The following is a 144,179-nucleotide window of genomic DNA, read 5'->3' as shown; positions in this document are numbered from 1 at the left end:
GGAGTCAGATTCTTCAACAAATTAGATGCATCAGCTGGATAGTTGTAGGTCCCATTGGACACTGAGATCTGCACTTTCAACACACCATTTGGCAGATATCACTTCCCAAGTCTACTTTTGAGAATATGTTTGGCTCCAGAAGTAGTTCACCTCACAATTAGATGCTAGAGGGTCTAGCAGGCGTGAAAATGTACACTGCTGACATAATTTTGGGCAGCATTGCCATTGAACATCAGGCATAACTGAGGAGAGTTCTGGAAACGGAGGCCTAATATTCTTAAACTGAATAAAGTCAAATGTCCATTTCAAATGACATATTTGAGAGGGAGACTGACCTTCAAGGGAATCTTCCTCAATGAATCAAAGATTCAAGGAATACTGAACATGCTGAGACCTAAAGGGAGTTGAAAGGCTGCTAGACATATTGAATTCTCAAATTCATACTGAACTCTCACACAACTCATTTTAAGACATCACCACCACAGGTCACTGAATGGGCATGGATGCCGGAGCATGAAAAAGTTTAGTAAGTTAAAACACCAGCTACAGTGATAGTTTATTGAAAGATATCAAACTCTCCACAGAGGACTGGGAACAGTACCACACAGTGTCCTGGAACTGAATTGTTGCCAATCTCAGATGCAATGAGGGCTACAGCAGCTACAGAGGTGATGTATGCACAAACTGATAAATAGACACTAGGTCTGGACTATGGTTGTGTGGAATTTCATGTCTTTCTCTATGGTCATAGCTTCAGAGCAGAAACTGATCACAAACAGAACTTAGAGAATTGCCCCCCAACGGTACAGCAACTACTTTTGAAAATACAGAAGTACGGTGTGACCCTGGATTTCCTTCCTGGCTGCCACTTATGAATGGCAGACATAGGCGCCATGCGACAATACACATTCCGATGATCTGAAACACACATGAACAAAAGTATGTTTATGGCTTATCTCCAGGCATATGAGATAAATTGAAGACAAACCGCTAACAATGAAATTCTGCAAGCAGGTACAAGTAGGGTGACCAGATGGAGGCTCCCCGGAAGCAGTGACATGTCTCTCCCTCAACTCCTAGCTCTGCGTGCCGTCCCTGTCCCAAGTGCTGGCTCCGCAGTTCCCACTGGCCAGGAACCGCTGTGCCTGGGGGCGGAGGCAGAACATGGAGCTAGGAGCTAAGAGGGAGGGACATGTCACTGCCTCCCAAGGTAAGCACCGCCCGGAGCCCTCACCCCATCCCGCGCCCCAACTCTCAGCCCCCCTCCCACATGCACTGAAACTTGCTGCTGCAGGGTGGTGGTGGCCCGAGACTGCCCCAGCAATGGCTGGTGCGGCTGGCCCGGCTCGCCCAGGGGTCGCTTGAACAGAAGTCCCAGAAAATCACAGAATCCGTGATCTAAATAACAAATCCATAAAATAAATATATGGAGATATACCTATCTCATAGAACTGGAAGGGACCCTGAAAGGTCATTGAGTCCAGCCCCCTGCCTTCACTAGCAGGACCAAGTACCCAGATCCCTAAGTGGCCCCCTCAAGGATTGAACTCACAACCCTGGGTTTAGCAGGCCAATGCTCAAACCACTGAGCTATCCCTCCCCCCTATCTCCGTGACAAACTTGCAGCCATAGTAATAACTGACAATGTACCACAGTTGAAGAAAATCGTACATTTTAGCAAATTCGTAGAACTCCCGGTTCTTCATGAGACCACTATATATCCTTAAGTCAATGGATTAGCTGAATGTGGAGTATACTTAGTGAAGAACTTGATCAAAAAAGCAATGGATGCAGGAGAAGATACATATTTAGCACAACTCAACTATAGAGCTACAATGCTGCAATGTAGAAAAATCTCCTGCTGAACTACTCTACAACAGACTTATAAATATCCAGATATGGGACAAAAACAAAAGATGTCTAAAGTCTGTGATTGTATTTTCCCAATAGTTTCCTTACTATCAGACATAGTATTACAATAAGAGCAAGACCTATTCCACAGGTCAAAAAACTAAGACTCAATGAGAATTTGGCAAGATTGGGCACTGGGCAGTCAAAGCTACAGTAATTAGAATTACCTTACTCTCACTTGCTGACCACAGATGAAGGCAAAATCTCACAAAGGAATTGTAAGCATCTGCTCAAGATACCAGACAATTTGGCATATACAAGTGAAGTGAGAGCAGACATGCAAGTTGAAAATAATTCGCAAACTGACCGTAATAATGATCGTGAGAGAGAAAAGTTGTTAGTTAAGGAGTTGCCTAAAGAGGGTTTGGAGTACAGCAGATCGAGAAGATTGCTGAAACTTCCTAGGAGACTGAGGTATGTTAGGGTTGTGGCTAAGCAACCTGAGGAGTTGTCATTTATTGTATTTGTAATAGTTTGATAGTGTGTTAGATCAGTCAGGAATTTTTAAAAAGGAGTTCAAAAAGTGTAAAATGCACTATAGAGTAAATCCTCCAGGAAGTATAGAGGTGTCCTACTTTCTGTACGCTGTAGATGCAATCTTTGGTTTCCTGGGACATGCTTTCTCCTGGGGTGGAAACAAAGAAGCCCAGGGCAGTCGCAGGCTGCTGCTACACAGAATAGTAGAAAATGTTGTTACTTAGTCTCTCTATCATTTCTGTTCATAATAAAGGGTTTATCTGGACACCGGTCTCTGCTCATTGACAAATTACTATAGAGCTGACAATTCTGGTTATTGCAAGATGTGACGTGTGGATGAAACAATTATTGGTGTAGCAGTGAAACAACTTTTCCACAGTAGGTAGTACTTATCTCACCATCATTTTTGTAGGTATCGTAGCAGAGGTGATCTTTAAAAAGGGATCTGAAGGACATAAAGTGGCCTTGGAGAATTGTGAATTGCTTTTTTCCACCTTCATGAAGGGCAGCATAAGAGAAGGCACAAAAGTATCTGAGGGGAAAAGCTGACAGTTGGGTAATAAAGGCTGGGAAAGTTGGAGTGAAAGTGGTTGATGTTTCAATGGGTGGGTAGAATAACTAGTCATTGTTGGATTAGGTCATAAAGGGGTTTAAAGGTAAAGACCAAGAAGCTTGTATTTGTGCTAGAGAAGATGGAAACTAGTGGAGTGTCAGGGTGAAATGGTCAAAATGGTGAGCTAGGAAAATGACTGGAGCATTTTGAATGGATTTGATATTGAGGCAGAATTGCAGATGTCTAGACCAAAGAGGAAGAGGTAGCAGTTGTTGAGTCTGGCTTTCCTGCTTTTTAGTTACTAAATTTCATTAAGCAATCTTAAACTATACTACTTTTATTCTTACAAGTATGCAACCCTTGTGGTCCACAGATCCTCTATTAAAGATTGTTCATGCTGTGAGAAAGTTTGAGAACCCCTGCACCTTACATGAATATCTGGTAATCTCTCCTACCAGACTTGGCGATCTAGAAGGATAAGAGCTCTGTACTTATGTGAATTTTCCTTCGCCCATTTTCAGATAGGCCGATTCTGATAGTGAAAAGAAATTTTTATCAGATACTTCAATTATTCAAGAGAATCTTCCAGAAAAATGTTCTGTCCACCAAATGTAGAGATTCCAGTTTCATAAGATCCCCCTTCTGAAGAAAATGATTTTGTTGGGTGGAGCAGAGAAAGTTAGGAAGGATTAGAATTTATAAAACTCTTCCTATTCGGTGTCATTAACTTTTTAATTTTATTTCTGTAAAAATATGTATCCAAAGCTTTTGGTGCTGAAAGTCACAAAACATTAAGCTTAAAGATATCACATTTTTAATCTCTGAAGTATTTTCAGATTCAGTGTTGCATGGGGAATGAAGGTGACTCAGGTGGCCAAGATCCAATTGTTTAGGGATTTTACGTCAAAACCAACTCTTAACCTTCGCGTGGAAAATTTAACTCTTCGCTAGTGTAGATAACAGGTGTAACATTCTACGAGCAAAAAACCACACTTAATAAATGGGCAGCACTGTTTCTCAGTAGCCACAATTTTCAAGATGTAGTCTTCTAGAAAGTACATTGTAATAATTTTAGTACTCTAGTGATGTGTGCTTCTGAAAGACAAAGTTCACAACCTTCTTGTGAAGTGGAAATGATTGTGTGCCTAAAGACAGCTGCCACCCAGACATCCAGAAGCAAATTAGTGTTCAAGATGGACCCAATTTGTGAATCTGAGTAACAAATCCCAGTGAAAACTGCTGCTACCACTGCATTATATGTCGTAGCAGAATGGGTCTCCTTAGTGGTGCTCAACCGTAGCCCTAATCTCTTCTAGACAGTGAGTCACTGAACCACACCATACAGGCTGGGTAAGCTGGAAACATAGAGGTGTCAGCTATAAACTGAAGTCCTCCTGATGGCACTGGTTACACAGTGAACAGTAGTGAAAATGGAATATTGTAGAACCCTGAACAAGATAGCTCCTTGGGGCAGATGAGCATTTTCCCAATGTTACTATGTTGGTTTCCTGGCAAGAAAAAACTGGAGCCATTTAGGTAAGTATCTTCCCCTTCTAGGGTCTGAAACATATTATTGTCTCATAGCCAAGAATACAGAAGGCAACTGAACATAATCAAAATAATGACATTAACACTTTTATATGGACACTCTATCTATGTCTGTCCATTACCAGATCAACCAGTTAAGTCTCAGTACCGTAACAAAACCTAAAATAAAACTTACTTTTGAAGATTTCAGATTCTACTGGAGTTGGCTTACTGTAACTTTCTTTATGATCTCCTGTATCCTTTCACCAAAAAAGAAAGATGAGACACACACAGATCAGTAGTGCAAGCTGTCCAACAGGAAGGAGGAGCTTCAGATAGCTGTTTAGCTTCAGGGGATATATATTTCCTTGAGGCAGTCTAGCCTTCACTTCATAAAGTTTTCTGTGAAAGTGGTGTATTTTCATTATATGCCCCTATGTTTTGGATTGGTATCATTCTGAGTCTTACAAATACATTTCCCTAATGGCTCATGTCCACTGTCAAGCAGAGCATATTAAATCTTCTGATAATTCTAGGTTAGCCATAATCCTAAAACATTAGTACACCTAGACACAGTAAAATCTTGCATATGGGTAGAGTGACTTGCAATAAGTCCCTCAGCCTGTCCAGATGGATGATGTATCTGGGAGATCTGTTTGATGCATATAAAGAGTCAAGGACAGTGACGAGTAAAAGATTCAACTAGAGCAGGTAGTGGGCCATCTGTGTTTACCATGGGTCGGGATGATGATAAACAGTGTGCTTTATGATGTAACATGAATTTGATCCCCTGTTCAGTTACAGATGTTCACTGCAAAGAATAATACCAGCAGCATGAAATAAGTGATCATATGTCTGGCACCCACCAATATATTTATGCACAAAATAAATATTACACTGGCAATAACAACAGTGTGATGGGGAGAGCCATGAGATCATTGTAGTAGCTAAACACTTACGGTAGGCTTGCTAAGCTGAAAGGTACCTAAAAACTAGATACCATCCCACTTGGCGGTATACTTAAACATTAAAGTGGGAGTGACTCAGTTGTCTACCATCTACATCCAAGACACAGAAAAGCTCTTCCCAGAACACTTTGGTTGCAGAAGAGCCCTGCCTCACTTACTTTACAGGCTCGAATCTAGCATTCTTAGGTGAATGAACAGGATGCTCTTCCTTGGACCTACATCTTGTCTTTCCTTCTGCTGCTATTCCATGGTTATCATTTAGATGATATGGCCAGTCAGTGCCCTAGAAATATTTGTTGCATGTATTTCAAGAGTATTGGGGGAGGGGAAATGATGCCACTTCACTCTAGGACTTTCAGTGCACTGTAACAGTAACAAGCTGGTGTGGTGTAGATTCACACCCTGGCTTGCCACACAGTATCTTGCCATGTAGACAAGGCCTAAAACTAAATTATATCCTCACTTTTTATAGCAGTCCTCAGGCTGTGTAACTTAAACTGGCTGCCATTATCCTCAGTGGGTCAGTGTGCCTACTGAAGCACAGAAAAGAGTCAGCCATATCCCCCTTTCTCCACCTATGCTCTACAAGCCAAGTTGAGGGACATGTGAGGTGGTATAGGAGGAGTTGTGCTGTACATCACAGGAGGATCCTCCTCTACTCGAATGATGAAAAAATCCTTGTTGCAATAAGGAGGACAGTAATAGTTTTGGAGTTAAACTTAGAGTAAAATCACACTTAATAGACTCCCCTTTTTTTTATCCCCACCCTGCACCATAAGTGGTTACTACATTCTGGACAAACCTTAATTTTATTTACACAGGACAAAGTCTTTTGAAAGTCTGAAGCTTCTTGTGGTATTGCGAAGCTAAATAGGATCTTCCTGCCTCTAACTTTGCAATAGTTGAATTTCCTCTTGTATTTGTGAGGCCTACAAGCTAAAGTAAATTTTTAGCTGCTCAGGTTTGTGTTATTCCTCTTGGACTCTTGGCTGCTTCCTGGATCTTGAAAGCAGAATTCAGGCTAAGAAATGGGTAAAGCAGTGGACTTGGAAAGGAGTCATTTCATTTACCCCTTATTATAAGTTAAAATGATGCCACATTTGACCAAAAGGGACCTGCATGCTGTAATTTCTTAGTCTTATCATAACTCAATTTGGATTGCTGCTTAGTTTTCAGTCCTAGGCTGGCATAAGGAATATTAAAGATTATTTTTCTTCTTGCAGAACTGTATTCTTATGTTTCTCTGTATCAGCCTCGGAACCCACATTAATTTAGGATTTTTTGACTCTGACTGATCACGATCTCAATAAGTGGAGTGAGTAGCCACCAATGTCTACCCATCACATCAACTGATTTGTATCTCAGAATGCATTGCTTGCATTAAATGTTTTTTTTTTTAAAGCAAATCTTTTCTTTACAGTAGCCTTGGTGTTTAGTTGGTGACTAACACTTAAACTTACTATTTAAAAATGGACATGATGTCTGGGCAAAGACTTAACAATTCTTTACATGGTTTTTCCTCCAAGATAATAGATTAAAACCTGAGTGGCCATTTCTTTTATTATAAGACCTAGTGCCAGGAGGGTACAGCAGAGCTGCAAAGTGGCAGATCACGTTTGTGTTTGGTGCATTTTGAAATAATTACTGTGGTTCATTACATGATTATCATACACAATCCTTTTGTAACCTGTTAAATAGTTCACATTTTATTGTAAGATAAATTACTTCTTGCGTTTCTTAATACGCTTTGTAAATATCGATATTACATACTTAACTTGCAAGACAAATGTTAAGTTTATTGATGCCAATAACTTTTGCCCAACTCTGAAAAGTGAATAAAAACCTAAATGCCAGAAGCAATATGAGTAATCTCCCTACATGTAAGCAGCACAAGTGAAGAGCTACCATTTTATTTCACACAAATAAAATGTGTGTTCTGATGAGTCCCATGAAAACTCAAGCTGGCTTTTCAGTTGTAATGTATGAGGTGTATTTATCTTCTCAAAAATGAGTGTGGATATGTGGTTCCTGTACAAATGCTGACTGTAATCTGCCAGTATTTATGAAGAACACATGTACAGGAAAATAATTTTCATCTACAAAAGTAACAGAATATATGGGGGAAAATATGCCATGTGTGGTGGTATTAGACTGTAATTTCATCAAGTGATTTCTCAAGCTTCATAAACTCTAAATGAAAAAAGATTGTATTAGCCTTATAACAGATAAGGTAAATAACAAGTTCTGGCTTCCTTAAAATGCTCAGAATGCTGTAGCTGGCAGTAGGTATTTCAGGAGTGTTTAAATCTTTAAGACAACTGATAGGATCCTGGACAGGAAGCTTAAAAGAAATAATTATACTCCAGTAGTAATCAGATGTTTAAAAAAAAACCATAGAAAATTGAGAATTGTGAAATTCATTAAAGCTGTTTTCAACAATTTGATTTAGGTTTTGCTGTCCTTTTATAGCTTAAATGTTCTATTATGTGTCCTCTCTATCTCTGATATTTTTTTGGCTTCAGCATTTTGTCAATTATTTTTTAGTTCATGTTTAGGATGTGTTTCCTTCATAGGATATGTTTTAAACTTGAAACGCTCTTGCCTAACGTTTTGTTTTGCATGCCAAAAAATGAATGAAGCAGCCATGCATTAACAGCCACAGCCCTGCGCAATCCCTCCAGCTTACTGTTGTGACCTCTACCCTTTTGTATCCTGTGACACTCAGCCTGTCTTTGTGCTCAAGTTTATTCATGATGGATACGTTTCCCTCCCAATCACATATGCTGTGCTCTTGCAGAGAGATTCAGCTGCAGCCCTGCGGAGCTTGGAAAAAAGAATGTTGGTAGTGTGCATAAGAGGAGCCTGTTAGAACAGAGGCCCCTCCATAACATGATCAGGACAGGGTGCAGTCTTAAACTTCTCCTAGAATATGAAAGGGGATGACTTTCAGCCTCTCAGATCCTTTTTAAATGCAAAAGAATGTAGGAAATTGCCAGATCAGTTAGTTAATCAGTGACAACTGCAGTAAGTATACAAAAAGCATGGCCCTTAACGAGAGTAATCAGTTGTGCTTGGTGTTTTTTCAGTGCCTCAGCATGTCGCCATTGGCCCCACCTCTTGAATCCTCCATTGGTTTAGTGTCAGCTTTATAGGAGAATGTAATTGCTAGCAGATCTTTTGATAGCTAATGGCAACAATATAACTCTTCCCTTCTGACTCTCTCCCTGCTCCCTCCCAATCTTACTCCATCTTTTTTGTATACTGAAATTAGTGAAATGTACAGTTTATACTAGGGATTATTAACAAGAATTGTGCTATCAAAGTTCTTTCTTGATTTAGTGAGTATACTTGGCCTTTAATTTTATATAAGGCAAAAGTATGCATTACACAATTATATGCAAAAATTTCATTACTTCCCTTCAAGTTTTTTTTCAAAATAATATTCCTATCAGATATTTTGAAAATAATTTTCAAATATTTCAGGAATTATCTTGCTTGTTCCCCCTTATCTTGAAGTATTTTTAGACAAACCTTCTCCTTCCCTCTTTGTTTTGAACTTCTGTAGGGGGTAAGATGTGGTCATATGGTCAAACAAGGCATTTTAAGATCAGACTAAATCACACTGAAACTGTAGTGTTTTACCTTAAAGTAAGTATGTTGTGTTTAAATATAGTTAAATATACTTAAACTTAGAAGTAGTGTTATTTTTTCAATGCTGCACCACTTAACATCCCAAATTTGTAGTGGTAATAGATGGCTAGACATTTTAGTGGTTCTGGTTTCTTTCTAGATTGGGAAGAAAAGACCATGCTTGGTTTCCTATTTTGTGTCATAACTGTCCATTTAAAACTGGCAGAGTCCCATGTTAGGACCGTAGCTTGGACATTCTGTACTGGGAAGCCCTCAATGCATTGCATCGTAGCAGTATTCTGCATATGGTGCTACTATTGTAGCTTTGTATCAAAGCTTCTATGAATTTGAATGACGTAGGATATTGTTTCCAAATGTGTGGCACTGACTGAACTACTAGCTGGTCATTCTTGCCTCAGCTGCTTGACAGCAACAAGCTGCCAGATATTCTGAAAACTCTTGTGCCCTCAATTGCCTCTGCAAAAGGAAGTTCTGTGCCAAGGTACTTGATGTAATAAGGAAATAAAGAACAATCTGATTCCTGCCTAATATTACATGAAAACTAACAAGTTATTTTTATGCAAGAAATCTGAGAGATAGTGAGGTATGTATATAGCCTAGCCTTAATTTTTTTGCGACAAACCATTTAATATAGATATTTTTTTACTTATGCAAGGTGTCTGAGGGAAGGGAGACAGGATTCTTTCTCATTGAAGATTAACATGAGATTTCAGTGTCTTAAGAGAATTGACTGATTTGCCACTAAGATATTCTATTTAAAAGAACCATTGTTTTATTTTTAGTGAAGAATTAACTAATTGCACTGAGATGTATACAAAATTAATTTTTGCTCTGAGCATTTAAACTATAGACACTTAAGCTGTGTCTACACTGCCACTTTCAGCGCTAAAACGTTAGTCTTTCAAGGTGTGAAAAAACACCCCCCTTGAATGACAAAAATGTTAGTGCTGAAAAGCTCCCGGCGAGAAAGCTACCATCCCTCGTTCGGGGTGTTTTATCATCGCTGGGAGAGCTCTCCCCCGGCAATAAAGCGTGACTACACTGCCCATGTCACAGCGCTGCCACATCCATGCTGTAACGTGGGCAGTGTAGACATAGCCTTAGGGTCTACGCTATGGACTGCTGCATGCCCACAGGCGAGAACGCTCCTGCCGGCATAATTAAACCACTCCCAATGAGCGGCGGTAGCTATGTCGGCAGGAGAGCGCCTCCTGCCAACATAGTGCTGTCCATGCTGGCACTTTTGATGGTCAGGGGTGTGTGTTTTTCACACCCCTGACTGACAAAAATTTTACCAACAAAAGTGCTAGCGTAGACTTAGCTTAAGCCACACTCCAGGATTTTCACTGCACTGTAGCATTGGCCACATGGTGAGTTTGTGTGGCACGCCAGTGCATGTCTACACAGTAAAGAAAAACCCGCAGCTGGCCCCTGCCTGCCGACTCGGGTTTGCAGGACTCCAGCTGTGGTGCTGTTTCATTGCTGTGTAGACGCTCAGGCTCGAAGACTCTAGGACCATGTGGGGTGGGTGGGTCCCAGAGCCTGAACATCTCTGCAGCAATGAAACAGCCCCATAGCTGGAGTCCTGCAAACCCGAGTCAGCAGGTGTGGGCCAGCTGTGGGTTTTTCTTTACTGTGTAGACATGCACTGGCGTGCCACACAATAAACTCACCATGTGGCCAATGCTACAGTGCAGTGAAAATGCTGTGTTATAGACATACCCACAGTTACTCAAAGTGTAGGTGAACCTTAAGGGTATGTCTACACTACGGGATTAATCCGAATTTATATAATTCGAATTTGGGAAACAGATTGTATAAATTCGATTGTTTGCGGCCACACTAAGCACATTAATTCGGCGGTGTGCGTCCATGTACCGGGGCTAGCGTCGATTTCTGGAGCGTTGCACTGTGGGTAGCTATCCCATAGCTATCCCATAGTTCCCGCAGTCTCCTCCGCCCATTGGAATTCTGGGTTGAGATCCCAATGCATGATGGGGCCAAAAACATTGTCGCGGGTGGTTCTGGGTATATCCTCCCCCCTCTCCAGGAAGCAACGGCAGACAACCGTTTCACGCCTTTTTCCTGGGTGAACAGTGCAGACGCCATACCACGGCAAGCATGGAGCCCGCTCAGCTCAAGACAGCAGTCATGAACATTGTAAATACCTCGCGCCTTATCGTGCAGTTTATGCTGAACAAGAATCTGGAAAACCAGGCGGCGAGGAGCAGGCTACAGCAGCGCGGCGACGAGAGTGATGAGGATATGGACATGGAATTCTATCGAACCGCGGGACCCGGTGCTTTGGAGATCATGCTGTTAATGGGGCAGGTTATAGGCATGGAACACCAATTCTGGGCCCGGGAAACAAGCACAGACTGGTGGGACCGCATAGTGTTGCAGGTGTGGGACAATTCCCAGTGGCTGCGGAACTTTCGCATGCGTAAGGGCACTTTCATGGAACTTTGTGACTTGCTTTCCCCTGCCCTGAAGCGCCAGAATACCAGGATGAGAGCAGCCCTCACAGTTGAGAAGCGAGTGGCAATAGCCCTGTGGAAGCTTGCAACGCCAGACAGCTACCGGTCAGTCGGGAATCAATTTGGAGTGGGCAAATCTACTGTGGGGGCTGCTGTGATGCAAGTAGCCAAAGCAATCACTGAGGTGCTGCTACACAAGCTAGTGACTCTGGGAGATGTGCAGGTCATAGTGGATGGCTTTGCTGCAATGGGATTCCCTAACTGTGGTGGGGCGATAGATGGAACCCACATCCCTATCTTGGCACCGGAGCACCAGGGTACCCAGTACATAAACCGCAAGGGGTACTTTTCAATGGTGCTGCAAGCACTTGTGGATCACAAGGGACGTTTCACCAACATCAACGTGGGCTGGCCGGGAAGGGTTCATGATGCTCGCGTCTTCAGGAACACTACTCTGTTTAAAGGGCTGCAGCAAGGGACTTACTTCCCGGACCAGAAAATGACCATTGGGGATGTTGAAATGCCAATAGTTATTCTTGGAGACCCAGCCTACCCCTTAATGCCATGGCTCATGAAGCCATACACAGGCAGCCTGGACAGGAGTCAGGAGCTGTTTAACTACAGGCTGAGCAAGTGCAGAATGGTGGTAGAATGTGCATTTGGCCGTTTAAAAGGTCGCTGGCGATCGCTACTAACTCGCTCTGACCTCAGCCAAAGAAATCTCCCCATTGTTATTTCTGCTTGCTGTGTGCTCCACAATCTCTGTGAAAGTAAGGGGGAGACCTTTATGGCAGGGTGGGAGGCTGAGGCAAATCGCCTGGCTGCTGATTACGCGCAGCCAGACACCAGGGCGATTAGAAGAACACACCAGGAAGCGCTGTGCATCAGAGAAGCTTTGAAAACCAGTTTCATGACTGGCCAGGCTACAGTGTGAAATTTGTTTGTTTCTTCCTTCATGAAAACCAGCCCCCTTTATTGACTCATTCATTCTCTGTAAGCAACCCACCCTCCCCCTTCCCCCAGCTTTCTTTCAAAGGAAATAAAGTCACTATCGTTTAAAAATCATGTATTCTTTATTAAGTGATTATAAACATAGGGAGAGAACCAAGAAGGTAATCTGGGTGAGGTTTGGGAGGAGGATAGGAGGGAAGTAAAAGGCCACTGAATAAATTCAATATAATGACAGCCTTTTGGTTGGGCTGTCCATTGGGGTGGAGTGGGAGAGTGCACGGAGCCTCCCCCCCCCCCGCGTTCTTACACGTCTGGGTGAGGGGGGATATGGAACATGGTGAGGGGGGAGGGAGGTTATACAGCGGCTGCAGCGGCACTCTGTCATCCTCCTGCTGCCATTCCTGAAGCTCCACCAGACGCTGGAGCATGTCCGTTTGCTCACACAGCAGCCCCAGCATGGCAGCCTGCCACCTCTCATCTCGAGCGTCCCTCAAGACCTCACGTTCACTGGCATCTTTCCTAAATTTAGATAGTGTCCTTCCACTCATTCAAATGAGCTCTTTCATTGCGGGTGGATTCCATTATTTCTGTGAACATGTCGTCTCGCGTCCTCTTTCTACGCCGCCTTATCTGAGATAGCCTTCGGGACGGAGGAGGGAGGCTTGAAAAATTTGCAGCTGCTGGAGGGAGGGTTGAAAGAAAGGAGAGAAGTTTTTAAACTGATACATTTTACAGAACAATGCTTATACTCTTTCATGGTGAAAAACTCTATTCACATTACATAGCACATGTGATTTCACTACAAGGTCGCATTTTCCATCTTAATATTGAGTGCCTGTGGCTTTGGTGTTAGAGATCACAGACGCAGGTCCGGGCAACAGAATTCAGCTTGCAGGCAGCCATGGTAAGCCATTGTCTTTCGGCTTCTGCGCCCTCCTTTCCCACATATCAAGCAAAGCCTGTTGACTGCTGCGGTTTTCCTGTTAACCTTCAGCAGCAGAAAACAAACTAACCCCCCCACCATCCAATTCTCTGGGATGATCGCTTTATCCCTCCCCCCACCGCGTGGCAGGTATCAGGGAAGATCCCTGCAGAAACCAAACTAACCCCCCCGCCCCCCCTCCCTCCCGCCATGAATTCCCTGGGATGATCAATGTACCCCTCCCCCGACCGCGTGGCTGGTAACAGGGAAGACCCCTGCTAGCCAAACGCGAAAAGCTCAGGGCCAATTCAGCCCCTGTGCTTGGCTAACTGCAGGGAAGGATTTCTTTTCAGCCACAGGCAAACAGCCCAGTAGGAATGGCCACCTCTGTCCCCTTAATTAAGTTCCCGTATTTCAACCAGGTTACCATGAGCGATATCACTCTCCTGAGGATTACTCAGCAAGATAAAGAACGGATGTTGCTTGAATGCCAGCAAACACCGGGACCATACGCTGCCAGGCTTTGTCAGGCAATGATACCAGATTACTTGCTGCAAGCATGGCGCGGTCATGTGTCCTACCATGGAGGACGGAATAAGGCTGCACTGCCCAGAAACCTTGTGGCAAGGCTTTTGGAGTACCTCCAGGAGAGCTTCATGGAGATGTCCCTGGAGGATTTCCGCTCCATCCCCAGACACGTTAACAGACTTTTCCAGTAGCTGTACTGGCCGCGAATGCATCCCAAGTCCTCAGGGCAAATTAATCATTAAAAAACGCTTGCTTTTAAACCATGTTTTATATTTTAAAAGGTAAACTCACCTGAGGTCCCTTCCATGGGGTCATGGTCTTGGCTACTGGCTTGGGAGGGTACTTCAGTCAGGCTGAGGAAAAGATCCTGGCTGTTGGGGAGAACGGAGTGCTGGGTGCTCTCTGCAAGCTCGTCTTCCTCCTCCTCCTCCTCCTCTTCCCCATCCGCAGAATCCTCAGGTTTAGCTGATGAGACTATCCCCGACCCGGAATCCACGGTCACAGGTGGGGTAGTGGTGGCGGCCCCCCCTAGAATTGCATGCAGCTTGGCGTAGAAGCGGCATGTCCGCGGCTCTGACCCGGAGCGACCATTTGCCTCCTTTGTTTTTTGATAGGCTTGTCTGAGCTCCTTGACTTTCACGCGGCACTGATCTGAGTCCCTATTGTGGCCTCTCTCCATCATGCCCTTGGAGATTTTTTCAAAAGTTTTGGCATTTCGTCTTTTCGAACGAAGTTCTGCTAGCACTGAATCCTCTCCCCATATAGCGATCAGATCCAGTACCTCCCGTGCGGTCCATGCTGGTGCTCTTTTTCGATTATCAGCCTGCATGGTTACCTGTGCTGATGAGCTGAGGTATCTGTGGTCACCTGTGCTCTCCACGCTGGGCAAACAGGAAATGAAATTCAAATTTTCCTGGGGCTTTTCCTGTCTACCTGGCCAGTGCATGCGAGTTCAGATTGCTGTCCAGAGCGGTCACAATGGTGCACTCTGGGACAGCTCCCGGAGGCCAATACCATCGAATTGCGGCCACACTAACCCTAATTCGAATTGACAAAATCGATTTTGGTGCTATTCCGCTCGTCGGGGTGGAGTACAGAAATCGATTTTAAGAGCCCTTTATTTCGAAATAAATGGCTCCGCTGTGTGGACGGGTGCAGGGTTAATTCGATTTAACGCTGCTAAATCCGAATTAAAGTCATAGTGTAGACCAGGCCTTAGTCTCAATGCAAGTTGATGAGACTCACTCCTAAGTGTCTAAGTCACTTTTGAAAAGGTGACTTAGGCTTCTAAGTCAGTTAGGCCTTAAAATACTGAGTGGAGCCTATTGAGGCATATGGGGTTGCTAAGCATTAAACTATTTTGGAGGTGGAGGAAATAACCAACAGTGATACCTCTAGGCAATGTTAACAAGCCTGCATGCATAGGCTCTTATAGGCAGTGTTTTCCCCAGGAGTTGAAATTAGAGGGGGTGTTAGAATTTATAGGAGGGGGATTGGAAAATGACTAAATTGGCAACACTGCACCACAGAGTGTGGAGGAGGATGGGGATGTTCATGGGGTTGTAGAGAAATCCCTGAGGACCAGAAACATTGTGACAGTAATGCCAGGTTAAGTGAAATTATAGAAGACATTGGTTACCTGTGGTTTAGTGAAGACAACAAAAAATTTCTGTTAACACCACTTCCATTTTCTCATGCTTCTAAACCTGTGAAACATCTGCTTTTGGGGCAGAATTTTCCTATGCTTGGTCTCTTTTGGAAAGTTTCAAAATCCTTTCCGCTGTTTTTGAGTTGTAGGAGAGAAAAGAGAACTTACTAGTTTCTGAAATTATATTTTTAAATACTTTTTTTGTGGTACAAATGGCTGATGTTTGAAACAGAACATAGTCCTCATTAAGATTAACACATTTTCTTTATGGGAGAATATCACTTCTGAGTATGCGCAGTGGATATCTGAATTTTATAAAATCCTAAAGAAATTCCACCCTCTTTGATGTTAAAAAGCATCTCCTTTCTGACTGGCTCAAGAGGGCTCAAGCAGAAACAAGTTGCTGCTTGGACATTTTGTAACAGGAAGGCTGCCTGTGCTAGAAAATCTTAGCTTGTTTGACGTGGAGTATTAAAGTTTGTCCTCACCTTGCCAGATCCACAACTCTCTCAACTGTTGTTGAAAACTACTATCCTGTTGGTGTAGAAAGATTCAGAGTTCAACATCTGTTGTAAGTTCCTTAGGGTATGTCTACACTGGAAACTTCAAAGCGCTGCCGCGGGGAACGCTCCCGTGGCAGCGCTTTGAAGTGCGAGTGTGGTTGCGCACGAGCACTGGGAGAGAGCTCTCTCAGCGCTCCTGGTAATCCACCTCCACGAGGGAATTAGCTCCGAGCGCGGCTCCCAGCGCTCAGAACCTGTCTACACTAGCGCTTTAAAGCGCTCAAACTTGCTGCGATCAGGGGGGTGATTTTTTACACCCCTGAGCCAGCAAGTTAGAGCGCTATAAAACGTAAGTGTAGACAAGCCCTCAGTTGACCATTCTCTCTCAACCAGGGTGCTGAGCTATTTGGAATCTGTTCAGTGTAGTGTAGTCACCACTCCCTTCTAGCCCTACCTGGGTTAAAATTCAGGGATCTCTTTTATGGGAATACTAGGAAGCACAATCTGTGTCTAGGCTAGGAGTTAGTACGCCAGAAAGAATAATCTCTATCTGTGTCCAATGACCTAAATAAATAACTCCCTTTTATATTACAATGGAGTTCTTTTCTTCTCTATCATAAGGGGAATAGACTGGAGGGGCAAAGGTTTTAAATCCCATTAGGGATTGGGAGAAGATGGAGAAAGCTGTTTGACACCAATTTTCAAATGACAGAATTTTTCAAATTTTTGAACCCCTACTAGCCAGAGGATAAAAGATGGAGCCCTGAGACAGAATCTAGGGACACCTTCGTGGTGGCTTGGGCTAGCCTTCTCACCATGTCATTGCCTTGGGAGAGTGAGGCTTTCAAATCTATCTCTTTCATAGACCGAATAAGTTATTTTTCAAATAGTTCATTAATACTGTGTACCGGCTGCACAGTTGAAATCCAATTGTGTATTGCTGACTTTTTAAGCTTCCAAGAGCACATTCTCATTTGCATTGGATATATTTTTATGCTTGTGTTAATGCATAACTGATTGCGTACTACAGAGCTGTAAAATGTATACCCTGAAACATTTAGGATATACAGTTCAGCCAATTTAAAGGATAATCTGCCCCCCCCCGTCCTTCTCCCCCAAAAAGGTGATCTTTTTATTCATAAGAACATAAGAACATAAGAAAGGCCGTACTGGGTCAGACCAAAGGTCCATCTAGCCCAGTATCTGTCTACCGACAGTGGCCAATGCCAGGTGCCCCAGAGGGAGTGAACCTAACAGGCAATGATCAAGTGATCTCTCTCCTGCCATCCATCTCCATCCTCTGACGAACAGAGGCTAGGGACACCATTCTTACCCATCCTGGCTAATAGCCATTTATGGACTTAGCCACCATGAATTTATCCAGTCCCCTTTTAAACATTGTTATAGTCCTAGCCTTCACAACCTCCTCAGGTAAGGAGTTCCACATGTTGACTGTGCGCTGCGTGAAGAAGAACTTCCTTTTATTTGTTTTAAACCTGCTGCCTATTAATTTCTTTTGGTGACCCCTAGTTCTTGTATTATGGGAATAAGTAAATAACTTTTCCTTATCCACTTTCTCAACATCACTCATGATTTTATATACCTCTATCATGTCCCCCCTTAGTCTTCTCTTTTCCAAACTGAAGAGTCCTAGCCTCTTTAATCTTTCCTCATATGGGACCCTCTCTAAACCCTTAATCATTTTAGTTGCTCTTTTCTGAACCTTTTCTAGTGCTAGAATATCTTTTTTGAGGTGAGGAGACCACATCTGTACACAGTATTCGAGATGTGGGCGAACCATGGATTTATATAAGGGCAATAATATATTCTCAGTCTTATTCTCTATCCCCTTTTTAATGATTCCTAACATCCTGTTTGCTTTTTTGACCGCCTCTGCACACTGCGTGGACATCTTTAGAGAACTATCCACGATGACGCCAAGATCTTTTTCCTGACTCGTTGTAGCTAAATTAGCCCCCATCATGTTGTATGTATAGTTGGGGTTATTTTTTCCAATGTGCATTACTTTACATTTATCCACATTAAATTTCATTTGCCATTTTGTTGCCCAATCACTTAGTTTTGTGAGATCTTTTTGAAGTTCTTCACAATCTGCTTTGGTCTTAACTATCTTGAGTAGTTTAGTATCATCTGCAAACTTTGCCACCTCACTGTTTACCCCTTTCTCCAGATCATTTATGAATAAATTGAATAGGATAGGTCCTAGGACTGACCCTTGGGGAACACCACTAGTTACCCCTCTCCATTCTGAGAATTTACCATTAATTCCTACCCTTTGTTCCCTGTCCTTTAACCAGTTCTCAATCCATGAAAGGACCTTCCCTTTTATCCCATGACAGCTTAATTTACGTAAGAGCCTTTGGTGAGGGACCTTGTCAAAGGCTTTCTGGAAATCTAAGTACACTATGTCCACCGGATCCCCCTTGTCCACATGTTTGTTGACCCCTTCAAAGAACTCTAATAGATTAGTAAGACACGATTTCCCTTTACAGAAACCATGTTGACTATTGCTCAAGAGTTTGTTTTTCTATGTGTCTGACAATTTTGTTCTTTACTATTGTTTCAACTAATTTGCCCGGTACCGACGTTAGACTTACCGGTCTGTAATTGCCGGGATCACCCCTAGAGCCCTTTTTAAATATTGGCGTTACATTAGCTAACTTCCAGTCATTGGGCACCGAAGCCGATTTAAAGGACAGGTTACAAACCTTAGTTAATAGTTCCGCAACTTCACATTTGAGTTCTTTCAGAACTCTTGGGTGAATGCCATCTGGTCCCGGTGACTAGTTAATGTTGAGTTTATCAATTAATTCCAAAACCTCCTCTAGTGATACTTCAATCTGTGACAGTTCCTCAGATTTGTCACCTACAAAAGCCAGCTCAGGTTTGGGAATCTCCCTAACATCCTCAGCCGTGAAGACTGAAGCAAAGAATCCATTTAGTTTCTCCGCAATGACTTTATCATCTTTAAGCGCTCCTTTTGTATTTTCATCGTCAAGGGGCCCCACTGGTTGTTTAGCAGGCTTCCTGCTTCTGATGTACTTAAAAAACATTTTGTTATTACCTTTGGAGTTTTTGGCTAGCCGTTCTTCAAACTCCTCTTTGGCTTTTCTTATTACACTCTTGCACTTAAGTTGGCAGTGTTTGTGCTCCTTTCTATTTGCCTCACTAGGATTTGACTTCCACTTTTTAAAGGAAGTCTTTTTATCTCTCACTGCTTCTTTTACATGGTTGTTAAGCCACGGTGGCTCTTTTTTAGTTCTTTTACTGTTTTTCTTAATTTGGGGTATACATTGAAGTTGAGCCTCTATTATGGTGTCTTTAAAAAGGGCCCACGCAACTTGCAGGGATTTCACTTTAGTCACTGAACCTTTTAACTTTTGTCTAACTAACCCCCTCATTTTTGTATAGTTCCCCCTTTTGAAATTAAAGGCCACAGTGTTGGGCAGTTGAGGTGTTCTTCCCACCACAGGGATGTTGAATGCTATTGTATTATGGTCACTATTTCCAAGCGGTCCCGCTATAGTTACCTCTTGGACCAGCTCCTGCGCTCCACTCAGGATTAAATCTAGAGTCGCCTCTCCCCTTGTGGGTTCCCGTACTAGCTGCTCCATGAAGCAGTCATTTAAAGTATCGAGAAATTTTATCTCTGCATTTCATCCTGAAGTGAAATGTTCCCAGTCAATATGGGGATAATTGAAATCCCCCACTATTATTGGGTTCTTAATTTTGATAGCCTCTCTAATTTCCCTTAGCATTTCATCATCACTATTACTGTCCTGGTCAGGTGGTCGATAATAGATCCCTAATGTTATATTTTTACTAGAGCATGAAATTTCTATCCATAGAGACTCTATGGAACCTGTGGATTCGCTTAAGATTTTTACTTCATTTGAATCTACACTTTCTTTAACATATAGTGCCACTCCTCCCCCTGCACGGCCTGTTCTGTCCTTCCGATATATTTTGTACCCCGGAATGATTGTGTCCCATTGATTGCTCTCAGTCCACCAGGTTTCTGTGATGCCTATTATATCTAGATCCTCCTTTATCACAAGGCACTCTAGTTCACCCATCTTATTATTTAGACTTCTGGCATTTGTGTACAAGCACTTTAAAAACTTGTCCCTGTTTATTAGCCTGTCTTTTTCTGATGTGCCAGATTCTTTTTTATGTGGCTGTTTATCATCTGATCCGGCCCTTACATTATACTTTTCAGTCCTCTGCTCCTGACTATAACCTGGAGATTCTCTATCATCAGACTCTCCCCTAAGGGAAGTCTGTGTCCGATCCACACGCTCCTCTGCAGCAGTCGGCTTTCCCCCATCTCCTAGTTTAAAAACTGCTCTACAACCTTTTTAATGTTTAGTGCCAGCAGTCTGGTTCCACTTTGGTTTAGGTGGAGCCCATCTCTCCTGTATAGGCTCCTCCCATCCCAGAAGTTTCCCCAGTTCCTAATGAACGTGAACCCCTCCTCTCTACACCATCGTCTCATCCACGCATTGAGACTCTGAAGCTCTGCCTGCCTACCTGGCCCTGCGCGTGGAACTGGGAGCATTTCTGAAAATGCCACCATAGAGGTCCTGGATTTCAGTCTCTTCCCTAGCAGCCTAAATTTGGCTTCCAGGACATCTCTCCTACCCTTCCCTATGTCATTGGTACCTACATGTACCACGACCACCGGCTCCTCCCCAGCACTACACATAAGTCTATCTAGATGCCTCGAGAGATCCGCAACCTTCGCACCAGGCAGGCAAGTCACCATACGGTTCTCCCGGTCATCACAGACCCAGCTATCTACATTTCTAATAATCGAATCTCCCATTACTAACACCTGCCTTTTCTCTCAAAATGTATAAAGACTGTCTGAATGGTTTAATAATAATGGCTCTTTCCAATTAGAAATTCAGCTCTGGAGAACAAGTAAGATTCTGATGTCACAAATAAGTTTAAAATCTGAGAGGAGAGAATTTTGTAGTCGGGCTGCATAAAGATTTTTGTTTGTAATGATTTAATTCAAATGCCAGACAAACAGCTAAGATGTTTGAATGTTCAGCCCGAGCCTGAACGGCTACACCATAATTTTACAGCCCTGCAAGCCTAGTCTCCTGACTCCGTTGAACTGCAGCATCCGCATATTGTCAGTAAATCTGTCCCTTTAACTGAGGGCTTCGAAAGCTCTCACTTCCATTTCCATGGTCCTCCAGAAAAACAGGGAAGACGAGTATATATTGCTGATATTTCTGTAATGGGTGGGCGGAAAAAAACTTTTCTCTCCCCCAGCACAAAAATAAATAAAAGATCAGGCCTTACTTATGTCAAAGTTTAAAAAAAAAAAAAAAAATGCATAGATCTTTTTTTCCTTTGGAGGCTATCTTAACATTGTTTTTGGATTTTTAATTTGCATTATTTTAGCTATGCAACCTTAACATTGCATTAACATAATTGTTTTATTTATTAAATGCAAACAACCCTGGTAGCCTGACCTTCAAAGGTGCTCAGAGCATCCCTTTCTTCAAGACCATAAATCTCTCATGCCCAAACTATTTATACGTTCTTAACAGAAAGATGGGCTAGCCTGTTTGTCTACTTTATAGAAACAGAACTCTCAGTTTTAAGACATTTTGGAAATGATGGCAGTGAAGAGGATGCAGTACACACAAACATTGAACTTTTTATAATGCCGAGAACTTTTCACACCACCTCCAATAGTCCTAAAACTACGTAACTTTTTTTAATAGCCAAGTCGAATGCTTAAATTTTAATCTTCATCAACAAACTACCGTTTGAGTACATTTTGCACTGATCATTAGGCACTGTTAAAGGCATAACATTTAGTAGAGCAAGTTGTTTGCTCTACTGAGCTGATGAACTTGCTCACTTAAGCTCTTTGCTCTACCAAATATGGGACCTTCAGAATCTGTTTCATAGCACTGTTTTATTTGAAATTAAGACCTACGCACAACTAAGATTAATTTTTTTTTTTTTTTTTTTGGTAAGATACCCTACTTAGGAAATCTGGAAATGACAATTTAAAAGTCAATGTACGTATTTTGATTTGATTTTTCTCTGGCTGATCATCTTAATTATATATTGTAATAGCTTTCTTAGTAACTACACACTTTGTATAATGCTTAAACTCCTGAGATACGAATATTTCATAGAAGATCTATCTTCCTGGCAGAAGTAGATATCTGGGATAACCAAACTTCTTGATTGTGGTTTTCTAGCAGTAACCCATTTTTTTTTTAAAAAAGTGTAAGGACAGCTAAATTATTGCTTCCCGTTTAAATGGCCACAATCAACTTTTATTTGATACCAAATTTAAATATAAAAAACCCTTAAAAATAAGGCTAACAGAAATGTTCCTGTAATTGAAACTAATGCAGACACTTGTCTCTAAACAAATATTTTCATGCATTCTTTGAATCCCAAGCATTGGAGCACTAATAACCTGAAAGAGAAATTGTTTTCATTGTCCAAGATGAGAAATGTAGAACATATGCAAAAAGCATAAATAGTAACAAGTAAATTGTATTTTCATTTATAGTAATCAAAGATGTCAGTAAGGTAGTTAAAGAAACAAGTTTCTGTACACTGCATCTTAAGTTTATGGCTTAGAAATACTACATACCTGAAAATCCACAGTGGTCTTAGTCTCTGTAGCTTCCATCAGAGAGCCTGTAGTCTAAGTGAGGGTAACTTTAGTTCAGCTACAGACTACCAGCTCTTCAGTGTGGCCTTTCCAGTCTACTTTCTGCAGAAATTGGGGTCAAATGGGCAGAAATAAAGTGAATTGTTAAACAAAACCTATTACCTTATTTTCACCAGTTTCCATGGAAATAGTAGCAGGCACTGACCACCATCATCTGAAATTGACTCTGCTACCGGTGGCTGGCTCCCACTGGAGTTTCCGTGGAAGCCTGTCAGCTCATGGAAAATAAACTAAGCATTCAAATATAACAGTTTAATTTTCATGCATTTGAACCTAATTTCTGGAGAAACTGGATTGAAAAGGCCATGACACTTACCAGAGTGAGAATTTTTACTTGTAGATTTCAGTTACTGAATCCCAAAGCCTGTGTAATTGGCAGCAAGGGACTTTTTTTATCTCTCTCCCCAAACCTTGTTTCTTTCTCCCACCTTTTTTTTTTTTAAGGCATAATTGTTTATAAGAAGGTGTATTGATGAACAAATTCTAACCTGTATATTATGCTACATAACTGAACGGTTAGATGATTGGGCAGCTTGAGCCAGATTCTGTGGTTTGCCCAAACTGTGTTCCATGCAAGAGAAGATGGGCAGTAGGAAGCTATTGTGGCTGTAAGTCACCTTTTAGGCTTCCCTGGAACTCCAGGAGCTAGTCCACTCCTTGGCAAGGAGGCTTTTCTGATAGCTGGAGGCTGACTATGTAGAGGGGTGCCCCAGCTGCTATATGTATTATACCAACTGCCAGGTGGAGTGGTAATGTAGGAGCTGCTGAAGTGGCCCTAAGCCACTGGAGGGATTCCTCTATGCCAGTGGTTCTCAACGTATTTACCATTGTGGGCTGTACCCACACAAAATATATATATATACACACACACTACCTGTATGGCCCTGAGGATCTCACATGGCCTGCAGCTGTGCGCTGATTGGGCCACGGGTTAAGAACCACTGCTCTATGCAAAGAAAGTTCAAAGTAACAGTTTAGCCTAGCTTATGGCAGCTTTGTGCTATAAGATTGCATGAGTGAAACAGGCCTTACGATTGATAGGTTTGATTTTTCTGACTTGAAGTTTAGTGTTAATACTTTAAATATTTAAACACCTCTAAAATTATGTCCTTTGTAACTGATTTATTAATGAGTTTGTACTTCTAAGGATATTTGAGACTCAAGAAATTTACCCTAAATGATCTAGATTTTACTGGATTGTCGTTTAAAAGTGGTAATCAATGGATATTTTTTTAAAAACAGGAAGGGGAGCTTGTATTCTTTTTGTATAGTGATCTTTGGAAAGTGGTTAAATAAATGCACAGCCAAAAATCTATTTATTTTTCCCTTTGCAGTATCTCTCTTGGTTTTGCTGGAAGATACAGAATATATCGTGTTAGCTCACACCTCCAATTGAAGGAATGGTGGTTGAAACATCAAAAAGATGGCCTTTCTCCAAAATGTTGGCTATTAAATTAAATAGGTATTAATAAAAACAAAGTTTTAAACAGTAACTCTTTTGATAATTCAGAAATAAGTGTTCTCAAACAGAATTGTACTGAAATAATAGTTTACAAAGTTAGTTACAATGGAGTTAATTATTTTGGTTCCAATTGCCATGTGGACAAGCCCCCTTACCATGTTGAGATGTCCTCCAGCCATAGATCACAGAATCTGAATTTCTAATATAAAAAAATTAGATTTTGTTTAGGTCCTCTTTTTAATAACCACAAAAGAGCATAATCCCACTTGCAGATGATTTTTAAGAAAATGTCATTCATCCCATCCTAAACTTAGTTGAGTCCTGTATGGAAAAAGCTAGAACTTTCTTGGAACCTTTGTTTGGAAAGTAACCTGTCACTATAAATGTAAAGTTTTTAACTGAACATCATGTGCTGTAATACTTAACTGAGAGAGACAAGTTTTTGAACTACAGATTTCATCTTCAGGTCTGGGCCTGAGAGAGAATTCTGTAGTTCAAAAGCTTGTCTCTTTCACCAAGGGAAGTTGGTCCAATAAAAGATATGACCTTGCACACCTTGTGTTTCTCATGTCCAGGGACCAACACAGCTACAACGATACTGCAAACAGTAATAATTACCTGACATAAGTATTTAAATGAATAAAATACTATAGCCGTGACCAGTTCTTCGTAGTTAGTTGGAGTTTTGTTTTCAGGAGGAATACCAACTATGTACAAAGCAGAATGTGTCTTACTGTGAAGCATTTTAGTATGTAGTCACAAATGTGTATTATGTCATTAGTAAGAGTTTGCCTGAAGGTGAATAGTGAACCCCAGTGATTGAACTTCCTTTATCCACAGACAAATTCTAGCATGGATTTGATCTGCAGTGGGTTTGGAGCCATGAGTATTAGTTTGAACATGGCATTTAGAAATCTGCCCTCTTGCAGAATGAAAACTTTTCATTTTTATTTCAATTTTGAAGCTAATAACTGCATAGTTTTGCTATGAGGGAAACAATATTGTATAGTTCCATTTTTAATTTAACAAAGTAGCCATTTGTGACCTGTATCGCTGCTGTTATGCAAAATAACACCTTAATTTTTATATAAATGTACAGTTTTAAAATCTCTAGTTTTTAAAAGGGTCACTACTGGTGTTTGCACAATCCTGTTGTCCATTTAACTAACTTTAGCTTATCATAGCCCTTGATGCTGCTGCCTGCTCATCTGATTACACTGCTCAGGGGAATAAGGTTAAGGACATGCTGTTGGTAACTAGAGCATTTTCAGGGCTTTAGTTCAGCAGATGGGCTGCTTGGCTATATTCATACATCTGCCTGCCTGCTGTGGCAGCTGCTGCTGCTGCATGTTGTGTTCTTTTGTTCTGTTCCATCCAAGAATGGAACACTAGGAAGTGTAGTGAATGGATTAATTTAAGGTTAAGGTTAGTGTTTTGCTTGCTCTCTAGCGCCCTATCATAATAAAGCTTCTGATAGAAGCTAATGAGTTTTTCTTAAAGTGAAATAGATTTAAAAAATACACTTCAGCGTCTGAAACAATCTAGTGTCATCTAACAGAGTCAGGTGTGTTATAATATTGTATGACTATTTTATTATTTGTTTCCAATTTTCTTTTTCCTCTCTTTTCTAGGATCGGTAACCAGACTTTGGCTGACACTACGTGGTCCGAAAGAATTAAGGAAATATGGAATGACATGAAGGAGATTAGTTGAGGATTAAAGGCTTTGAGGACAAACACCTCAGTGAGGTGAAGCACAGACTAGCTTTCTACTTGTAGCTCTGAGGAGCTTTGTGCTGAAAAAAGATGGCAGATCCAGGAATGATGAGTCTATTTGGAGAAGATGGGAATATTTTCAGTGAAGGGCTGGAAAGTCTTGGAGAATGTGGATATCCTGAAAATACAGTAAATCCTATGGGGCAGCAAATGCCCATAGATCAAGGATTCCCCTCCTTACAGTCTTCTCTTCATCATCCTCCCACCAATCAAAACCAAGCAAAGTTGACCCACTTTGATCACTATAATCAATATGAACAGCAAAAAATACATCTGATGGATCAGCCTAACAGAATGATGAGTAATGCTCCTGGGAATGGTATAGCATCTCCTCACTCACAGTATCACAACCCTCCAGTTCCTCAGGTTCCTCATGGCAGTGGCACTGGTGGTCAGATGGGAGTCTATCCTAGTATGCAGAATGAAAGGCACGGGCAACCCTTTGTAGACAGTGGCTCCATGTGGGGACCACGGGCTGTTCAGGTGCCCGACCAAATAAGAGCACCATACCAGCAGCAGCAGCAGCAACCGACGCAGCCACCACAGACACCGTCAGGACCCCCTGGGCAGGGCCATTCTCAGCACATGCAGCAAATGGGAAACTACATGGCTCGTGGTGATTTTTCAATGCAACAGCATGGTCAACCACAACAGCAGAGGATGAACCAATTTTCTCAAGGTCAAGAAGGCCTTAATCAGGGAAATCCTTTCATTGCCACCTCAGGACCTGGCCACTTGTCTCATGTGCCCCAACAGAATCCTAGCATGGCACCTTCTTTGCGACACTCAGTCCAACAATTTCACCACCATCCCCCCACCGCGCTCCATGGAGAATCAGTAGCCCACAGTCCCAGATTCTCCCCTAATCCTCCTCAGCAGGGTGCTGTTAGGCCACAAACACTTAATTTTAGTTCTCGGAGCCAGACAGTACCCTCACCTACTATAAACAACTCAGGGCAGTATTCTCGATATCCTTACAGTAACCTAAATCAGGGATTAGTTAACAATACAGGGATGAATCAGAATTTAGGCCTTACAAATAACACTCCAATGAATCAATCTGTACCAAGATACACAAATGCTGTAGGATTTCCATCAAACAGTGGTCAAGGACTAATGCACCAGCAGCCCATTCACCCTAGTGGCTCACTCAACCAAATGAACACACAAACTATGCACCCTTCACAGCCTCAGGGAACTTATGCCTCTCCACCTCCCATGTCACCTATGAAAGCAATGAGTAATCCAGCAGGTACCCCTCCTCCACAGGTTAGGCCTGGTAGTGCTGGAATACCAATGGAAGTTGGTAGTTATCCAAATATACCCCATCCTCAGCCGTCACACCAGCCCCCTGGTGCCATGGGAATTGGACAGAGGAATATGGGCCCCCGAAACATGCAACAGAGTCGTCCATTTATGGGTATGTCTTCAACTCCACGGGAGATGGGTGGGCACATGAGACCAAATGGTTGTCCAGGTGTTGGCCTTGCAGATCCACAAGCAATACAAGAACGACTGATATCTGGCCAGCAGCATCCCAGCCAACAGCCGTCTTTTCAACAGCAAATGCCAACTTGTCCTCCCATGCCACCTCATCCAGGGATACATCATCAGTCTTCACCACCACATCCCCACCACCAGCCTTGGGCACAGCTTCACCAGTCACCACAGAATACTCCACAAAAAGTGCCTGTCCTTCAGGTAAGTTACTTTCAGCTGAAAGAGAATGTTTGTTTTTGAATTATATACCTATTCAGACCCTGAGAGATAGGTTTATTGCTCTGAAACCATTGTTCTGCCTTGACTGTTCTGTGTACTGGTGGTTATGTGTCTTTCCTATTTTACTTATAATTTTGAGTAGCAAGCTACCGGAACTTCATTCATTGCCTATGGTCTCGTGATGGTTTTTACAGGATTACACTGTAGTATGTTTAAATGTGAAGCAGCATCAAACTTATCCTGAATGCAACAATTATTTTATTATTGTGGTGAATCTTATGAGAGAAAGCTGAAAGTTTGTGTCTAAATTTTCACAGTATCATTAAACCAATACTTAAGCATTTGCAAACTTGCAGAGTGAAGTCTGGGTTAATTAGATATACTTCTTGATTAAAGAAAATTTAGGCTTGGGATGCAGATTTGAAATGTTCTAATTTAGTATAAAGTTGAAAGTTCTTCAAGGAAAAGTTCCCCAATCTTTTCATATGAAACTTTCCAGCACTAAATAATGCACCTGATAATGAGAGGTGGGCAACCTGGTTTAGATAAAATAAGAGCAGATGTGAATCTTAGCCTAAAACCAAACCTCTTGAGGCTTGGATGAGCCACACGCATGCACACAACTTTGGTTTTACTGAGTCTCTGAACTTCCTGCTTCCACTTAAAATAGTACTGCTCTGACAGTGTTTCCCACTGAGAAGTACTGGAACTCTTGAGAGCCTTTTCCAACCTAACTTAGCAGGTTTGACTAAGCATCTGTACTTTTTGTGGATGATGAAAAAGACGAGAGATCTGATTTGAAGTTTGCCATCACTATATCTCGATTGATATGCCCAATCAGACATGAGCTTTTTGTTGTATGTATAGGTGGCAGATACACCACGGTAGAGTATATTCCATTTTTCAATCCCTCATTATATTAGAAATCAATCCCAAGTAGCACTACCCATAAATATTTGGAGACAATTGTTGGAATGCAGTCATAAGGTCTGATTCAATAAGTCTAATAAATCATATGAGCAGTTGTCCCAGCCCATGTCCCAGCACTGCATGGAAAGCAGCTGCTCAGCAGCCCCCTTGACTGCTGCCTGCCGGCTGCTTCTGTTAGCTGCTCAGCACAGCATGTGATGGATCTGGGAATCAGATGCATGGGTGGAGAGAGGCAGCTGGTGGGGGGGTGGAGGAGAGATGGTGACTCAGCAGGTGGGAGAGGCTTCTGTGCTCGCTGGACAAAATGAAATCCTGGGGAAATATGGGTCAAGCCGTAGGGTAGGCGAAGCAATGGGTGGAAATCAAGAGGTGGAAGCCATGTGGGGATAAGAGGAGAAGCTGTGTGGGAGCAGGGGTAGAGAAATGGGGTTGAGGGGTGAATATTTTCAGGAGATTTTTTCAAATCAGCTAGTGAGTTGAAGGAGCCTTGTGCAGGCTGTGTGCATTCTAGTGAATTTTGAATGTTTTATTTGCATTTTTTTCTTCTCTCACTTTATAAGGAGACTTTAATTTAAAGTTCAGCAGAATGCCCAGAGAATTATCCATCATCTGCTAGTTGGCAGAATTGTTCTTGGAAATACTTTCATGTTGCCAGCTGTATCCCAAGGAAAGGGGAAGACAGAAAGGAGAGCAAAACCAAGTGTTTGTGTTAGAATGGGTAGGGATCTAGAAAAAGAGGAAGGTTGGAGAAAATGATGCAAGGAGGAGAAGGGTGCTATAGGACAGAAAAGAGGTGAGAACATCATAACAAGGTGAAGACAAGGAGACAAATGAAGAGAAAAGGATGAGAATGTCAAAGCAGCAGGGAGGAAAAATCAGGAATCAAAAATGGAAAGCAAAATTGCAAAAACATGTTGAGACAGATGCACGAAGAAATAAGAACATAGCCTGGGCAAAAAAGAGGTGAAATGAAACTCAGGTGAAGATCTGTCACAAAATGGTAGTGGGGATGGGCCCTAATTCCCAAAAGACTTGCATTATTTAAATTCCCCTTAATAAATATTACTTATTAAAAAATATATATAGCACTGTAAATTTGCACCAGGGTTTCACTCAGTGTTACATTTGGTAGAGCTTCAATAACATTTTCAATAGTCTCACATTTTGCAGTATTAGAGGGTTTGGAAGAAATATTGTCTTTAATGTAGAACAGGGGTGGGCAAACTGTGGCCCGCGGGCCGGATCCGGCCTGCCACCCATTTTAATCCGGCCCTCGAACTCCCGCTAGGGAGTGGGGTCTGGGGCTTGTCCCGCTCCGGCATTCCAGCCAGGAAGCAGGGTTGGGGGCTGCCCCACGCGGCTCCCAGAAGCAGCGGCATGGCTCCCCTCCAGTTCTTACGCATAGCGGCAGTTGTGGCCAATGGGAGCTGCAGGGGCGGTGCCTGCGGACGGGGCAGCATGCAGAGCTACCTGGCCGCGGCTCCGCTTAGGAGCAGGAGAAGGGACATACTGCTGCTGCTTCCGGGAGCTGCTTGAGGTAAGTGCTGTCCGAAGCCTGCACCCCTGAGCCTCCCCGTGCACCCCAACCCCCTTCCCCCATCCTGATCCCCCCTCCCACCCTCCAAACCGTTTGATCCCAGCCCAGAGCACCCATTTGCACCCCAAACCCGTCATCCCCAGCCCCACCCCAGAGCCTGCACCCCCAGCTGCAGCCCTCACCACCCCCCCCAGCCCTGATCCCCCTCCCACCCTCCAAACCGCTCGATCCCAGCCCAGAGCACCCACTTGCACCCCAAACCCGTCATCCCCAGCCCCATCCCAGAGCCTGCACCCCTTCCCGCACCCCAACCCCCTGCCCCAGCCATGATCCCCCTCCCACCCTCCAGACCCCTCAATCCCAGCCCAGAGCATGATCCTGCACCCCAAACCTCTCATCCCCACCCCACCTCAGAGCCTGCACCCCCAGCCGGAGCCCTCCAAACCGCTCGATCCCAGCCCAGAGCACCCTCCTGCACCCCAAACCTCCCAGCCCCACCCCAGAGCCTGCACCCCTCCCCACACCCCTGCCCCAGCCCTGATCCTCCTCCCACCCTCCGAACCCCTTGGTCCCAGCCTGAAGCACTCTCCTACACCCCAAACTCCTCATCCCCAGCCCCACCCCAGAGCCTGCACCCCCAGATGGAACCCTCCCCCCCCCATTCTTCTCCTGAGCTTGGAGTCCCCTCCCGCACCCTGAACTCCTCATTTCTGGCCCCACCCCAGAGCCCGCACCCCCAGCCAGAGCCCTCACCCCCTCCTGCACCCCAACCCCAATTTTGTTAGTATTCATGGCCCGCCATACAATTTCTATTCCCAGATGTGACCCTTCCTTGGGCCAAAAAGTTTGCCCACCTCTGATGTAGAAAGTTCTGTCTACCATTTCAGTGAAAAATCTTTCCAAATGTACTTCTGAGACACTTATTAATTTTTAACTGACTATTGTGGTGAAATATAAAATAAAAATAATTTGTGTGCTAAATAAATAAAAGCTTGGATAGCTCATTAGTGATCCTGAACTCATACATATAATTGGAAAAAGGTAATGGTGATAGAGTAATTGACTAAAATATTAGAATGAAACCAGTCTTGATCATAAAGTATAAATCAAGCGTTTTGTGGCTAGAGATGTTATTCCTTCAATGGAAAATCTAGATTCCTTTAGTTTGACCAAATTAAAATAGAAGAAAACAGTTTCCTAATGGGCAATTATGTTAAATGGATTAAATTGCACTAAGTAGTGCTGCAAGGTTGTATGATACAGTATGCAACTTGACTTGCCATGTCTCACCTGCCTAATACTTGGTATAGACACTTTGGTATCCCTTCCCCCTTAAAAACTATACGACTTGAACATGAAGTGCCCATTTTAGTGAAAACTTGCCTCTTTAAATGAAGGTTACAATAGTGTTGAAATCCTTGTTGCTGTGCTTTTATAACCTGAAACCAATGGTACAGAATTTGTTTGCATCATGTCCATCAGATGTCTTATGGTCTCTCTGCTTTCTTCATTTGAGTTGGCGAGAGATTGAAACTCATGAAAAGCTTGGTTCTTTCAAGTTACTGTGTATTAAACGAGAAGTGTAAGTCCATACGCTAAATTATCACTTAATTGGCATCACAGCTTGGTGGGATAAATCTCATGACTAGAATGTTGGTATAGAGGGGTATAGCTTCTTTAGTAAGCACAGGAAGGTGTTGCATCATACATCAAGAATATATACACTTGTTCTGAGGTCCAGGAGGAGGTGAGGCAGACCAGTTGAAAGTCTCTAGGTAAATATAAATGGGGTAAGAAAAAAAATAGGGGTGATGTCATGACAGGGGGAGGTGGGGATCTACGACAAGCCATTAAATCAGGAAAAGGAGGTGGATGAGGCATTTCTAGAACAAGTAGCAGAAATATCCAAAACACAAGTATTGCTAGTAATATTGGGGACTTTAACTATCCAGACATCTGTTAGAAAAGTAATACGGCAAAACAAAATTTACAATAAGTTCGTGGAATGTATAGGCAACAACTTCTTGTTTCAGAAAGTGAAGGAAGTAGCCAGGGGGACAGACATTTTAGGCTTGATTCTAACAGTCAGGGAGGAATTGGTAGCACATCTGAAGGTAGAAAACATTTTGCATGAAAGATCTTGAAATGATAGATTTCATGGTTCTAAGGAAAGGAAGGAGCGAGAGCTGCAGAATAAGGACAGTGAACTTCAGAAAACTAACAAACTCAGAGAACTGGTAGATAAGGTTCCATGGGAAACAAAATCTAAGGGAAAAAGGAGTTAAGGAGAGCTGGTAGTTTCTCAAGGGGCCAGTATTAAAGCCACAACAGCAAACTATCCCAAAGCAAAGGAAAGATAGGAAGAATAGTAAGAGGCCAGTGTGGCTCCATTAGTTGCTCTTTAATGACCAGATAATCATAAAGGAATCCTACCGAAAGTGGAAACGTGGCCAGATTGCTAAGGAGGAGTACAAAAGAATAGTGCAAGCATATAGGGGCAAAATCTGAAAAATTAAGGCTGTCTACACTAGTGTCTATATCGTCAAAACTTTGTTGCTCAGGGGTGTGAATATTCAACCCCCCAAGTGACATAAGTTACACTGATATAAGCGCTAGTGTGCACAGTGTTTAGTTGGCGGGAGAGCTTCTCCCACTGACGTAGCTTATGCCGCGCATGGGGGTAGGTTTTTTATGCTGATGGCATAGCGTCTTCACCAGACACACTGCAGCAGCACAGCTGTATCGGTGCAGCTGTGGCTTAAGGCACAAAATGAGTTACACCTAGCAAGGAACATAAAAGGGAATAAGACGAGGCTCTTTAAATATATTAAGAGAAAGACAAAAGAAAATGTAGGTCATTTACTTAGCGAGGAAGGAGTGCTGCTAACTAATGACATCAAGGAGGCTGAGGTACTTAATGCTTGTTTTGCTTCAGTCTTCACTAAAAGGGCTAAGGGTGATCAGATACTTAATGCAATTAATATTAAGGGGGAAGGAACATAAATCAAAACAGGGAAAGAACACGATAAGGAATATTTAGATAAGTTAGATGTATTCAAGTCAGCAGGGCCTGATGAAATTCATCCTATGGTGCTTAAGGAACTCGCTGAAGCAGTCTCGGAACCATTAGCAATTATCTTTGAGAGCTCCTGGAGGACAGATGATGTCCAAGAGGACTGGAGAAGGGCAGACATTGTACCTGCCTTTAAAAAGGGGAACAAAGAAGACCTAAGAAACTACAGACCAGTCAGCCTAACTTAGATATCTGGAAAAATACTGGAACAAATTATTAATCAATCAATTTTTAAGATCCTGGAGGATAATAGGATTATAAAGAATGGACAGCATAGATTTGTCAAGAAATGCCAAAGCCACCTAATTTCCTTCTTTGATGGGGTTATTGGCCTAGTGGATGGGGAGGAAGCAGTAGATGTAATATATCTTGATTTTAGTGAGACTTCTGGCACAGTTCCATGTGACGTTTTCATGAGCAAAGTAGGGAAATGTGGTCTCGATGAATTCACATAAGATGGGTATACAACTGTTTGAAGGACCATACTCAAAGAGCAGTTATCAATGGTTTGCTGTCAAACTGTGAGGGCATATCTGTGGAGTCCCATGAGGGTCAATCCAGGGTCTGGTACTAGTCAATATTTTCATTAATAACTTTAGATAATGGAGTGAAGAGTATGCTTATAAAATTTGCAGATGACACCAAGCTGAGAGGGGTTACAAGCACTCTGGAGGATGGGATTAGATTTCAAAAGGGCCTTGGAGAATTGGTCTGAATTAAATAAGATGAAATTCGGTAAAGATAAGTGCACAGTACTTCGCTTAGGAATGAAAAATCAAATGGCAACTACAAAATGGGAAATAACTGGCTAGGTGACAGCAATTACAGAAAAGGATCTGAGGGTTTTAGTGGATCACAAATTGAATATGTATCAACAATGTGATGCAATTGTAAAAGAGCTAATATTCTGGGGTGTGTTAACAGGAGTGTTGTATGTAAGATGTGGGAGATAATTGTCCTTTTCTACTTGCCATGGAGGAGGTCTCAGCTGGAGTAGTGTGTGCAATTCTGGGTGCCATATTTTAGGAGATGTGTGGACAAATTGGAGAGAGTCCAGAGGAGAGCAACAAAATGATAAAAGGTTTAGAAAATGTGACCCACGAGGAAAAGTGTTTAAAAAAAACAAACAAAAAAACCCCCACCTCGATATCGGTAGTCTTGAGAAAAGAAGTCTGAGGGGAAATCTGATACGTCTGCAAATATGTTAAGGGCTGTTGTAAAGAGGACTGTGGTCAATTGTTCTCCATGTCAACTGAAGGCAGGATAAGAAATAAACATGGGCTTAATCTGCAGCCAGGAAGATTTAGGTTAAATATTAGGAAGAACTTTCTAATTATAAGGGTAGCTAAACTCTAGAATTGGCTGTCAATGGAGGTTGTGAAATCCCCAACATTGGAGGTTTTTAAGAACAGGTCAGACAAATACTGACAGGGACGGTCTAGGTTTACTTGTTCCTGCCTCAGCATAGGGGGCTGGACTTGATGACTTCTCAAGGTCCCTTCCACCCCTAAATTATGATTCTATAATTTTTATATAAAATTAAAACACAAAAGTAACTTTCTCAGAAAAATGAAAACCACTGCATAACTTTTACACCAGTGGAGGCCATTTTAGTAATTTTCTCAGTGGTTCCAAGCTAGTCCCACATTGGACTATAATCACCTGTAATGATCATGGTTAAATGAGTAATTGTTTTGTATGTACCGGCATCCTGGAAGGAAATTAAACATTCGTTTCCTTGTCTATAAATTGAGAGCGAAGTTAAAATATACAGAATTCTGCACACCCTATCTCCTGTTGCTTAAAAACTGCCAACAACATATATATGCTGGTTGGGAGTCACAGGGACTGGATGGCTGAGGATTAGTAATGGGATAAGGATCTTTACAATTCTAGGTCACCAGTTGATATCTAGTCTAGATCAGTAGAAAGTGGAATCCTTTACTGTTTGGCCTATTAGGAGTGAGTTGCAGATTTCAGTTTGGTTCCTTGTAGACTGATGTTCATATCACGAGGATCACCACTGTAATTAGCACCTCTGTAGGCAGACGTGGCAAAGGTGCCAAAAATAGAATGGGAACAGAGACTCCTTCCAGTCAGGATTCAGACATACTGAGGGAGGCACAATACAGAAATTTTCACAGTTAGCTGTGCATAAGTTGAAGTCTTCAGTCTCAAGTGCTGTCTGTCAATCATATTTCGCAAGCACTAAGTAATCTGCACTACTGTAGTTTAAATATAGGAATAATTTAATAATGGGACATAGAAGCTTTTTCCCAATAATGTCTGGAAAGTAAAATGAGGAGCACTGCAATAGGTGCACTGTAACATTGCTGCGGAAGGGGGATACTATTTGAGGTGCTTGATTTCTCGCTGAAATGGAGTTTGAGAAAAGCTGAGCCAATGCTCCTAGTTTGTGTGTTGTACTGAACTCATTCATGGTGCCCATTGATTAAATTTTACCAGTGGATGCAACATTGCAACTCGCAAAGGAGTGAGACATTGCCTGACCTACTGGATTGAGGGGTGTGAGAGAACAAAGGTAAGGACCATTCAGTAGATCCTTACCAGGGTAACTCTTGTGACAGGTCCATTAGTTTTTCAAGCTTCTTGGGATTGAGCCTCAGTCCTAGTAGTTTGTCTCTGAAAATTGTGTGAATTAAGAAGAATATTACCTTTTAAAAATCTGAATAGCCTAGATTCTAATAGTCAAATTTAGAGGCAGCTTAAATGATGCAGTAAGCTACACATCAGAAAGTGTGAATAAATTGGTGTTCTTTGCATGCTGAAAGGGTGAAAATTTCACCCTCCAATTGGCTTAATTTGCATACAAAGTGGGTGGGGTTATAGCAAGAAAAGTGACCAGATCATGTTTTCTTACTGATCTGTAACTTACACTGCCAGTTATCTTTGATTTGGCTACCAAACCTAAATTAATACTATATGGCTAAACAAAATACTGATACCATGAGATTAACAAGTCAGGCCTTAGAGAGACAAGGGTGGTTGAGGCAATATCTTTTATTGGACCAATTTCTGTTGCTGGAGGGGACAAGCTTTTGAGAGAGCTCTGTGAAGCTCGAAAGCTTGTCACCTCTAGCAACATAAGCTGGTCCAATAAATTACCTCACCCGCCTTGTGTGTCTCAGATCCTAGGACCAACATGGCTACAACACTGAAAACAAGTCAGTCTTTCTTTTGTCACTATTAAATATTGAATTTTAAGCAAAGACTAGTTTTTACTTTTCTCATTCAGCATGTGTTTGGCTTCTTTTTCATTAAATTCTTTTTTTATAAAAAGGAATTTTTAAAAGTCGGTCTTCGTTTTAAAAATAAAAATGTCTTAACTTTCTGTATCAGAAATAGAAGTAATAATCTTTCTCATACAATGCTGCTGTTATTGATAGATCTTCTGGAAGTGTCCTGTGTACTGCTCTGCCATCTCAGACAGCATAAAACAGTGGTTGTTGCTGGAATCGTAATCTGTTTGAGGCATCTTTTAGGCCTGAAGCTAACAGTGAGAGGGTGCAAATTCTGGCAGTCCAAAAAACTCTTAGCCAGTTTGAGTGGAGAGGATGACCATAGAAAAATTGGTGTTTTTCTACATCCAAGCCAGCTGCATATTCCGTTGGGAGTCAGACGGCCAAAACATGCATACATACCATACCCTGTCTTTGGCTGGCTGCAGGGTTCTTCAACATGCCAGAGTAAAATGAAAATTTTCAGGCAGTAACTACTGCTGACTGCTGTGGCAGTATCACTTGCAAGAAACTGCAAGTCATCCCAATATTAGCAACATTGGATGAAGATTATTCTACCAGAATTGAAAAGTAAAGAAGAAAATCTGTAGGAGTTGGGAGGGAGGTTAGTACAGAAAAAAGTATGGGGTAATGGTAATTTGTTTTGCCAAGCTTTTGTGTCTTTCATTTGTATGAGGGACAGAACATAATTAAAATTTATCTGTATTTTTCTTTCAAGAAGCTGAACAATTATGAGACTGTTTAAACTCTTTTCAGTTAAGGTCAAGGAAGATATTTCATATCTATTCTTAAGTTATACTGACTAGCTGTCTTCTATTTATTATTATGGAAATGCTCCAACAGTGAGCTTGTCTGCATTCCATCTCTCTCATTCAAAGGGTATAACATTTTAGTGCCAATTATTTTCTTTTATATTTTGCAGAGGAAATTCAAAGTGCAAACTACAAAACTCTAATATGTTTATGAATAATTAAGAAAAATGTATGGCCTCTAAGAGAATTGTTTGCATTTTTTACTGCTGAGAGCATCTTGGGATTTAACTTTGGATGTAAAGATTACCCTCTTCTTCCTCCATTTCTCCTCCCCCTGGTTCCCAAGAAAACAAAGGGACTATATACATTCTTGTAAATAAGAGATTAGAGACTAGCTCTTGAGTGTATATGCCCTTGGGCAAAAAGTCTTGGTTAAAAAAAAATGGAGTTAAGGAGATACAAATGACTTTGAGAAACGTTGTTAGGAGCATTTTGCCACATCAGGTGCCATAAGTTAACTGGAGGAAAGTAATTTGTGCCATTAAATTATCTGTTCATGAGGCTGGCTGAAGCCAGTTTGCAGTATTAGCATAAAAATACAAGTCCACAACAGCATGCTGTTTTGGTAGACTGTAGTGTCACCTGACTTGTTCTTAGAGGTTAATGTGTTGAATGTGGGCAGTTTGAAAAGCTGACCTGGAATTTTTTCCCCCTGGAATAGTTGGGCAAAGAGTTTTCATATACAGTTTCCAGAACAGTGAATTAAAAAAGCATTTTTTGATTAATGGTTATTCAGACAACTACATTTAGGATTTTTAAATATAATTTATTTGGTATTCTTTTGGTCTTTAAGTTGTCATTTCAGATCAGATCTCTTGGCATATTCTAGCCATGGAAAAGTGGCAACTGTATCGTACTTTGGCATGTATTTAAATCTTTATTTTTAAAGTGTCTTTTTTCACAATTTAAAAATTGTTTTCTAAAGATAAATGTGTTATTTCAATACACATATCAATATCTGCATGATTAACAGATGAACTAAATGTAAAATAATGGAAAAATTGTGCAAAGGAAAGGAGAGAATTGATCTTTGACTTGAAATACTCTGAAAATCCTGGTAACATGTGAGCTTCAGCTTAAAATTCAGTAACTCTTGGTCACCCTTTCCTCAAAAAGGGGAAAAAAGCACATAAAATTTGCAGTACATCACTTTGTGAAATGAATGTTGGCACCCTCCAGGACAGAGGACAGTGCCACTGCTTACTACTTCTTGGGTGTGAGATGCTGGGAACTTAGCTCATCTTCCTCCTTTTCTGATCCCTCAAAGCTGACTTGTATCTAAGGGCTTGTCTTCACTGTAGACTTATCTGAGGCTCAACAATGAGTTTTCCCCATAACATACTCCACATTCACACATCATCACACCTCTATCAGTGCTACAGGGCAGATCCTGAAGTAGTTGTTAATGCATATTGCTACCCTGAGGTAACTGCAGTGAAGACATGCAGCCATAGGCAGTCACAACATTCAAGACATGTTGGTCCTCCAGTCTGCCTCCACTTAGCTTCCTGCTTACAGTTTGTAGTTTCACTAGCTTCATACATAGTTTAGTGTTGCTATAGTGCAGACCCCTGCTGAAAGTGAGGAAATGGAGGCAGTTAAGGAAGCCTGTATAATGGGAGTCCTACCTGGGGGTGGGAAAAACACAAGATATGTGTGCAGCAGTCATGAGGTCACTGCCTATAGTAGAAGACCCTTTTCAGAGGGTGGCTGTGGATTGGAGGACACTTCAAAGTCCTCATAGTCTGCACAGAGATGTGGCAGAGAGCAGAATCCGCCCTGGGGAAGGAACACAGGGTTATCCTAAAGACAGGATATGGCTTTCTCTGGGGGTAGAGACAGAAGCTTGGAGAGGGTGTGCCAGAAAATGAATTTCATGGACCTAGACCATTTCTTCACATGATCCCCACAGTGGCAGACAAGTTGTCTCACAACACCCTACAAATATGAACACAATGTAGCACAGTGAGTTGTGGCACTGTGAATCTTGGGATATGTGCCCAGATAGCCATTGCTTACCTCAGCCAGATGCAGTACCAGTGTAGGTGCAGACCATGACCAGACAGTCATGTGGTCATGCTATCATGGGTTAAACTACCATTGGTTAAGTTACCCTGTGATTCTTATCCCATGCTTAGCATCCAGTGAAAACATAGCCTTAGCTTCCACCACTCTGGGATATGAAGCCTGCTTTTAACATCAGTCGTCTTCTTGCAGGATCAACATGCAGATACTGAATTCAGTGGGCCAATGCAATGCTTGACCTTTGATGCTTTCAAAGCAGTATTATGGCTTTTAAAATAACAATAGAAGGGATACTGTAAAATAATTGTAAACAGCCATACAACAACTACTACTATATTAAAAAGGAACCTCACACTTGAATTAACTTTCAGGAAGAAATACACCAAACAATTCTAATTTACACTTTTCAGTGTTTATCATGCTGTTGAAGATTTATTTTAAGATTATGCTCTTTTACAGTTCCACAGTTTTCTCCTGCAGAGATGCCATAAGACTGGGTTTTTGACATCAGTCTGGAGAAATGGAGTCTCAAATTTAGCATAATGCCTTCACTGTAAGAGAAAACAGTATGATAAGATTGGCTATTAGGGAGAGAGTTTTTATTTAATAATTCTATGGAACTATGTCTAACAGATGTTAATGGTGGCTTAGTTTTTTGGCATGTCATGAAATAGCTACCAACAGCAAGGTTTTAAGATACTATCTACAAAGGTTTAGCATCTTTTTGGTTACAGAGGCCTAAAATTTTGGAGCCAAATGCAAACCTTGGTTTCTACATTCTGAAAGCTAGCTAAAATATTTAAAAATCAAAGTTTTGCTCACCGTTGTTTGCTATTGATGATACCATTACCCAGATTGTTTTCTCAGCTGCCTCAATTAGTAATATTTGTTATAACTAATTTGTTACTTCAACTACCTATTTTCCCTATTAAAATTCTAAATATACAATAAAATAAAGTAAAACTTGCCTCCATGTCTTTAAATAAATAAACCCACTGCTTGTACAGTTTCCTTTACCCCCCCCTTTGTATGCTTCATCATCATGCATAACGTTTAGTCACTTTCCCTTATCCATTCACTAGGTTAGACACAGATCATATTGCATTCCTGTTGCTTGCTGTTACTGGGCCCCAAACAAACACTATAACAGTGCCACCAATCTCATGAGTTCAAAAGTCTTCAGCCAAAAATTCATGAGATTTGTTTTAGATAATATACTCTGGGTTCTTCTAATTTGGCTTCTGGTTTGAGCCCTTACTGTGCATGTGCTTTACGTTCTCTGCAGCCAAGAGGGCTAGAAACTTTTTAAAATGAAACTAGAAATTCTCGTGCAGTCTTGTTTCGTGTGACTACACCCTGGTCAGCTCAGATTTTTTTACAACACTTTTAAGTTTGCAATAAAAATTTTCATTCACTTCTACATTTTTTTTGACTCAAAGATGTAAGAAGGTTTATGAATAGAGGTCATGGTAGAATGGATGAGTGGTCTGACCAGATATCTGAGCCAGTTCTAAGTCCTCCTCTGCATCTGACTGACCTGAATGCATCATTTTACAAATGTTAGTTATGATTCTCAACTTCCCTAGGAGGTAGGTGAATAAATAGTATTACCCCCACTTTATCAACTGAAATAAGTTGAGGGGAAGAGAGGTTGTGATTTTGCTCAAGTAGAATCCAAGTTGTTAAAACCATGGTCTTCAGATTCACTCCTGTATCTAATATACTAAATCACACTGTGCTGCCCATCTACAGGTAATTCTCTTAACTTCTATGCCTGGTTCTCAAAGTGACATTTGCTGTGTGGAGGGCACTGTGGTCTTGGGGGCGGATCTAAGGAAAAGTGAGTTTGGCATTTGCTTACAAGACTTGCACCTGCTGTGTAATCCAAGGGCTGGAAATACTCCAGAAGTTCTGCAGTCCTCTGGTCTGCCAGAGTTTGCTGGGGAGAAGTTTCTTCCTGCTGGTTCTGCAGCTTCCCCTCCTCTTTCCTCAAATCACTGCCAGATTTTATTCTCTCAGGTAGCAGATGCTGCAAGGGAGGAAGAAGCTGATGCATTGTTTCCTCCAGTCCTGCAGGGGAAGGTGCAAAGGGCATTAAAGGCTAAATGCAACTGCATCTCTATAACCAGCCTCAGCTTCCCTCCATTTCAGCTACCTCCAGAAGGAGAGAGGAAACAATCTTACCTATGTATTGATTTTGGTGTACATTTGTATGAAGCCACTTTCTTTAGTGGAAACTGCATCTCAAGAAATCTCCATGTTCTTGAGTTTTAGACTTGCATAAAATTGCAAGTAACTTCCTTTTTTTTTTTTTGCAAACCACAATTATTTAGCTTCAGTAGTGCAACAGCTATTGCATTTCAGTAGTGTATATGGCATACAATGACTTTACTGCATTGGTATAAAAATACTGTAATGAAGACTGAAGACATGGTAAGATAAGAACAGAACTGATTTATTTAACTTAACTATACTGAGCCTGTTTAGAGAAAAGAGCACTTCATAGTGAAAATAAAGTTGTTATTTTTTATTTGAAGTATGGAAGAGTTTGAGGGGTGAATGTGTAATAGTCACTTTTCAAAGCAGGGAATTTAGCCATATGGTTAAAACCTGTGTACTAATTTGAAAAATCTCAACCAGTAAACTTTAATTATGCCTAAATGTGGCTAAATTATTTCTAAACTGTATGTCAGCTGTTGTAATCAAAAACACATTGACCACCATTGCTGAGCAGTTAGTACTTCCTACTGGCTTTAAGTCTAAATCGAGTTCTTGTAGGCCAAGAAAGATAAAGGGAAAATAGAGCTTCATAAAGAACTTCCTGGGATTTAGATGTCAATGTGAACTTTGTTTTTCCACTTTCCTTTCCACCTCTCTCCAGATGGCCCTGTATCTACTTACAGCTCTGGTACCCCATATCTTTTGGCCCTGTTAGACCGTGATAACACTGTAATTTCCCCTATATGGGAGGGCTGATTGATATGAAGTGCTTAGCTTTATTTTTGGAAGAAATCTTTCATCTGTATCAGTCAGTTGTTGCTGGATACAATGTAGAGTTTATAAACATGGCGTATGGTTCTGAATTTGATATTTTTGAGTAAAAGTTACACATACACACAGGTGTATAATATATATTGACACTAACCGTAAATATGTTTTTAGATCGGGGCAACATATGTTCTTAAATCTTTGGCTTCATAGCCTTTTTCACAATGGGGTATTGCAAATGTTTATCAGTGGTAGGGGCCATGAACTGGAAGAAATAATGTCAATGGAATAAATGCCTAAAGATTAGAAATTGGGTTTCATATTTATTTAAGAAATAAACCTCTTTTTCTCTCTACTATTCTCCTGAAAAAATGTTTCGGAAAGATGGTTTTGTGGTCAAGACATTGGACTGGTATTCAAGAGATCCTGTTTTGATTCTTACCTCTGGCACAGATTCCTTGAGTGACTTTGACCAAGTCATTTAAATTCTCTCTGCGTCAGTTCCATATCTGTAAAATGGGGATATTTCTGTACTCAGTGTTTGAAGTGCTCAGTACTACACTGGTAAGTGCCATAGAAAAACCTACCAATTAATAAATAAAATAAAATGCCCAAAATACATGCATATGTGTAAGATGAAACGTAAGTTCTTGAGTAGTATTCTTGGCCACACTTCCTTGTCAGTGGTCTGCCACCTGTACTTGAGCAGAGGAGAAACAAGCACTAGCAGCCACAGGGTATCGTTTACCCTCAGCGGTTTTCAAACTGTGGGTCGCAACCCCATTTCAATGGGGTCTCCAGGACTGGCATTAGACTTGCTGGGGTCTGGGGCTGAAGCCTGAGCCCCACCCCACGGGGCCAAAGCCCTTTGTCCCCCCCGGCACGGAGTGGTGGGGGTCAGGCTTCAGTCTCCCCCCTCCTGGGGTCGTGGAGTGATTTTTGTTATCCGAAGGGGGTTGCAATGCAACGCAACGAAGTTTGAGAACTGCTGGAAGTGTAGCTGCAATTAGTGCTTGGGTTAGGAATCATATGGGCTATCAATTTGGTCCTGTTAAACAACAAAGGGACTGTGGGGCCTGGGATAGGGTGCAAAAATGATCACAATATTGGCAGTCCTTGAATTTTTTTATTTAAAAAAAAAAGTGTAAACGAAGTTTTCCAATGAGCTCTTGAAACTTGTACTTTGGTAGCCCAGTTAGCTGTTAAACCAATTTGTTCATTCCACTCAATGAATCTGGAGGGTTTGTGGTTATGGAGAGTTACTGCAAGGAGGGGAAAGCCTCGGGTGCACATGATATTGGTTTGTACCAATGACTCTTTGACACCCTTTTAAAAATCCCTGATACAAAAACAGAACTTTAACCAGAATTCCTAAATAATAAAACGTATGTGCTCTTCAAGGATGAAAATAAGGTTTCTATTTTTAGGTGCGTTTTACCAGTGTATGCTTCTTTCCAGACATTTACTATGGTGTTCTAGGTATCTTGGCTTCATACTCTGCATGATCATGCTGCCTTCCTAGTGTCAAGTTCAGGACTGAGAGAGCTGATGAACAGAGTATTTGAAGCACCATAAAATTCGTCTTCTGTTGTTGTTGTGTGGATTATGGAGGTGTTGAGGAGGGAAGAGTTGAGGAATCATTTAAAACAGTTTTCCTTTTAGTGATGTAAATCTATATCTTAAAGCTGAAATATCGCCACGAATAAATATTTATTTTTCTTCAGGGTAAACTAACACTGATCTAGCAACCACAATATTTAGGGATTGCACATGCTATTGCAGAGTTTGTCCAAACTTTCTGTATCGAGTTAATGTTTGATACAAATTGGTGGTCTACAGGAATTACAGCCATTTTTTATCCATATTGCTTTTTTAGACTTCTTGACACATTTTCTTCTACCTTATTAGACTAGAGGACTAGAAACTTCATTGTGAGGTTATTTGAGATCTGCACACTCCAAAATATCTTATTGAAATATTAGTTAACAAGATTGTGACAAGTGTGTAGCAGTTCACAAAGCTCACCATGATAGTGTGTGTACCAGCTAATTAAGTAACTGTGGCAAGTTGTTTATGGCTGGGGGTGGGTGGGTATCCTTACAATTAGCAAAAATAGGATCTTCTCTCTCCGCCCCCATTCTCCACCATGTTCATATTTAATTAGGACTACAGCATCTCTAGCAGCTTCTGGGAGGACAGTGGATTATGCAAAGGCACTCTTTATTGCTGGCTTTATCTCCAACCTTGAAACAACTTCTTTATCAACATCCTTGATCAGAGGGCTTAATATAGCTTTCATGGAAAATTAATCTCTTTCCCCCATCCCTTTCCCACAAGAGCTGTTAGAATTTAGAATGTTTCTCTCTGCTCAAAGGGAATGAGGGTTCTAGACAACTTTCTCCCTCCTCTTATGACCTTTTCCATGGAAGTATTTCTAGCTCAGGGTTTAACCATGTTTGATGCAAAAGTTAGACTTTATTTTTTAAGCTTAAAATAGGCAGTTTTTTTTTTTTTCTGCTAACAGCTCTGCCACAGGGTTACGGGTGACCTATTTTGTGTAAAGAAGCAAAGTTATGCAATTCTGAATTTTTTTTTTTTCCTGGGAGCAAGAAGCTCTGTATTCCATGCAGGAATCACTGTTGTCCAATGATGCCAAACTGATTTCTACTTCCTCCCCGTCAGGCTATGCAACATACAGCAGCCAAATAATGGCTGCACCCAGTTAAGTACTCTTATTACTAAGGATAGTTTTTATGTTAATATTTGAGACATATGTTAATCAAATGGCATTTGTTACCTGGCTTTATGGTACTACTAAATGAAGTATTGAGGTTCATAAGTTGGAATCTTGTTTTAAAGAATTTTTTTAAAGAATCTAATTCTATGTTCTAAGTATCTGTTTAGAATGCATATAATTCCTGGCCCATGGTTCAATGACTTCAGAAGCTAGAAAGAAACCTTGCTTTGATGCCACCTTGTAAAGTGATCCGACGACAAATGTTCTAAGGATGGCATTATTAGTTGATAGCTTGAGTAGTACTTTGGGCCCCTCAACATGTCCAGTTCTTGGCCAGCATCTATAATGTAAAAGGACTGTAACAAGCTTATTAGTTCAGGCCCACTTTGCTAATTTTCATGCTGAAGTTGATAAAATACTGGAAAAACCTTTTGGAAAGATAGTATCTTTCTTCCCCAAACTAAATCTATAATGGATAGATAAGTCTTCAGATGTGTTTATTTGGCCAACTTTTTTGGTCTTGTATTTCACATATATCCATTGGGCCCTCTTGTTCCTCTAAGCAGTGATAAAAGCTAGCAGAATCTGTTCTAACTGTGGACTAAAAGAAGTTATTGGAAATGTCTGTAGTTGTACCTTGCTGTAAAATTAAATGTACAAATGACTTGTTCAGGGACAAATCTCCCAGGTGACTGACTGAACAAGTTAGTGTTCTATTGGTTACTCTTAAAGTAACATGCTATTTGTCACTTTCTAATATTTTCTTATTTTTTGGCAGGCTCAAGAGCAACATAATGGTAGAAATGCCTGCCTTATTTTAGACCCAAAGGAAACAGTTAATGTACCTTTCCCTGAAGTTGAGAGACGAGTATGCTACAGAAATTATGGAAGCTCCGATTTGTAGTCATTTGAATTACCAATGTTGGTTTTATCACATCAATAAATCTACTGGGGAAAGACCATTTTAGTTTACTGTATACTGTATTTCTGTATCAGTTTCCATCATAGGATTTGAGTAGGTCACCCACTAAGTCTGGCAGAGATGGGAGTAGGAGTTCTGAATCAAAGTCCTGTGCTTCAGCCGCAAACCCATCCTTTCCCTCAGAGACTGACTGCTTTATCTAGAGTTCCATTCAGGGTCCAGATCTTTTTCAGCAGGTCAAATTCCAGAAATAAACACACACACTTGCACACTTTTCTGAGTAGCAATCAGCTACTCTATTGTCTTATTGTAAATTTCTCTAGTGCCATAAAATGATTTCTGCCATATATTTACAGGTACCCTACATCCTCAAATGTTATACTTTTGGTACAATGGGTTGAGCATTGCAATGTACTGAGTGACCACTCTACCTTTAGACAGTAGCTGTCTCTAATCATTTAGAAGATTTTACAAACTTTTTTTTCTGTCCCAGATATTTAGACATTTTCATGCAGCACTGTTGCGTGGATTTAAAAGGAATATCATCTATGTGGAAATGGCTATTTTAATCCTAGAAAAATGTCACTTAATACATCAAAAGTCACAAATACTGCATAGCTTAACTCTCGTATTGCAGAAGTTATTGTGAAGATTATCTGCCTCTTCATTCACTCAAAGAATGAAACTCATTCATTCATTTGAGTTACAGCGACTACCTAAATAAAAAAAAATGCTTGCATTATGCAGCTGTGTAAGATAGCCACATAAAATGTTTCGATTTTCCCCTCAAAAATGCTATTGGTTAGACATCTGGACCCCAGAAAATACTTTTTATGAGAGTATGATTTACACTTTGCCCTCTTCTTGCAATTAACTGTTTACAACTGAGATCCCTACTGGTAGGACTAACAGTGCAGAAGGGAAAACTTGTTCTCATCTCTTAGTGGCCTTTAGGTGATATCTCCACATCTGTTTGGACAAACTTAGCCCATAATAGAACACCTGAGCAAATTGAGGTCATTGTTTAAAAGAAAGTGAGTTCTGTGATATTAGTGTTGTGAAAGAACATTGGTGGTAGGAATTACCTGGTGGTTTACAAAAAAGCTTCCTTGTGTCTTGTCCTTAGTTAAAAACAAAACAATGAAAGTTAAATCTTAAATCTCAAGTGGTGTGGAGAACTTTCAAACTTCACAAGTGACTTTGAGGGGAGAAACTGTGAGTTTATCTAGCTCTGTTTGGGTAACTTACATGGAATTGTTTTTCAGCATAACCTTATCTATTCTCCCCTCCCCACTTTTAAAAATGGACAATATAATCAAATACGCTAACTTTTTTTTTAACTTTGGCAGTACTCAGCGATTCTCTCACCATTTGTATTAATGACATTGGGTGTGAACTCTTGGTAAGAGGATAATTTTTCTACAACATGCTAAATGGAAGAGAGACATTCTGTTGGGAACCCTTTTTTGTAGCTAGATTCCTCTTTGCCTTCTCTCATCCTACTCAAAAACAGAAGCATTGAGGAAGATTCCCAGGAAAGCCACTTTTTTTTTTTTTTTTCCTTTTGCCACTAGACAAGGTTTAATTTTTATATTTGATATTTATAGTTGACAGTGAAAAATCTAAAACTACAGACCACATGAAGATGATAGGGGGAAAAATACTTTGTTTTATTTTTAAAACAAACAAAAACAGTGGTTTGAATTTGAGAAGGAAACCAGAAGCTAGAAACTCATGAGTTTTAATCTAGGTTGTGCTTTCAATTAACTGTAAAACCTGGGTCCGGTCATTTACCTTTGTCTGCTTCCTCGTAGTAAAAAAGGAATGATGATCCCTACCTTTATGAATGTTGTAAGGATTAATTAGTATTGGTTCAGTGTTATACATGCAAAGCAAGTTATAAATGCTTCTTATTAGTGATATTCTGTTTGAGGGTTAACTTTTTTGCATTGCCAAGTAATCTGAAAGTCTTTAGCAATATTGTCAGTTTAGTTTTGATTTTCAGAGATGTCACCTATACTATTTTCCAGAATGACTTATTTGTTAGAGCTTCTGTTTTTTAGTCATATCTAAAAAAACTGTGTTTTTGTGTTTCTAAAGGTTAGTTTTTAAGAGGATTTTTTAAAATGAATCTGATATCTTTTGTTACAGATTGTAAAATTTTAATCTCCATGTACAACTATTAGAAACATGCATCCTGGGTCCTAAATATTTACATAAAATCATTTCATATATAAGCGGTAGACTTTCCATATAGTTTTAATAATAATTAATCAATCAATACTTTTTTTAAAAAAATCCCTCAACTCTGATGTACTCACAGCCTATGTGGCCTTTTGCAATGTGTCTGGAAAGTTATCCAAACTGGGCTCAGGCAGACAATGGCAGGAAGAAATTGTGGAGTTGAGGGTTCTTCTGTCAGAACGCCTTGTTGGTAGCCCTTTCCATTTTAAACTGAGGGGACTACAGGCGATGTGCCTTTGCAGATCCCAACTGGGGCATGAACCAACAGAATAACTGTAAATGTGAATGTTCGAAACTACAAAGGTTTTCCTTCGAATATTAAAGCCATAAATGGTGCATAGCATGCTGTAACTCATTTCCAAATTTAAAAGTATAATAGTGTTACAACTCAAGTTTATTTATTAAAATGAATGTTGTTCTGAAATCTAAGGAAGAATCCTCTGATCCCTTTGCTGATTTCTTTACTATTTAGTTCAGATTTTCATCACTAATACCTTGCTCAAAGTTCTTACAGGCAGATAAACTCTTCTTCACTCCAGCTAAAGAGCTTTGTCTTCCGTTTTGTTTGAACATCTGTGAGTACTGAAGTTTGACAACAATGTAGCTATTGAAGGGCAGTTAGAGTTTGATAACTTCAAACTAAACAGAGATGCTGCATAAGAAATGATAGTTCAAATGGTGTTGGGTTTATATTGGCTTAATAGTTCATAAAGAGTTTGGAAAAATATTTTCAAGCTGTCAAGCTTTTTAAAATTACTGTGCACCTTCTTAACTAATAGGATTCTGAACATCTAGTGAAATATCTACCAGTTAAGTCACACTGCAATGTGAGCTGAAACTGCCCAGTGCATAAAGAATACAACCTTATTTTACAACCACATTTACTTCTTTTCCTTCACCCACCTCCACCACTCCCAAATTGAGCTCAGGGCTATAATGGAACCCATTATGGGTAAAAGGTCTATGACTCCGCCATTGAGCCACTCAAACACTTGGCTTTTTTTAATTACCACCATTAAAGCTTTAGTAGTTTTATCTCATAAAATAGATATCATGGATGTAAAATGCATCACTGTTGGAGATATATTGTATGTTTGTGCTTAAATTTATATTAATCAACCATTTGAGTTTGAAAGGTGTTAAGGTATTCTGCACACTGAATAAAGTTTATTTTCCACAATTAGCCACTTGTCCTTTATATTTAAGAACTTGTTTAAAATCAAGGAAGACATGTGGTGACACCATCTCACAAGGAATTAATTTTCAGTTTGTGCTTTCATTACTGATTAATTGAAGGAAAGCTACTTTACCCATCATATTTTGACCACCTTCTGAGGACTTGTATTTTACTCCAGGGAGCATATAGCTTTGATGTGATAACAATGATTATTAAAAAGTCAGGAATTTAAAGGGAGAAATTATTTCTTGAACATCTTACCTGAGTAAGCATCCAAATGGTACAATTGATCTTGTTTCTGTATTCTTGGCTTGAGATTCTTTGCTTTGCTAGAAAAAGTGGACATAGAAACTATTGCAATAAAAAAAAAAAATCAAAGTGGAGAGGAAATTCCAAGAACACAGTGAAGGTTAAATGTTCAAATGTTGAAAGCTACTTTGTTCTTCTATTTTTTTCAATACACCAGGGTGTCACACTCCTTAATTATTCATATTGCTGTGAACAAACAAGATAAAATGTCTCTAGAAGAGATGTGTAATGAGGACATCTCAGGAAAGTATAACTGTGCTTAACCACATGCAATGTATCTTATTTGTATGTATAATAAAATATATATTAACAGGTTGTTTGTTAGCCTGTTTTATTATTATGTTCATATATACTCAAAAAACAAAAATCTTGAATGTTCAGGTGGCCACTAAAAATGTAGTTAAATGAATAACCCCCCCCTAAAAAAATCCCCAAACAAACTATAGAACAAGCAATATTAGTCCAACACTTCTAAAATCAATCCACACAAGGCATATATGAATAGACACTCAAATATATAACGTATGTCTAAAGCATGTTATTAAGTTTGCAAAGTTAAGGATTCAAAGGTTAGGTAATGCGAAAGCAACCTTAATTCTGGCAACTTTGGTTAATAGGCATTATGATTCAGTCTTTATTTACATGATCACTTACTATTTTTCCATAGGACCCCATCTCAGTCAGTGGACAGTGACTATTTAAATAGCTATTTAATGTAATTTTATTTTCATTGTTCCTTGTGTGGCCCTATAATTTATTTACTCTATTCTGTCCAAATCCTACACTGAAAAAGGAATTATTAGTTGCCTCCTGAGCTGCCTCCTGAGCTTTTCTGTGGCATTCATCAGTGGTATATGAGACCCTCAAAACATTATTGAATTTCTTTGCAACTCTGCAAGATAAAAGTATTGTTATCCTCACTTTATGGATGGGGGAACAGGGACAGAAAGTCAGCAACTTGCCTAAAAGAACACAGTGAATCAGAGACAGCGCTAGGACTCTGGAGTACCAGATGCTCACCTTTGTGCACATTCTTTCAGACTGCACTGCCTGAATGCCAGAGATGCTGAGCTCCCATTGACTTCAGCTGCATTTGTGAGTGCTTGGCGCTTCTCAAAATCTTGCTGCAGGTACAAGTTATGTACCCAGAAAATGAGGAATGGACACTTAGTGGTCATCTGCAAAATTTTTGGTTTAAATGACTAGAAAAACATCACATTAAGAGCCTGTGGCAGAGGCAAGCTGGGTGACATTTACCTGCCTTAACCACACGATCTTCTGATGCAGTTTCCTGTCCCTTTTTGTGTACTCCTTCCAACTTCAAGAGCCAAGTAAAGTTGGGGACCTACAGATTACAGCCTCTTTGATTCTCTGAGTGCTATCCATCCTGTGAACTGAATGAGGCAGGGGTCCAGTGGCTGGTGGAGAGTGTGTATATGATCATATAAATCAAGACGGTATCTTAATGCATATACACAAAGAAGTAGAATTAGTTTGAAAGGTGACCTTAATTCTGGCACTTAACTTTCAAGTGCTTGACATTAAAACCTAAATAACTTAATTTTTTTTTCTTGTATGTGACTCTTGAGATTTGCTTTAAAAAGTCAAACAAGTTCTGTGCAATTGTAACAATCGCCCATCTTGTATCATCATGTGCACCGGAAGATGACTCAAAACATTACCGACCTCTACTGCTTGAACTACAAGGCTAACTCCATTAGCTGGTGGCTGGAGCGGACTGTTATCATATGTGAACCTGCCACTAGAGGAGGAGGAGATAAAACACTGAAAGGAGTGGGTTCTTTTTTGAGTGCTGTCTGTATTGCACTGTGGGTGCGCATGCACTTCATGCACCTGAGACAGGAAGATTCTTGCTACTAGTGGCTGTTGGTTTATGTCTGTGCTCTTTCTCTCCTCGTGCTCTGAAATGAAGGTATAAGGGATGAGCACCTCTCCAGTTTCTTCTTACTGCTGTGTGGTCTGAGATAGAACACTCAGGTGTCCTCGAACTGCTCCCTTTGATTATCTGTAAATATTTATTTAAGAATCAATTTAACTAGTTTTAGGTGTTTTAGTATAGTCAGGGACTGGAGGGTCTCCCCCTGTTTTCTTCCTGGTGTGGTCATAGAGCTATGCCAAAAATAGCGATTCAAAAACTGTCTCCTGCCCGAGAGCCTTCCTCGTTAGCAGCAACCGCCAGAGGTGTCTGGAGAAGTGCAGATTGAAGCCAGGTACAGCATCTGCTGCTCCTTCCCCAGCCAGACCTGCCAGGTATGAGAATTAAGGCTCGGGCAACATCTTGCAGAGTTAGGCGATGAGACTGCAGTCTGACCCAAGCCAGGCAGACCCACCTGTACATTGGACAGTGGCATTAAGAAGTGCACCCCCTAGTATGTCACTTCCAATATGGGGTGAGTAGGAATAGAACTAAGGACTCTTTTACTCAAGAGAGGCACTCTCCCCGTTTCAGAGAAAAGTCCCCTTTCAAATCCTCTAAGAGGAAGACCTTCTCCCCAGTTTTGTCAAAGTTGGCTGAATCATTGCGTGCTGGTCCTACAAAGACCCATGGCATCAACACTTATGCTCAGAAGATTAAGAACGTGGTGGTGGTGTTACCAGCTATTACTGCCTCAGTGGCAGTACTGTGAAAAGAGAAGCACCATGAGCCCAGATGTCCACTACCAAAGATACCAGCTAAGAAGTCTCACAATGAGCCACAAGCACTGATGGTACACCACACTCCCATTCAGAAGCTAAAACTTATAAGGGGCTTCACACACCAGCTCCATCTGTACAGGGAGACAAAAACCTTCATCTCTTGTCTGGGGAGGGGTATACGCAACTGAGGTTATCACTTTCCAGTCTGATCCACATTTTTCGGAACTGCTCTTCACCAGATACACTTTGGTGCAGGCTTACTACAAGGAGAGAGACACTTCTCCAACTGCCACTCATCAGTAAGACACCAGCAGTACTGAGGGCGCTGACCTTAGAGACCAACCATACCTTTCTATCAGAAGCATCTGACATTAAGGAAAGATTATTACCCCCACCAAGGAAGGTTAGCCTGGATGCAAAATCTAGAACCTCTTGTATTCTTTCGCCGCACCCTCCCTGGGATTGCTGGGTACCACATGCTTGGGGATCACCACAACCCATGATGGATCCTTCCCACTGGCCATACTGGTATGGTCCCATAGAGTGTCACATCCCTCTCCTTCCAGAGACCAGCTAGAGCTCCCTCTGGAACCTGTGGAGGAGCGGGGGGAAGAACCAGATCTAACAGCATTTCCAGTTCAGTTGGGTATAACATCTTCCTCCCCTGAAGTGGATGCTTCAGCATCTTCTATGCATGCATTGACTGCAAACAGTTCCAGGAGCTATTAAGAAGTGTTGCTGAGGAGCTCCAGATCCCTCTGGAGGAAGTCCAGGAGTCATCCCATGAATACCTGGATATTCTGCAAAGTGCAGGGCTGAGTATAGTGGTGCTCACAGTAAACAGTGATCCTGGAGCTGGCTAAAGTGATGAGGCATACTCCAGCAACATGTGCACCTACATCTAAAAGAACAGAGAAAAGTTACTTTGTCCCAGGTAAGGGAGCTGAGTTCCTGTTTGTTCATCACATGCCAAATTCCCTGGTGGTGCAAGTCACACTGGAAAGGAGTAGTCAACAGCAAAGCAGATTTTCTCCTTCGGACAGGGAAGTGAAATGCCTGAGCCTTCTGGGGAGGAAGATATTTGATCAACAAGCTTACAATTCCGAATAGCTAACTATCAAACCCTACTTGATATGTATGACTTTTTGTCAAATATTCCAAGTTTGCAAAATTTAGAGACAAGCTCCCCCAAGAGGACAATGTAATCCCAGGCCCTTATTCAAGAAGGTAGACTTGCAGCTAGATCATCCCTCCGCAGGGATAGGGTCCAGTTAGTGAACATTCTGATCAATCAGCTCCAAAAGAGTCCACAAACATTGGTTTGGACATGCCTCATCCTCCTGGGTCATATGGCGTCTTTTACATATGTAAGCCCATTTGCAAGACTCCAACTTCGCTGCCTTCAAGCCTGGCTTCATAGTTGACATACCAGGCAGGCATAGTTTGGACAGGTTAGTTAGGAACCCTCACAGAGTATGAAACTCTAGCTTGGTTACAGGACGAAACAGGAATGTGGGAATTCGTTCAGTCCGCTACCTTCTCAGAAGATATTAATCACAGATGCCTCTCTGATAGTGAGAAGCTCATGTAAGCGAACACATAGCCCAGGCTATATGGAATCATCTGCGAGTCAAGGATGGATATAAATTTCCTGGAACTGAGAGCAGAATATCAAACCATTTATCCACTCAGAGTGTATTCAGGTGATGTTGGACAATATGATAGTATTCTGCATCAACAAGCAAGGGGGAAGCAAGATGTACACCCCTTTGTGTAAAGGTGCCCCGTGTTAGTATAATTTGACAATGAATAGATCAATTTATCAGTGGTACACCTCCCTGGAATCCACAACACATTGGCAGACTCCCTCAGCCATCACTTCTTGACAGCAAGTATCCGAGGGGTAGCTGTGTTAGTCTGTATCCACAAAAACGAGGAGTCTGGTGGCCCCTTAAAGACTAACAGATTTATTTAGGCATAAGCTTTCGTGGGTAAAAAAACCCCACTTCTTCAGATGCATGGAGTTAAAATTACAGATACAGGCATAAATATATATTGACACATGAAGAGAAGGGAGTAACCTTACAAGTGGAGAACCAATGTTGAAGGCCAATTTAGTCAGGGTGGATTTGGTCCACTCCCAATAATTGATGAGGAGGTGTCAATACCAAGAGAGGGAAAATTGCTTTTGTAGTGAGCCAGCCACTCCCAGTCCCTATTCAAGCCCAAATTGATGGTGTAAACTAAGTTTGGAAATGAATTGTAGTTCTACAGTTTCTCTTTGAAGTCTGTTTTTGAAGTTTTTTTTGTTGAAGAATGGCTGTTAATGAGTGTCCAGGGAGATTGAAGTGTTCTCCTACTGGCTTTTGTATGTTACCATTCCTGATGTCTGATTTGTGTCCATTTATCCTTTTATGTAGAGACTGTCCGGTTTGGCCAGCGTACATGGCAGAGGGGCATTGCTGGCACATGATGGCATATATCACATTAGTAGATGTGCAGGTGAATGAGCCCCTGATGGTGTGGCTGATGTGGTTGGGTCCTATGATGGTGTCGCTAGAGTAGATATGGGGACAGAGAAGACAACGGAGTTTGTTACAGGGATTGGTTCCTGGGTTAGTGTTTCTGTAGTGTGGTGTGTAGTTGCTGGTGAGTATTTGCTTCAAGTTGGGGAGCTGTCTGTAAGCGAGGATTGGCCTGCCTCCCAAGGCCTGTGAGAGCAGGGGATCATTTTCCAGGATAGGTTGTAGATCGTTGATGTGCTGGAGAGGTTTTAGCTGGGGGCTGTACTTGATGGCCAGTGGTGCTCTGTTTTCCTTGTTGGGCCTGTCCTGTAATAGGTGACTTATGGGTACTCATCTCGCTCTGTCAATCTGTTTCCTCACTTCCTCGGGTGGGAATTGTAGTTTTAAGGAGGACACAAATGGGAGATTCAGAACTCAGTGGTGAGACCCATTCCAATGATGGCGATCCCTGTGTCTGGACCTGTTTGCATTGCAGGACAACAAGAAATGCACAAGGTAATTTTTCAGGGAGGTACAGGGCCAGAACTCCAGAGGAATTGCCCTTCTAATCCCATGGTCTGAAAGTCTGGTGTATGCTTTCCCCGCATCCCAATCTTACCTTGAGTTCTCAGAAAGATACAATAGGCTATTGTTACTCTTGCAGGAATTCTGTGCCACTGTGCAGTGCAGAATTTTGCAGAAATTAACGTGCATGCAGAATTTTCTTCCCCCCACTGAAGTGGGCTGCAGTGCTGCTAGCTGCCACTAAGGGCCAATGGAATTGGCAGAGCCCATCTTGCATATAGAAGACACTGCTGTGGGAGGGAGAGGGAGCTAGAGGGTTCCTGGCAGCTGCAGTTCCCAGCATGCTCTGAGGGAAGGAGAGGGTGATACGTAGGAAATTCCGTGCAAGCCTGGAACTGAGCATCAGGCTGTTTCTCCCTCTGGATCCCTGGGCTCTAGGGGGAGAGGGGGATAGGTGTCTGGGTAAGGGGGGGGCCCGCAGCGAGGCTCGGGGGGGGAGAGGGTGTGGGTATCTGGACTGGCGGGGCCACCGTGGCTTGGCTCTAGTACTTGGAGGGAGTTTAGGTGTTTTGGGTGGGGGGCGCCCTGCAGGTTGGCTCTGGGGGGGAGGGGTTGCGGGTGTCTGCCCGCCCCTTCCCCCCCCGGCTAGGCTCTGGGGGCGGGAGGGGCAGAGAAACAGGAACTGGGTTGTCATAGGGGTTTCTTTAACTCTCTACTCCTGGGGGGGATTTTGTGTGTCTCTATTATAGACTTACTTGCTGACAGGTATTTTGAAATAAATTATGAAAATAATTGAAACTGGTGTAATTATGTAGTGTTACTTTGACAGATTTTGCAGAATTTTTAATTTTTGGCACAAAATGCCCAGGAGTACACTGTAGTGGATCATCCTCATTGTTCCCAGACGTCCACAACAATTTTGTTTCCCGATTCTTCGACTGTCGTCCTGTCCACCAATTAGCATTCACTCCTTCCCAGACCTCCTGATACAGGTCAAGGGCAGGATCAAGTGTCTGAATTCAGTCACTTCACCTTGCAGTATGGCATTCGGAAGGGTGTTGAACCTGGATCAGTAATGTTCAGTAGCTGCTAAAACCATCCTTACCAATAGTAGAAAAGAATTCACCAGAATTCTTAGCTAAATTGAAAAAGATTCTGTACTTTACCATATATCCGTAGAGGAAATGACATCTCTACCATTTTGGACTACCTACTTGCCTTGAAATCCTCAGGTCTTTCTTCTTAGCTCGCTTCAGGTTCATCTAGCAGCCATCAGCACCTGTTGCCCTCTGATTGACAGCAACTCTCTTCACGCATCCAGTGACTATGGGGCTTCTGAATGGTTTACTCTAACCTACCCCCATCTTGGGATCTTATCTTGATGCTTGAGTACTCCTTCCTAGGAAGGCAGTCATTTCCCATTTTGTATGTGTGCAATTGATCCTTCCTAAGTGGAGTACTTTGCATTTGTCCTTATTGAATTTAATCCTATTTACTTCAGACCATTTCTCCAGTTTGTCCAGATGATTGGGAATTTTAATCCTATCCTCCAAAGCATTTGCAATTCCTCTCAGGTTGGTGGTATCTGCAAACTTTATAAGTGTAGTTCTATGCCATTTATCTAAATAACTGATGAAGGTATTGAACTGAACTGGACCCAGAATTGATCCCTGGAGGACTCCACTAGATATGCCCTTCCAGCTTGACTGTGAACCACTGATAACTACTCTCTGGAAACTGTTTTCCAACCAGTTCTGCATCCACCTTATAGTAGCTCCATCTAGGTTGTATTTCCCTAGTTTGTTTATGAGAAGGTCATGCAAAATCGTGTCAAAAGCCTTACTAAAGTCAAGATATACCACATCTACCACTTCCCCCCGTATCGACAAGGCTTGTTACCCCTTTAAAGAAAGCTGTTAGGTTGGTTTGACACGATTTGTTCTTGACAAATCCATGCTGACTGTTACTTATCACATTATTATCTTCTAGGTGTCTGAAAATTGCTTAATTATTTGCTCCATTATCTTTCTGGATACTGAAGTTAAACTGACTGGTCTGTAATTCCTCATGTTGTCCTTATTCCACTTTTTATAGATTGGCACTATATTTGCCATTTTCCAGTCCTCTGCAATCTCACCTATCTTCCATGGCTTTTCAGAGATAATCACTAGTGGCTCAGATATCTTCTTGGTCAGCGTCTTGAGTATTCTACGATATATTTCATCAGGCCCTGGTGACTTGAAAACATCTAACTTGTCTAAGTAATTTTTAACTTCTTTTAGCTTCTGATCCACCTCATTTTCACTGGCATTCATTAAGTAAGGGCATGTCTACAGTTGCCATTTAAAATGGAAAAGTCCCTTTTTTGAGCAAAAACCATGGGAGCGTCTACACTTGCCAATGACTTTGTGGTGAAACTCAGAAGTTTCACTGTAAAAAGAGAACCACCTCCATGAAAGGCGTACAGCTCTTACTGTTTATGCTTTTGCGGTGATGTGCAAGTGAAGACACAGTTCTTCCTATTTACAGAGCTTTTAGCCTCCACAGAATATCCCACAGTGCCTTGGTGACCACTCTGGCCAGCAGCTCTGGTGCTCTGACTCCAGGTAAACAGACATCCAGCCCTCCCCCTGTAAAGCCCCGGGAACTTTGAAACTCCCCTTCCTGTTTTCTTGGCAAGTGCTCACTTATCTGGCCAGGCCACAATACCTGCTCCACGGAGCAAACAATCCCCTGCTTGGAGTAATGCTGATCTACTGGAGCTGATCAGTGTCTGGGGAGAGGAGGTTGTGCTGGGACACAGGATGCCCTGCATTCGCGCCCCCCTGCCTCCCCCTTCCCACAAGACCTATTGTCAAAATGGAGAGAGCTGCATTGTGGGATAGCTGCCTCCGTGCACTGCTCTCATCGGCGATGGAAGTGCTGCAAATGTAAACAATTTCTGATGCTTGTGGAAGTAAGTGAGTACACAAACCAGCACTTTTCTTTCACCGGTTCGCTATCACCGTTGAAATTGACAGCGCAAAAACTCTGCAAGTGTAGACATAGCTGTAGATATCCAATTGCTACTAGGTGAAAACTTAAACACAGTCATTTAGCACATCTGCCATTTCCACATTTTCTGTTAACCCCCCACCCCTCCATTGAGTAAAGGGCCTGCCTTGTCCTTAGTCTTCCTCTAGCTTCTAATGTATTTGTAGAATACAATTTGTAGAATATTTTCTTGTTGCCCTTTGTCTTTAGCTAGTTTCATCTCGTTTTGTGCCTTGGCCTTTCTAATTTTATCCCATCATACCTCTTGTTTATATTCATCATTTGTAATTTGAGCTAGTTTCCACTTATTGTAGGATTCTTCATTGAGTTTCAGATTATTGAAGATCTACTGGTTAAGCCAGAATGGTCTTTTGCCATATTTCCTGTCTTTCCTATGCAGTGGGATAGCTTGCTCTTGTGCCCTTAATGTCTCTGAAAAACTGCCAACTGTCTTTAGTTGTTTTTCCCCTTAGACTTGCTTCCCAAGGGATCTTACCTACCAACTCTGTGCATTTGTTGAAGTCTGCCCTATTAAAATACATTATCTTTATTGTGCTGTTTTCCCTCCTATCATTCATTAGAATAATGAACTCATCATTTCATGATCACTTTCACCCAAGCTGCCTTCCACTTTCAAATTTTCAACCAATTCTTCCCTATTTGTCAAAATGAAATCATAAGTAGTGCTTGTCAGTCACTCACAATGGAATGCACTTGAAGAAGAAAGAAGGAGGTTACTGTGATGCAATCTAGTAAGGGTCACTGTCTGCCCTGGAACTTTTGGTGTCTTAAATGCTATGTTGCTGTGGTTCACAATCCTGACACCAACAGCCAGCATACAAGCATGTGGGTCACATCCTGGTTTCTGCCATCCAGTAACACTGTCCCAGTTCCAAGTTTCTGTGTAGTATCCAGCCCTCTCACTGAACACTTACAAAACTGTTGCCTGCTTCTTTAAAGAGACAGTACCCAGCAGCTTATTACCTTAAGTGGGGTTAACAAACACTATTTTAATCAAAGCACTGAACTGGCTTATAGTAAAAGTAAAACAAGTTTATTAAACAAAGTCATAGGTTTAAGTGATACAGAGTATAAGGAATAAAGTTGATAAAGGGTTACAAGCAAACAAAAGTAAAAATAAGCTTTTAAGACTAAAAGCTGATTTAACAAACTGGACTCTCTTGTTCAAAGAAGTTTCTCACCAAGTCTCTCTTCCAGCATGGCTGACTAGACTCTCTGGCCAGGTCCCTTCATAGAGCTCAAAGTGTTTGGTTCCTTTGTCTCCTCTGATAAAGAAGGATGCCAAAATGGCGCTTTCTTTCTGCTTTTATCTTCTCAGAGTTCATTGACCTTGCTTCAAGAGGCAGGAAGGTTTCCTGGGGATGCAATCTCCATTCCCCACAGAAATTAAGTGGTCCCCCGCTTACGGCTTTGTTTACCTTTCATGTAAATGTGCATTTCTTTCTTTGGTCACACCTTGTTTAATTTACATTGGAGACATCCACACAGAGGAATGTCGTTCTACCTACTTGAAACAGGTGTGGCTTAAGCACTGCTTGCCAGATACTTTTAAAGAACATATTTCCAGCACATATCTGTTAAGATCTTTGTGGGTTTACTATACATAAATCGTGAAGAATACTAATGATCAGTGAGTTATTAGTTTTTCAGTGATATATTTCATGTCACCTTTGGTTATATATCATGGCAAGTGTGCTAACTGGCATTGGGGGTGTTCTGAGGCTCACAGTTGCTTACTTTCTTTAACCTTAGTTCTTTGAGATGTGTGGTCCCTATCCGTATTCTGTTACCTACTTTGCTTTGTCTCTGCTTTGGCTCTTAACTGTGATTTGCAGTAGAGAAGGAACTGGAGAAGCCCACCCTTTATGCCCCTGGTTCAGAGAACAAGGGGACAGTGTGCAGGTCCATGCCAACAGACCTTACTAGCAAGAATCTTCCAGTCTTAAATGCATGGAGCATATACATACCTATAGTGGATTACAGATAGGGACCACAAATCTTGAAGAATTCTATTTATGGAAGGTAGGTAACCTCTCCATCTATGTATGAGTAACCTGAACTTATAGATGGCATAGCCTGGGACAAAGATACAGCATATTTATTCTTTTCAGAGGCTGTGGGGCAAAGTTGGTCTCCTGGTTTCTGCTGTGCTACAACTTCTCCTAAATCAAAGAGAATTTTGAGGGAACAAAAGAGAAAGTGAAGATATACATGTCACATCCAGGGTTGAGCTCCTTGTATAGAATTCTGAAGTTGAAAAACCAAGGTGGTACACATGCAGTGTTCTAGAATGCTGCTGGGTTTTGGCCAAACCAAAAACAAAGTAGGTTCTGTTAAATGGATGGGAAATGGTGTTTTATCTTAGGAAAAAAACAAATGGTTTATAACTCAATCTAATCTGAATTGATTTTCATGAAGACAGCAAAAGGCACTTTCCTGAACTAGCCCTTTGTCAAATTTCAAAAACTTGCTGAAAACCATGAAAATATTAGAGCTGTTTAAAAAAAAAAAAAAAAAAAAAAGTATAAGAATTTGATGTAATAGAAGTGTTGGGCAACCTTAAATAGGGGGTCACTCCTGTTCCTACTATAAAAATGTGTGCGCGCGCACATGAATAAAAGCTAAGGGTTCTAAAACAATGCCCCATCTGTAAAGAGTGTTATGTCAATTATCTTTTCAGCTACCTAACACTGGTGTTACTATATTTTTAGTTGGTAAATGACCCTCCCTTTTTTTGACCCTTTAAATGTTGGTAGAATGTTTAATTGCTTCAATAGCTTCAGTTTCATGTGTAGCTCCTACTGGAATGAGCCTTAAGGACATAATTATCCTCTTTAAATCTTAAACTGTCTTTGCCTAACCTCTAGTAAAGTTTCATGAGTTGAGGGTAATTAAACTCTGCTGTCAGTAAAGTTAAGTATTTGATTCATTTTGGGAGAAGGGGGAAATTAATACGCTGTTTCCCTGTTTCTTGGCTACTGTAACAGTGCTATATGCTTCCAGCTCTGGGGGGAAGGGTTTTGCTCTTTGTTCATACAGTGGTTGGTAGGTATGCTTAGTGACAAACTTCATGAAACCACCTTTGTAGACTGAGCACACTCTATTTTCCTTGGCCCAGTAAACTGGATCCACATTTGTTACTGCACCAGTAGGTTAATGTATTATTCCTGTGCAGACTTTCTCAAAACCAATCAATTTAGTCAGTCAAAGAACTTAACTCTTAGGATGAAAAGCTAGCAGTTACCTCCATAGCATGTGATGGCGTGTTCGTCTCCCTTGATTCTTACTGGTATTGGGAGCCTCTTCTAATATTAACACTAAAATGTGAAATCAGATAAGCTGAATCTTAACTCAAAATCCTAGTATAAATAATTATTCATTCCATAATATCATTAATACAAATTTTACAGTATTCTAAGAATTTTTTGAAACCATTTTGTAGACATCGCCTTTATTCTAGTGTCTTAAGATGTGAGCTTCTAAAGCATCTTTTATCTAAGAGGTTCATTTTGTAAACAGTGAATTAATCTTCATAATGCACTGGTCAGGTTGGTGGTATTCCTGTTTTACAGGTGGGGAAACTGCTGTGCAGAAAAGACGACTTGCCCAAATTGTCAGTCTATGGCAGAATTGGCAATAGAACCCAAATCTCCCGGCCTACCAGTTCTGAGCTTTTAACCACTAGATGATGCTTTCATTAGTGAGCTAGGCCCAAGTATATACTACTCTTTCTGAATTAGAAGTTCACTAAACAAGCAGCAATGGCATGTTTTCTGAATTTATAATTTCATATGTAGCTATAATTAAACTGTTTTGTCCCTAACTGTTTGTATGGGGTTGGGAGAAAAGATAGAACATTAGTATATTAAGGGATTCCTAATTTTCAGTCTGTATTAGGTTAATTTTGTTTCTCAATTTCATCTTGAAGTGGGAAGATAAATGGACCTTTCTAGTTTATCCTTTGGGATCAACATTAGTGGCTTGTCTTCTCTGTGTATTGATATTTGGAGTACTGCTCTGCACTAAGCCTGGTGATGTTTGATATGCTACTGTAGTTAAGATGTGGGTAGGAGAAGCGAACTTTACTGCTAGAAGAGAACCTAAATGAACAAGGGCAATTTTAAAACACTTTTAAGTGATCTGAAGTGTTGCTTGATTTAAAAAAAAAATAAAAAATTCTTGGGGTATTTATTAATTACAATAACCCGACTGTAAAATTGTTGAACATACTAAGTGAAGACTGCTAGTTCTTAAGAAGAAAACCAACCAGCCTGACGGTCTGACTACAATGTCATGTCAAGATTATGAATGTAATGCTGAAACTGCCTCCTTCCAACTTAGACTATACGTTACAGACTGGAACTTCAGTACCTAACTTGAAAGAACATATTTTTATGTTGGGGGAAGAGGTAGGAGGGTAGCAAGAAGAATATAATTCTCATCCTTCCAAAAGAACTTTCTTGTTTCTAGACATAGCTGTGAAAGGGTTCTGATTTTGCTACAGCTACTGTGTTCAGTTTTATACTGAGAAATCTTTTGCAACTAAGATAGAAGCACACAACTTATTATTTATAGGAATTATATAGCAAAACAGCTTACAGTAGTTCTAAACACTTGCATTAAGGTGAATAGGTGTGATTTTTCCCCCTTGTAATATCAGCCTAACTATTGTGTTGAATTTCCCACAAACCTGTCTACTTCAAATTCTTCAGTTTTATGTAACATTCCTTCAAAATATTTGTCTGGAGTAATCTCAGTTTGGGCTGGTCCACACTAACCCCCCACTTCAAACTAAGATACGCAACTTCAGCTACGTTATTCACGTAGCTGAAGTCGAACTATCTTAGTTCGAACTTACCGCGGGTCCACACGCGGCAGGCAGGCTGGCTCCCCCGTCAACTCCGCGTACTCCTCTCGTGGAGCAGGAGTACCGGCGTCGACAGCGAGCACTTCTGGGATCGATTTATCACGTCTAGACAAGACGCGATAAATCGATCCCAGAAGATCGATTGCTTACCGCCGGACCCGGAGGTAAGTATAGACGTACCCTTTGTTACGAGAATTCACCCAGGCAACTTCCATTAGGTTAGCAAAAGTTGCATAGCCAGCACCTGTTGTAAATAAAGTTGAGAGTAAACCTTCTGTTTATATGTACTGCTGGAATAACCAGGGGGATTTTCTAGTGTTAGGCTCCTTTTTGATCTTGTGTTGGAGAAACTGGAAAGTCCAGCTTACACTATAAGAAAACAGATAACCAAAATCATTTAAAAACAGACCATTGGCTCAGATCATACTTCAAAGACATGAGATGAAAAGTAATGGTGAGTTAGTTGCGTGTATGTCAGGCTTCCTTTAGTGTGTCCATCCTTGTCCCCCCACCTTTTGCTTAATGTGTTTGAGTTCTTTGGGCACAAGTATGGAAAGTGCAGGGTGGGAATTTCATTAGTATGTTTCTTGCCTCTTGAACCATAGATAACTGAAGTACAATCTTTTCCATTGTACAGTAAATTGGTGTCAGGAACTTTCATAGAGGTGACTATGGGTTGGATAAGTGGAATCCATTTGAAATAGTACTCTGCTAGCAGGGTGGTGAAGATGTTGAGCTGGGGTCATTACTGTGATGAATTCTATGCCCAGTTTGTCCCATCATGTGTTGATGGCAGTACAACTAAAGCTGGTAAAATCTGTTAACTTGGGAGGTTTTGACTACTCTATTCATAGGAAAAACATGTCAAGTTAGTTAGATTGCTAGATTTGTAATGTGTAGAATTCACCCTAAATTCTTTAGCAGTGATCTTGCACTGCTATCTTAAGCCAGGAGTCCTCAACACTTTCATACTGTGGATCAGTTCATAACAGAGCTGTTGTTTTGTGGACCATCCCACATCCCATGTATAAAATGGCTGTGGCAACTACTGCAATTGCTTATGTGAAAAAGCAGCTTGGAAAGTAGGTATATATTCATCTGTCTTTAGTGTCTGTTCTTGCTCTTCATGTCAATTTCCCCTCCTATCTGTTCTAATTCTTTCAGTGGCAAGCAAGGAGAGTCAATACAATGTGACTAGTCAACTCTCCATAGCCACCACCAAGTGCTCAGTGCTTCACAGACCACAATTTAGGAATTGTAACTCCCAATGCTCCCTGCAAGTATCAAAGCAAATGTTGCTACTTCCAACTACTGCAAAATGTATCCACGTGCTTCCTTGTTTAGGGATCATTTGCAAACCCAATTAATTGCCTTGAATTCTTTCCACTGGATGTCAACACTGTAATGGGGGGAATTATCAGCTTGTGGTGGTGGTGACACACGCTATTTTAAATGGGCTGTGACCCACCTAAACCATGATTGGGTTATATCTTCAGCTCAGCTAAATAGTGGGTGAATGTGCTCTTGCAATGATGGCCCAAGAATATAGAACTGGGGTCTATTGGAGGACAGTTCTAACCATTCTCTCATGATCTTTAGGACACAGTTAACTTGAAAATAATTGGTCTGAAAATTTTGTACCAGTTATAAAACACCTAAGATTACTTTAAGTTAGCAAAAATAATTTTGTTTTTCAGTTTAATTTGGGCATCTTGACAGAACTTTGTGTATAGCTAGTTTTACTACTTCCCATTTTATATTCATTCAGTTTCTCCTTTTCAGAATAGACTCTTCTAAGCAGTCATAGGGGATCAAAACATTGTTTTAAAAATAAAATGGTATTTAAAGGACGCGTCAACAAAAAATGTGAGTATTTCCCTGGGAAAAATGACTAATAACTGTTGTCATATGCTGTGGTGTTGTAGCCGTGTTGGTCCCAGGATACGAGAGAGACACAGTGGGGTGAGGTAATATCTTTTATTGGACCAACTTTGTTGGTGAGAGAGACAAGCTTTCAAGCCACACAGAGTGCTTCAGGTCTGGGAAAGGTACTCAGAATGTCACCGCTAAATACAAGATCGAATAGATAGTTTAGGGGACTGTTCAAGGTAATTAGGGGACCATTCAAGGTGAAGTGGCCTGTTACCACTATTTCTTGTTCAAAAGGTGTTAATGAGACATGGCAATGTGTCCCCAGGTTTACAAAATTAATTTACAGATTTACAAGATTAATTATTACCCTACCCATTTGTAAAATAGTTTATAATACGTTAGCCTTCTCTACAGTATTTAAAGAAAACGTGGAAACTTTTCAGGATTGTTCTTCTCAAAAAGTTTTAACTGTTTTGGCTTTTCCTTACATTGTAAAAGGGACCTCTGAAAAAATTAGTTTGTAGCAAATCAAATCAGCTGTCACCCTGGATCCTGAAATATTAACTATGGCAAGTATTTGAGGTCTTACTACTATTGTACCTTGTAAGTGAATGGCAGTGAACACTTATTTTGCCTGAACACTTATGTACTATTAGATCTACCCCTGCCCCAAAAGATCTTGCAGTTAAATTTAGGAGCAGAAGAGCATGGGATGAGAATGAGGAAGGATTATTTGAAGAGATAGGTTGCACAGAGGGATTTAAATAAGAAAGAATAGTCTTGATGGATGACAGTGAGTCTGTACCCATATTCTAGCACTGGTGCATCTGTACTAGTAGTTGATTAAGACTTTATGACGATGGGTGTGTCTGTGCTGAAATCAAGGGTGTGATTGCAGCTCATGTAAGCATTCTCATAGTATGTTTAATCTAACTAATGCAGCTAAAAATAGGAATGAAGACATGGCGACGCTTATCCCAGTGTGGGCTCTAGTAATGACAGTATGTATCGAGGCTTCTGGTCGGGCTTGTGCAGCCCGCGCTGCTGGATCTACACCACTATTTTTAGCTTCATTTGCTGGATTATAGCTAGCATGGGTGTGCATACTGCAGCTCCAAGCACACCTTCAATTGCAGGGTTGACAAACGCATAGCGGTGAGCCCTGTCTTCTGATTCTTCCAACTTTGCATCTGGACTATTGCTATTACTATTTTTGCTAGTGTTGACTAGGCCTGAGCATGTTCCAGATGTAGGGAACAGCATGAAAGAAGGCCCGAAACCAAGAGTGGTATAAAGGCAAAGGAATCAGGAGGGTGAAAGTTTTAGGAACAGCATATGGAGTGAGAGGGGCAGTAAAAGAAAATGGGCATAGATATTTATGGAAAAAGTCCTGTAGGGCCTAGTACACGTAAGTAAAGATTAGGAGCATGAATTTAATTCAGTAAAAGATCGGAAGCTAATGAAGGGATTCAAAGTGATGGGAATGGGGCATATATTGCATGCGAAGACTTCATCTCCCTGACGACCTTGCCATCGAGCTTGAACCTACTAATGACTAACCTCCATGGTTAGGGCCCTACCAAATTCATGGTCCATTTTGGTCAATTTCAGAGTCAGAGGATTTTTAAAATAGTCATGTCATGATTTCAGATACTTACAACATTGTGAAATTTCAGATTTAACTGTAGGGGTCCTGATCCAAAAGGGGGGGGGGACGCAAAGATATTGTAGGGGGGATCATAGTATTACCACCCTTGCTTCTGTGCTGCCTTCAGACCTGGGTGGATGGGGAGCAGCAGCTGCTGGCCGGGTGCCCAGCTGTTAAGGCAGCGCTGCCGCCAGCAGCAGCGCAGAAGTAAGGGTGGCATAGTATGGTATTGCCACCCTTACTTCTGTGCTGCTGCCTTCAGAGCTGGGCCCTCAGCCTGCAGCAGTCCAGCTTTGAAGGCAGAAGCACAGAAGTAAGGGTGACATGGTATGATGTTGTCACCCTTACTTCTGCACTGCTGCTGGCGGGGTGCTGCCTTCAGAGCTGAACGCCTGGCCAGCACCGCCACTCTCCAGCCACCCAGCTCTGAAGGCAGTGCAGAAGTAAGGCTGCCAATACTGCAACCACCTACAATAACCTGGTGACCCCCTTTTGGGTCGGGACCCCCAGTTTGAGAAACACTGGTCTCCCCCGTGAAATTTGTATAGTATAGGATAAAAGTACACAAAAGACCAGATTTCACGGAGGAGACCGGATTTCACAGTCCGTGACGCATTTTTCACGTCCGCTAATTTGGTAGGGCCCTGGCCTTATACAGAACTCTATTTTCCCAATGTGTTGCTGCTGTCTCCTGTTGTCTAACCTCTTGCCCCTACTGCCACCTCTTTAAAAAGAGGTCTGAGTTCAGTCACTCATGCTTTCTGCACCTTTCTGAAGAGAATCAGCTTATCTGTTAGATGGAGGAGATAAAACTTACCAGAATTATACTTGTTATTGAGGAAAAGTATTCAGCAATGATTTGCTTAAACTGAAAAGTTTGGATCTGTATCATATTGTCCCATAATTTGGGAATGGTGTTGGGAGCAGTTCAGATTTTGGAGTCAGGAAACTAATTGGACATTTCTTCTCAAGTTATACGCCATGATTAACAGATGAGATTTCAAAAAGTGTAAATAAAATGTGGTTACCCTAGAGGTGCTTCATAGAGTCTGAAGGGGCTCCTGGAGTCTAGAAGAGCGCCTGATGCAAATTAAAATGGGGTTTCTCAGCTGTCAGAGTAAATAGGGATTTTTTTAATGCTGGTGTTTATATTTGACAAAGTTAGCTGAGTCATGTCACATACTCTGCTCTTACTCTAGAGCTGAAAAGCTCAATATCTCAAGAGGCTCCTCTGCCAGGGAACTGACACTCATCTGCTATCACTACTTAAGTATAGTTCACGTTGTTTCAATCCTTGTTCAAGCAACAGAAAGATTGTCTCCTCCTTAATTCCCCACCATTTCCTCCCCCCTTCGCTCACACTAACCCTCATTGGATTAATTCTGTATCCTGTCCATCCTGCCACTTTACATAACAGGCCTCATTTGAGCCATCCATCTTTTCTGAGCAGTAGAAAATGAGTTTGGATCTAAATGTGTAAACATCCATGGAGCACAAGCTTCTTTACTTTTAATTTATTAAATCTTTTGAGCATCAAATGTTTGTTTTCAAATTAAAAAATAAATAAATGTGAACTCCAGGGGTGAGATTGTACAGATCTGAAGAATTTTCTCAAATAAATGCCATATTTATGTGAAATTTGTTCAAATATGGCTGGGCTTTAATTTTTTGAGAACATTTTGCTATCAAAGGCAATTTTTTGAGTGTCAAGTTATTGTTTAAAAGTTGCGTTTTTAAAATCTTAGAAGATTTGGGAATCTCCACATTTGCTCTAATAAACAAGATTTTAGCAATGTCCTGCATGGTCATATTGAATGTTAATGACATTGATTAACTGTCAAGCAGTGGGAATTGATGAGAAAATGTCCATAGTAAAATTAAATGGCATTACTGAAGACAGTACTGCTGGTTAGGGAGGTGACTAGACCCAGTAGTCTGTTGTAGGAGTATTAATGTGAGCTCCAGGTTTTTTTCACATGATTAAAACGGGCCATCTGTTCTTCGTTAAATGTTTACAAAAACAGCTTTTCTCTAAAAGATTTAAGGAGATGTGGGTCTAGTAAACACTGCAATATTTCTGAGCACCTTTTTCACCTTATTTCAAATAGTACCAAAAATAATTCTGCCTGCATATCAAACAGGATTAATACCTATTTGTATTTAATCTTTACTGGTTTCTTTCCTGTGGAAGATTAAATTCTGTACCAAGATGCTAAATTATGGCCTCATTTATTACTAAAAGTAGTGTGTGTTGGGGGGGAATGATTTGTGTTCTGAAGTGTACAGGTAAGTTTTCAATCTTTTTGTAAAAGTATGTAGTACATACAGTTTTTTTTTGTAATTTTTTATAAATGGAAAACAGGGTTCTGTTATTGGAAATTGTGACCCTGTAACTGTAGTTAATCCAATGTAGATTTAAAGATGAAGAACTATTTGAAATAAGTCCCTATGATAGGTTTAAGCCAATATTTACTGGTAATAACCTGTCCTACCTTCCTTCCCTTATCAACCCTGTTTAAAAAAAAAAAAAAAAAAAAATTCAGACAACTGTTCTAGGGTGGAGAAATGCCTCCTTCAAGCTGCCTCTGATCTCTCGGCCTCCTCCCAGATTTGTGCTGCTCCTACACAGTTTCACACTAGGGAGCAATGTGGGGTTGTCAGTCGGGGATATAAAGTTTGGTGCAAAAATATTAATCCAAAATGCACAGAAAATTAGACTTAATCACACCCACTTTTGAAAAGTATAATGCTAAAAATTAAGATCATATTGATATAATAAAATTTTAAACTAAAACATTTGCAAAGTAAAATGAGACAGAAGTAATATGAAATGAAAACTAATTAGAGCAGACATAGGCTGTTTCACTAATGTATGCTTTTGAGGTATGTGAATGAAAATTTCTAGCAATATAGAAGTATTTAAATGTAGAAGGTATTTTATTTTGTTGAATTGGGATGCCTATTTTTAATTCTCAATAACCTAGTATTGTGAATAGGAGTTGGTATAACTTTTTTAGATTTTTGGCTTTCCAATTTCATACATAATTTGTGCATGTAATATATAAATTAAATATTTTAAAGCACCACTTGAGTGAATGTTACGTATATGCTTTTTTGAGGTAGTGAGTGGGACTGAAAGAACGTGAAAGTCTACAGGTTGACATCTTACAAAACTTAATTCACTAGTTTTGAGAAGTTCTTAAGAAAGGAATGAGATGGGGAACAATATTTTAAACATTTTAATGTAAGGTCTTGACATGAGGCAGAAAAGTTAAAATTGTGACAGCAATATCAGTCATTTTTACATCATTGTGCATGGGGAAAGTTGGAGAGAATGTGAGCCTCAACTTCAAATATCCTGGTTTTTACTGGTCTGTTCTAAATCTTGCCATTTCTAGATAGTTTTTTAATCTTTTGAAAAAAGTCATTCAGGAGATGGAGAGGCGAGGTAACGCAGGGATATTTTTGCACAAAAAAAGTAATGAAAGTGTGTGCATGCGTGCATGTGTGCATACAAAAATAAAATAACATTCATTTTGAAATCAGTGGATCAATCCTGTGAACTTTGCTTCACAGGCACACTTTGAAAAGTGGCTAAAATTTAAACATCCTCAATCTTGTAGCTCATTGAGCAGATACATTGAAAAGACTTTATTGAAACTGTTAATGTTAGTGGCTTGTCTGGCTGTTGGGCATTTTTTTTTTTAAATCTTCGTGAATCATTTTTAAAAGAAACGCTAATTTGGCCCCAAAATTAGATCTTTTAAACAAGCTTTTGCAAAACTTAAGATCAATAGAAATGTCTGTTTTTAAAATTCCAACACAGATATTTCCCCTCAGCATTGGAACCAAAACCTGAAGCTCTGAATATCTACCAATGAAACTGATTTAATAGAGTTTAATTGTCCAGACTAAGAGCAGTGCTAAAAGCAATCAAGTGGAGTAAAAATAGGCAAGGATATTTCAAGGGCTTGGACAATTGTTGTACTATCCAGACAACTAAATCTACTATCTGAAGTGTGATTTAAAAGAAAAAGTCTTTGTGATGATATCCAAAGGCAGCAACCTGGAGGAAAGCCTAGGAGGAGCGTTCACCACCCTAGTCTCCTGGGAAAATGGAAAGTAATGGGATTCCTAGCAGATTGCAAAGTAAATGAACAATGGAAGGAAAATTTGAACTACTCATATACCTTACAGGGTTCTAAATTCACTGTATCATTCAGGAAAAGGATCTGAGTGCCATTGTGGGCAGCTGAGTGAAAACCTTGGCTCAATGTGCAGTTGCAGTTAAACAAGGTTTTAGGATGGGTATATAATGGAGAATAATACAGGGACTATTGTAATACTTTTGTGTAAGTTGATGGGGTGTAGCCTAACCTCGAATGATGTGTGCAGAAATGGTTGCTTATCTTTTTTTTCCAAACAAAAAGGGGGCAAAATTAGAAGGTTCAAAGATTGATAAGAGTGGGGTTATTCCTTTGTAAAACACTTTGGGAGCTATGGATGAAGAGCACTATATAAGACCTTGATATTTTTATTATTTTTCAGAAAGGAGATGAATAAGATGAAATGATAAAAGTACATAAAATAATGAATGGTATTAGAAAGTAGATCAAGAGCTTCTGTTTTTTGTCTCATAACACAAGTACATGGGGACATTCAATTAAATTAAAAGGTGACAAATTCAAAACTGATAAAAGGAAATATTTTTTTTCACATATGTAATTAAACTGTGGAAATCATTGCGACATGGTGATACCGAGGCCAGAAATTTTGCAGAGTTTTAAAAAAAAGAGATTGGACACTTGTGTGGGTAATAACTTATAATAGCTATTTGTATGGATAATAGTTTTCACTAATGTGAACAGAGATTTTTGGAAGAGATATTAAACCTCATGCTTCAGGGTGGAAGCCAATCTCTCGCAGGGATTTAGGAGGAGACCTAATGTGCAGGCACATCTGCCTAACTTCAGGTTGTTTGCACCTTTCTCCGAAGTATCTGTTTCTACAGTCAGATACAGGACTATATGGACCACATGAATGATCTGGTGTGGTAATTCCCACGTGTCATCCTGGACTATGTTTAGGGATGCCATGTTTTATATTGGCCTCTATCAGTAAGGTGTCTGATAAATTTGAAACAACCCGCCCTGCCGTTTTCTCTTAATCTTGGAAGAATGAGTTTAGTTTCTCTCCACCATTCCTTTCCCCTGCTGTAGCAGAAAATTCCCTTCCTCATCACTATTACAATAGTACCTAGAGGTCTGAACTGAGAGCTGGGGCTCCATTGCAGCAAACACTTGAGACATTCCCTACACCGAAGAACTTAGTCTAATAGATGAAGATGAAGTGAATTGCCCACGGTCACACAGCAAGTCATTGTCGCAGCCAGAACCTTGGTCTTCTGTCTCCCAATCCAATTTCCCCTCTCCAACCCTCTCCTCAGTTCTCTGCCATGAATAGTTCCATTGCCTATGGGGTGGTGTCTAAGGCGTTCCCAAGCACCAGTAAAGTAAAAGTGATATTTGTGGTAATTTCATTGCAGCTACTTTGGAAAGTTGTGATCTGCAGCAGAGGCACTAGTTGCCTCTCTGCAGATTAGGGTTCTTATCCATACTAAGAATTTTCAACACTTCTGCCATTGTTTGGTCTAGCACTGGTGCAGCTCCATTGATGGAAGTTATTGTACACTGTGTATGTGTTCTTATTTCTGAGTATCTACAATGGGGGGGAAAATACCTCCCCCAGTCTATGCTAATGTTTCTATGGCTACAACCACTGGTGAACTTAATGCAGTGCTAGGCCATTAATAGGATAAATGCTGAATATTCTCAGTGTACATATAGTTGCTAGGACAGAACTACTTGGATTTACATTCAGCAGCTTATTCTAACAGCCACGAGGAATTAAAACCCTGAAATAAAAAAACTTGGATGACAAAATAAAATGTGTCTCTATTAGGAAAATTTGGCATGCTATCCATAATTTGGACTCCTCACAAAACTGTAACATACCATAGGTCCACATACATTTGTTACATATTAGGTCCTGATGGGTAATAAACATAACCTCTGTGTGTGTGCAGTGTACACACACACGACAGTTCACACCTTTACCAGAAGTTAAGTGACCGACCAGGGGTTGGAATTGCAGTCAGACAGTTGCAACTCTGAAACACACCCAACATCTCATAAATAAATAAAATAAAATAAAAAATAGTGACATTAGTTACACAAGGCTACTTGTCCCCCAGAAGAAATATCCACCTCTCTGCTTACTGTCCCATACTTTTCCCTGGCTCAGTGATCCCTGTCTTCCAAAAGGCTGGACCTCAGGAAAAGCCTGGTGTAGGGCCCTCTTCCATCTGCATTGATAGTGTGACGCCATGGCATGACGTAACTCCTTGTCTTCACAGCATTTGTGTGGATAGTTGTGTAGGGCAGAACTAGCTAAAGCACTGAGTGGAACAAAACAAAAACAAGAATAGATGCAAACAGACATTCTATACTTGCTCCAGAGTGTTATGCCAGGAACTGTGGGACGCGTACAGAGGTGGGCAAACTACAGCCCAGGGGCCGCATCCGGCCCTCCAGACATTTTAATCTGGCCCTCGAGCTCCTGCTGGGGAGTGGGGTCAGGGGCTTGCCCCACTCCACGCGGCTCCCAGAAGCAGCAGCATGTCCCCTCTTCAGCTCCTATGCGTAGGGGCAGCCAGGGGGCTCTGCACACTGTCCCTGCCCCAAGCGCTGCCCCTGCAGTTCCCATTGGCCAGGAACCAAAACGTTTGCCCACCCGTGGACATGTACAACATACAGGCAGTGCTTTCGAGGAGTGCTGTGTGAGAACATGGTACACTGGGCATACTCAAAACAGCATGGATGTTTTTGTATTAGTCCTCCTTTGTGCCCGATCTGCAGAGGATAAGAGTCCATTACAACCCCACCTAGAGAACAGTGGCTCTTTAGCATATACTGTAAAAGATCATGCTCTTAGCTCTGGAGGTCCTCAGTTCAATCCTTGGGATGTTGGTCAAAATGTTGATGTCATGCATGCACCAGTGTAAATGGCACTGATGCAGTTCTCTTGTGTAAATGCACCCTATGATTGTGTCCTATTAATTTTCCAATTCTGTGTATAGAAGCCAAAGTTAATACTTGTTTTCAGATGACAAAAGTCCCATATAAGTAACTCACCTGTCCCAGATTACTCATACAAAATAGCTGTTACCAGAATATGGGAAAGTCTTATATAAATAACCTTTATTTCATAGATGGACAACTTTAGGATAGCGGAGGGCCATAAAATCCACTAAAAACCCCTTTGTCAGGCCATACAGAAAACAACCTCTCTCCCCCCAAAAATTAAAGGTTGAGCCAGGTTGCTAAGGTACACAGTCTTTTAGTAAAATTGCTACTGCCTCATCAGCACAGATTACCTCTGTCCCATGCCTCCCAGCTCGTTACTGCCTACCCATTGATGATTTGGGAGCTGAAAGCCAATGAAGTTTCAGCCGGGGCCTTCACTCCCCACCCTCCACCAAGCTTAGGAAGTAACCAGAGCTAGGTGGCATGGGACGGAGTTGGAGCCTGTGTTGAAGGGGAGCAGAGTGGAGGTAGAGATTGTTGTCAGCAGGACCTCATGTGCCAAGTCGTAATGGCACTCAAATTTGGCCTGGCTGCCCCTCCATCATGCCACCAGGGAAGGGGCTCTGCTGTTACGCCACCCAGCTTATGCCGCTGCCAGCCCCCCCCCACTCCCCAGCCCCCAAGACTATATTCATCAGCTTCATATGGTCAGGCTAAATAAAACAAGCTGGTTGGCGGGATGAGGCCAATGTCTGCCTTATTTTTTTTTCATTTTGAAGTCTAAATGAATTTTATTTGGTGTATGAAATTTTGTTTGTGGATTTATACCTTTTATACAGAGTTTTTAGTCATGAAGAATTTTATACTTGCAATATTCAGTACTTTATAGCTGTTCTGCCACAACCTTAACAGCAGCATAGCAGTGCTTATAATTATTGTATAATATTTGTTTGAAATGTTACCAATTAACTTCACCTTCTGTTTTCTCTTGTCTCCCTCCATGACCTCTCAGTCCTAAAATAGAGAGCTCTAAGTAAACAATTTTATGGACAACAAATGTGTGTTTTTATTATGCTATACTAATTTGATGCCTATTTGTATTTCTTAGCATTCTCCATCGGAGCCCTTTGTAGAGAAACCAGTGCCGGATATGACTCAGGTTAGTGGACTGAATACCCAGCTAGTGAAAAATGATGATTACCTGCCATCGATTGAACAGCAGCCTCAGCAAAAGAAGAAGAAAAAGAAAAACAATCACATTCTTGCAGCGGGTCCCAGTAAAGGTTTTGGTAAGGAAGATTTTCCTGGTGGTCTTGACAGCCAGGATCAAACCAGGAACTCATTGGATTGCTCCCAAGAAGAGAAAAAGAAAAAGAAAAAGCCCAAGTCAAAAAAGGAGCCGAAGGATCCTAAAGAACCCAAGGAAAAGAAGGAGCCTAAGGAACCCAAGCCTCCCAAAACCCCCAAGCCTCCCAAAGAGCCAAAGGAAAAGAAAGCAAAAAATACCACACCAAAACCCAAGACTAGCAAAAAGACAAGGTAGGTCAGGAAATATCTCTTTGGGTATGTGATGAGTTGGCATTCAAAACAAAAATAATGTATTGTGTGTATTCGTGGAATTTAAAACAAAAATCATACAAAAAGAATGGGGGGAAAACATTTTGTTGGCTAGGGATTATACCAACTTTAACTGTTTTGCCTTTTTTAAAGGGGGGGAGGGGCAAAAAACCCACACAGCCCTAAGTGAAATAATTATGCTGATACAAAAATTGTAGCCTCTCTAATGCTGTTTCCTAGTAGTTGGAACAGGAGAATTATCTCCACTTGGCATCGTGATTCTTTTTAGGGTCAGGGTTAAAATCCTCGTAGGCAATATAAGAGAGATCAAATCGCAGTACTGTACACAGTCATTCCAAAGCAAACCCCCCCCCCCCCCCCCGTTTCCTCCCCTACCCCCCCAACTATCATGAGTACAAATGTTCACTGAGAAAATTGAGAGGGGAAAAAGACATTAGAACTGATTTTTTCATTTGTATCTGAAATTTCTTACAACTGTTCTGAACCTGTTCCAAACATCTGAATCTGTTTTTTCAAGATGTGGCTAATGTTAGAAAATATATAACTTCCAGATGGAAGCACAGCCAGACCTGGTTAATCCAAATCAGTTTGCAGAATCCATTTGTATTAATATTAAAAACATTTTGATTAACAAATCTGATTTGCATGTATTCTGCAAGGCTGGTTACTGTTTAATTCTTTCTGATACAGATATATGGATGAATGAAGCTCAGATCGTATGGACTTCTAGTAAGAATGAAAGGTTCTTTGGGTGGATAGGAAAACTAGTGTTTTATTGAAGAATCTGTATAAGTTGGCAGGGTGAAATGTACTGTAAAAGCTTTATTAGCTTTCCAGTACAGTTGAACCTACTTATAATTTACAAAATTTTATATGTAATGTTCCAGATTGCTGAAATGAATTGATGGTTTATACGTACAGTAGTTTAATTTTCAGTTACATGTTACTGAATCTAGGTAGTGGACTGAACAGCTTTCCCACTGTATCCTTTTGAAACTAGAGGACTGTATCATCTAAATGAAAAGATTGTTTGCACGGGGAAAGGATATTCATAGTTTTGGGGTTTTGTGAGTGTTTTTTTTTTTTTTTTTTTTTTAAAAGGCCACAAAGGGAAAGGACTATTATGATTATCTAATTCAACCTCTCCCCATAACATAGGTCTCACCCAGCCATTTCTACATCAAGAAGTGAAAGGCATGAGATTTATTTGAAAAACGCTTCTCACTGCAAACCTTTTCAACTAGGTGCTATGAATATAGTTTCTACAGACAGTCTTTCAGAATTTAATAATGCTTAACAAACCAAGGTTAGAAAGAATTTGGTTCCAAAATATGTCGTTTCCTATGAATTGGGATTGACATCAGGCCTCAACATTTGAGATGCCACATAACCCAGGCTGATAAGTCTGTGCAGGTCACCCCAAGTGAAGTCATGGGACTGCACTTTGGGGGCAGGGGAGTAGACTCTCCTTTCAGGGAACAGAGCTGCTCTGTTGCATGCCTGAGGGGGTGGGAGACTTTATTCTCTTTCCTCCTCCCTTTGCAGTACCCCTTGCAATTGGAAGGGTGAATTTTGTAATACTTCTCATAGCTGCAAAGTGCTGTTCTTCCCACTCAGTGGGAAAAATATACCTGGGAGCATGAACAACACTTGCAGCCTCTTACCCCAATAAGCAGGACTGTTCAAGAAAAGTGTACTTGCCCAGTCAGTCACAGCCTTGATTCATCATTGCCAAATGTACTTTTCAAGTCCAGATTCGCCTCAATCTGTCTGCTTTGATAGCTTCAGTATCTGGGAGGTAAGCCTTATCAAAGAACCTGCTGACGGAGGAGGGAGGTTGGGGTTAACATATTCATAAGGAATATGACTTCTGTGAAAGATATTTGCCTGCTTTTGCCACGCAAAGACTGGGAAATCTGTCCAGTAACATTGGTAATTGAATCAAAGTTTTAAGTGAATCAACAGGATAAACCAATAATCTGTTGAGCCACAGTGCTTCAGATGGTCAGAGGAATCTTAAGTGATGTATCTTGATCTTGCTATAGTGCTACCCCACTAGGAATGATATAACATCACAATAGCAGAGATGACTAAAATGGATGCACCTAAATGTAAATTCTGAGTGGCAAAGGATAATTACATAAATCGAATATGTGGTGCTGAAGGTGATGGGGTGTTTTGGTTATGTTAGTGCTTGTTATACTGCCATAGTAGCTTGCTTCTAGGCATTGGATTACAGTAGTGGCAATTTTGCATTTGGAAAGTTCTATGTGATACTGGTTACTTTCAACCTCAAATAAACTAACTTGAGTTTATGTAAAAAGCCATTTTCTTAGGGGATCGGATAAGTGTTTGAAATGAGAGAAAATTCAGAGACAATCAGAAGTGTCTCTCTCTACATTCAAAATATGAGGCATTTCCATTCATCAAATTCGGTTGGAAAAGGGTAGCCCCTTTTACTGGATTGTTCAAAAAGTATCGCTACATAGATAGTACATAGGCAGAGACAGAAACTACCACTGAAGTGAAAGGATGAAAAAATGAATTGAATTCAATTATAAAATGGGCAAAATACACTAAAGTAGCAGATTATTCTAATCAATATGCATACTTTTCTTAAAACAGCACATCAGAATTAACTAGCCATGTAATCCTCTTATTGACCATGAAAGTATAGAAAAATCTTGGAATCTCCCCTCCTCCTTTCTTTGGAGTAAGCCTTGAAGAAATGCCTGGTTGTGATACACCGTAATCACATGGCGAACAAACAGATGAATAACAGAAGAAGTTGACTTTTGTAGTGCTCATGTGAAATACATTTCCACTGGCATCCCAGAAATCTAGGAAACTTCAAAAGTGAACTTCACTGTACAGTTGGTACTTTTGGAAAGCAAGTCCATGGAGTAGGATGGCATGGTTTAACTTCCTGTGGCTGCTAGCCTGGCCCTGAAAGCAATAGTAAAAAGGATACACAGAAATGGCGGCTGGAAGAAATGAACGGGGTGGGGGAGAGGGTAACTGTAGCCATATAATAGTTTTTGAGAGAGTGCAAAATTTTGAGCCCTGAGTACAGATAAAAGATAGTATCCAAAAACATTCTTTCAGTATATTGACTACATGTGTGCCAAAGATTATGTGGGTCACTAAAGTCTGCCAGTTTTCCTTTTCAGTCTGTTCATCACTACTGCCATTTTTTCTATTTGTTATTTCAACTGAGTATAAAACATCTGAAAAGCTTTTGGTTTTTCGAAAAGCTTTTTAGAAAATGTTTCACTACAACCCAGGCTGTACAGAAATTTTGTCAGTGCCAGCATTTGAGGGAGAGGGAGTAGTAAGTTTTGTCTGTCTCTGTGTCTACAGGAAAACATCCATTAGTTTTGAGGAAGATGGGGAAATGGGAAATGTACACTTCTGAAATGCCCTGAATCTGCTCCTCAAGTCCATGCAGCTCTCCTTAAAGCAGTCACTTAAGGTGCAGTCTACATTATGTATGAAAGTCAGATGACTTGGTTATTACATGGTGGTTTGTGACCCAGTTACAGCGTGGTTAACACTTCTAGTGTGGGGACTTGAACCTAGACCCAAAGCTTTAGCCCAGTTATGGGACATATTAGGCCCATTCATAACCAATATCTTGAGCCGGGCACGAGATAACCATGTTGTAACAAAGCCCCCTGGCTCTTTATATTTGTATTGCAAAACAGCCCTGTGCAAGGGACACAATTAAGTTTGGGAGGATTTGTGTTTTAAAGCCTTCTCTATACCTATTATCAAGAGGACTAAACCTAAGCAAAAAGCCATAACAAAGATCGAATCTAGGGCAGCATCCCGCTTGTGAATAAAAGGAACCATTGGCTTTTTCACCCTCAGAGCTCTTGGACCCTGCTGGAGGAACTCTTGTCTTTTGTATCACCTTGTCTAATGAGTGTTTACTAAATTCTGAATTATTATGTATATCTAACTTATTGCCTTCTGGGATGAAGCTCCTCTCTCCTTCCTGCAGTCCAAAGCTACTGGAATGGGGTGGTGGTAATGCAACATTCTCAACTATAGAGGATGGAAACAGACTTTCATCTCCACCAGAAATGGGGGAGAGGATCATTCATCCCTGCAGGGCACCCTGATTCCTCTTCTGCTTGTAGCACATAAGCAGAGCACCAGTCACAAGACTCATCCACTTTCCTTGAGTGCATGCCTGCAGTACTTCGGGTTGGCATGCCACTCCCCTAGTCTGTTGTCAGGTGGACTGGGGAGCAGAACTCAACTGTGGGGCAGGGTTGTTTGCTAAATTCATTTTCCAGGGCAAGTGGTTGCATGTTAATTTTTTCAGGTTTTCCTTTTATTGCAGGGTTCGTTTTAGAAATTTGTCTGTGGGCTAGTGTCCTACAAATGAAAAAAGAAAGGGGTCAGAATTTTAACCATAGGATTTATTGATTTGGATTTTTAGACAACAATAAGAGTACCCATCCAATGTTTTGGTCAACCTTGACACTCTTTTACATTACACTAATGAATAAACAGACCAGTTAGTAATCCCTGATCAGATTAAATAAACCAACAACAGTACATTTATAACAAGAACTAGTTGACCTCCCTGCTCAGTCCTTTGGAGCCTGCCACACTGTTTTTTGATACTTTCAAATCGCATGATTCAGCAATCCCAGTTTGTGATGCATTGACCTGGCTCTTCTGGTGGTGGTTTATTGTCTGACTGACAAAAAGCTTATTTTGTTGGGACACATATTGTCTCCAACTTTAATTCTTTCTTCCTTGTTGTCACACTTTTCTTCTCTTGCCGTCATTCTTTTATTATTGTTGTCCCCCATTGCCATTCTGATGGTTGTGCTGCTAGTGATTTTATATGGGACGGTATGGTATGCTGCCTTAAGGAATAAGCACATTCAACACAAAGTTAGTATTGGATACCGGATTCCGAATCATGTAATCTGAAATGATGCCTGGTGGTGTGTATGCTTTAAATAAAAGGGCTATTTTTAACAGCAGATTCTGATTTTTTTGTTTTGTTTTAAACTGTGCCAGGTTGGTGCATTCTGTTTGGTGTCTGGAACCACTTGGCCTGTGAGATCTTGTGCCTATGACCTAAATATGTACAAGTAGCCTATCTCAAATTTATTCCAAAAATGTAGGAAATACCATCCTGTACATATTGATATTTAATACAGGCACCTAAGGCATCAAAGTCAGTTTTTAGCTGTCTAACATTGGTTTTAGATACCTAAATTTGTCTTTAGTCACCTACATCTAAAAGTTGGGCCCTAAATACCTGAACTATCTAAACTCTGAATGGGATGTGGTTTTTTTTATTAGCAGGTGGATTTAACTATTTAGGTAGCAAAGCAGGTTGTAAGGGATCCACTTAGCAGTTATGAACATTACACCTGCTTTGTGAACCATGGAGAGGAAAGCAAGATTGTTGACAGCTTCAGGAAGTGTTTGTTCCCACCCACCAGGTGAAGTCACCTCCTAGTGGGCCTGCAGCATGACTATAGTATGGATGCAAATCCTCATTCAGTTCAGAGACTGAGCCTTGTTGCTTTTGTAGTTTCCTTCACCCTTTATCTTCTAAATGATGTAGTGGATAAATAGATTTAAAAAAATAATTGTAATTATTAAACAACGGAATCTGCAGTTTACTTGTTCACTAAAGCCAAATATAGGACTTGTCGAAAAATTGCTGTAATAAAGCAATTTAGATTATATTTTCCCCCCCCACGTGAATAGTACTTTTATATGTACCTGCTTTCAGCAGCCATGGCATGAGGATGATTTGAAATCCTGTCCAAATTACTTGGTACATATCTCCTATTACTAAGAGAGACTTGGGGGAGTTGAAGCACAGCTTGTATATGTAGGTCATAAAAGGCACATATGAAGGTGTTTAGCTCACACCCTCTACTGTTACTAAGAGGGGAAGGTCTAATAGAGTTCAGAAAGAAATCTTTGTGTAGTTAAATCTGCTACAAGTACCTCACTTGGATGCATGTTCTTTGTCTGAATCTTCCTGTGTGATAAGCATTTGGAGATGCTGTATGACTTGAACAATTTGTGGACATTCCATAGAGCATTCTTAGGAAGGGCAGACAGAGAATCATTAGCACTTTCTTGCCTTTCAGCAAATTGATATTTTATCAAACCTGGGCTATGCTGTTCTTCAGGACATTAAGCCTGTTATTCATATGTGATCGTGCACCCAGGGCACAGTAACTACTACTAAATTAAATTGTATGCTTTGCTCTGATTTATAGAGGTCACCAGTGAAAAGCACTAGCCTGTCAACTTACTTTACCTGGCAATGGTTCAACTCCCTGACAAGCTTACCTTTGATTTAAACAAATTTGAGAAATATGTAAAGTTTTGGAAGCAGTTTTGCACTGATTTGATAAAAGAAACCACAAAACGCTGCAGCGCAGGTGTTGAGAATGTTTGAAAGCTGATTGAGAGAAGCAGATGGCTTTAGTCAGTGGCATCCAGCCAAAAGAGCAGGTGCTGGTCATGTGACCACTGGTTACCAGGGTAATCTGATTGCTCTTGGCGTGCAGATGAAAGGAAAGGGGCCCAGTGTTCAGCTGTAGTATTGTATAATTTGTGGCAGTTAGAGCGGAAATAAATGCTGGAAATGGAGCCTCATAGTAGGGGAGACTTCTGTCCATGTGTAGCATGCACACTAGGACGGTTGGAAGGGGAACTGTTTTATAGATTAGTTTTTTAATGATTTGTCTTATGTGGTTCTTTCAGTGGTACCAAACTCTTTAGAACGTTGTCAGAATTGAAAGATTTTTGAAAGCTAAACTATATTACTGTGCTCTAGAATTTTGCTCTAATTAAGTTGTATTTTTAAATTTCCCAATATATTAATGTGTAATCATACAAAAATCTCTTGTGAGCATTGTTTTTAAATATATAACCATGTTACAAAACAGAAAAATACATCCTAGAAATTCTTAAAACCAAAGCATGGTGTAACTGTATTTGTAAGATTTGTTTTACAAACCTTAATATAAATATGCTCTCATTTAATAAATGCTTAAGTCAGAAGGTACAGGATTGAAAATTACCAAGTTTTTTTCCCAACTAGCATCCCTGATATGCAATTATGAATTTAAATAAATGGAAGCTGTTTAAAAGTTCTTGAGATGTCTGTCTATTTCAATTTTTCACTTGACAAAACTCAGTGTATGATTCTACATTAAATGCTTTTTTTAAATGTTTCAGCACAAATGTTAGCCACTCTTTAAAAGCAATCATCTGTCAAACCTGCAACAGACATGGAGGGGAAAAGGGCACATATATAGAACACACAAATCTACCTAAAACTTCAAAAATTGAGCACATTTTAAATTGCTCATAAAATTTCCCCCTTCAAACTTACATTTTTTGGTGTCATTTAAGAATTTGACCTATATAATGTTCAAAATCCCCTAGTATTTAATTGGAAGATGGAGATTTTGAGGTATGTCTTCTCAGGTATGTCGTTTCTTTAAATTAAGTTTATATGCACAGACAGTGTTAAATACAGTGAGAGGATTATACAAAATACCCAACTCCTTGGAAGCTTCAATCTATTTTAAAAAACACACACACAATTCCCCCACCCTCCCATCACAGTAATGTGGTGTTGATATAGCCTTTCTCATGAATCTTCAGCTATTGGTATTCATCTCTTCTCTCCCCCAGTAAAAAGCACTGGAGAACTTGGGCAGAGGCAGGTTAGGGAAAAAAATCATTTTGGCTACCGTGGACAATTACAGACCTGGTCAGGTGAAGTGAAATGTAATTAATCCCTGCTGCACAAACTGACCACACCTACAAATTATGGTTGTATTAATTGACTGGGTATGTCTGACCTTAGACTTGAAATAAAAACTGTCCTGCCTCAGTTTCCTTGTAAATACCATGAAACTACAGAATAAAAAGGATGATTTGCTCATTCTGTTCACTATTTTGATCAATTCCTTCTATGGCTCTGCTCAGCTGATTGTTTTCCATACTTGCATTTTAAGAAAAATGCACGTAGTGATCATACATTCACTTTTCCTCAGATTTATCATGGAGCTCAACTACTGTTTGGAATTCACAAAGATATTGAAGTGGAAGTCAAGTTTTCATTTTAGCCACTCATTTGTCTTTATCAAATATTCCAGTCAGTCCATCCAACATTAAGTGCAGGCCACATCAGCAGCTTGACCTTGGCAAAGGAAAGTAAGATGTCATGCTAAAAAGGTCAAAGGGAAGTGTATAAAAATAACAGAGGTCAATGATATTTTAAAGATTTGTTTAGCTCCTGAAAATAAGGCAAAGTGATTAGAGTAATAAAATAACTAGGGATAAACATGCCTTCATAGTTCAACATATTATATTAAATTTTTCTCACTCAATCACTAATCAACGATATTTATGTTTTAGTAACAAGAAACCAGACTCAGAAACTAGTGCAGTGAAGAAAAAGGTCAACAAGGGAAAGGAAGGTTCTGAAAACTCGGATTTAGAGAAAACACCACCACCATCTCCTCACGAAGAAGATGATGACCCAGGTGTTCAGGTAATGCCATTATTTTGACATTCAAAACCTAATTATTTAGCACTGGGGGTCTCTCTCTCTCTCTCTCTCTCTGTATATCTATATCTATATCTATATCTAAAAACATAAACTCTGACTCCATTAGAGAGATGCTTTTAAAATATTTTCTTTGTTGGCTGAAACAGTATATCAAGAAAGGTAAGAATCGGAGATCCCAGTGGCGAATAGTGTGTTAAAAGAACTTTCTTGTTTGTAATTTGGCTTTACTGGTTTGCCATCTGTGAATATATACAAATGAGTTTCACTTTCTTTCCTCTTTGTCACTATACTGTATTCTGATGCTGGCCTTTCTAGTGTAGATGCATTACTAGAAGTCTTTATGTAGTCCAGCCTAGCTAACATTTGTTTTTTTGCATTTACTTCTTGGTGGTCCCTTTTTAGGTCAAGCATAAAGCATGACAGAGCAGGGTAGGGGAACTTTTATTGCTACTGCTTGTACTATACCTGTCCTGTGGATAAGTAAAGGACTTCCATCTGTAGGTCTGTCAGCTGTAAACATCAAGAGTGCTAAATTCCCTTAGGAATTTGCTGATGTATTCTCCTGATGTTATTGTTGCATTCTTATTTTAAATAAAATCTGGAAATGAAAACATGCATTTTGTTTAGTGGACATATTCAGATATTGCTCAGGTAACCGCACAGAGAGGTGTTCAGCACACAGGTCACAAATATACTGTTTTTTTCTCTTGTGAGCCTGTTAAAGATGTTCCAGTGAACAGCAATACCACAGAATGTATCATTTCTGGATGTTGTAAAGTAGGCTGCCAAGAGGTGACGTTTTAGTGCATGGCACAATTAGTCTTTCTTTTCACCAGGTTTTTCAATAAAGGTTATAGAATTTATTATAATAACACTCAAACTTTTACAGTATACTAGTTCAAAAAGCAAACAAATAGAAACAACCCAAAGCACTATTTGTCTGTTTCCCTCAGTCCATTCCCTCTTTTTTTTTTTTTTTTGCACTCCTTAGTAGCTATGACATCTCAGAATAATGCATTCTGGAACAGAAGAGCAGATACAAACAGCATGACATTAAGAATATCTAAAGGATGCATTTTTAGTTATGTGTTCAGTGTTCCTTTTAGCCTGGTTAATGGGTGAATTCAGCATGTTGCTGATGTAAATGAAGCATGTTTGACTAGAGGGTTCAGTTTTGTGCAAATCAACTTAAACAATATTGTGTTGGTATTTTTAGTTTGAGTGTTAATTGGACAAAAACTTCCTTCTAATCCAATGTGAGACAGACATAAGAACTTTAATAGTATAATATTAATATCTCTCTGTAAATAATGAAAAACAATTAGTTTTTTCATCATTTGGTAATAAGATATCACTTAAATATTTGATTTTTCATTTGTGCTCTTAAAGTTTTATACTTTTGAAATGATTGTTTTTTGTATTTATATGTGATTAAGGAAGGACATGGTCATACACATTAGGACATTCAGAATTAATGTTCCTGCAAAAACTTTACTTTTTTCCTTCACACGCATGCTTGTTAATAAGAACTCGCATTAGCTTATCACCAATCTATAGAGAGTAATACAAATAATTACATATGCATACAGAGATGCTGAAACAATTTGAATAGTGGGGGTGCTGAGAGCTATTTAACCAAACCATAAACCCTGTATATAATGAAATCCACTTCAAGCCTGGGGGTGCAGCAGCACCTCCAGCCCCCTAGTTCAAGCACTTGTGTATGCATATTTAGATTATAGACAATATGAAGCTAAAATGTAAAACTAGAAATTTTTTCTTCTTAGTACTGAATCCTCAGTAAGACTTAGATACAAATGTGTAGCTTTTCCTATTGTTACATAATGCTCCTTAATTAGAGGAAAAAAGTATAGTCTTAATATTTTTGCTGTACTGTCACATTATAGTGTGTTGTGATGTCATATCTGTAAGTATTACCACAATGAAAAATTAAATATAGATCTGTAGTTTTTATTCAAAGTCTAAGAGCAACTCTGTCCATCTTGCTACCTACAAACCAGCAATAAGTAAAATGTTAAATTGAAAGCACACAAATACACATATGGATTCAGGCAAGAATACATAAAAATTGAAAAGGCTCATGTGGACATTACAGGAAACAGGAAGCTAACCATGTAAATAAACATAAAATGCAGGATTATCCTTAGTAGTTCAGCATCCTTTTCATTAAGGAAATGCAAGAAGAGATTTTGGCACCAGAAGTAGTAGCAAATATTTTCAAATATCCAACTATTGCCTTTATATTGCAGTTTAAGGGGAACTCTCCTAACTTATTTCTTCCAAGATGTAATTACATAGTTGCAATATCTTGCCTAAAGAAATGCTGTAAACTCAGACTTGACCCAAAATTTAGATTTTGTAAGAAAACCTAGCAGAAGGTATATATATTTTATATATAAATATTTATATAGCTATATAAATATTTCTAAAGCTATCCAAATATAAATATCTTTAGCTCCATCTATACAGATCAAAAGAGATATAAATATGGATTGAAATGTATACATCTACTGAGCCAGTCATACACATTTGTATTTAGCACTGTAGGTGTTTTTCAAAGTAAAAGCAGTCTATACCCCAAAGAGCTTATAATCTGAATTAGTTTCATGAGATGACACAAAGGAAAGAGACAGGTAGAAGGGAGGGAGGCATACATAGCCTTCTATGTGGCTTGTTAGGTGGTACAGTCATAATTTTAGTCTTTAATTTTTTATCATTTAACTTCGTATTTATTGTGTGAAGGCAATGGGAGAATTGGTGCTTGAGGGATTGTGAAAAGGTAGATTTCTATTAGTTTTATTATAGTCCAATAGAAACAGTTATTTTTATAAATACTCCCTTTCAGTGTTTGCATACTGAACATTGTAGCACTACGAACCATAAAATGAAAATTACTACAAACAAAATTGTAATTAATTTATATGATTTTTCAATCACTAAGCTGAAAAATGAAAAAAGTAACTAGTGTAAATATTGAAGAGTAAATTGAAATGTTCAGGTTGTCATTACTAAGAATCTAAGATGTTAACAATCCAGGTACTATGACCTCTTTGTTTAGAACTACTGCAAAAATATCATATTAGCTTTAGAAATATATAATTTGCCAGACTAGTGATTAGTTGAAAAAGTTGAGAAGGATTGTTGCAGAAAATGGGGGTTAACTAGTGATTGTTTAAAAATAAATAAATTTTAAATTCTGCGGTAGATGTGCATTTATAGGATACTTCCTATAGTCTCTATCTCTTTTCTCCTCAAACATATTTGAATTAACTTGTTTTAATGTAAGCATATTATTTAGGTTGCAAAGTCAAACACTCAAAACTTAAATCTCAGATCTACAGTTGTCTTCATGGGCAGCATGTATAAGATATATGGGCATAAATATATGGGCAGCATGTATAAGAGGCTGGGCGAGGATAAGCCTCCCCAAAATAAAAAAGAGGTTGGCCATGCGGGGGGCAGATGCTGGATGCGGCTCACCTCCCTTTGGAGACCTGCCCCCTTTGCACCCTGGGAGCAGGAGTACTGGAAGCTCCCTAGAAGTGTGGGGGGAGGCACCAGTGCCCGGACCGTGCCCCTGGCCTCAGCTCGGCCCCTCCCCTCCTCCTACTCCACCCTTAAGGAAGAAAAAAAGTGGGAGGGCATGCTCCCCTGCCCCGTTCTGGGCCGGGGGCCAGAGAGGAGTGAGCAGCGGATGGGGCCTCAGAAGAGGTGGAGTGTGAGCAGAAGAGGCAGCAAGGATGGCCACAGGGGAGGCTGGAGTGTGGGCGGGGCCTCAGGAGGAGGGGTGGGGCAGGGGCCTGGCAACAGGACCACCCAGAGGGGGGAGTAAGTGGGGCAATTTGCCCCGGGCCCCGCAGGAGCCCCCACGACAGTTTTTTTGGGCCCCTGGAGCGGGGTCCTTAACTCGCTGCAGGGGCCCCGGAAAACTCTCGTGGGGCCCGGGCCCCCGGAGCTTCTTCCGCTCCGGGTCTTCGGCGGCAATTCGGCAGCGGGGGGTCCTTCCGCTCCGGGACCTGCCACCGAAGTGCCCGGAAGACCCGCGGCGGGGGGTCCTTCCGCCCCGGGACCCGCCGCCGAAGCGCTGGGTCTTTGGTGGCAATTTGGCGGCGGGGGCCCCCGCTGTCAAAGACTCCCAAGCCCCCTGAATCCTCTGGGTGGCCCTGCCTGGCAACAGTCTGGATGCTGGTGGCCCCCCCTCCCTCCACTTATAGGGAGCTACTGGCTCTCCTGGGCTTAGCCTCCCCAAATGAAAGACTCACGCGCCACCTATGGTTGTCCTTGAAAGTGAAAAAAGGGAAATAGTGAATTTTTTCCTCAAAGTTTGTGTATCCACCAAAACCGGAATATAATTTCATGGGACAAGCAGAAAGCATATCTAGCCCCAGGGCTCTGTCCGGCTGTAACAGTGGACATGTTGGAGAATCTTTTATAAAAGGTGTGAAACAACCTAAATATATGGATTTTTACCAGCTCTCCCTGGAATTCCTAAAAGCATGAATGACTAGAGTAAAACTTCAGTACATTATCTGGAGTTAAGGAAAATACTGTACTACACTTTTGCTAGCCTCTATTTTCAAATTTGGAGATTTTTTTTTTTAAAACCTTTAAACAAGGAGCTTAATTCTGCAAAGTGTATAGGCTCTCAGCTCACAATGAAATAATGAAGATGAGGTCCTCAGTGAGTGCAACTGTCTTCATTCATGACTACATATATACCAACTCTGAAACTCCAAAAACAAAACTAAGGAAAATTCACCCTTTTTGCTTCTGAGTTCTATAAACAGCTAAATATTAAAATAAAATAAAACATCCTTCCAACAAGCATGAGGAATTCTAGTCTAAACTTTTTTGCAAAAATTACAAGCAACTAAAAAATTTCCAATGAAAATGCCACTTTAATTTTACTGTCACTACCAGAATGCTGTAATTGCTTTTTAAAAAGTAGTACAGTGTATGAAAACTGTAAAGATGCTTTTTTCCTGTTTATTCTGTACCCCACCTTTTTGTTTCTTACAAAGAATATCAATGATCTCTTTTTAGAAGAGACGATCCAGCAGGCAGGTTAAGAGAAAACGTTACACAGAAGACCTGGAGTTCAAGATTTCAGATGAGGAGGCTGATGATGCGGATGCTGCGGGAAGAGACTCCCCTTCAAATACGTCTCAGTCAGAGCTACAGGTCAGTTCATATTCCAAACATGGACGGACTGGAAATGTTGCAACAGCATCCTAGGTATTTAAAATTTTAAGTGTTTGCCTCTTTACTAAGGGATTTTCATCTCAGGTTGGCAAAATAAATTAGTTTAGGTTCTTAAAGGCTATATTCATTCATGGTTTGGGTTTTTGTTTTGTTTTTTACAAGCCTACAATAATGTGATTTGACACAGTTCGTGAAATATAATGGTCTTTGCTAACTAGAAGCCTAAAACTAGACAGTAAGGAGACTGAATTTACCTCTGTGAATTTAGTGGTCTGGCTTCTATGACTTTAATAAACCACTCAAGCTTGTCTCCTGCTGCTAGGCACCATAAGAACCCCTTTATGAAATTACTGCCTTGTAGTACCCAGCAGGGTTCACTTTATTCTCTGTGCAATGTAAATGATGGATAAAATAGTTTGAATAAAATGAGGGGTAATAATGCACGAATGACTATAACAATCTTATTGTTTTGTAGTGCTCTTTTCATATCACTACTTCACTTAACTAACCGACATGCCATTGGTGAATGTATACATATTTTTTGGTACTTCCTTTGGCAATTTGTGCTATGTTAAGCTCTGTGACATGTCATATGTGATCTCCTATAAATACCCCTAACAGAAGAGGCGTGGGTATGTTTACCTGCAGCTTTAACAGTGGGGACAGACGTATTTTTGACAGCTATCACATGGACACTGTTACTGTGCATTGCCAACTGGGGTTTCCCAAGGTCCTCTGGCTTTGGGAATCTAGGCAGCAGAGCGGGTGTTCAGCTTTATGGGAGAAGTAACTGGCCACGTAATTACACAACAAGAAAACACACTCCTGTCTCTGGCACATGCAGTGTGTCACTGATTAGCCTTTCTGCTGGAGTGATTCCCACCAATGAATGTCAACCAAGAATTTAGTCAGCCTCCTATTGTATTAAAAATATTTCTTTAAAATGTAATTTCCACCAGATTTAATAAGGCATTAAATGCAATTGAGTTCTACAGTCCATGCATCAGAAAAAAATTCTCCTGCAACTAAACTCGGATTATGATAAACTATTAAAGGATGTCTTCCTGAAGAAAGTTTCTAAAGAACAAAAATACTCTGCTTACTTCTGTAACTATTGTGCAACATTCATTTTGCAGGAATCGGCTGATGCTGAAGGTCCAGTAGTAGAAAAAATCATGAGTAGTCGTTCAGTCAAGAAACAGGTAATTATTATTTTTAATAAACAAAAGATGCTGATATCCAATTTAGTTTTTTTATTTTCAAAATTTAAATATTTCCAATTAAACAGCTGCTTTAGTGAAGGGAGAGGGCTCCTTAAAAATGCCATTATATAGGCTTTTAAAGTGAATGTGTGCCCACAAGAAAATGTTTATGTAGTCGACCTTCCAATTTTTTTTCCCTGTGCATGTACAGATGACAATTTTTACTTTTTGCAAATACATTCACTTTATCAGAACTTACACTGGAGTACCACTTACTGCGTTGGAGGTGTAGTGGGAGATATCCTTCTCCTGAATCTTAGATTTTTAATTTTTTGCATTTGTGGTAAAATCATGGGCAGGCTTTTTTCATGTCTCATCCCCTCACAATGGACATCCCCATGCAGTTAACAGAATCAACATGTGATCAAGAGGATCATATCTGGCCATCTGGAGAAATATGTTGAATACTGCAGTTTCTCACCGTGGAAGGGTTAACATGGTTTTCCTCCAATCCCCTATCCAAAATATGTCTGTTGTGCAATCATTTTGCTGAACGCAGGAACTGGAGTTCCTCAATAGAACTTGGCTGACCTGTACAGCAAAGTAACATGCTAATTCCAAACTATTGGATTTCCTTACTCTGTGGGAAATGCAAAGAGGGTGGTCATTTACCAAAGGTCTAAACATTATTGAATTCTGCAAGACATTCTCTATAGCTTACTCATAGTTTATGCTGTAGCTTTTGTGTGAAATTCAACTTATATGATTCACCTAAATATATTCAAGTTCATCCTGATTAAATAAAAAGACTTTCACATGTATTCCAAAAGGAGAGGAAAAAACTTTTCCTCAATTCTTTTGGGGGTTTTGTAGGGCTTTTTAACTTTTGAAGCTTACTCCTGGCTGTACTAGTACTTTCAGGTGCTTTATAAATCTAAATTCATGGCATGTCATGACTGTTTTTGATGACCTGGCCTTTGTCATCACAGCATAATAATTCTAACTTTATTATAGTTGAGAACTATGTTTTGTATTTCAACCCACAGGCTTATTTTTTCAGGTAAACTTAATTGTAATCTTAAACTCAGTAATTAGTTGTCCTGATGGTCCTCTAGACAACAGTGGAGAATCTGGTCTCTTCATAAATGTTTTTACATTGGAGGCAGTTTGTCACCAATTATTCTTCTCTTCTTCCTCTTCCCTGCAAGCAAAGGTGTGATTACCCATGGGGAGTGTGTATTTTGCTGCAGTTTGTGGGAAGTGGTTGGTCTGCTGCCTGCATGTCTTTGATTGCAAGCTCGGCTGGAGGCAAGCTCTATTTTGAGCTCTTCCTTTAATGTTTTTTATGGATTGCATTTGCAGGTTTGAGGGGTATCTATCCTCTCTCCCTTTTCTTCTCCATCTCACCCTACTCCCTATACCAAAAAATGGATTTGAGGATGTTAAATGTTAACATCTAAAGTCCCCAACTGTGCATTTATTAAATCTGTTTTTGCACTCTTACTGATATAATCAAAACCATGGTTGCTAGATTAGTAATCAAAGTAAAAGAGCTGTGATCAGGACTAGTACACAAAATAAACTTTAGAAAAGGCTTCACTGGGAAACCTCTCAGCAAATTGGGGTGCAACAAAAGATTTTTGTCATAGCAAAGGACAATATTAGATAATGAGACTGCTTTTGGACAGCCTTCTTGTCATCGAATTATACTGGTTTCCACCAAAATATCCTAGGGGTGGTTTTAGAATTGCTAGATGCAAAATATTTCTGTGTAAAGAGCCTAAAACATTGGGCTTAAAATTCATTTTATTTAAATGTACAGAAAACAAAATGTAAACCATTTCATTTATATAAACATTTAAATAGATAAAATATTTTATCAGTTTTAAATTTTCTGTCATTTAGTTTTATTGAATGTTCCCTTGCCTTTATTATAAGGGGGTAAATAGTGCCAATTTAGCTATATAGCCAATGGACTGTTTTGATAACTCTGTCATGTCCCCTCTCTGAATTAACAGTCCCAGTCACTTCAGTGTATTTTCATACGGAAGCTGTTCCATGTCTGTAATCATTTTGTCACCCATTTTGGGACCACAACCCCCTATTTCTGCTATATCTTCTTTGAGATGGGTTGACTAGAACTGAATATATTCAAAATGAAGGCATACAATTGATTTATAGAAAGAATATACTGAAAATATGCCTAATAGTGCATGCTGAGCAGATGTTTTCCCCCAGCTGCCAATGCCCAAATCTTTTCTGAACTGGATAGTTTAGAATTCTGTGATGTGTATCAATAGTTGAAATTATTCTTTCTAATGTTTATTACTTTGCATTTGTCAGTAGTGATTTTCATCGTCCCTTGTGCTAACCATTCATCTAACTTTCAACTGTTTCTGAATTTACTCAGTCTTCTCTAGTCTCCGTAGTCTCAATAACTATCTGCAAATACTGCCACAGAGTAGGTAAAGTACAGGCAGTGGCAATGCAAGCTTATCCATGCTGCCTCAATAATGTGTGCTATAACATTCTCCTGGAGAAAGTGGTGATATGGATCACTGCTGGATTGTGAATGTAGTTCAGTCCCCTGATCATTGAATGATCATTCAATCCTCTGTTAAGATTATAAACAAAGTTGCCAGTTAGTTTCAGACCTGGATATGATCAGTGCTAGAGCTGACTGGAGGATGACACCTCTGTTTCACAGCGGTTTTTGAGAAGAATTTTTTTATCCCTTAGCACTGCAGAGCAGGGACTTGAACCTGGTTCTACCACATCCCAGGCACCCTTATCAGTACCCTTATCAGTCAGCTATAGTCTCTGTCCTCTCCTTTCCCTTGCATCCTTCCCTCAGCGGACCTAAAAACTGTCCTGACAAAAGTTTCATGGAAACAGATACATCTCTGTGAAATGTTTCAGCTTCAGTGAAACAGTATATTTCAGCAAAAATGTTTCAGCCAGCTCTAATCAGGCCTACTTAGTGTATCCATGGTTGCCCAACCACGATGCATACCATCTTAGGACTCCTTCATCGGTATTTGAGAAACACACAAACATTCTACTTAGTCTGACATCAGTCTATTTTTAGTGAGTCACAACAAAGTTCATGATTGAATATTTTAGACTGCAGTTATACAATATTCTTAAGCTGCTTTCCATAACTTGTGCTATATCAATGTATTGTCAACCTTAGGGTTTCTAGATGTACAGAGAACAAGTAGATTAGTTCTTGGACTTTGTAAAAGATTATTACTTTTTGATTACTGTAAATGTGTTAGCCAAAACTTACTAAATTGCGGGGCAGGGATAGCTCAGTGGGTTGAGCATTGGCCTGCTAAACCCAGGGTTGTGAGTTCAATCCTTGAGGGGGCCATTTAGGGATCTGGGGCAAAAATCTGTCTGGGGATTGGTCCTGCTTTGAGCAGGCGGTTGTACTAGATGACCTCCTGAGGGCCCTTCTAACCCTGATATTCTATGATTCTGGGTTTTTTTTTGTTTTTTTTTTCTCTCAACAGTAGTTTTGTTTCCAAAGTATTTGCTTTAAAGAGTGACTTAGACGCATACAGTTTGACGAAAAGAAGTGTATTTATTGCACACAAAATAAGTTTAGTTATCTATTAGGTAATATAGAAACACATTCTGGTACTGCAATAGTACAGAGTCTGTCAGCATTTTCAGTGTAAATCATTGTGTTATTAATTTATCAATTGAGTGGAGACATTTTCATAAGGCTAAACCCTAGCAGAAGTATGCTAAATTAATAAAAACAAAAACGTTTGCTAACTTTAAAGTTATATAAATGTTATATACATCTATCAGTTTTCAGATGGTATTGGCATTTAAATTTTTCAATTTAAAAATAAAAATAGAGAGATTAGGCAATCGTGTAAATAAAGTACAAGTTCTAAAATGATCACCAGGATATTTAAATCTGATTTATTTATTTATTTTTTACTAGGAGCTAATTTCCTAAATGGTTGGTATCACATAGAGATGCTGACAAGATTCAGGTTACTAAAATATTCCTAGTTGGAGTTTGTACTTCTATTATGTTAGGACCTCCAAATACAAATATCCAATTCAGAAATCTCCATATACCATTAGTTGTCTTGAGTGGGAAAGCCTTGGCGGTGTTCAAACTCCCTCTTTTGGAGGTGTCTTCATGGAGTGGCTGCGCAACCTACTCCTGCAGAATTAGGATGGGAATTGTTCATCCCTTTCTACATAGGAGCTAGGAGAAACTGGGGATAGATATAAAGAACAGCTTTCCTTCTCTCCCCGATGTAACTCTGCATGGAGATCTTGGTGGAGGGTAGTGTTACTTCCTTTCCTGGGAAGGGGGCGAAGGGAGCATGGAGTAGGATGGTGTCAATTTCTCCCTGGTATATTAAGAGAGGGAGTACTTACTTGGTGAAGCAAACCATAGAAACACAAGTATGCTAGAACAGAACTGAGAGCAGCTATTGTTGCTACTGCAAAGAGTAGAAACATGAGTGTACTGGAACAGAGCTTGAGAGCAGCTATTGCTACTGTCAATAGCAATGGAATGAATGAACAGAATATCTAGTGAGCAAAATATTTTTAATACTGGCAGATAAGTAGTCTCATCTTTGTCTCAGGGCATCACATCCTTTCTCCATCTGTAATGGGGGGTTTAAGGGTAGGGGTGGAATATGTGGAGATGAGGATTCAAGGCATAGGAGGGAATGTAGGTATATGTAGCCCTGCACATAATACTTTTCACAGAACCCCAAGAACTGACCCTGCTTATGTATGCTGTGTCAGTTTTGAAAATTGCGTTATTATATAATAGACAATAACAGTTCCAAAGCATATTAACACAACAAAAACTGTTTAACTTAATGTTGTGAAATAAACAAAATCTTAAATTTGAGGCGGCCCTCAAATTTGTCCTTAATTTGTCCTATAGCAGGGATCAGGAATAAGACTTTGATGTTGAATTACATGCCATATGCTCCCCCGTACTCTGGCACCAGGGATGAGTTAAGCACAGTCTCAACCCTTAACACTGAATGCCCTTGGCTTTGCTGGTTTGTATCACAAATTCAACCTTGCTTAAATGTAGTATTTTGGTGTTAATTTAATTTGGCTGCTCTGTATGTGAGACATCTTGCCTGAGTGAATTTAATTGCACCATTGAGTAAAACTAAATCATGAACAGTGATACACTAAAATTATAGCAGAAGTACAAGGCTTAGTTTTATATGGCTTCTTGTTTAGTGTTATTAACTATATGGAGGCATAAACCCCCTTTAAAAGTCTATTTTAAAACGTTACAAAACCCACAATGTAAAGTTGCCATGATCCAGCCAAAAATAATACATATGGTATTCAGGAGTGCAGTTGCTAATTGGCTGCTGCCTGAGAAAATGGTACGCTTGGCTTCTATTTAACACTGTGGGTTTGGCAGAAAGCCAGATTTGGGGTGAAGTTGTTGTGAATGAAGCTGCATGTGGTTAGGGAGGAGTTAAAATGATTCATGTCTTGGAAGTTGTAGTAAGCAATGTAATATGTGCTTGAGTAAGCTGATGGAGGAAACTTCTTACCCATATCCTTTTGTCCATTTCCCTTCATACATCTCCCATATATATATATATATATATATATATATATATATATATATATATATATATATATATATATATATATATATATATATATACACACACACACACACACACACACACACACACACACACACACACACACACACACACACACACACACACACACACACACACACACACACACACACACTTGTGTACATGTACACGTGCGCACTCTCTTCTGAAACTTTAATCCGTAATACCTTTGGACAATATACTGTACTTTAGTTGGAGGGAATGATTAAAACTATTGGGATATTTAGTAGTTCAACACACAGTTGAAATCTTACTTTGTTACAGATGGAGAATGGAGAGGAAGTGGAAATAGAGGAATTCTATGTAAAGTACAAAAACTTGTAAGTAAGCTTGTAACTTTTGTTACCTTTTTCCTTAAAAATATCAGCAGGTTCTGAATATTTTGTTCAAAATTATATTTAGAAAGTGACACTATTAACATCTCACCTTAAACAATGAATAATAAATAAGAGGCATTTTGGCATTGACATGATGCTAGATTTGGTGACTGAATACATTCTTATCTGTATGATTTAAGTTTTCTCTCTAAAATGAAACCATTATAAGAGCAAGGTCAAATTGGCTTTGATTTTTGCTTAATAAGGCCCTGATTCTGCATGTAGATCCACGCAGACAGGCGCCTAGGCCTCCATAGATCTGACTGCAGCATTGGAGCCTTAATTTCTTAATTTACAAAAAGGTCATCAAAATAATTAACCTTTACATTCCTTCCCAAAAAAAAAAGCAAGTGTTCAACAAAATGTCTGACATTTTATTAGACTGCTAAATAGAATTTTATTTCCAACAGTTTCATGATGACCGCTAAATTTTCCTGAAATGTCCAGTATTAGCAATGGAAGCATATTGTATCACTTTTGACTCTGAATTTTTTAGGGAAGGGAGAAAGAGTAGGGGCTGAATTGGGAAACTTAATATATTAAAATGGTAAAATAAATTTCAACATCTGATAGAAATTCACTTGCATTTCCAGTTAATTGCAGGTTGACTTCCTTTTAACTATACTGATTATAAAATATAAGCCGCTAAACTACCCTGGTTTATTGTTCTTTGTTTCATATTGATCTGACATGATTAATAGCTTAAATCCTGTTTATTTTGTTTCATTCTATTTGTAATTCTTATTGTAGTGTTAACCACACGTGACCGATGCTTATGATGTTATTTGATAGTAATTGTATAACTTGATATTGAACTTTTTATTACTTAAAAACAAAATTTTAAAATAAAACCAATTTTAATTGCAGGTTTATGATGATGGAACATTTAATCTTTAAGAAAATGTGTTAAGGCGTAAGCTATTGATTATTGAATATTCCCAAAAGTATGATTAAAATTGTCTTATAGTGCTAATTGGCTTGCACAGGGCCTCTAATTACAGCTCTACATTAGAGATATGCACTATGTAACACAATGGATTTAAAGGTATTTTTAGACCGTTTCAATGAGTTTTAATCCCACTATACTTTTGAATTAATGATAAGTAGTGAAGTTTATAGTGTGTACATTTTTGTCTTGTTACGTATTCTGAATGCTCCCAATAACCTTTATCTTGAGCACTCTAAGCCAAAGGCCAGAAGTGTGAGGTATGTATATATGAGCCATACTGATGAATCTGACCAGTACCTTTATTAGATAGTAAGTACAGTTGCTGCCACTAAAGGTGATTAGTTAAATGAAAGATAGTATCTGATATTCCAGATAACATGGTGTTACTCTGTTCAGTTGCCAGTAAAAGTTTGGGGGGGAAATCAGAGAAAGGAATAGATCCAGGGAAGCAAATAGGAGTATGCAGTGGAAACATTTGGGCTGGGATTGCTTTGAAGACGTTTTTCTTTCTTCCACCTTCTAGCTCTTACCTTCATTGTCAGTGGGCATCTGTAGAACAGTTGGACAAGGACAAGAGAATTCAGCAAAAGGTTAAGCGGTTTAAGGCAAAGCAGGGTCAGAACAAGTTCCTCTCAGAGGTATGACTATTTTCATAACTATTTCAGTTGGATTTTTTTTTAAAGGGATATTCTGATAAATGCTTAATCCCTTATATGTACATAAGATTTTGAACATCTGTTTGATATAAAATTAGCTTTCATCACAATGTAAAAATATTCTTAAGCTAAATTCAGAGGCTTTTGAATTCAGTTACATAAAGTTATACAGCTTCCATTTATAGTTTATTGCTGTTTCTTACTGTTAAATGGTTAATTGCTCACTTTATAAACAGGAAGTTACTTGGTCTTCCTGTTGCTTATTTGTTCTAAGAGAACTTGATCCCACCACAATTTAATGTGGAAATGATTGTGATATCATCCTGACTCGTAGCATCTCTATCCTGAAGAAGAGAATTGGAGACACAGGTCTGATTAAAATTTTAAGATGACATGCAGGTGCGGAAGGGTTCTCTTAAATTTAAACATGTTTTTTAAGTAAGCCATATGGGTTGTAAGTAAATAGACATTAGCAAATTGTTGATCTTAAAAGTCAGAACTTTGACAATAATGTAAGCCCTACTCAACTATCCATAGTGACTGAAAAGACTGAGTCTCCTGCAGAATCGGTACCAGAGCTCTCCCCTGAGCAGCCAATTATGCCAGAAAAATGCATGGCAATTTTCTGTGATTTGGACTACTGCCCACTAGGGATTCTGAGCTTTTGATCACCAATTTAATTTCACTTAGAGCCACAAGCAGTACTATAGCAGAGGTCTTGCCAATAAAGGGGCAGCTTTTCTGGTTTGCCGATCCTTGTGAAACCTTACCTTTCAGCAAAATTTAGTAATTTGAAATAAAGGGTTTAGTGCCCTGATCTTTTTGTTGGTTTGTTTGTTTTATGAATTTTTATTTAATACAGTACTTCAGGCTAAGCAAGGCCAATAGGGAATTGGAAACTTCCATTAAAAAATCATTGTTGGCTTCTGACCAAATACACTTAGCAGAGAGATTTGTGTAAATTTTATCAGAATTCTACTATTTTCCACATTCTGTGCTTTTACAAGTAGGTACAAAATGTCTGAGCCATGGGTCAAAACATCTAAAAGATGCTTTTGAATTAATTAGAAAGTGGGAGGACAGCTGTATCAGGTAATTCTAATGACTAAGGAACATTCAGATTAAATGACTATCTCAAAAGAACCCCGATACTTGATATATTTGCCAAAATTTGTCTTAGATGCACTCTAGAAAAATTGGCTAATGGCACAACATTGTGAAATTTATGTAACATTACTTTTCAGTGACCAGGCCATGTATTTCACTTTTTTACTATTTATATTTTTGAGTATACCATTTCTGTTTAACAAGTGCTTGTAGATGTTTTTTATTTGAGTAAGCTGTCAAAATATTAAACTGTATACATTCTTACAACTCTTCCTTACCTTTCTCCCCACCACACACAGCCATCAAAGTAGTTGAGTACAAAGCAAAAGAATGAAAGAGAGCATTTCTGTGCATATATCACTGAGTAAAGAACTTGGGGTGGAAGAGGGAGGTAACAAATTATAAACTTTGGGGAGGGGAGTATGTTTTGTTTGCTTTCCATTTTTTTGGAAGAATATTCCCTGAATCTTGCTTATGAAGCAGTCTGACAACTCCTGTAGTTATGGTAATCTAATGGCACTTAGTGTACACGGCTCTAATTTCTTTATTGCAAGCTGTAGTTTTCAAGAATGCTAAATGCATTGCATGCCATAAGCCTTTTCGATTGCTCATTAGTGAATTGTAATTTCACACTTCATTTAAAATATTCTTAAACATTCTCTCACAGTAAAAGGTTTCACACAGTAATTAAGAGGCCCAGTTAACAAAGTCTGAGAAGTCTGATTTCCTCATGGGGAATGATCTTGCTGAATTGTGGCATTTCAATTAACATGCTGAAGGTTGCCAAATATAAATTTTATGTTGCTGTAACCCAAAATATTGTTACCTGGTGAAAAGTATAATTTTTGCTCCAAGGACAGGCTAACAAAGTTTTTTTTTTTTTTTTTTTTTGCCTGCTGTCTTTCAACAGATTGATGATGAGCTTTTTAATCCAGACTATGTGGAAGTTGATAGAATAATGGATTTTTCACATAGCACAGATGATAATGGAGAGGTAAAGAAAACTGTCGGTACATCTTCAGTCATTTGTACAACTGCCTATATAAATATTAGAAACTTCAGTAGGTTTTGATGACTTATTTCATCCTGTAGAAGTGAGGATAGAGAGCATTATGACAGGGATACATATATGTATACACATGCTGCTGCTGTAAAGTTCATAGACCTAATATTCTACCACTCTTTAGTGAATTGTTTTTGGATATCCAACAACACATTTCAAATTTTAAAAAGCCTGGTTTCCAGTACACCTGATCAGAACATGACAAGATGTCTAGTTTTTAGCATTTTGCTCTTTAGTAATTGTTCAAAATGCTACATATGTTTCCTAAACTATTGCCCTCTGGATAAATCTGTAAAGTAGAAAAAGCATGTAGTTTAATAATGTAGCTATTTTTGTAAAATAAAGCTCTCATGGTAATTGCTAACTTTTTAAAAGAAAGTATACTGGACATTTATAGAAGTTAAACATACAGCTAAGTAGCTATTAAACCATATCTAATCTGAATTTCTAATTCACCATCACCAAAGGAGCTAGGCACTTTGTTAATCCTCTCTAATCATCATTACACAAGAACCTAAATTGTCAGCTCGTCACTTATGACCCCGTCCCCTGAGCAGGATCACTTGCGTGGTTGACTTCCAGGAGAACTCCAGTGGGCCATTCTGTTCTTGAGAGCAGAAAAGGCTTTAGTAATACCTATTTCTGTTTTGTTATCACTGCGTCAGTGAATAGTGATGTCTCCCATTGACAGTTGCTGTTTCAGTGATTCTGGATTTCCTGCTGCAAAGTTTGTGATGATACATTGACAGGATGAATACAGCTCACCATCTGAATGTGTGGCAAAGACGGGACCGTCATAATTGTAAAGCAAAGTTTTCATTTATTCTAAAATTTTGATTAATTTTAGGCGTTTAAAATTACAACATTTAGCTTTGCCACTCATCTTGGTGGGGAACTGCATTCCCTTCATTTTTATCTTAAATCATCAGGTTTACAACAGGTCAGTCTGCTGTTAGATTATCCTTCTAGCTGTTTTAAAGACATTTTTTAAAAAAATCTGTTAATTCTTTTTCATTGTATGTAGTGTCTAGAATATCTTTCATGTTCCACTACAACTTTCCTTTAATTAGTTACATGTCATGTAGAAAAGTTTGTTGTATTGTTTTACATTGAATCTAATTTTATCCTTTCTTTAACTATTGATCAAAACCAAAGCCTGTTACTCATTATCTGGTGAAGTGGTGTTCACTTCCTTATGAAGACAGCACATGGGAGCTGAAGCAAGACATAGACCAAGCTAAGATTGAAGAATTTGAGAAACTGATGTCTAGGGAGCCACAAATGGAGCGTGTGGTAAGAATTGGCTCTGTATAGAGGATTTTATTTGAAAATAGCTAAGTAATGTGGTCTTTCAGAAACCACTAATGGGATTTGCTGTATTTGAAACAGGAGCGACCTCCTGCTGATGACTGGAAGAAATCGGAGAGTTCCAGGGAGTATAAAAACAATAACAAACTCAGGGAATACCAGTTGGAGGGAGTAAACTGGCTTCTTTTCAACTGGTACAACACGTGCGTAAAGTAACTTTTTATTGTAGAACTGCTGCTTTAGAGCAAATTTTATAGTTTAAATTTAATATGTTAATATTTTTAACGTTTTATAGTCTTTTAAAAGTGAGACTTCAAAATTATGTTAACTATTTTTATTACTTGGATAACAAAGTTAATAGTTATTATATTATAGATAATATAATATTTATTATATAGTTTTTTATTTATATATAAAACATAATGTTACATAATAAATACATGTCTTTATTATGTGACAAACACACACACACACCTATACTTGAGAGAGAACTGTATAATGAGAAATATAATCCTGTTGCAACACCTGCTAATATACTATTTATTTAAAACTTTTTGAGAGTGTTTTGTCCTGTTTAAATCCATACTAATCTATTAATTTATATATCTGATCTTGCAGATTTTAGTTTTACAGATGTTTTTTGTTTTGTAAATGCCATATTTAGAATAGAGCCATAATAGAGCCATTTGTATTATTTTTCAGACGAAACTGCATTTTAGCAGATGAAATGGGGTTGGGAAAAACTATCCAGTCTATTACATTTCTCTATGAGATATATTTGAAAGGAATCCACGGTCCTTTCTTGGTTATTGCTCCACTGTCCACAATTCCTAACTGGGAAAGGGAGTTCCGCACCTGGACAGAGTTGAATGTGGTTGTGTATCATGGGAGTCAAGCCAGCCGGCGGACCATTCAGTTGTATGAAATGTACTTCAAAGATCCACAGGTACTTTTTGGAATTTTGTAAAACTGTAATTTAAAAAAATCAAGTAATGAGGCTGTAGTGGATTGAGTTTTATGTGCTATGAACATCAATTTCTAATACTGCTAAGGTAGAATTCAGCTTAATGGAAATTTCTATATTATCAGCTGCCATAAATTGCACAAATATTTCTTGAGATCACTACAATCTTGATGACAAGCCATTGTGCATGAAGGAGAATATGGGAAAGTGAATAGTTAGGGCTTCTAATTTTACGTTTTAACCGGTAAACACTAATAAAACAACCCCAATACCCAAAAAAGCAGTGTTTATGTAATTAACACTGGAAATGGTTACTTGTATCTAAGGCCTGGGCTACACTAGTGGGGGGGTTCGAACTAGAGATACGCAACTTCAGCTCCACTATTCGCGAAGCTGAAGTCAAAGTATCTTAGGTCGACTTACCTGGCCGTCCTCACGGCGGTGAGTCGACTGCCGCGGCTCCCCCGTCGACTCCGCTTACTCCTTCTGCCGAGGTGGAGTACGGATCGATTTATCGCATCCAGATGAGACACAATAAATCGATCCCCGATACATCGAACGCTACCCGGCGGATAGTATAGACGTACCCTAAAGCCTTATCTAAGCAGAGTAATATTACAGGGGCGTGATTTCTAATGTGCTGTGCATTAATTGGTCTGTGTAGACCTTGCTGGTGCGCACTAAAGGTCCCCATGTGCACTTTGATATATTGCCGTTTAAAACATTTCTTCATTAAAGTGCACAGTACTATATTAAAGTAATATAATATACTTTTCTCACAACAGCATATACAAAGAACCCCAAAACCTCTGATTTTGGACACCTGCATAAAACTCCAAAATAGCTAAAAATCCAGAAAAATAAAATAAAGAAACCCCAAAAAGCACTTTGAATAGAACATGCTAGAAATAAAAAATTAGTTGGGATGACAGGTGTTGGGGCTATAGGGAGAAACAAACAACATTTTAAAAACATATGATTGGATAAAGAAAATCTGATCCTAAAATCCACCCTTTTGTATGTTGCTGAATAGTGGAAACAACATATTTCAGTTATTACTGTCCTCTTTAACTTCTGATCCATTTAGTGCAGGTTGTTTATTAAAATGAATGAGATGCCACGACCTCTAGCAGATAGCTAGTTTGTTTACTAGTCAATATTTGGAAGTCTAAAGCACTTTGCATCTATGGAGGGAGGTTGTTGGTGCTGGCAAAATAGTATTAGGGAAGTAGAAGGATATAAAAACTGCAGTTTCACTGTACTTGTCTTCTGAATAATAGGGCTTCAGTTTATAATTAATGCCAATTGTACATGGGTTTATGGAGAATAGATCCTGTCAAATTAACTTGATACCTTTTTGGATGAGATTACAAGTTTAATTGATAAAGAATAATAGTGTTGATGTGAAATACATAGAGTTCTGTAAGGCATTTGACTTGGCTTCGCACATTTTCATTAAAATAACTAGAATGGTACAAATTTGGCATTAAATGGATTAAAAAATAGCTAACAGATAAGTTTCAAAATGTAATTGTAAACAGGTAATCATAATCATTGAGCAGGTGTTTCTGCTGGGGTCCTTTGGTTTTTGTTCCTAAGCAATTTAATATGTTTATAAATGAACTAGAAGAAAGTATAAAATCGATAATCGATAAGGTCTGCAGATGACAAAGAGATTGTGGGAGTGGTAACTAATAAAGAAGACAGGTAACTGATTAAATGTAATCTGGATCACTTATCCAGCTGGGCAGAACCAAGCAATGTGTGTTTCTGTACAGCCAAAAGTGAAATTGTGTATCTAGGAACAAAATCCATGTTTACAGAATGAGGGACTCTCTCCACCATGACTTCCAAGTCTTTTTTAGCATCACTGTTTCCCAAGAGAATCCGATGAGTTCCCAGTGCAATGCTGTGGCCAAAAGAGCTAAATCGATCCTTGGATGTATAAACAGAAGTACAAGTAAGAGTAAAGAGGTGATTTTACCTCTGTATTTGGCACTGGTGTGACTGAAGTCCAATATTGTGTCTACATTTCAAGAAGGGTGTTGAAAAATTGGAGGGGTTCAGAGAAGAGCCATGAGGAAAGATTAAAGGATTAGATAACATGCCTTTATAAAGAGAGACTTGGAGCTTAATCTGTCTAGTTTGTCAGAGAACGTTAAGGGATGACTTGATCACCGTCTAAAATACCTACATGGGGAACAGAAATTTGTTGATGATAGAGGGCTCTTGAATCTAGCAGACAAAAGTATAACAAGATCCACTGGCTGGAATCTGAAGCTAGACAAATTCAGACCAGACACAAGGCATGTATTTTTAACAGTCAAGGAAATTAACCCTTGGAACAACTTACCAAGGGTTGTGGTGAATTCTGTCACTGGAAATCATTAAATCAAGATTGGATGTCTTTCTGAAAGGCATGCTCTAAATCAAACAGAATTATGTATGAAGTGTAGCTATAGCCATGTTGGTCACAGGATATTAGAGAGGCAAGGTAGGTGTGGGTAATATTTTTTGTTAGTCATCTTCTGAAGAATAGCTCTGTGGGGCTTGAAAGCTTTTCTCTCTCACCAACAGAAGTTGGTCCAATAAAAGATGTTACCTCACCCTCCTTGTGTCTCTAGAATTAATTTAATTTAGGGAACTCTTATGGCTGTGCTATGTAGGAGGCCAGACTAGATGATCTTAATGGTCCCTTCTGGCCTTATAATAGATTTCACTCCATATATGAATTTACTGACTTGATTTTATCTGCTTTCAGAACTCAAATACTTAAAACACTCTGTACTAGTCAAGTATAATCATGGTTCTTTGAGTCTGTGTCTGTGGATCCCACTTTAGATGCGCATGTGTGAGAGTCTGGATTTTTGTTTTTAATAGCAGTATCCATTGGTAGCAGTGCATACTCCCTCTGCCACCTAATCCTCCCTTCAGAGGGCATAAAGGGTTGGGCAGCCCCAACTTTCACTCAGTTGCCTCTTACTGCCATAGGCAGTAAGAGAGAACCTGGAGAATGGCCTTCCCATTTGTTCTTAGTTAAACTTCTTCAAGCTCTTCATAACACCTTCAGAGATCTTCTGATTTTCTGATATACATTGACTATGAATGATGTTGACACATCTGCATTGGACAGTTACAGGCAGACACCCCCACCCACCCCCAATGCAGGGATTTTCAACGTGGTGCATTTGCAACCCGTGGGCTTGAAACTCTACCTATCCTGTGATGGATATATTCCAAATCCCACATGCTAGGCATCTGCCTTTCAATCCCTGCAAAACTGCATAAGTCGCAAGATGTGTGGTTGCATCTTCATCTCCTGGAGCAATCTGTGAAGGTCTCTTCAGATGCTGTGAAGACATAAGCCAGTTTCATCCAGCGCATCATCTAGCAGGCAAGTGACTCCGAAGACCAGCATGGAGAAGATGGCACTGAAGAAAGACCTGCCATCGGCACCTATTCCCCTGACACCACAGGCACTGATGCCTCTGATGCAGAAAACTGGCACCAGAGGGGCTGCTCTGACTGCAGAGGCTCCAGGTGGAGCTTAGTGTCCTCCCATAAGGACAGACCACCTAAAACCTCACAGGATAAAGCCACCAAGCCCCACATAATGTTGATGGCTGGTGATTAGAAGCAGCCTGTGGCACAGAGGGAGGGCCTTCTCTAGCACTGATCCCAGCTTCAGCAGCGCACCCTCTAGGGTTGATGCCTAAAGCCAAATATGAGCTGCTAGGAAAGCCAGGACAGTTACTGGTACTGATGTACACCCTGGTTTCAAGAGCGAGGTATACCTCAGCCCCACCCATAGAGTAAGTCTGTTCCTCCTCCCTGTCACCAGGTCTCATTCTTGCTATCTTCAAGCAGGAAACTTCTCCCCTGAGATCTGTGGTCAGTGTCCGCTGAAAGGCCTTCCAGTTCCCCTAGTCATGTTCAACTGCCCTCATGACAGGAATGGCATTGATCTATTCACTACCAAACAAGCTAGCCATACCCCTGATGGGCCTGCTAGAATCTGTCCTCTCAGATCTCGAGGAGATGGTCTCTCCACTGCATTTGAGGAACAGCTCACATTCCTGTCTACATCTCTGCCCACATCACCTATATTAGATGACCAGGAAGAGTCAGACCCCAGAGTAGAGTATCAGCAATGTCCTGTTTCACCATTAAAGGGCCTGTCATCGTCATCTGACAAGGCGGTATCCTTGGAACCGATACTAGTGCTGGATGACTTCAGGTCATTCCAAGAGCTCCTTATAAGAATTGCTGAGACTCTGGAGATAGAATTTGGTCATATAAGAGAAATCTCACAAGTTGTTCGACATTCTGGCTGGACTGGTTGTTGTCAGAATCACCCTCCCCATAAATGAGGGTCTAAAACCCTGGGGAATACACCAGCCATAATAACTTGACTGCAAAATGGATAGAGAAACAGTACTAGGTTCTTCAATCTGGGTTTAAGTACTGTTATACCCATCCCAAGCCAGGCTCCTTAGTCCTTTCAGGAACAGTTGAAATCAAACAAGGCACTACAGGAACAATTGGAGTCAAAGGAGTACTGCTAATGACAAGGACCTAAAAAGCCTCTATCTGTTTGGAGAAAAAACATCTTACTCTTGTGCCTTGTCAGATGCCTCAAACAGGTTAGGATGCCCTTCTGGACCACCTGCAGGTGAAGGGCACCTGGTGCCAGGGTGATTTGTGCTGCATACGAACATCCTGGAGTTGAGGGACATCTGGCTGTCTTGCGTGGCATTCCTGCAGAGCTCTACGGTGCAGATCTTTATGGATCGCCTACCTGGAATACACTATATCAACAATCAAGGATGTGCTTCATAATCCCCTCACTGCCAAGAAGGTGTCAGGCTGTGGACATGGTGTCATCCAAACAGGGTGACCCCATTGGTTCTGCACCTTACAGGTACTAGCAGTGACATGATAAACTTCTTAAGCAGGCAGATGGTAACCAGCCAGGAGTGGCTGCTGCAGAAATCTCTCTGAGTTAATATTTTGCCATTGGAGGGCTCCAATAATTGATCTGGTCACCCCGGAGGACAATGCCAAATGCCTGAACTTCTGTCCAGAGAGGGCATGAACCTGGGCTTCTAATGAGACATCTTTCTGCTACAGTGGACTACCGGTCTGAAACTTGCCTTTTCCATGGTTCCCTTGATGCCTACGGTGATATCCAAAGTCAGACAGGACAAGGTCATGTGAACATTAATGGCTTCCAATTGGACATAGCAGTTTTGACTGTCAGATCTCTTGCACATATCCATTCAGACCTCCCTTCTTGATCTTCCCGGATATGATATCCTAGACCTGCAGTTGTGGCACTTGATGGCTTAGATGTTGGCTGATTGAGCACCACTAAAAGACTGTTCTCAACAGGTTAAAAAACTCCGCATACAGAGTAGGAAGCATTCTGCTTGGAAAATCTCCTCCTCCAAATGGAAACGGTTGGACAGCCCAATATAATATGGACCCAGTTGAGGCTCTGATACCACAGATCTTCAACTATATTCTGAACCAGAAACAATTTGGCATTTAGTTCTCCCAAAGTCCATCTTGCAACAGTATCATCATGTCCTGCTTCCATTCAGTCATACTCAGGCTTCTCACATGTGTCAGAATCAAGATTCTTTTAAGGACCCTCCTGCATACTTAAGTACCTGTTGAAGACCTGATTTCTACATGGGATTGTAATATCGTTCCTCTCCTTTCAAGCTGCTTTCCAATTGTTGGATACATCACTTTACCTTTAACATGGTCTTTCTAGTGGCTCAGCATGGAGGGTCAATGAGCTCCAAGTTCTCATGGCCTTCCTACACATCTTTTCACAGGGGCAAGTCAGTGCTGAGACTTCATCCTAAATTCATCCCAAATATGATCTCGGTCTCAAAGTTTCATAGAATATCAGGGTTGGAAGGGACCTCGGTCCAACCTCCTGCTCAAAGCAGGACCAATCCCCAGACAGATTTTTGCCCCAGATCCCTAAATGGCCCCCTCAAGGATTGAACTCACAACCTTGGGTTGAGCAGGCCAGTGGTCAAACCACTGAGCTATCCCTCCGCCCCCCGGAATCAGTCATTTTACCTACCAGCCTTCTTTTCAAAACTATACTTGATACCATAAGAGAAGAATATGTAGTTCTGCTGTCCTGAACTTGGCATCAAACCTACCCAACACATCAAGGGCATAATGTTTGACAAAAGTCAGTGGGTTTACATACATCAAGTTCTGGCATGTTTCTGAAGCAGGCAGAAGACCCAACATCTGCACTGATGTTTGGTGGGAGTGACTCAGCAGCTAACCAATAGGTGGAGATACAGTGTGTGATACATGTTGAAATTCTCTGATGAGATTAAAAAGCCAAGCAATGAGCCAGATATAGGCACAAAAAGAGATTAGGAGATAGTTAAAAGGGTTTGGTCCCATCAGGTAATAGAGAAAGGCTATGGAAACATTGAAGGAATGTAGGTTTGACTCCTTGGGTGGCACTCCTCATTTCCACAATACAGAAGGGACACTGCTTGCTAGTTACCCACATTGGGATCCATACTGACACTCGAAGAGAGAATAGTTACCGTATATACTCGTTCATAAGCCGAATATTTTTGGTAAAAAGTGATGCATCAAAGAGCGGGGGTTGGCTTATAAACGGGTCTACAGCAAAATTTGATGATTTTAAACTCTATGGAATCATTGAATTGAATATCTAATACATTGTTGTTTTGTTTACCTGCAGCGTCTGCAGGCATGGAGCCCCTCAGCTCCCTGTGGCCACGGTTCGCAGCTCCCATTGGCTGGAAATGGCAAACAGTGGACACTGGGGGCTGAGGGGCTCCGTGCCTGTGAACGCTCCAGGTAAACAAAACATCTAGGCCCGCTAGCGGCTTACCCTAACGGGCCAGGAGCCAACATTTTCCAACCCCTGAAATATAGGGTTGGCTTATGAAAGGGTCATACAGTTTTTGCTATTTTTACCTAACCATCTTGGGGGGTCAGCTTATAAACGAACGGGCTAATGAATGAGTATATATATTACCCTACAGTAACTGTGGTTTCAGCATGTGGGAGGAGGGAAAAGCTGGGCAAATGACAACTATGTCAAATGTTGTCAATTTGTAGCCACTGACTTTGGAACTGAAACACATGTGGGAAGCTAGTTTACATTTTTTATTGTCTGAAGAAGATTGGGAAGAAATATATCCGAATTACATCCAGTCCATTGTCTTCACAATATTTCCAGAATAAAATATTTAATAGGTTTTATTGGATACTTGTACTGAAAAATGCAGGATTAACTAACCATAGTAAATGATGGCGATGCCCCCAGTAATCAGCTAAACTGTCCCATTGAACTTTCTTACCTCAAATTATGGAAATACTGGGAAATATATGGAAAGGTCTTTTCACAGTTGTGAATCTGTTCCTCTCCAAAACTCTGCTTATTAGAATTAATGAATTATATATGTAGTGAACACCAAGACATGAGTACTGACACGTCAATTAACAAAATATGTAATACTCAGAAAAATGGAACTCTCGCCTCCAGTTTATTCAGGATGCTTGAAAGAACTGTCAAACACAGCTTTGATGGTGAAGATAAATTTCTCAACAAAATAAGGGAAAAAATGACACTAAAACTTGGTGTTGCATTGATATGTTATTATTTTTTGTGGTGTAACGTGATACAATTTTTGCAGTGACATGTCATCTTTGTGTCTAGTATGCACTGATAAAGCACTGGTTCTTTCTTGTGCAAAATTGAAAAAAGCAAACCCGCATAAAGCAGCAGACTTATTTGTTTGCATTCCTTTATTCTGATGTCAGTGGTAATGATTGTATTTAAATATTTTGCTCATTGCACTAGTTTTTTTTGTATTTTCTTTATATATAATGTGAAGTTTAAAAAAATTAATCTTTATCGTCTTTATTCGTTAGTAAGGTTGTCTACTTATAATCATTGCTGTTCTTTCAGGGTCGGGTAATAAAGGGGTCCTATAAGTTTCATGCTATCATCACTACGTTTGAAATGATTTTGACTGACTGCCCTGAGCTGCGTAACATTCCATGGCGTTGTGTAGTAATTGATGAAGCCCACAGGCTGAAGAACAGGAATTGCAAGCTCTTGGAAGGACTGAAGATGATGGACCTGGTAAGTGCTTCTTGGATCTTTCGTACTTACAGTAGTCCTGGCTGGTAATTTCTTAAGAAGATAACTTGTAAGCCTTTTCCTGTGTTATCCACTAAATCAACTCAATTTTGAGAGAGAATTGTATGAGAAACTTTTCTTAAAGACTTTCTAGCTAGCCAGATGGACATATCTACAAACTTTTAGTTTAAACTAAACTAAACCCTAAACTAAAAGTGCTGAAGAACCCACCAATCTCCTCATTAAATTAATCCTGGAAGCTGGTCTTCTCCCTTAAGAAAGGAAGACCGAGAAGTCCTTCTTTCTATCCTACTTTTCCTCCCATATCATGCCATTTTTAAACTCCGTTTTTGTCCTTTCTTTATCCCCATCTACCTTTCCCTGCCTCCAATCTTTAAAAATTGGCCACTTATCTATTTTAAATGCGTACTTAATGAAAACATGGTAAAGTGAAATGAACTCTGATGTAGGCGATTGAAACTGCTCGGTTCCAATTCTGCCTCTGCCAGAGATTTGCTGTATAACTTTGAGCGAGTTCCTTAAAACTGACTTTCATGGGGAGGTAGTTAAAAGGTGCCCCATTTTCTTTATTGTATACCAACAAAAGCATTGAAAGATGCTTTGAAAAGTAAATTTTGGGGGGGGGAGGAGGGCCTTAAGACATGATACTTTTGATATTTTTGTCTTGTGCTTTTGCTGGAAGATTCCTTGCAGCATCTGAAGAATGAAATAGTGGTCTCTAGACCTACAGTAGGTTCTCCAACAAAACTAAGGAAGTAAAAACCTAGTATCTCCAATGTGGTTTTTTGGTTTTGTTTTGTTTTAAGAAAAAAAATGAATATGCAAAGACAGCTTTTTTTTTCCCCCAAGTTGTTTTTGTCTGTTTTCTCTATCTGTAAAATAATATTATTTATCTTGCTCACAGAGGTTTTAAGGGTTAATTAACGAATGTTTGTAAAGTTCTCTGTAAAGGCATTTATTATGATGTCTGAGAGGAAGATGGACGTATAACTAAAGCAGTAGACTGGAACTCAAGATCTGCTTTTGATTCCTGTTTTACTACACACTTCCTATGTAATGTTGAGCAAATCACTTAATCTTTGTGCTTCCATTCCTAATGTGTAATATGCAGATAATGATACTTCATTTCTCCCATTCTTTGACTGTCTTGTCTGTTTACATTGTAAAATCTTTGGGGCAGGGACTCTGCATTTGTTTAGTGCCTAGCATGATGGAGTCCCAGTCTTGGATCAGCTTCCAGGAGCTACTCTGATATAAGTAAATAGCATTATTCTTTGTTTTTCAGCTTCCAATCCACCAAAACTAAACACACTATTTTTTTTAAGTTTTTTGTGTGTGTGTGTGTGCCTTTTTTATGTTACTTAAGCAATATGAAACTTTTCATTTTGCTCCCCCAACATATGACAACAATTGTCCTTCCCCATTGACTCTGGGGCCAAATCTTAATTTCTCCCACGTTCTCTGTCTTATGCCTCAGCAGCTCACTTGCCAAATCTGCTTCCTTCATCCTCGTCTGCACCTTGATAATTCAACTTCCTGATTCTTAAGGAAAAAATGGGTCAGCTTTGAACAAACGTAGGGTACTGTGTACAAATAAATGTTTACTCAGCTGGTTTTGAGATGCTTGAAAAGCTAGGACAGATAGGTAACTGCCCTTTTCTAATGCTACATGAGTAGTGTAGAATTTTTACTATTAAAGTGGAGAGTAGAGAAGAGGTAACTAGTTTTAGCTATATTGTTAATGTACTGTAGTACGTTGAAGGATTTCCATTCCGTTAGTGATGAGAGATGTTGGAGAAAGTAGAGTTGTTAGAGCCTGTAGCATATCCCTAGTCTAAAAGTCTGTAAGATTTGTGGAGGGGATGGGGTCATGCAGCACAGATAAGCGAGAAAGGACACTGGCTGGTTGGCTAAAGGACCTATCTTTGGCAAGAAGCTGAGTGGAATGCCTGGACTGATTTGGAGTTAATGCCCTAGAGTGCCCTTGGAGGAAGACCAGAGTGTTTGGTGTCACAAAAGATTTACAAAGAGCCATAGCGTTGAAGGGACTACTGAATGATAAGGACAAAAACATAATAAGGAGAAAACATCTGCACAGATAGCTTCTAGTCAACTGCTTCTTTTTCTTGCAGGAACACAAGGTGCTGCTCACTGGTACCCCATTACAGAACACTGTAGAAGAGCTGTTCAGCTTGCTTCATTTCTTGGAGCCAGGTCGCTTCCCATCAGAAAGCACATTCATGCAAGAGTTTGGTGATTTGAAAACTGAAGAACAGGTAATTTTACTCATGCAGTTTTTCTTTCCCTGTTTAAAGAGACAGTTTTAATCCTGCTACAGTAATTTTTATTACCTAATTATTATTATTTATTATTACAAACAACACTGTAGATCTTCAGAAAGGGAAGAGTAAAGGAGACAAATCTTTTTCTAGTGTATTTCCTTTGTGCGTTAGACAGTATACTTTGTGTAATAAATTTCACTGTGTCCTCTGTCATAGCACCAGGGCAGCTCAAAAATGTTTTAAAAGGGATTTTTAAAATGGCTGGGGAATCTGGGGACAGATGTAGTAGCAGAAACAGCTTTCACTCTTTTTTTGTTTAGACTGACTAGATTTCCAGTTGCCATGTTAAAAGGACAATGTCAACAGAATAACGGGGTGCTCCTTTTTCCCTTGAAACAAATGAGAATATTGCCATTGACTTCAGTGGGAACAGGATTAGGTCTGATCCCAGATTAGTAAATGACCTAACCTAATACAGACATTGTACTTGTAATCTTTATTCAGAAATAGACTATTCTAGTGCTTCCCATTTGAAGAAACGAAAAGATTTCTAAAAATTCATGCAGCATAACATAACAGGTGCTAAATTTAAGTCATTGATAAATATCAAGAGAAACTAATTTATAATTACATACAAAAACTACATTAAAGGGAGGTTAGGGTTGCAAAGTTGAGCACTCAAAAGTTAGGAAATGCCAGGATAAAGGTTATCCATGCAACTTTAATTTAGCTGCCTTGTGAGTTATGATACAGTCTTTAATTAAACGCTGACATACTACTTTTTCAGCAGGATCCTGTCTTGGTTCGGCTTCAGACACCTTAATTCTGGTGGTATTAACTTCTGTTTGCTTGACATGTGACCTTAATTTTCTTTTAAGGCTTTTTTTTTGTATTTAATTGCTTACAGTTTTAAAAAAGCAAGCTGAAAAAAACCAGCAGTTACATCATGTGGATCATAATGACCCTCTACATATGACATCAGCAGGGTTGGAACCTTTGGATTCACAGCACAGTCCCATACCACTTGAACTAACAAGGTTGCAGATAGAAATATCCCCTGCATGGACCAGCTACAAGACAGGGATGAGGCACATCACTTTGACAGTGGATTTCATAGTTGTTTGAATAGCAGAGGAGTGTTGGGACTCTGGAATCATAGAATTGTGGGAATGGAAGCGATCTCGAGAGGTCATCTAGTCCAGTCCCTTGCATTCATGGCAGGACTAAGTATTATCTAGACCATCCTTGACACATTTGTCTAACCTGCTCTTAAAAATCTCCAGTGGTGGAGATTCCCCCACCTCCCTAGCCAATTTATTCCAGTGCTTAACTACTCTGACAGGAAGTTTTTCCTAATGTCCAACCTAAACCGCACTGGCTGCAATTTAAGCCTATTGCTTCTTGTCCTATCCTCAGAGGTTAAGAAAAACAAAAAGTTGTTACAAGGAGGAGGGTGAAAAATTATGTACTTGAAACTGTCCCCGCTCACTCCTCTCTTCTCCAGAATCCTGGGTTCCATTTCAGATTCTGGAAGGTAGTGTGCTCTAATGATTTATGTTCTTCCTCCCCTGCCCCCTTGCCTCCTATTTCCCTCTAATCCTCAGCCCTCCACATTAGTCTACCCCTCTTCTCTCCACACTGCCTGATCAACAGCAGGGGGAGCATTGAGAGCACAGGAGAAATAGTCTTACTGCTCTCAGTTCTGGTGCCCAGCACCACAGTGGCCACTGGTAGATGAGGAACAATTGCAGGATAATTCTTGCTTAGGCCTGCCACTGAGGGCGATTGCATGCTGGGGCGGGCAATGCAGAAAGAATCTTCAGAGAATTTAGCTGCCAGCCTCGCACAAACCTCTGAAGATGTAGAAACAGGGATTTTCAGAACCTTTATAGTTTGGACAGATTTTGGTAGGTTTTCACTGAGACAGCAAAAGCATCTCTCCAGGGCAATTCTACCAAATTACAAATACCTGCTCCAAAGCATGCAGGTGCAAGTCATGTTAAATAAACAGACAGACACATTTTCCCCCTAACTACTTCTCACAAAAGGCTTTTGCTTGGAACTTTATATAATTAATTAATATTATGCCTCTGGCAGAAATCAGCATGGAAAATTTCAGCCTAAACAGTTAGTTTTATAAGCAACTGAAAACAGGGTCTTATAATGAAAAGTGTTAGGCAACCTATAATAGGCATTACAGCCAGTTCTATCTAAAACAAAACAAAAACCCTTTAGTATTGTAGATATCAGTTTGTCTTCAGGTACACTCCTTTACTTCACTCAGCTGCCATGATTGGTCTGAGATGATGGTTCTTGGCTTGGGAAATTTTTATTCAAGTGAGATCTATTTCATAACATCAAATACATGGTCACACCTGAGGAAAAATTTACCGGCCAGAAACAATACAGTAACATCACATTTTTTTAACTGTATTCTTGTGTATCTAACCAAAGCAGAATTCAGTCATTAGTGGGTTGTACGAAAATCTTCCTTTTTGAAACCCTTCTGTATCTGAGTTGTGGTAGAAAATGAAGCGAAAGACATTTTAGAGGTTCTTGGAGTTCTAGGATTAGGGTGATGCATGTGGTGGAGATAACCAGAGCATCTCCTTAAAACTGAAGGTGGTATAATATGATTTGAAAATAAAAACTTAGTATTTAAGGCTTTACTGTTACACAATTATTTACTAATTAAGCTGTGTCTCCTAGGTGCAAAAGCTCCAAGCCATTTTGAAGCCAATGATGTTGAGACGCCTTAAAGAGGATGTAGAAAAGAACCTGGCCCCCAAAGAAGAAACAATCATTGAAGTTGAGCTGACAAACATTCAGAAGAAATACTATCGCGCTATTCTTGAAAAGAATTTCACATTTCTCTCCAAGGGTGGTGGTCAAGCTAATGTCCCTAATCTTTTAAACACTATGATGGAACTAAGAAAATGCTGCAATCATCCATACCTTATTAATGGTAGGCCTGCATATTGATCCCCTCTTTCTCATAATAGCTATGGGGAGTTCAAGCTGATATAACTGTTCAAGTATGTACACTGAGATAGTAGATTCCGCCCCCTTTCCATCAAAAATTCACATGATAAAATCACTACAGATGGATGGATGTACTGCATGTCTTGACAAAACCTGTAAAATACGAGCATACTATTAATTTCCCCCAGCAGAGTGACAAAACATTTCTCTTTAGAGATCATCATAGGTCCAAGTCCAGGACCACTGCTTAGAAAAGTTTATTGGGCCTGTATCCCTGGTAAATTGTGAGATTATCATGTCAGCCTTACCCTCTAATGTTTCTTATTCCCTCCCCCACCGCACTGCCACTTGAATTCCAACATGACGTTAGTTGGCCAATATGTCAAACCACACAAGTTAGAGATTGTTGCTTTGTCACTTCAAAGCTGCATTTGGGTACATCACATCTTCTAGCTCTAGTGAATCTTGATATAGCAGTTAAAATAATCTCTGAATAGATCTTGTTGGGTAAGAAGTGGTGATCAGACATGATATTAAAGCAGATATTTCATGACCTGCTAGAATTAGGAACAAGTTCTGGAAACAATATTTACATTTGTAAGATACCAGACTTTAATTGTCATTGGTCTTTCAGTGTAACACTGCTGTTTTTAGATCAGGACTGAATATAGCAAGTACGCGATGATGGACAGGTATAACTTCATTACAAGCTAATATAATGTAGCTAATTAAAGTATGCTAACTTACACGCATTAGGTGATCGAATCCATTATCTGCTTTTTGGGGACAAAGCATTTACATACCTCTGTAAATGTCACTTCCCTCCTACTGTGTTTCTGCCCACCAGCTTCTCTTCCCTTTTCCACAATAATCTATCATGTGTTTGATCTGATGCTGATTGTAAGATCCCTGATTTGAGGGCTTTCTCTGTACAGCTGCATGTACGACCACGGTGCTAAAGAAATTATTTTTAGTTTTGAGTATTGTGAGGCTTCCAGATTGTGTTGCTTAACTAAATTTTCTTGGAATATTTTTTAATAGAGGGAAAAGGAGAAGTAATTATACTGATGTCATTTGACGAATCTGAGATATGACTTAGTATTTTGGAATATCTTGCATTTTGTCATGCTAGATGGCTGTCCTCAAGCTCAGCTGATCCTGGACTAGAGTAGTCAAAAAAACAAAACAAAACAAAAATCTTTGATCCAATAGGTAAACTGAAGGCTTTTTGTTTGGGGGGGGGTGTGTGAGAGGTGGCTCACGATTTTTGAAAACGTACGTTTAGCAAAACAATGCTGTCAGTTTCATGGCATTAAATGTTTAAAGAAATCCTCAGCATTAGCTGGAAAAATCATGGCTATCATAATGAGATGAAGTTTATCAAAATAAGTCCTTTAATTCTAGAGAAGAAATTCTTCTTCTTCTTGCCTTCTGTAACTGTCTGAGCCTCAGGTTTTATCCTGTTGATCAATAATTAACATCTTTGCACTTATAACAATGACACAAGCTAATTGTAATTCTATCTCAAAACCTTACAATGGATATATACAGCAGCTTTGCATCACTATTCTGCAAGATCTCAAGAGGGACTGTCACCACTGTATTTAAAGATGTCGTGCAGATTATTCTTTTGATATTTTTCAGTGTACACAATTATGCAAATATTTTGACTCCTTAGGTCACCAGGTCATATTTAGCACAGTTGGCATTGACTAGAGTGATGTGTAATATTTAAGGGGAAATTAAGAACACTGCCTGTTTTTAGAGTTCATGAAAGCTTCTGCAAACATGTTACATTGCACGTGAAGGTTTTTGGTTTGGGATTTTTTTTAATCAGCCATTTATTTATTTTTTTGTCAAACCAGGGCATTAAGTATCTTGCATTACATGAGGTGTCCCATGTAAATTTTGAGGCAGCTTTTCACAGTACTTTTAAATTGTGTTTAATAATAGTGGAAATTTTATGGTTGAAGTCACATGGTATTTCTTATGGTTCCTTGGTTGGGTGAGCATTATTCCATGGGAGTCAGCAGAAACTACTTTGATTCCCCTAATCTCAGGGAATGGCTGCATTTTCTATGTGTTCTGAGACAGACAAAGCAGTGTCTGTTTTTCTAGAATCATGAGCAACGGGGTTTTCCGAACAACCACTCTCAAGGACTTACAGATCATACCTCTTCCCCAGACCCTAGAGAGCCAGCAGCAGAATGTGGCTCTATGCTGTTCCTTGCTGCAGTGTTGTGGGGCTTGGTGAGAGGGCTTAGCATTCTCTTGCCCTCACAACATCGTGTGCTCCTGGAAGTCATTTTTGATCGGCGAGCGTGAGAGTGCTGGCCCTCCTGGTGGTCCACAAATCCCGCTTCTCTTACCCAGCCACCCTAAAAACAAACAACCTGAAGCTGAGGGGGGAGAAGGAAAGTTGGTGTTACTGGCTTACAATCAGCCAAAGATACCAGATACTTCTCCCCAAAAGAAATTACCAAGTAGGGATAATGAAGACTATTGGAGGGTGAGGAAGACTGTTTGAGGGGCAGGGTGGGTGCATTCTTTGACAGAGTTTGTTGGGGAAAGGGTAAATTGTGTGTTTGCAGAGGTCTGTTATGGAAGTGGTATTATCTAAACCAAACTCTGGCTCTTTTGAGGTTCCTCTATGACTAGATTTGTATGTAGGCTTGCTATGGTGTGGCTGGCTTAGTATGTCCTTTTGTATGTAGCTTGGCTACATATTTATATGTAGAGGTTTGCATGATTTTGTTCATTTCATAATAGTACAACTTGAGTGATCAGAGGAAAACTGGGGGTGGGACTAAATACTGTGACTGAAGTAGTACTCTACATAAGCTGGCTGATAGCCTACAGTAGGTTTGGGGCATGTGTTCAGTAAAGTATTTGACTCTAGTAGCATATAGGTCACGATGGCTGCACATTTTACAACACTGAGAAGGGATTCTAGATGGAGACCAGGCTGGAAGATCTGTCTAATTCTATTGTTCTTGCCTATGCTTGTTATGTTTATGTTTATTAGACTTTTGTTAGACTTTTTTAATGAGTCATCATTCTTATGCAGTGTTTAGGCCATAAGGATCAATGATTAGTTAGTCTGGTGGGCAATAGTCCAGCTATGTGCTTCAGCTGAAGTTGCTTATGTTTGTGAGGCATTTCACATGCAGTTTCTCGTGTGAACTCTGTTCTGTCAATCCTAGTTGTGCAGGTGTTTGCTGAACAATGCAGATCTCTGTCCAGGTAACCTGGCCTAAATTCTATCATATGTACTCTATCCTTGATTACTATAGAGCTGTCAGACATACTGGAAATGTAGTAACTTCAGTTCCTGTTTATTGACTTGGGCTCATATATAGGTGACACAGTTCACATGACAACAGACATGGACGGACTGCTCGTTCAGTACACCGGCTACATGTATGTGAGTGCCCTAGGAATCTAGGAAGGGAACTTAAAAAAAAAAAAAAAAAAAAAAGGTATAACATGTTTTGTCTCCCTTGTCCTTGCTCGTGTTGTGCAAGACAAATGTCCAAGATGGTCCATGTACAACTCTGAAATACACAATTTAAAAAACAGCTTTTGCTCAAAATTTCAGAGAGAAATGTCCATTGTCCAGAAGGTCACAGAAATACTATTTCTCATGCATGGAATCACCTGAAAGCAAATTGTGGAAAAATGCCATGTGTGACACTTCTTGCACGGCTAAAAATAACTATCTGATGTGCTTTTAGTGGTCTGTTCAGTTCTTACTGGGCAGGTGTCCACATAATAAGCTCCCTATTTAAAATGGCATTCTTGTTGGCAGCCTCAGAAGAGAGGCCCAAGAGAGAATGGGCATGAAACTTGAACTACCTTTTGTCCCATGCAGTTTTTCTTAACCATAGCAGTCTTAGATGGAAAAGAGTGACTAGAAAGTGTGTGTGTGTGTGTGTGTGTGTGAGATAGCTGCTGCAAACTAAGCAAACACGAAGGAATACATGCAGAGAGAAGAAAGCTAAATAGAAGGTAAAACAAAATAATTTCAAAGCTCTTTGCTTTTCCAATTAAATATTTTGTTGTCTGAACTTGGGCTCTGTGAATGCACTGTGGCAGTAGCAGGCCTACAGCTTCTACTCTTTTATGTTTGAATATAAATATTTTTAAAAAGCTAAATACAATTTCTAAATAATATGTCAGAATACTCATCTTTCACACTTATACTTATCTGTTAAATTGCCTTTTCTGTCCCTTAAATATCTATTTTTAAATGGTTCAGTCAATGTCTGGTCTGCTGCTTTTTTTTTAATACAACTTCTGGCTTGACAGTCTTTTGTTGAAATTCATGTATTACTCATAGTCGATATTCATTTACTTGGAAGGGATTTTCTTCTCATCTTTTTCTGCTGAAAGCTAAGATCTGTTTTTATCTGTGTGCGCGCGTGTGCATATGTGTATATATTTAGTTTGAACTAAGCTAATGTATTTGTGTAAATGTTTATACACATAATACTTAAAACATTCCTGGGGCTTATACACAGGGTATTGAAGGAAAGCTCATTGTTTTTATTAATAAAACCTTTATGGTATTCATATATTGCTGTCCAATCTTTGCAGGTGCTGAAGAGAAAATTTTGGAAGAGTTTAAAGAAACACACAATGCCGACTCTCCAGATTTTCAGCTCCAGGCAATGATCCAGGCTGCTGGCAAGCTAGTACTGATTGACAAGCTGCTGCCAAAACTGAAGGCTGGTGGCCACAGGGTGCTTATCTTTTCCCAGATGGTGCGCTGCTTGGACATACTGGAAGACTACCTCATTCAAAGACGGTGAGAGCAACAATACAATACAAAAAGTTCTAAATAAATTGTATTTTCCTCAGTGGCCAAAGTATTTAACCTGTGAGTGATCTATATTGTAAAAGGATGGAACTTAGACACTTAATAATGTTACACATTAATGCTCTGGCAAGGAAAAAAGCATACCTGTAATTGCAAAGGAGTGTGGTATTTCCTAATGGGCAAGTGCAAGTGATCTCTCAGAACCTTAATGGATCACCTTTTAGTTGATTGTTCAGGTATATTGTCCATCTGACGTTTAGAGTAAGAATGTCGTCTAGCTCTAGCTTGAAGGCCTATTTCACTCTTTCCGGTGACAGCTGTTTCTGCAGCGGAAGCTGCTTAGAGGGAGAGAATGGAGTATGTTCTTCAGTTTTGCACACAGTTGATTCAAGAATACTTGCTCTCTAGTTTGCTGAGACAGTGAGCAAGGTAATATCTTTTATTGGACCAACTTCTGTTGGTGAGAAAGACAAGCTTTTATGCTACATAAAGCTCTTCTTCAGGTCTCCACTTTGTTGGAATTCTGCTGACCTGGTAGTCATACTGAGATTTTTCCTTTCAAAAAAATATGTTGGAAGATACGATGAGAGAGCTAGTGATGAGAAAGTGATGGTGGTAAAAATCTGCTTATAACACAACTTTATTTCAGGTACCCATACGAGCGAATTGATGGTCGAGTAAGAGGCAACCTTCGTCAGGCAGCTATTGACAGGTTTTCCAGACCTGATTCTGATAGATTTGTTTTCCTGCTGTGTACAAGGGCAGGAGGTTTAGGCATTAATCTTACTGCTGCTGATACCTGCATCATTTTTGATTCAGACTGGAACCCCCAAAATGACCTCCAGGTAATATTGCAAGAGGCAATTCTTGTTAAACATTTTCTTTAGTTTTCTGCAATGTATTTTTCTACCCAGTTAGGAGAAAATGTCTGTTATTGCCTCTTAAAAACATATTAAGCTTGGAATTTATATTTTAAAAAATTTAATTTGAGTGTTTAAAATAAACATACTAAGTTCTAGGCATTGACTTTTCATTTCTATGTAACTTGTAACTGAATATTCCTTTTTATACTTCTCCAGGCTCAAGCTCGATGTCACAGAATTGGACAGAGCAAATCAGTGAAAATCTACAGGTTGATAACAAGGAATTCTTATGAAAGAGAAATGTTTGACAAAGCTAGTTTAAAGCTTGGCCTTGATAAAGCTGTACTTCAGTCTATGAGTGGAAGAGAAAATGCTACAAATGGGGTGAGAATATGTTCAGATGCAGACTTCCAAAGGCCATAAATGTATCCTATTTCTTGCTTACTGTAGCTTTAGTTAAAGGAAATTGGGTTTTTTTGACTGTCAATTAGCTTTAGAATAGGTTTACCTTTGTTTTTACTGTTCTTCACAGAAGATAAGTGCAACAAGTATGAATGTTTTTATTGACCAACAAAACATTTTAGAAGCTTACAATTTTTAAGGGCTAAGTAAAAGGCAAATTGTCTGGCTATGCTATGAGATGTAAACAATGACATATCCAAGGAGATTTTCTCTCCTCCCAAATTATAGGTACAGCAGCTTTCTAAGAAAGAAATAGAAGATCTTCTACGAAAGGGGGCTTATGGTGCTCTTATGGATGAGGAGGATGAAGGGTCCAAATTTTGTGAAGAAGACATTGATCAGATTCTCCTAAGGCGAACACACACAATTACTATTGAGTCTGAAGGGAAAGGCTCAACATTTGCTAAGGTGTGCTTTGAAATTTGAAGAAAAAGTTGATAAAATATTACCAAGATAGATGAAAATAGTGATAAATCTGCTTTCTGCTTAATTTAGCTTTTAGATTTATGCTGTCCAACTTACTGTTGCCTATTGATTGGACAGTGAGTAAATCTCCATATAAATATATATTGGTGTTTCAGTATGTCCCGTTACTATGTTTTGATGTCTCCATAATGTTAACTTTAAGGGGCACCTCCTTTTGCTTTTATAATATTAATTTTTTTAAAAATAGTTACATTTACAACTGAAAATGGATTTTTTTCCCTGGTGATATACAGTAAAGAACTCAATGTAGTGTTTTTCATATTGTCTAGGCTAGTTTTGTTGCATCTGGGAACAGGACAGACATTTCCTTGGATGACCCCAATTTCTGGCAGAAGTGGGCTAAGAAGGCTGAGTTGGATATTGATGCCTTAAATGGAAGGGTGAGACCTTTATACAAGTTCATAATTCATTTAAAAGAGGATTTTTCTGAGTTTTCATGTTCTTTTCACTTTCGTTTTAGAACAACCTAGTTATTGATACACCAAGAGTAAGAAAGCAAACCAGGCTGTATAGTGCAGTCAAAGAAGATGAACTAATGGAGTTTTCAGACCTGGAAAGTGATTCTGAAGAAAAGCCCTGTACAAAGCCCCGTAGACCTCAGGACAAATCCCAGGGTTATGCAAGGAGTGAATGTTTTAGAGTGGAGAAGAACCTTTTGGTCTATGGGTAAGTAGAAGGAATCTGAATGGCTATGTGAAAAATACTTGTCTTTTTTACACCAGCCCAAAGAGAACTGTGGATAAATATTCTGAAGTATGGAAGTCTTATAATTTATAGTGAATAACTGAAACATCATCTAGTACTGTACTGAAATCCTGTTTTGCCAGTTGATAAATTGGATGCTGAACTTTTCTTACCTCATGGTGGATAGCCCAATTTGAGTCCTTGTGTCTTTGCAGGCAGGCAGCTATATGTGGCTACCATCATGGTGCGCTTCTTAGTCACTTTGTGTTTCTTTATCCAGAAAGATTTCATGTGATTATTATGAATGATGTATTTCAGGATCAAACTAAAATTGACCCAAAATCATTCTGGGGTTCAAATCCCTATTCATACCTTACTGGAAACATTATTGTTAGACATATGTATTTTATTATTACCAGTATAATTCAATTGCAGCTTTTACGAGCAGCGAACTTATTGCCTGCTCTGTAAAATAAGCATTCTTAACTTTTCAGTGCTGGAAGTTGGATTTCCTGACATGACCTGCTAATGCAAATACAAGAGCTCCTAACCCATCTGGCACCCAGGGTTTAAAATGAAAATCACAAATGGAAATTCCAGTGCCAGAACTGTGTTCTTTTAAGCATATTTTTCTTGTAGTTGGGGTCGGTGGACAGACATCCTTTCACATGGGCGCTATAAACGTCCGCTAACGGAACAAGATGTGGAAACCATCTGCCGGACAATCCTGGTGTATTGTCTTAATCACTACAAAGGAGATGAAAATATCAAAAGTTTCATCTGGGATCTGATCACTCCAACTGCAGATGGACAAACACGAGCCTTGGTTAACCACTCTGGTATGTCTACCATCATACCAATGATGGTGCTACTGTAGGTGGGGGAACCCTGCTGCAGTCGTACTACATACTACTTCAAAACTGTAGCATATACTACACCTTATGTGCTGGGGGAAGTGGTGTTGGTTCAGTGAGTAGTACTCTTCCTCTGAGTCAGAATTGAACAAATACTCCAGCATGGTGTTAGAGGGCATTGTGCTGCTGGAGGTGATGTCTGTCAAATGAGACATGAACCATAGATCCTGACCACCTGTAGTCATTAGTTCCCATGGCAATTTTCACAAAAGCAGGGAACTTAACCCCATTATCCTGGCCAGATTCCACCTTGGGTAGTTGCACTCTTCATAGCTAAATTCTTACTTTAGTTTCAACTGACTTTGGTATTCAAAATCCCCTGTACTAAATTGTTGTGTTGCTATTCATTGTTAATTGTCATGTTTCACCTCAGGAGTGGCTGCGGTGGTACTTAGTTTTTATATCAGTTTGTCAGTAATGCATTTTGGCATCCTTGGGATCAAACTTCTTCAATTCAGACTGTGAGAAGTGTTGGGGGATGTTTTGTAGGCCTATCTGCACCAGTGCCCAGGGGAAGGAAAGGCAAAAAAGTGAAAGCCCAGAGTTCACAGCCTGTGCTTCAAGATGCTGATTGGCTGGCAAGCTGTAACCCAGATGTCTTGTTTCAAGAGGACAGCTATAAGAAACACCTCAAACATCACTGTAATAAGTAAGTGCGTTTAATTTATAGTGAGCTTATAGTTCTTAATATGTGTGAGAACCTTCATTTGGATATCTTTAATACAACCACAGGACCACATAGTGGGGCTGTAAACTGCTGTACGTTGCTGTTAACTTGTGATGAAGCATCACAGCAGTTCAGATCAGGCCTGGGTGATTGGCTGTAAGCTTTTTGGGGGGGATGATTGGCTCTAACAAGGACATTTCAGGAAAAAAAGTTTTTGTTCACTAAGTGAGAGAGATTCTTCATTATTCCCAACATGCGAAAAAGAGGAGTGACATCTCAGTGTGTGGCATCTCAGGGCTATCCAAAACTGTCCTGATGCTAGTAATTCTTCACAATTCCTTCCCATCTCCCAGACTCATAATCACACCACCTTTTCCTTGAATCCCTTGATGTGGGTTCTTGGCCCCCAGGCTTTTACCTCTCGCCCTCATCTCACTTTCTCCTACTCTCCCTCTTGCACCTTCTGTTGTACCCAAACATCTCTCCTTACTGTTCCTTTGGCCCCTTCTCAGTTTTGCTCCTCTCTTTGCTTGGAACAAAGTTCAACTTCTTGCCTCCCAAGCCTCCACTTCCCCGCTAATCCTTCCTTAAAACTCAGCCCTTCTGGGAGTTGTTCCAATCTTACTTTTCCCATCAAAATCACAACGTCCATTCCTTCCTGAATCATTTTTCCAAGTCTAGTCTTTCCAAATCTGCAGGGACAGAGACTGTCCTATTGTTTTGTTTTGTTTTAAATCTCTGTATATTTTGGTACAAAGTAAATGTATAATAGGAAGGGACCACCTGAATTCTTTTTGCTTTGCTTTTGTAGCATCTTAGACTATGTCTACACTTACGGCCTCATGCAGAGTACAGGTACTACGTGTAGCTATACGCTAGAATGAAAGGCAGGCTGCATCGAAACTTGTCACTGCAGAGTGTAGCTATGTGCTGCAGTGAAAGGCTTCTTTCCCTGCTGCCTCCCCACTCCCAGAGCCTTTCCGGGCTGTAAGTTTAGACGTACCTTTAGTAGTTGGGTACTTTGTCACTATCCTTTTTTATCATATGCTGGTTCTCTTCCACAACTCATCTGTGCATACTCTGTCCCCGACTTACGACTGGGTTCCCAAACTTTGACCAAAGATCTTGGACCTAATTCTCCTCACCCAAATAAACCCTCTTCTTTTTGTGCTGTTACTTTACCACATGGGTATGCATGAATATGTAATATTGATATGAATATGTAATATACGCGCATTGAAGTGCCACTCAAAGCTTTTTGTGACGTATGTTGCATGTCTTATTACTACTGTCATGCTATTTAAAAGAAATAATCAGTACTGGAAGATATTCCTTGGGCATGTTAGGTGTGGAGTGGAAGAGAAGGGGAAAGGCACTTAAGTTAGTTATCAGTTATTTTCAAGATGTTTGCCATGTTAAGAGGCAGTTTCTATCTATTGACAAAAATGAATAACAGTATGCAAGTCTGTGGCTCAAAAAACCTCTGATTCTTCTAAACTGTCACTCAAATCCACTTAGTACCTTCATTTGCTCTTCAAATAACTATTTAATTCCTGCACCACAACTGTCCCTTTCAGCCCCCAAATAGAGGTCCTGGCCCCTTCCTACATCAATCTGTACATTCGAATCCTAGACTTCCAACTCTTGGCTTCAGTAAATTGGTATCATAACACAATTAGCAATATCAGGAAAGCTGATGGCAGCACTGGAACTAGGGGTGCTGGGGGAGCTGCTGCATTCCCTGGTTTGAAGTCCTATCCAGGACTCACAGTTAGGTTCAGTGGCTCTCAGTACCCCCACTAGACACATTGTTCCAGCACCCCAGAAGGGCAGGTCATTATGCAGGATCATTGTCAGTCCCAGTCTTATCCCTTCTCAGATTCACAGGGGCTGAGAGCAGGGACTGTAGAGGCAACATGTTTAGCTCTGGGTGAAGTGGAGGAAGCTCATTGCTGACTTGAATGAAGAGGATGCCGGGGTGGGAAGCAATCAAAACTGGCTTTATAAGGATCAACATTCTGTCCTTCTCTGTGACAATTGCATACAGTTTGATGCATAGGACTTTTGAAAGGGGCAGTGGCATAGCCGGATGAAACCTTTTTTCCCCCACAACTTTCCTCCCCCTCTTCCCTTCGTACTTGATTTGATGTAACAACAGGTGTTATCCAATTGCTATTACCATTTTGTCAATATTATGGCACTCAAGAGGATGCAGTGCCTGTGCAGTCATATGTACATTTCCATGCATGAGCCTGAGAGGGGTCCCTTACAGTGCAAGGATGGTGAGTGCAAGGGTAAGTCGGTGGGAACTGTCTGACACCTGTGAACAGGTTTTTTTGAGTTTTCGACAAAATTCCAACTAAAGTGTACCCCCTGCTACCTTCACAGGACTTCTTTAAATCACATGCACAAAACTGGGTGTTTGCTGCTGCTGCTCCTAATTGCTGGTGAGGTGATCTCAAAATTGGTGATGGTTTGAAGTTTTCACATGCAACCTGGTGATCAGATTTCTGCCTCTCTGATCCCCCTCACTACTCCAGGAGCAGCAGCAGTTCAACAGTTGGTGTGATGACTTTAGATTCAGCTTGAGAGGGTGGGCTGAGCAATCCATTGTAGTCAGCATTGATGTTACTTCATTAATTGGGCAGCAGGGGGTGTCTTTATTGGGTAAATGTAGTAGAGCACGTTTTCCAGGTAGATTTTTGCTGTAAAGAATGCTTTCCTAGCCATCTTGAAAATCCAGTCCCTGCCATTTCCAGTTGTCTAAACTCTGACTGTGAATACTTGATAATGGTTCAAAAAATTATCTGTAGCATTTCGGAGATGAGACAGAGTAAACCTGAATAACTAAAATTCCACCTTCCATGAGCAGTTATGTAGATGCACAGGTGAAATAAAATAGCAGTTTGAATAGGAAAGTGTAAAAATAACTAATATCTCCTAAGGGAAATGGGGGGGATTTTGGTTTTTTCATTCTCTGAAGCAAAAAGTTGTATAATCTGAAAAACCTGACATTCCATATTGAGGGTTTATGGTAAGGTAGTAAAACCAGATTTTATATCTCGTTTATTCCTACAACTTCTGATGTGCTTCCAAAAATGGTATTAAGGCAGCAGCTGAGGAAATTTTATGAGATAATGAAGCAGAACAGTTACTGAAAGCCATCTGCTCAGTTGTTTACAAACTTGCTTCAATACTTCAGAGGCAGTGGTAGAGTACGTGTTTAAACTTCACAAGCTGCACTAGGTAGAACTAAATGAAATGCGCCTGGGCTGGGTTGAGCTCGATCCCTCTCTGTGCAGTGTAAGCGGTTGCCAGGCAGGCCTGTTGGAAGCCAGCAGAAAGCACCACACAGAGGTGATTATGTGCCACCATCTGTCACGCTTCAAGCCTACCATACAGCATGGCTAATCAGCCTTGGCAGGATGATGGATGAACAGCAGCAGCTGCCAAAAGCCACTGTTGGCAAACAGTCCTGAAGTTAAGAACTTTTTTCCCCTCTGCTTTCCTCTCCAGGGTCCTGCTGCGTGTCCGCATGCTGTACTATCTAAGACAAGAAGTTATAGGGGACCAAGCAGACAAGATCTTAGAGGGTGCTGACTCAAGGTTAGTGCAAGTGCAGGTTTATTCTTTGCTTTGTAACACTGAATAATATCTGAAAATACTGTAATGTGACATTTAAAGACCTTCATAAGCCATCAATTTACACATCTATTTTCAAGCAACTTGATAAATCATTAAGTACTGGATATTTGGGGGCAAAGGGTGACAAATGGGATTTTGAACTTTGTTTATATTGGAGGATTATTCACTCACTGCTTAAACATTGAATACATTTTTTAAGTTAACATTAAAAAACTTAAATGAATAACATTTGGACAGTTTTTGAGCGTTACACCCCAAAATAATTCCTACAATTGGACCATTTTTTGATTATTTTCAGGAATCTCGATTTCAGATTTGTTCCAAGAAATGTATGCTTGCTGAATAGTTTTAAACACGTCGCTTTAATGCATATAGGTGTGTGGTGCCTTGTCCTTCAATAGTAGTTTAATAAAAAATGTAACCCTGTCTTTACAGTGAAGTAGATGTGTGGATACCTGAACCATTCCATGCTGAGGTTCCTACAGACTGGTGGGATAAAGAAGCAGATAAATCCCTCTTAATTGGCGTATTCAAACATGGTAAGTGATGTCTCACTCTGAGCAAAATGCAGTTGTAAGGCTTTCTGTGTGTAAAACTATTCAGTCATAATATTAACAAGTATAGTTCCAAAGAACTGTTGGCTTCTCTCCTTTTTTCCCCCTTGTATTAAAAAAATCTAATATGAGTTGTAAATATCAGATGCTGTTTTTAAATGTTTGCAGAACATTTGAGAAGAAAACATTACTTTCTTGGCTGTAAATAAAACAAAACCATATTTGTTTTAATAATAGCCAAGCAATACTATAGATCTCCATAAACTTTGCTTCCAGCACTGCTTCACTTGCTAACTCTGCCAACCAGTGTCAAAGTGGACGGTGGGCTTAACCTCTGCTATTAATCTGTACAAGTGCCTCCTGGGCTTTGTTCCAAGCAATATTTCACAAATGTCAGTGCTGAGAACTCCCGGCTCCCTTGAGTGGGATGCAGCCTTGTTAACTTTGAAAGGCTGGGGATGCAGAGCTGGCATGATATATACAGTGAGCGATTCCTGATTATAATCCCAATTCTCTGGAGGTCGCAGAGGTATTCTCAGCAGCCCAGCCTGACTAAAGGGGAGAATGATGGCTTATAAAACCTTTCATGATTACAGTTTGGCTTGAGGCTCTACAGCAGTTAGGAGCAGTGTGTTGTAGTACAAATCCTAATTGAATTGTGCTGTTCTGCCTATGTACAGCAGCTCCGTTTTGTGGGCTCAGCTGAGGCAAGTGTAGTCTAAAAATCATTTTCCTGCAGTGCACTGTTGGGATCTGCCATTTTCCATCTAGTCAACTTGGGCAGTAAAAAAAGCAAACAGCAGTTTGAAAACTATAGAGGGAACAGTGTCATCTTACTGACATGCATCATCCTAAACCTAATAAGACAGGTTCGCTGGCCTTGCGTACAACCCATGTATGCAGCATTTTTTCAGTTTTAATGCAGGTTCCGGCAGGGCCAGAACTATAGGAAGAGCGGGAGGTGGGGGGTGAAGGAGGAGGGGGGTGAATGTGGAGAACTGCTGCAGAGGTCATAAAGTAACCATTAAGAAGTTTTTCATGTGTCATATAAAACTGGATATTGGAAAAAAGCCTTGAAAATCTTCCTGTTTAGCATTTGCTATTATTTGTTACAAATGTTTTCACATTAGTTCTTTTTACATTGGTGAATATACTCATACGAGAATATTGTGCTACATGAATAGAAAGAAAATAATTTCCAGGATCCTGAGTATCTTTATGAAGCAGTTTGATTCAAGTCAAGATGATGAGGAAGAGATTTGTTTTATGAAAGTAAAACATGTACCATTTGTCCTTATAACATAAATCATTCTGTTCAATTGTGGTGTGATTTCTTTTTCTTTTTTTCTTCCCTCCCCTCCTTCTACCCCACCCCATACAGGCTATGAGAAGTACAATTCTATGAGAGCTGACCCTGCGCTGTGCTTTCTGGAACGGGTTGGTATGCCTGATGCCAAGGCCATAGCTGCTGAACAGAGAGGGACAGATATGTTAGCAGATGGTGGTGATGGGTAAGAAGGATATTTATAAATGGTAATAAATAATAAACTGATTTTAATAAAATAAGTGCTGTATATATTGGCGTGAGTTCACTTATTGTGTTTACATCTGACTTGAGGATACTAAGTGATAATGTATTAGTTAATACAGTGTAAAAATACTTCAAACTAATATTTTCAGAGAAGCAGATAAATTGAGACAGGTGAACTTGAGACATATTTGTGTATTAATACATCATCACAAACAGATGCTTGTTTTTTTCCCACACTTGTTCTGTTTTTGTCATTTCTTCTTTGAGACTTATAACATCAGTAATATGGGTTGTTTGGGGAAAAATACTTGTTCTGTTCTGATAACTATTTTTATCATTTTAAATTTTGTGTAGAGGAGAGTTTGACAGAGAAGATGAAGATCCAGAATATAAACCAACCAGAGCTCCTTTCAAGGATGAAATTGATGTAAGAACCTCAACGTAGTAATGCACATGTGTAATGCTGACATTCAGTGCCTATGTTAAAATGTTCTTAGAATGATGTTTAATTATAAAAGTTCACAAGCCACCAGATAAAACACATTTGTGACAATCGTACCTTGCTGCTACTTTTTTTTTTTTTGGGGGGGGGGGGGGGAAGATGGCCCTTTTTCCTTTAAAAAATAAAGCACAATTGAAACCTAAAACTAAAGTAACTCTTGTCTTCCCCAAAGGAATTTGCAAACTCACCTCCAGAAGATAAAGAAGAATCCATAGAGAGCCACACGACAAGTAAGGGTTTGTGAAAGTGAAAAGGGAGGGGCTAATGCATTTAATTATTATCCATATTAATGCCCATACTTAGGATACTAGCTCGGTCCGTTTGGACAAATGTGTGTTAAAACTTTTTAGTGCTTAGAAAAGCCAAATCTTTCAGAGTCTTAGATCAGGGATTCTCAAATTTCATTGCACCGTGACCCCCTTCTGACAACAAAAATTACTTCACAATCCCAGGAGTGGGGACTGAAGCCTGAGCCCACCCGAGCCTCACTGCACCGGCTGGGGGGACCAAAGCCCGAGCCTCACCACTCTGGACAGGGAGGCCAAAGCTGAAGCTCAAGGGCTTCAGTCCCAGGCAGGGGCCGTGCAATCTGAGCCCCGTTGTCCAGGGCTGAAGCCCTCGGGATTTGGCTTTGGCCATGGGCAGTGGGACTCAGGCTTCAGCCCTGGGCCCGAGCAAGTCTAAATCAGCCCTGGTGACCCCATTCAAAGGGGGTCATGACCCACTTTGGGTTCCCGACGCACAGTTTGAGAACCGCTGTCTTAGATCTTAATTCTTAGCTACTTGTGAACAATCCCACTTTATTATGTGTCTTGTTCAGTTTCTGATTACACAGTGGGGTTTATGGGATGGTAAAACCCTATATATTTAAGATATGAAAGTCTAGCCATTGATATTTTTCCAGTGGATAATATTGAAATCATTTAAAATATGTTTCTCAGTAGTGAGGAAGCTTGCCAAGTGTAAGAGAGTAAAAAATAATAAGATGGGAAATCGTAAATGTAAGTGTTTCCTCATAAGGGACTGAATAACTTTAGTACATATGTTTAGAGATCTATCGCATTAACTTTACTCTATAATGCAAATCTCTTGGTGTCACAAAAGTCAATAAAGAAGGTGCATGTGATAGAAATATTAGGAATAAGAGGAAGGCAGTTGGCTATACATAAATTTGACAAATACTTACGTAACTTTCTGAGGTAGGTTTTTTACTAATCCTATCCATTCCTCCCTTTCAAACAAAAATAGTTATTCCCAATTTTTATTTATTTCACTTCTAGAGTAATGAAGTATACTTTCACCTTACAAAATTAGAATCCTGTTTAGTCATAAAGACTTTGAAATGCCTAATGTTATCCTTACAATACACAAATACTTTTCTACTCTCTAGGCAAGCACAGTGAAAGCAATGCTGAGTTAGGCCAACTCTACTGGCCCACCACTTCAACCCTGACTACCCGTCTGCGTCGCCTCATTACTGCCTATCAGCGCAGCTATAAAAGGCAACAAATGAGGCAAGAGGCACTAATGAAGACGGACCGACGGAGACGTCGGCCTAGGGAGGAAGTGAGAGCACTAGAAGCAGAAAGAGAAGCTATAATAACTGAAAAACGTCAAAAGTGAGTTTAAGATTTCTTCCCCCAAATGCCAATGGAGGATATCTATGAAAATGTATGTTGCCATCATTTCAGTTTTGCTTTGGATTAATAGTTAACATTTGGGGTCTTCTGGTGCAGCTAAACAGGCCTTGTTCTAACCATTCCTAATTTTTTGCACTCTAGATGGACAAGAAGAGAAGAAGCAGATTTTTATCGTGTAGTATCTACTTTTGGGGTTATTTTTGACCCTATGAAACAGCAATTTGACTGGAATCAGTTCAGAGCTTTTGCTAGGCTTGATAAGAAGTCCGATGAAAGTTTGGAGAAGTACTTTAATTGTTTTGTGACTATGTGCAGGCGGGTATGCCGAATGCCAGCCAAACCAGATGAAGGTAAGTTTATAATAATAAAAATCCACATGAATAACTTACTCTGTTTAAAATCAAGAGACCAATCCTGTTGAAACATGATTAGATAACAAAATGTAGTAATTACAAATTTTGTAATTTTTCATTCTTTAAAAACCAACTTATATATTCAATCAGGTTAAACAATGAAAATCTAATTTTGTTACAGAACCACCTGATCTTTCCACCATGATTGAGCCAATCACAGAGGAGCGTGCTTCTAGGACTTTATATCGCATAGAACTGTTACGGAAAATCCGTGAGCAGGTTCTCCATCACCCTCAGTTGGGGGAGAGGCTAAAATTGTGCCAGCCAAGCTTGGATCTGCCAGAGTGGTGGGAGTGTGGTAAACATGACAAAGACTTACTGATTGGTGCTGCTAAACATGGAGTCAGTAGGACAGATTATCACATCCTGAATGACCCTGAACTCTCTTTTCTTGATGCCCACAGAAATTTTGCTCAAAACAGAGGGGCAGGTAATGCAAGTAGTGTGTCTTCACTAAACCCACTGGGTGCTGGCTGCAGTCATACGCCCCCTATTGTCCCATCCACACCAGTACAAGACGACAAGGCTACAGAACAAGCTGAGTCTAAAGTTGAGGGGTCTGAAAATTCAGCAGCCAAAGAAAAGTCTGATATTAAAGAGGAGACAGATATTGCAGAAAAAGGCATTAAGCAGGAATGTGATGCTGAGGCTGAGCCTGGACCTGTTAAATGTGAAAGGAAAGCTATAGAAATGAGTACAGATGTAGATCCAAAATCTATTTCTGAAAAAGGTTCAGAAGAGGACGAAGAGGAGAAACTTGATGATGATGACAAATCAGAAGAGTCCTCCCAACCTGAAGGTAATGCATACAGAAATGATTTGACTAACACAGAAAAACCATGAAGCTAATGTTAAAAGTTGTGCCAGCTGATAGTTGGCATCCAAGGAGCCATTATGGCAACTGAGGATTGGACAGAAACATCCACTCCCCAGCCACTCTCCCCAGGCCAATGGCCCAGATAGGGTGGTGTAAGAGCAGCTACAACAGCGCTGTTTCACCTGGGGATTCCCCCACAGCAGGTCAATATCAATAGCTAATTGAGCCAATAATATAGGCCCTTGGCATCATCAGAGCACAGAGGCTGTAGAAGGTCCAAGGATATGCCCCAACAATTATTCAATAAGTATCTAAATTACAAGCATTACTGTGCCTCAAGATTATCAATCTTACTTTTTAGTTACTGTTTTAAAATCTTTCAGTAGAAACCTGAAATCCTTCTCTGAAAGGGTTAACAAAATGGTATACTAAATTCCCCCCTTTTCACCCTGAAATACCAATAGTTTGACTGCTGCAAGGTTTCGGTCAATGTTTTATAGCAGAAGAATTTAAGTTAGTGGTATTCTTCAGTAGGATATGGAAAGCTCCTCTGGAAAAAGAATGTTTATACCAAATGTTACTCAACTCTGAAGCTACAGCATGACTAATCTGCATTACAAAAAGACCAAAATTGTACTTAAAAAAAAAAAAAGAGTACTTTTCTACATTCCACATTTCAACCAAAGATTTCGAGTTAGGATGATTGGTCTGTTTGTAGCTAATGCCTGGTGATTGTTATTCCTCAGCAGGAACAGTTTCTCAGGGTAAGAATTTTGATGAAGAAAGCAATGCATCTATGAGCACTGCAAGGGATGAAACCCGTGATGGATTCTATTTGGAAGATGGAGATCCTTCAGTCGCTCAGTTGCTTCATGAGAGAACATTTGCCTTTTCTTTCTGGCCTAAGGTACCTTTCTCAGTACGAATAGAACATGGAAAACTTCCTGCTTTATTTCATTAATAGTCTTTCAGTTTTGCAGATTGTATGTTTCTCTAATGTTCAAAACACATTTTATTAATGGTCTAATAGAGACCTAGGAAGTTTATGAAATAAGGTTGTAAATTTCAGTTTCTTTGAGAGTAGGCAGAGAAAAAGTAGGAATTACATTACGTTCTTTGGTATAGACAGACTGGTGTAATGCATTATTTTTCTTGCAAACTATATATTCTTATGTCAACAGAATCACACTTTTGTTGATAGAAGCAAATTTATTACCTTGATTTATGGGTTTCATCTGCAGAGGTGCCTACAGTGTTAAGAGCAGAGGTTTGGAAGATCACCATTTATGTTGGGGGTGAGGAGATTGTAGAGAGAGCGTACTAATGACCTACTTGTTCCAAACCATTATATAATGTTGACAGATGTAATTGTATTAAGGTTTCCTGTAAACATAAGCAGCAACTGCAGATGAAGTTTTATCCTGTATTTTATTTTTGTAACAATGCAGACAATTATTTAATAGGAAACATCTATAAAACAGTGATTTTGTGATAAATCCTTATAAATTTGTTTCCTGGTTTTGCAAAGAGGGTAAGGAGGGAAATAAAGTAGTAATAGTCTTAAGCTTACTAATCACCATAACAGGGCCATCTGGTTTAGAAAAAAAACTTGCTCTAATAGGCTTATTCCTGGGGAAAGCAAGCAGTCTGTTGCAGCTGCTGAGACTTGCTAGTGGCTTTTGCAGTGTTCTGCTGTTCAGGAAGCTAAAGGACGATTCTATTCCCTAATCGGCAGTATTTTTCATATACAGACGCCCCCCGACTTACGCAATCGTTCCGTTCCGGAAAGCCTTGCGTAACTCGAATTTTTGCGTAAGTCGGAAACGTATACTCGTACGTTACGCATTAATTTCCGCAACTTGAAAATCCTATTTCTGGCTTATGGAACTTTTTCCATAAGTTCGAATTTGCATAAGTCGGGTCGTGCGTAACCCGGGGAACGACTGTAGTGTTTTTCAGTATATTTCAAGCAAGCTAGAATACAAAATCATTGAATACTGAAATGGAAAAATCAAGTGATCCTTCTTTTTCTTTTCATAAAGTCATTTTAGGAAACATTAAAAATGCTAAAATCCACTATTGCTAGATTCAGAAAGTTTCACCAAAGGAGTTTAAAGGTTCATAGTAACAAATGCTTTTAAACTGTGTAAATTCTGTCTAAGTAAACTAAACTGTAATTAGAATTTTTTTTAATGTACACGCTTCAATGAAATTTGAAGTGATAATGGGTGTGGAATGAAAATTGACGTTCATTAGCTGTCCCTAGGTTGGTGCCCGTTTCATAATGTTGAACTTTATTAATAGTGACGCTAATGAGGAACCACTTCCTGGGACAGAATTGCAGAATCCAGCCTATTGGATATGAAATACCATAGCTTTAAGATACTGATTTGCAGCTATTTTAATTCTCCTGTCCTAACTGATGATTTTGCTGAACAACTGAAGTTTAGCATTATGTAAACAATAGTGAGTGCTTTGTAAATGTCAACTAGTGTAATATTTCTTTATAGAAAACGAGTTCCCCCAACGCACGTTAGTTTTAAATGATGAAAAGTAACTTCATCTCTCTCCACCATAATTCTCTGTATGTGAACTGTTTAAGACAACTGGTTTATTTTCTGGTCTGTAAGCATTCTGTTAGATATGTTTGCTTGTATTTCTCAAGCATTGCAGGCTATTAAACTGTGCAGTTGTGCTCAGTCTGACTGAGTTTAAATGGCTACTTTCGCACCAAAGGTTCATTATGTACTTTCCTTTATGCAGGACCGAGTAATGATCAACCGATTAGACAACATCTGTGAAGCAGTGCTAAAAGGGAAGTGGCCAGTAAATAGGCGCCAGATGTTTGATTTCCAGGGGCTCATACCTGGGTATACTCCGACAGCTGTGGACAGCCCTCTACAGAAAAGGAGCTTTGCAGAGCTCTCCATGGTTGGTCAAGCCAGCATCAGTGGCAGTGAAGATATCACTGCTTCTCCTCAGTTATCAAAGGCAAGCTGAATCTTTCTGGTTACATTATAGAAAAAGGAACCTCATTTTGCATGTTAAGTAACCAGGGGTCGGGGAGATGAAAAGGAAAAATAGGCTGCTTTAAACTGCTTTGCTGAATAAAATGAGACCTTTGTCTTTTAAAATGTTTGTGCAATCTTTCTGTCTTATGGTCAAGTGGAACATCAGATTTTTTCTAAAATTCAGTACAGCTTTGTTAGTAATTAGAAATGCTCATTTTTTTATTAGGAAGATGCACTCAATTTATCAGTCCCACGTCAGCGGAGGAGGAGACGGAGAAAGATTGAAATTGAGGCTGAAAGAGCGGCCAAGAGGAGAAATCTTATGGAAATGGTTGCCCAGTTACGAGAGTCTCAGGTGGTCTCAGAAAATGGACAAGAAAAAGTTGTAGATTTATCAAAGGCCTCAAGAGAGGCAACAAGTTCTACCTCAAATTTTTCATCTGTTACTTCTAAGTTTATCTTGCCTAATGTCTCCACACCAGTGTCTGATGCCTTTAAAACTCAAATGGAGCTCCTGCAAGCAGGTCTTTCACGCACACCCACAAGGCATCTACTAAATGGTTCTTTAATGGATGGAGAACCGCCCATGAAGAGGAGGAGAGGAAGGAGGAAAAATGTAGAAGGACTTGATCTATTGTTTATGAGCAACAAACGGACATCGCTGACTGTTGTAAGAGAGTAGTGGTTTTTTCTGTTTGTTCCTTTGTATCTATTACGCTGAGTTTAAAGTGCTATTGTAGTCTAAGTGATTGTGTAGACATTTCTTCTTTTTACTAAGTCCATCAGCTCCTTGTTCATATTCGGAGCTATATTTTCTTCAATTATTGACCAAAATGTTATGCATTTCAAATTAAGCACCTTTAACTGTGACAAATGACAACTTTGTTATGTGTAATATACACCTCTTACATAGTAACTGCAAACTTCACTGTTCACAAAAAACGTACAGGTACACTAACAAAATGGAATTCCAGTTTGAGGTTTTACTGAATACTAATTATGGAGAAAAGAGGAAAGATCAGGGACTCTGCATTGGGAACAGCTAGAAAATAGCCTCAAAACTTGCCTTTTGGGCTATAATGTGCTCTTGTAAAATATCACTAAACTTCCCAAATGTCTGTAATGTAACAATATTGCTTTATATGGTAAGATTTATTCAAACAACTTTAATAGTCTAGGGAGATTCCCTGATGGGTAAGCTCTGATTTTAGCTAGTCATTTTGGGAAATCACTTCTCCCAGGTAATATTCCTTAGAGGTGAAAATTCATACCAGCATCAATTTTTTGCAGGAGGATGCAGAAGTGACCAAAGTATTTGAAGATGATATGGAGACCCCACCGGCAAGAAACATTCCATCTCCTGGACAACTGGACCCGGACACTCGGATCCCTGTAATTAACTTAGAGGATGGGACCAGGCTGGTGGGGGAAGATGCTCCTAAAAACAAGGATTTAATTGAATGGCTTAAATCGCATCCTACTTATACTGTTGATATGCCAAGTTATGTACCAGTAAGTAGATGTTACATATAAAACTATAGCTTATATCAAATTAGTGTGGTCTTAAGGCTTAAAGAAATTGAAACACATTTATTGAAAGAGATTGTGAAGACCAGGCATACTCATTTAGTGTCTGATCCTACATCCTATTGAAGTCAGTTGTAGTTTTCCCCTAGACTTCAATGGAAATAGGACCCATAGGTTGCCAGAATGTTATTTTAACTTCATTTTTATATTTAAATTTAACTGCGATGTGTGTATTGGAAAATATACATCAAATTGTGCAGTGTGTTTGTTTCCCTCTGGCAAAAAAGGGATAAGATTTTCAAGAAAAATCTTAAAGCAAGGAATTTGGCTATATATAGTCTTAAAAACTTTTGTTGCAATGAGTTGATTGAAGGTTTATTTCTTTTGATCGGAAAATAGAAAAACCTAACGCAATATTTTTTTTTTGTTTTTTCCTTTTAGAAGAGTGCAGATGTGCTGTTTTCCCCATTTCAGAAGCCGAAGCAAAAACGACACAGATGTCGAAACCCTAATAAATTGGATATAAACACCTTGACAGGAGAAGAAAGGGTACCTGTTGTAAATAAACGAAATGGAAAGAAGGTAAAACTTAGTCTAGTCCTCTCCTCTGCTAGAGCTGTTTCAGAGCATCTCTGGCACCCAGAAAGCAAGTCTTTCATGCCAAGATGATTTAGGGTTTAATCCTGAGAGGCTGATTTAGGGGGCCTGCAGTCCCCCGATTTACATCCCTTTTAGCTAGTGAGTGAATAATTTGCTGAACAATTTGTTTGACTTTTTTTTCAGATTTTTAAAATGAAATAGTTAACAAACTTTTTTTAAATTATTGACTCTGCTTGAGTCACAAATATTAGTTCAAAAATATTCAGTCTCCCAACTAGTATCTAAGGGCTTGTCTATACAGACAGTTAGTGTGCACCATGCTAGAGCACTATAGATTTACACACCAGCTTGCCCCACATGAAGTTTCAGCATAGACATGACCTAAGACGGACAGTATCTCTTAAAAACAATGAGGAATCCGGTGGCACCTGAAAGACTAACAGATTTATTAGAGCATAAGCTTTCGTGGGTAAAAAACAAATCTGTTAGGCTTTCAGGTGCCACCGGATTCCTCACTGTTTTTGTGGATACAGACTAACATGGCTTGGCTGCCCCTCTGATACTTAGTATCCCTTAATCACCTCTGAATTGCACTACTAAAAGCCACTATAACCTTTTAGAAAATAAAATTAATCTTCTGCATATGAAATGTGTGCATTGTTTAAGAGTCATTAATGTCTTTAATTAGATGGGTGGAGCTATGGCCCCTCCAATGAAGGACCTGCCAAGGTGGTTGGAAGAAAATCCTGAATTTGCTGTCGCTCCAGACTGGACTGATATTGTTAAGCAGTCTGTAAGTATAAGGCTCAGTTGTTCCATTTAAAGTTTATTTGCAAAAAGAAATCAACACTGTATACATTTTCCCCACATAAACATTGACTGTTAAGCCTTTAGCCTGTAGCTTGTTTTGAACTAAGGAAATATTAGTGTCAGGATGGGGTTATCTGGCATTTGGGAGAGGATGATAGAAATGTGCAATGGGGTTGCCACTAGTGCACAATCTTAAACATTTATTATACATTAAGGTTTTTTCATAGTCCTATAAATATGCGTGACTGCTAAATACAAATACTCATTCGTTAATTGAATATGAATCAAATAATAGTCACATCCATATAAGAAATGGATTCTTTAATTGAAGCATATTGGTATCAACCAGCATCCAGGGGTTAACTTTTCCAGCTTTTCATTTTAAAAGATCCGTCTGAAGCAGAAGCAAGCAACACTGCAAATACTCATTTATTCTGTGAAAGCGTAGGATAATGCCCAGCTGATAAACAGTAGTTCAGTAGAAATAGAAAAACCATGACCAGCGTGTAATTGCAGTGTTTTCATCGTATTTTAATTGAATTTGGTGAGCAGTCTGTGAAATGTGTGTTTCACAGCTCTGATTCTATTCAGCATGTTTTGTCCTATCGTTGTGGTTATATGTATAAAATTAGCATTTTTTGCTGTTCACTTTGTTCCATTTCCTATGCTTTCTGCCAGCTCCAACTTTCATGTTAGTCAGTCTCCATTCGTCATTTACCAATTTTGAGATATATTTTTTTTATTACCAACATGGAAGAATTCAAAAGTATTGTATAACAATTCTTCTCTCACACATGACCCATTAAACATATATGCTGAGTATTGAACACTGACAGTGCATAATCAACCGTTCCTATTTAAAACTGAAAGTATATTGATAAAGAATCTTTTTTTCACCTCTTTGTTCAGGGTTTTGTTCCAGAGTCCATGTTTGACCGTCTTCTCACAGGCCCAGTTGTGAGAGAGGAAGGAGCAAGCAGAAGAGGAAGAAGGCCAAAAAGTGAAATTGCCAAAGCAGCTGCAGCAGCTGCCGCTGTAGCTTCAACTTCGGGAATCAACCCACTGCTAATGAACAGTCTATTTGCTGGAATGGACCTCACAAGCCTTCAGAATCTACAGAATCTACAGTCTCTCCAGCTTGCCGGCCTCATGGGCTTCCCTCCAGGACTAGCAACAGCTGCGGCTGCTGGAGGTGATTCTAAAAATTCAGCTGCCATGCTGCCTCTGATGTTGCCAGGTATGGCAGGGTTACCCAACATGTTTGGATTGGGTGGATTGTTGAATAACCCAATAACAGCTGCTCCTGGAAACACCACTCCTGCTTCCAGTCAAGGAGAAACTGAAGATGGCACTTCAAAAGCAGAAGAGAAGAAAAATGAGAACGAAGAGGAGAACAAAGACTCTGAGAAAAGCACAGACGTTTCTGCTACTGACTCTGCAAATGGATCTGTCAGTGCTGCTACTGCCGCCGCCGCCACCAGCAACAACACTGGATTGCCCACAAACCCTCTGGCCTTCAATCCTTTCCTATTGTCCACCATGGCTCCTGGCCTGTTCTATCCATCTATGTTTCTACCTCCAGGACTGGGAGGATTGACGCTGCCTGGTTTCCCAGGATTAGCCGGACTTCAGAATGCAGTGGGCTCCAATGAAGAAAAGGCTACTGACAAAACTGAAGGGGCTGCATTTAAAGAAGAGGAGAATTTAGAAGGCAGTGATGCAGAGGAGAGCCTTGATAAAACTGCAGATTCCTCCGTTTTAGAAGATGAAATAGCACAGGGTGAAGAATTAGACTCGCTTGATGGGGGGGATGAAATAGAAAACAATGAAAATGATGAATAACCAGTACCAATTACAGTTAAAGTGTTTTAAACTTTTGACAAGTGGTAGTCCTACTGTTTACACTCACAGTTAATGTCCATACTTAGTTTTTATAAGCTGTTCTGTAACATAGTGTAGCAAAAAAAAAAAAAAAAAGTTTCAAGTCATGTTATACAGATGTGTCAAAAGGTATCTTGGTCATTAAGTATTGTGCAGTGCATTATTTATTATCCCTAGGAGAGATGAAATTTGAGAGGTGATCATGTCTTTTTAAGGAAATTGACATAATGCTCTGCTTTTTTTTTCTTTTGGTACCATTGGTATTATTATAAAAGCAGCAATTTGTAATCAAGTGGCACTAATAGAAGGAAGTGCTGCTTAAAGGAAGTATGAAGTTATATATTTAATTTTTTTATTTTTTATTTTTGCTGTGAAGGTCAAGATGAAATTTACCATACATATCATACTTGCGCATCATTTTGACTGTATGGGAGTTCATACACTCGCGCGTGCACACACCCACACACACACTCTTTCTGACAATCTCCATGATAGTGTGAATGTCTCTGTCTTGAGACACAGCAATAATAAGGCAGCTGTTGAATGTGAAGAGTACCTTTTGGAAATTAACCCACTGAGAAGGTTCTTACAGGATAAAACTACAGTTTAATCGTCTCGTGATCTTGTAATGCACTGGTATAAACAAAAAAAAAGAAAGAGAAAAAAAAATAAAGAAAATCAGGTACCTTTTTTAAATTAAAGGACTTTGTTACTTTAGCCACAAAGCTAAACAGCATTACCTCAACTCTAAACTAGCCTTGAAGTTTACAGACATGACTTTGTAAATGTATTGTTTTCTTTGTTGTGATGTCTTTTTATTTTTTTCTTTGGGAACTGCTATCATGTAAGATAAGATGTAAATTGCTGCCAACTGTAGTAATGATGCTTTTAATAAAAGTGACCCATGATATGCAGAGCTGTAATTATAGAATGTAGTGTTTAGAGAAATGACAAATGGTGTTCTCTCTCTCTCTCTATCTATATATATAGGTGTGGTGGTTTTGGTTTTTTGGGGAGATGGGGGTGTTTTCGCAGTAGAAGCAAAATACATCATTGTGGCTTTTTGTACAGTTTCTTGCTATATCCTCTTTTACTAGATTAATTGTTAGTAATATGTCGAACTGATTGTCTTCAGGAGACTAAGCGGGATGAAAAATCTTGAATTACCTTCACATTATTCCACTCTAACTCACTCTACAGAAAAACACACAAAAACCCTGCATTACTCCTTCAAAAGTGCATGTGGGACTGAGAATACTTTAAAATGTGTTCAGCATGTGATAATGTGGTACACTAAAGAACAAAAGGGCAAAAGAAAAATGAGGCTTTAATAGGCACAATATCTAGGTCATTTATCCTTGGTTAATGGGTAGAAAAACACAATGCTGTAGTGTCAGCAAGGGACACAAAGACTCTGTGGTATCCTGTAGACCAGAGCTTGTGATGCCAGAAACCACCATGTCAAACAACCTACATGAAACTAAAAATGACCCACTTTTCTAAAACCAAAACCTTTTCTGGAGAGCTACTGATTTGTACCCTGATGTGACCTTTAATATTTGAGATAATGTATCATTTGAAAACTACTGTTTTCACTTTGTTGTGTCACCTGGACATACACATAACCCTCCTGACATGAAGTTAAAGGGGTAGACTTCCACTATAGTGCATGAAAAACTAGATTTTTAACTTCTGTGGGCACACAACTCCAGTGACAAATGAAAAATCCATGCACAATGCTGAAAATGTTACCCAGAATGTCTGAAGTGGGTAAATCCTAATGCTCATTTGAAGAAAGTTATACTGTCTGCCATAAGAATTGTACCTGGCTGAGTACTTTAAGTTGATCTGCAGTACAGATTGACACAAGGTCTCAAATAAACCAATGTTCCAAGGGCCAAATTCAGTGGGATGTAAATGTGTATGAGAGGGCAGAACTTGGCCTAAAAAGAGCACTTCATGAGCAATGAAAATACAAGATAAGAAATGAAAAGCTAGAAAGTGAATATTGTATGAATGGATCACATGCATACACTCTAAATGAGGAGAAATCAAAATGGCTCATACTGCCCCTTTAATAGATCATTCAGAGTTAATGAAGGTCAGGGAGGATTTTTTTCCCTGTATGCTTCACTGCACAGTTGACTAGGTGCATTATTCTTGCCTTTCTCTAAAACATCACACATAGGCTACCATAAAAAGCTAGA

General features: G+C 39.8%; 1 protein-coding gene across 2 annotated transcripts; it reads left to right on the top strand.

The window, feature by feature from the left end:
• Positions 1-26,104: 26,104 nt before the first annotated feature.
• CHD7 (chromodomain helicase DNA binding protein 7) lies at positions 26,105-141,933 on the top strand. 2 transcript variants are annotated; one of them, XM_065399593.1, is made up of 37 exons: positions 26,105-27,790; positions 75,144-75,574; positions 84,038-84,173; positions 89,256-89,393; positions 90,551-90,616; positions 96,544-96,599; positions 98,129-98,243; positions 100,279-100,362; positions 101,587-101,724; positions 101,821-101,942; positions 102,442-102,685; positions 110,688-110,864; positions 113,015-113,158; positions 115,874-116,129; positions 120,743-120,953; positions 121,615-121,810; positions 122,045-122,212; positions 122,519-122,698; positions 123,046-123,156; positions 123,237-123,442; positions 124,100-124,299; positions 124,864-125,023; positions 128,558-128,647; positions 129,122-129,225; positions 130,622-130,751; positions 131,126-131,198; positions 131,446-131,503; positions 132,664-132,892; positions 133,055-133,263; positions 133,448-134,125; positions 134,890-135,050; positions 136,907-137,134; positions 137,381-137,824; positions 138,445-138,666; positions 139,123-139,263; positions 139,970-140,074; positions 141,001-141,933. In XM_065399593.1, exons 1-37 carry the CDS (start codon positions 26,120-26,122, stop codon positions 141,931-141,933), a joined length of 9,015 nt encoding a protein of 3,004 aa, XP_065255665.1. In that variant the 5' UTR covers positions 26,105-26,119. The 2 variants fall into 2 exon arrangements, with proteins under 2 accessions (XP_065255665.1, XP_065255666.1); XM_065399594.1 differs by lacking the exons at positions 84,038-84,173; positions 89,256-89,393; positions 90,551-90,616; ... (27 more) ...; positions 137,381-137,824; positions 138,445-138,666 and having other exon boundaries at positions 26,120-27,790; positions 75,144-75,194; positions 139,156-139,263.
• Positions 141,934-144,179: the final 2,246 nt, after the last annotated feature.

This window comes from Emys orbicularis, chromosome 2, assembly GCF_028017835.1.
Source record: "Emys orbicularis isolate rEmyOrb1 chromosome 2, rEmyOrb1.hap1, whole genome shotgun sequence".
NCBI lineage: Eukaryota > Metazoa > Chordata > Testudines > Emydidae > Emys > Emys orbicularis.
The sequence above is the reverse complement of the archived record's forward strand: the minus strand, read 5'-3'. Positions and strand labels throughout refer to the sequence as shown.

Coding starts and splice junctions, on each gene's coding strand:
- CHD7 (XM_065399593.1), top strand. CDS start 26,120: ATGGCAGATCCAGGAATGATGAGTCTATTTGGAGAAGATGGGAATATT. Junction 131,504..132,663: donor CATAGAGAGCCACACGACAA/GTAAGGGTTTGT, acceptor TCTACTCTCTAG/GCAAGCACAGTGAAAGCAAT. Junction 138,667..139,122: donor ATATGCCAAGTTATGTACCA/GTAAGTAGATGT, acceptor TTTTCCTTTTAG/AAGAGTGCAGATGTGCTGTT.